Source organism: Sylvia atricapilla, chromosome 6 (assembly GCF_009819655.1).
Source record: "Sylvia atricapilla isolate bSylAtr1 chromosome 6, bSylAtr1.pri, whole genome shotgun sequence".
Lineage (NCBI taxonomy): Eukaryota > Metazoa > Chordata > Aves > Passeriformes > Sylviidae > Sylvia > Sylvia atricapilla.
The window spans coordinates 2,657,647-2,801,825 of record NC_089145.1 but is presented as its reverse complement, the minus strand read 5'-3'; the positions used below and the strand labels follow the sequence as shown (position 1 = coordinate 2,801,825).

The 144,179-nt window shown below is 40.0% G+C and overlaps 1 protein-coding gene across 3 annotated transcripts; it reads left to right on the top strand.

The window, feature by feature from the left end:
• The first annotated feature begins 53,318 nt into the window (after positions 1 to 53,318).
• Positions 53,319 to 117,354, top strand: SYT9 (synaptotagmin 9). 3 transcript variants are annotated; one of them, XM_066320470.1, is made up of 8 exons: positions 53,319 to 53,552; positions 83,707 to 84,058; positions 86,687 to 87,233; positions 112,621 to 112,741; positions 113,779 to 113,950; positions 114,565 to 114,694; positions 115,257 to 115,413; positions 116,402 to 116,489. In XM_066320470.1, the coding sequence occupies exons 1-7, from the start codon at positions 53,405 to 53,407 to the stop codon at positions 115,362 to 115,364; spliced, it is 1,578 nt and encodes a 525-aa protein (XP_066176567.1). In that variant the 5' UTR covers positions 53,319 to 53,404; the 3' UTR covers positions 115,365 to 115,413; positions 116,402 to 116,489. The 3 variants fall into 3 exon arrangements, with proteins under 3 accessions (XP_066176567.1, XP_066176568.1, XP_066176569.1); XM_066320471.1 differs by lacking the exon at positions 115,257 to 115,413 and having other exon boundaries at positions 116,402 to 117,354; XM_066320472.1 differs by lacking the exons at positions 115,257 to 115,413; positions 116,402 to 116,489 and having other exon boundaries at positions 114,570 to 114,662.
• Positions 117,355 to 144,179: the final 26,825 nt, after the last annotated feature.

Here is a 144,179-nt window from a genome sequence, read left to right as displayed (position 1 = left end):
GGAGAGAAGACAGAGTGGTCCAAGGAGAAGGCAGATGGGCACACCTTGGCAAGGACTCTGCAGGGGTGTGGAAGGAGGAGCTGGAGGAAAAGAGGCAAACACTGACACTGAAATCTAGCCAGCTTCAAATTCAAGCACATTAAATAATCTTCTATTTTTTTTTTTCATTTTGTTATCTGCATACAATTAAAACATCAATCATCTCACTCCCAAGCAGGGAATTTCAGAATGATGAGTGACTCTGGACAAGAGCCCTGCTTCCAAAGGTATTGAGACCGCCATACATTTGGTACGATTGCTGAAAAAATTATTTTTTAAAACTTCACTCCGTAACAAACATCCATAATGTACTCCTTCCAAATGGGCCCAAAGATGATGATGGCACTGTTTTCTTAGCTGTGGTTTTGAATTCCATATTTAATAGCGACATTTATTAAATATTAATTTGAAAATGCATAATTTATATTATGTGGTTAGCATAGGTGAGTAGTTCTGTCACTCATGACCTCTGCTTGAGCACTTATCACTATTCATAATCACTTAGCCAGGTGAAGGTTTAATTTTATAACATTTCATTGCACTCAAGTTTCCCAATCGATTCAGCACCCACTCACGCTGGCAATCAATAGGTGCCACCAAGAGCCCAGGGCACGAGGAAACCAGCCTCTATCCTATTTTCATCTTTGGAGACTGAGCAGAGTAATGGAAAAACCTGCAGAAATTCATGGCTGAGAAGCAGTAAGAACAGTTTTTATGACTGCATTAACCAGATCTGGTTTTATGAATGCCCCAGGTGCATTTTGCACAGAGCCAGGCCAGGCAGAAGCACCACTGGCAATAATTTAAATTAATCTATTTGATGTCGCATTGAAAGCACTGACAATGGTCACTCAGACAGTAAGTAACCAAGGAGTTGAAAAAGTAGTTTTACTCGAGCCAATTATTTCTTCTCACTTTGCAGTTACTGAGGTGTAGAAGACAATATGGAACATGGATTTTAAAAAGGAATTACCAGGAGGTGAATATGTAAGAATTGATTGGTGCAAAGGCACTTATTGAGCTGCAGATGTGCATCAGTAAACCCACAGTATTAACCTGAACAAAGCAAGAGAGAAATCTGTGAGCTCCCTGGTCGACATGATCAGAACATTGCAGAAAACTCCCTGGCCTGCACAGATCTCAAAATAACTGAGAGCTTTTGCCTTAGGTCCTTCCTGCACTTCTATTCACTGTTGGTGACACAGAGAATATTATTTCCTTACCTCAGCAGGTGATGCACAACAATGCTATTGGATTAAACACTGAAGTCAATGTGAATTAAGAATTTCTAGAATTTCATTAGGGTGAGATACTCTGAACATGTTAAATAGGTATTAAAATCTCATCTTGAGAGTGTGTGTGTGTGTGCATATATATGTGTCTATATACAGAGAGAGATATACAAATCAAAAATGTTGCCAGTCATTCGCTTCTAATTGTAGTTCAAATACTAGAGGGTAACTGTCAGACTAACAGATTAAAATTATACATTTTACTCATTTAGTCCCTTCCCTGCAACAACCAAGGAAAACACCAGGAAAAAGCCCAGCAGCAGAGTTTAGTTTACAATTCCCAGCATTAAAACTCTGGTACTACAGACACATACCGAATCTCATAAAGGGCCTGCTTAATAACAAATTGTTTAAGTTTTAACATTTCAAATGCTGCTATCTCCCAACTGTAAGTCAATCATAAAAGGCAACTGAGAATATTATTGCAAACGTGTTTTGGAACTTGTAAGCAGTTACACTGACATAGAACCAATGCAGTGCCACTGAAATCAAATTTGATGGACACAAAGTTGGAGAAGAATCACAAGACCAATGTCCAAAAGTTAGCAAGAAAGTACATCTTATTCAGCAAATATCAAGCATTACCTTAAACCTTTCTGAGTTCCATTTTCAAAAATTTAAAAATGCTCTGTGGCATGTGGCAAATGATCAGCTACAAATGCCTCATTCCCAGGAAGTCAAACAGTTCAATTTCATAAACTTCGAAATAAACAATCAGTGAAAATGAGTCATGTTTTCTTATCTTAAAGTGCCACAGAAAAATTCCTGTAATATCCACATCAAATGAATGGTCTGGAGTTGGAAGGATTTGCTGATGATTTCAGAGTCACTTTCTGCAAGTTGGAATTGGAAAACCACCAATAGCACCAATTTTCTTCTTTTATTTTCTGTCTATAAAAGATTTCCGTCAATACAGGATCAAGAAAATAATTTAAGTATATCCATACACAAGATAAAAATCATTTTCTTTTAAAAGGTGTCTGAACGTGTTCATTTAATTCCTACTCAACCCTTTGTGTAATATCATAAATCTGAACTTCTGGCCCAAATGTTTCACATCACTTCTCAGAGAGCAGAGAGTGATAGCAAGAGTCCAACATCCTCTTCCACTTCTATTCTCTATGTTATTAAGATATAAATAGATATAAATATTAAAGGTATTGAACATATTTTGAAAAAATGAATATATTTTGAACAGTACGCAACAAGCAGAAATAGGTCTACCATCTCTGACATTCTCTGGTCCCTGACTTCCACAAATCTTCCCATCTAAGACACAAAATATGCAACAGGTAAATGTAGTAAAGTGATGAAGAGCAAGGGAATAGGTATCAGATTTTAGCTGAGATTATCTGCATGTAAAATTCCCAAGCAGAATGATCCCAGTGTTGAGTAGTACAATGTTCATTTGGAAATACAGGTAGTATTACTTTAGCCATGAAGAAGAGCTGCTTGCCCAGTCTTTGCAAGTTCTTCCACAGCAGCCCAAAATGACTAACACGTAGGTAAATTCTAGGAAATGTCAGAGAGTTGGATATGTAATCTGTCCTGAAATAAGTGAAGTGTGTGAATTTCTACACAGTCCAATTGAATAAGTAGTCAAGATAAATACTAAATACTGTTGGAAAAGTAACATGGCGAGTTCTACACCAGAGTTTTCTACTAATTTATCAGTGATTGAGACTAATGTCACTTTCTCCAGCTCCATTAGGCCACACACCACACTGTTGTAACCCAATTTGCAGCAGAGGTGATGGCAGAGTCAGCACAGCTTCTCCATCTGCCTTGTCAGTGTGTGATCCAGCCCTTGGCAGGCAGCAGTTCCTCCCTCCCACTGCTTATAAGCAGGAGCTGTACCTGGGACAGGTAAATGTTGTGCCTTTCCTACCAACCAGCACAGGACAGAACCACATGCCCAACCCAGTCTGTACCTGGGGCTTTTCAGGTTTTTTTAGCTGAGAACTGGACGCCTCTTTGGGAGCTGGCAGGCGATCCAAAAGCACCCTCCTTTCCCAAAATGCTTCCTTTCCAGCATGGTACTGCCCTTCCATTCCAACCCTCTGCACCCCAGAGCAGCTGGCAGCACCAGAGCAGCTCTGGAAGATGCTCCTGGGAGAAGAGCATGCAGCAAACTGCCTTGTGCTGAACATGTCTGACACTTCACATCCTGACACTGCTCCAGTTTCCTGACATCCTGGGCCAGCTGAATCACTCAGCAAAGCTTTCCAGGCAAGGAAGAGGAGAAAAGACAGTAAGAGGGTGCTCAAGGAAATTTTCAGCCAATGTAAGTAACATTACTGTGATGCACTCTCCCAGCATCCTGTGATGTGGAGCTCAGGCAAATTTTGAGGCAGAGAACATCTTTGTATTTAGCCCTAAGAGATTCTTCATCCATTCATGTCTTTGATCTGCTCTTGAAAGCTGTGTAAGCTTTCAGAATTTATGTCATCTTATTGGAAAGGTTTCCACTGCCTGATAATACTGGGTGAAGAACACAGAAGCAAAAATGAAGATTAAGTTTGTACTGTGAGCTTATTTTCTCTGAGTGTTCCCTCTACACCTCGATCATCTATCAGCCTTACTCTCTAGCTTCTTCATTCTGATGTGTTTGAAAGAAAACTGATTTACTTTTTCACCTTTTCCCCCCTTTCCCTCTCTTGTTCTTGTAGATTTAACCTGCTGGAGTGCACCAGCCATTGTATCTTCCCCTTTGAACACAGGTTTGGCCCTTGGCAGGGCATTTTCCTGCTTCTTACAGCCCCCTTATTCTGCTCTTTGACAATGACACTTGATTTCTGGGGTTTGCTTTTCAAAACATTTTGATAACTAGGTTAACTCTGTTTTTCTGGTTCAGCATGCTGGGATAGTCCTCATTCTGCCTACAAGACAGTTACTTCGGTTTAAAAACAATCCCACATCCTTTTAAGTGTTAAGTGTCAGCATTTCAACCACATTTTTTGAATTCAGATAAGCCTGCCGCTCCTGTGTAGACTTCCACTCCTCCAGACAGTTCCTGAACCTTGATGAAATTGTTCCCCTCACCCCTGTGGGCTCTCTCCCACCTTCCCAGCTGCACGTGGAGTCCTCCCAGCTTCATCTCCTTACCTGTGTTTACTTCCAAAGGGTACCACAGGCTGAACGCTGCAGAAAAAAAAAGCCAAGCACAGCACGAAAATCTCATCCCAACCCTCAAGTGGCCTGTGATTATATGGGATAATCCCAGATTAACCACCCCAGCGCAGAATTAGCGTCATTTGGATGAGTTTGTTCAAGCCACGACACCAAGAACTGTGACCTGTTAGTGCCAATTTCTGCCTGCCTTTGGAAGCAAATCTTAATCTTTTTTCTTTTCAACCACCAAGCCCACAACAGCTTCTGAAAATTTATCTCAAAGGACTGTTAATGAGTTGTAGTCCACCAAAAATGACACTGCCAATGTCTCAACCTACCAGTTTTGAAGGGGAAAAAAGAAAATGAAAGAATAAAGAGCAGTTTGATGCCTACTAGAAACAAGTCACACTGAACTACAGTTCATGCAACAATTTAATCAGCAGGGAACATAATGGCAAATAATAAATAATAAAATCAAGCCCCATGTTAATAAATATTAAGCAATCTTCCACTAGTTTCAAAACAGTGATTTTACCATCATTTTCTTACAAGTAGATCATTATTAAAAATAATGCTCTATAGTTCTTTAAAACTCTAAAAATACACAGTGCTACAGGAGAGGTCTAATGAATACATTTCCCCTCCAATACACCTATGAATTTCTGACATCCTTACCAACACCTTGTGCTGATTCAACTGTTCCTATACCAGAAGCTATCCCAGACTCATCCTGCTGCTTTGAACAGAGCTATTTTCACATTCATTTCAAATGTGTTCTCCTGAAGCAATCATTACAACACCAAATGAAGAAAAAGATGGAAGAAAAGTCAAAGCTCTCATTGATTTTGATTTAATGTGCTAGAAAGTCTCCCATGATACATCCAACGTGTGAGCAGTGATTGGATTAGAACGGGAGTAAATTCTCCCAGCCAAATGCAACATTTGGCAGATACTGAAGGGGAATTTGTGAGGTAGCACTATCAGAACAAAACACACACAAAGGAAAAAATGGGGGGAAAAGCATCAGGGTCTCTGCACACAAAGTAATTCAATATATTGTCCCATCCATCTGCTTTATTACAGCAACAAGTAGCTGAGCAGGCAGAACTGTGCTTTGCCACTCTTACCCTATTGTATTTTATATTTTATTTATTTTGCTGTGATTTAAAGGTCTGAGTTAGTGGACACAAGCAGCAGCAATGCCAGTAATACTTCCTGCCTAAGTTTTATTCCTGTCAAACTGGAGCAAATTGCTATAGGGGGGTATTCCAGATGTCCAAAGCATTAAATTATGCTGAATCTGTGCACAACAGTGCCTTTCCCTCCATCCTCTCATGAGTTTCACATCACCAGTGCATTTTTCTTATTATCAAGAGACTTACCTCACTTTCTCAAGCACAAATGCTGCCAACCACCCTTCCCTCCCACTGCAGATGCCTCAGTGTCCTGGAAGACATGACTAGGAATCTGAGGGGTCCTCTCAGAACAAAACTGGGAGCTGGACAGGTGGGTAGTCATCAAACCTCCCTACTTGCAGTCAGATTGATTTCTCCCATTTCTGACTCTGTTCCAGGTATTACTCTGGAGTAATGCAAACAATACAGAAAGTTTTTAAAATATTCTCAAGTCCAAAGGACCTCTGCAGTGCTCAAAGAAATTCCACTTCCTAAAATTTTCTTAGGCAGTTCTCAAAAAACAGCAAAAGAATATAAAGGAAGCACAAGTAGATGCTGTGCTAGAGCCAAAGGGCTCCTGCAGAGTTTGTGCTGTGTGGTTTTTCTAGGATTCTGCAATAAATACAAGTTAAAACACTAAAAAAAAGCAAAGATTAGACTATGTATAGCAAAATGCACTACAGAAATAGGGACTCTGTTATTGCACCCTAAATTAGAATAAAAAGAGTAATCTTTGATATATTAACCCACTTGCCTTGATGACAAGTCTACTTTCTTGTTTAGAAGTTCTTCCTGAATAAAAGTCCTGTTCCCCTGATAAATCAAATACTTCTGAGTCTGTTTTAATTTGGAACACTTTTTTTGCCTATTTTTTTGATTCACACCTCAAGTAAACAGGCTCATTTTCATCATGAGTGCTAACAACAGTCCCCATTAACACAACCTTTTAGACTCTAAATACAACTCTCTGCTGCTATTTAATATTATTTGTTCATTTTAAATAATGAATATAGCTTACCTAATGTTGAACAACTTTAAAATGTTGTATTACTCTAAAAAGCTTTGTGATGCACTTAGGAAAAAAAAATCAGTGTTAAAAATATATATATATATAAATGTGATGCTCCTTTCAGCATGTATTTCTATTTAACAATTCCAATACTTCTAGCAATAGAAGCCCACAATTATTTAATTAATAATAACTCAGGAAGCCAAAGCATCTTTATATGATGATGTGTGCCTATGCTATGCTGTAAAGATGGTTAAGAAATGATGTCTCTTGCTCACCATAATGGTTTCTATTGGACATTCAGTCACATCAGCAAGTATTGTATTTATAGAAAATATCTGCATGCAATGGCATTGCAGATGAAATCTCAAAGGAGGGTGAGATTAGATATGATTTGCAAAAGAGGCCTAAGGAAGAAGAAAAGAAGAGTTATACTTATGCCAGTTTAAGAGAATGCAACTGGTTCAGTGCAGGGCTTCTTGACAACCTGCTTTCCATTTATTGATGGGGCTGCAGGGAAAAAATTCCCAAAAAACATTTGTGAGGCCTAAACTCAAATTGGCAAGGATCGTCAAACAAAGTAGTTGCCACCTTTTTCTTTAATTTTGGCAGTCCATCCTCACACATAGGCCAAGTTTTTGGTGCCTGATCTCCCCCCAAGCTTGGGCCTGTCATGTGAGGTGGTGCCTCATTCCAGGAGGTGACAAGCAACCACAGGCTTTAAACATCTCCAGTCTGCAACACTTATGAGAGCACCAGGCCTTCAGAGAACCTTTAAATCCTGATCAAATACCCAATTCTAATAGAAAAGCCTATTCATGTTGCACTCAACAATCAAATATTCCTGCAATGGTGGGTTTTTCTCCCACATTCAAAGGGGCTCTGCTGGAGTCCAGCACTTCTGCCAGAAGGCACTAAAGAGGCTCCTCTTTTCTTTCTATCTTACAGAAAGATCAAAAAATGAAGATTCCTCCTTTACCTTCTCCCTCTTCAGCTCTCCAACTCCATGTGGTTTTATTATCAGGTTATTTTCACAGCTGACATCAGAAACAAGGTTCAAATGCTTTTTACCCAAACATTAAGAAAGTAAAAGAGTTTGTGAACAAATCATGAACCATTTTTTTGAGACAGAACAAATATTCTGGAAGATTGCAAGTATTTGAGGCGTAGGTATGCTGCAATATATCTGCTCCTGTCTGCTTCAAGTTAATAAAACTGAGGGAACCAGATGTCTCTGAGATTATTGCAGATTTTCACTGCCAGTAACAATTAAGCCACAGCAGGGAACCCATGGGGTAGGAGAAAACTGTAAAATTAAATTTCAAGTGCCTACAAACTAATCATACATTTAAAGCATACTCCACTGATATAGCTTTGAAATCATTGTTCTGCCATATTATTATTTTTTTCCTAAGAGAATACAGATATCTGATGAAGAGTGTTTTAATTAAAAAATCTTGGCAAGACACCAAGGATTAGTCCTTCAAAAGAGTATTCTTTAAAAGCCCAGTCTCAGGCCAAAAATGTCACCACAGAAGGAAAAGAGACAAGCATACAAATCTCTTAACATTTTAGGGAGAATCTGAGAGTGTATGAGCAAAACTGGGGGGATTTTAAAAAAGCTTAAGTTAAAAGCACGTTGTTTATGAGAGAGGAGCAGTCAGCAGTTCTCATATTCAGAGACCATTCAAATGTCCTACATTTAGAGTGGTCTTTGCTTTGAAAAATCCATGCAAGCTGCCAAAGATTCAGCCATCTGATAACAGAGCATTCTTGCCTTCTTTTTTTCAAACACAGATAATTTTGTTTCTTTTCCGGGTTTAGTAAAGGTGTCCCATCCACCTGATCGAATCGGAATTTAATGCTTAAAACTGGGCGAGACACAGTATGAAGGATGAACCCCTCCCACCCAAAACCAATTCCCACAATCCAGATCGAACCCAGGAGGGAAGGGGCCTTCATTTGTTAGAAGGTTCCAGAGACTGAGCTTTACTAACAAAGATATGAAGGATATCAAGGGAAGAGAAGAGCGCTCTGGGTGCTAGGGCCCGGGCTACCCTCCCTAGCCTCACCTTAGAAAGACCCAGGGCCAACAGCAACTCGGAGTTCTTCTCATGCCATTTCCCCCACGCTCCTAAGGGAAAGCTAACAAACTCAACAGCTAATATATTAGTCAACTCCTTGATTTGAGGGAGGAGGCCTCAGCATTTTTTTGTTTTTTTCTGCAGCTGCCTCCTTTAAGGACAAGTTGTGGCGCTCATATCTAATCGTCACATCCACCACAATTGCCTTGCTTCCCTTTAAAAAGATCAAAGCTGGCTTATATAATTCATTCTTCTCATCTCTCAGGTGTGGTTCCTGGAACACAATCCAGTCTTCCCTCTTAGCCCCATGACTAAGAGTTTCACAGATGGAATTGTGTCTTTTAATCCTGGCCTCCTGAGTGACTGGACAGTTCCCAATGACATAGGCCAATATTTCAAATTCTGCATCACAACATCTACATGATCAACCCGAACATCATGCCTACCCCTGGCCAGGAATTCACAAGTAGGGTAGACATCAGCTCGTAATTGCAATGCAGTAATGATCTTCCTGTGAGGAATGCCGCGATAATGCGCCAACCATCCATTACTGATGTTATCATTCTCAAGGTTTGCAATCCTGTGGCCTTGGGTAACCAATTGTTTCCATTTCATGAACTCTACCTTCCTTCAGTTACAGGATTTCGGAAAGGAGGGTTCTAGGATGAGGAACCTCCCACTCTGTCTGACATGGCTTCACCTCCTTCAATAACACTTTCTCTCACTGGAATGGGCTCCCAGATGGACGGGATGGACTCCTTCACACCTCCTGCATGCAACCACAACTTCTCAAAAACTACTTCCAGATGTTCCCCCTTTAAAAATGAAACCAATACTCCATCTGAAGATTGTGCCAATTTATACAAACTTTGCACTTTTATACTTGGAATTAGCGCCGCCAATTTGACGAGCCCCAACCCTCCATCTTTAAATCTCAAATATAAGATGGCATCACACATATTAGGTGGAAGATGAAGCCACTCCTTGACTACCCTCCTAATAGATCAAGGGACTCAAGGAGACCTGCTCTTGTTTCAGTATGGTCGGCCAAATATATCAGTCTTTGGATGGTATACGTTCTGAGTATATAGACCTTCAGAAGAGGTTTTAGTGGTGCTTGACCAATCTGATGGAGCCAATCTTCCAGTTTCTCAGATAAGCCTGGATCGGCAAAGCCCACCCAGGGGTCGATCTGGATACCAAGATATTTCTTGGAGCACCCTGGGTTGATCATGTTGAGAGGAGAACCACTGATTTGCCAAACTGGACAATCACTGATGGTAGTCCTTTGTTGGCTTCATGTAAAAGCTGTGGCATTTCTCACCCTGAGTCCAGAGACCAGGAAGATCACATCCAGGATCTTGATGTTATGACACATGCTTTCCCAGGAGTCACTCACCAACACCAGATCATCAGCAAAGGCCATGAACATAACTCGAAACCCGCCACAATGGAACCCCTTACCTTCTGCCTCGAGTTTACACAAAAGCGGGTCAAGTGCCAAGTTGAACAACAAACGTGACATAGGGTCGCCTTGTTTGACACCAGAATTGATGTTAATTGGGTCTGTTTTCCCATCTTTAGGGACGATGTAAGTGGTAATACCCCTATACATCTCACTGACTAGATGGACTATGTGGGGATCCACCCTCCTCTCAGTCAGACCCACAATAACGTGCTGATGAGACACTGTGTCAAAAGCCTTAGCAATGTCCACAGATACGACCCCCAGGTGACAATGCTCCTGTTCGGCACTCTTCACCAAAAGCTGTAACAGCTTAAGGTTCTCGGAACAATTGGATGTGCAGATAAAACCCCGCTGTCTGGGGTGAATGGGACATGCACACAACAGCCTCACAGCAGCGATCCTGGAAAACAACCTAAACACCACCGATGTTATGGTGATAGGCTTCCAGTTATTGATATCACCAAGTCTCTCCTCAATGGAAGACTTGGCCATCAAAACTGTCCGGCAGTCCCACAACACACCCACTACAGCTCCCGTGACCAGCCAGAGGTTAAAGATCTCTCTTAACTGGGAAAACCTTGGGTGCAACTTAAGAAGAAGACCCAAAGTAATACCATCTGGCCCAGGAACGAAGGTTTTCTGCACCTCATCCACACTCTTACCAATCTCTTTCTCCATGATTAAGTCATGAAATGAGATGTTATAAGCTTCCCTATATATAGGGAAGGTTTCAAGACTAACAAACCACCTGATGACACCCACCTCGCCCTAAAGGCATTGTGAACAGTGTCAGATGGTATTTGGGATTGCAGGGCTTCCGTGTTAGCCAAAATGACACCAGCCAACCGTCCTCTGTGAAACTGAAACAGCTTCTGGTAACGAAGATATTTACCTCTTTTTTTGGCATCCATTTAGTTGTTGCTCCAGATGCATCTCGGCCATGAGACCTTCACGACCTAGAACCCCTGGGACCTTTGGGGCCAAGCCCACTCAGGCCATTGAGAAACTTTCTGTAAACCTCATTCACCACCGCCTGTGGATTGTAGCCTTCTAATATTTTCCTGAAGGCCTCCTGGCAGCCAGGGAATCCGCCAGCTGGTAGCCTCAGTCTAACGGTGTTCAAATAATGGAGCTTTAAGCATCCCTCACAAGGCCCTTCAGCAGACCAAGGAGGTTCTTCTTTCCCTATCTCTCCACCTTCTAATAATTCATCTTTCCTTGAGGGACCAAGAGAGTCAACAGGCACTTTCCAGCTGGCCCCGGTCTGCCTCGCGCTCTCAGCTCCAGGGTGGAGGAGTTAAAAGCAGCACTGTCAGTGGTGCTGAACTCATTTCCCCAAAAGCTCTGGATCCCAGCCTCCAGTTGTCAAAATTCACTTCACTCCTATACGTGTCTCAACAGAAAAACGTTGTCCTCAGACAATTTTGTCTCTCATGTCAGATGCTGGGAACTTGTTGAGAGACAGATTTCTTCTATAATAATGGCCTTTCATCAACAGAATTATGCTGCCTGTTAGCATTACAGAAAAAAAAAAAAAAAAAGAGTCATATGGAGAATCACAACACCCTTCTATAAATCCAGCATTTTAAGGATTACAGCCATACAGCACTTTCATCAGAAATCTCCAGAAATTCTTTTTAGTAGAGATAATTTAGCTAATTTAGTTATAGTCTATGGGTACAGGAATTGCAATAACTGTATTTTACTTAAATGTCCCATTTTGGATGTCATTCTTAAAAGAAAAATTGTCTTAGGAACAATTATTATTCTAATTTAAAATAAAAACGTTCATCCAATAAGCTTGGTTGATTTTCCTAAAAGCATTCCTAAACTGCCCAAAAGAAATCTGCCAATGATCACTATCCCCAAATATATAAAGAGCAATAAGTAAGGTGATATTACTTGAATTAAAACCCAGTATCTCAGTATAGACCAGGACAATCCTTTGGCACATTCCCCTGTTTCTGCCTTCATAACACATTGATTAACATAGTGGCTGCTTATATATTTCTGATTAAAGCCAAAACTTTTGGACAGGTTCAAACAAATGAGGCTCTACCCGAGCAACACGATCTGTTGGCATGACAATAATTGCTACTGCCATTTCAATGAATCAGGCTCAGCTGGTGCTATTAAACTGCTACAAAAGAAAAATCTTTCTCCCATTTAACTTTTTGCTCCTAAGGCACAGTCACATTTATTTCTTAGCCAGATCCTTTAAGGAAACGGGATTTACACATTCAAACTGCATGACATTAATCCATCTGCAACTTTTCCTTAAAAGCAACGGAGACGTAAAAATTCCCAGGTGTTGGAAGTGTTTATAAACTCCATAACATGTTCAGGGAGAGAGGCTTTTGCAGTCCCCACTGATGGCAGGGAAGGCTGCAGAATTAACTTGCTCTCCAAGAACAAAAACATGAGTTTAGTTTTTAGACATAAATTTTACCTATTAAGAAATAAATTGTGTTTTTAAACTTTCTGACTCTAAAAGCTTTCATCACTAGGTGAGGGCTTAGGGAACATCTCATGTTTTACCACTCAACCTGCAACTGAAATACAACCTTCATAATTAATTCCAGGTGTTTACTGGAAGCTACTATCCAAAGTGTTCTGGTTGGCTACCTGAGCAGCACTCATGATTTCAGTTCAGCTCTCAGATTGCAGATTTCTGCCCTCAGTTGAATGTAAAACATCAACAATTTCCTTCCAAAGCTGCAGAGAGCAAAGGTGACTCAAACCCTCAGTTCACCAGATCAAAATTGTATGTGGATCACCAAGAACTTTGACTGTATCCATCATGTGCTTTCTGGACAACCAGAGGACTTTTGCCTCCTAAGCTCCTTATCCCCATCCATGACCACAGATTTTATTTCAGTGCTATTTCATAGGAAGGTTCACCCTGCACCTTTGCAAACGGCCCAAGCAAAACTTGAACAGGAAAGCAGCACTGATATTTCATGCAATTTCATCACAAGGAAGAAGAAAAATGTTCAGTTGAATCAGGCATCCAGGGACCTACCCAGGTCCAAATCATCACTTGAAAGAAAATTACAGTATCTCAAACAGCAGTATGTACTCTTCACCAAAGAATTTCCTAACCATTTTCTTTTAAAGAATATAACTGAAAGACTAATTTTTCTTCAAATTTATCTTTGAGTAGAGTGAGCAAATTCTGCCATAGACTGTACAGACAAAAATTCTTCCAGCTTGCCCTCAAAAGTCAGAGGAAGGAATGTGTTTTCATATCTGCACACAATACCAACACAAGCATAAAATGGGAAAATGAAGACAAAACCCATCAGAATCGATAAAGCAGATATTTAAATTGGCTTTAATTGCAGCCCATACTTATTCATGGATGCTTACTAGAGGAGGAACCCAGTTCACATCGGCCTCTCAGGATCCAGATATCTGAGCCTTAACATGATGCTTCTGGTTTAACAGCTGCTGTCAAACCTCCTGCACTGCAGACTTCAGCTATAACTCAAAGAAGGTAGCAAAGTGCCATCCAGCATTGTCATTTTTCCCCCAGAAAATGCTGTCCTGAGCCAAAATGTCTTTGGAAAGGAATTTGGCATCCATACTGAGATTTTCCACTGCAATCAGTAAGGGACAGACTTCAGAATAAAGGGTTCTAGCTGTGAGCATAATGAGGTCTTGTTTTAAAACAAGAGGGCTTGTTTTAAAACCTTTTAAAACATTTCTGTATAAGGTCTTATATTGTCATAGAGACTGAAATTGTATAAACACTTAGCTTCAGGAACCTCTACCTTAAAGCAAATCAGCCTCCTAGGGCAATCGGTATCAATACCCAAGTTATTAATAACATTCACAAACTTCTGCTGACTTCTGATTGCCCAGGAACACTCACAACAGCAGCTCTGCATCCACAGGTTTGGGATAAGGCAGATTCAGCCCCAAAGTAAGCAAATATTCCCATACCACAAACTGCACCCCAGGGTAAAGCTCTCCACAAAAACTAGTTTCTGTTCTGAAGTAGCCTCGCACAGAAATAGGAGGAAGTCTGAGGCATTAACTTCAAACAACTAAGAGCTCTGCCCATGCCAGCAGCAGTTCTAGATGATAACAAATATTTAGTTAATAAATAAAACTTGGAGTTCATCTATAAAAAGACTACAAATGACAGAGTACAAGTATATTTAAATGATTAAAGTTTCTTACAAATCGATTAAAATCAAATAAACATAATTTACTTTTTTTATTTAATAAAAAAAATATTTGTGCAGCAGTAGCAAGGAGTCAATGGCTTAATACAGAAAAAATAAAAGTCCAAATATCTGAAGCCAGGAACATCTATTGCAGGGCTGTTCAGGATGCAAATAAAAAAATGTATTCCTAGTAGCATTCCTTTAAGCCTAGACATTGTATTTTGCTCCCTCCCTTCTTGTGCAATTAACCTGAGAAAACATCAGTGGTTTTGTAGTCCTCCATGGTTTCTTTATGTACCAAGCTATTCCTCGCTATTGGCAGCATGTGAGGCCAAGAATGCATGTTCAAAGGAATAAAAGCTATATTTAGAAGCCAAAAGGAACAAACTGACAAGGGGAAAAACTGCAGCTACAACAGAACTCACAAGAACATATGCAATGTGGAACAAGAGAGGTCATCCTTGCTGGAGTGAATGGTAAACAGGAGAGCATTAAGCACAGCTTACAGGAAAGTATAAGAAATGAGACTGCTGCCTTAAATTTTAGTTTTCATATTTTCCAGATGCTGTACTGCATTGGTATATAACTTGGAATTTCACGTAAAGTGTTAGCAAGTTCTCCTCACAGCATAGTCACACAAACCAATCCTTTTCCAGCCCCAGAACCAAGGACACCATTGCAGCTTCAGGCCCAAAAAGTGCAAACAACATCAAACTGAGGAGAGCAATCTGGGAGGACAGGACTGCAAAACCTGATGCTGTAATTGGACAATTAACCCCAATATGGAAATGGGCCAAAACTTATAAAAGGGTGAAAACTCGTGACTTGAAGTCACATCTTGGGTGTAAGCTCCTGTACTGCCCGAGGTGCATCCCTTGAAGGCCTTTTAATAAATACCTACTTTAGTCCTTTAACACTGCCCAGCCTCTGCTCCAGGCAGCCTCTCAAGGCATGAAGACCACAAGTTGCAGAGAACATGCAGACTGAGCTTCAAGATATCCATTTCTCACTTTTCAAAGCTTTATACACATCAGAGGATTTTTTAAATTAATTCTCTATTTTAAGCTGGCCCCTACAGCTCATTTTGATGCCCAACTGTATCACCTTTCTTCAGTTTTCAGGTGATTTCTTTATTCACCCTCGTTTTGATTTGATTTCTACTTCATATTCTCTTCATTTTCATACTAATGCCACATCTCTGTATTTACTCTTCCCCCAGATGTCTACATTATCTCTTTTATCATGGAATTTATCTTTTCATCCTTAAATCTACTGATTTTCTCTCTAGTCTAATTCCTTTTTGCTTTCTGTGGTGCAGCCTGACCCTTTTATCAGCTGTGCCATCACTTTTCTATCATTCTTCCCTCTCCAAAATGACTGCTGAAAGACTGCAGACCTGAAATAGAGATCCCCTGAAGATCATCAGTGACTGGAGAAGAGAGATTACAGTTCTTGACATCAAAAAACCACCCTGTTTCAAGGCTCTTCCCTCTTACAGAGCCAAAACTTTCACAGCACCAAGAGAGTGCTCTGCCATTGAATTTGATATTTTTTTGGGGGATGTGAGGACTTGAAAACTCCTCTGTGACTTGAAAATCTAAGTAGCTAAATGATGAGAAGTGACTCACTAGCCTCTCACAGGACACAGGAGAATCGAGGAATAAGGAAGAGCTAAAAGAAGACTTGTCTACCATCCTCAAAAGCCAGGCTGTATGGACATGTGAAATTCTGCCAGTCAAATGGGCATGAAGGATGTTATAAATGACCTGAGAATGGTACAGTCATGTGAAATGTGTTTCCAGCCACAACAGAGCCAAAGTTCAGTAACAAGCCTCTGAAGTGTCTTTAAAGAGAGTGTGTATTTGAGATCACAGTGACCGATGGCCAAAGTACAAAGAGAACCTCTTCTGATGGCTGAAAGCACATATTAAGTTATAAATTTATGAATGTCAATGAATATTTTCAGAAAATACCTTCAGTATCAATCAAAGCAGTGGTGCCATTATGAAGAGATGCAATTTCTCAGCACTGAGAACAAAAATCACTCTTAATCCTCACCACAGCTTCCACAACTCAGCTGTTAATCACTGTGTTGCGACATGTATCTCTCTATATGAAAGGCTGAAGTGTTGAAAGAAAACAAACTAAAAATCACAGTTAAATGCATAGCTGAGCAAAGATCTGCTTTGAAATATCCCCACTTGAGGTCTAAACACAACTGCACTTGCCAGTTAGCTTTTTTTCTCTTATTGCACGGCACATAATGGCTAAGAATCCAATCCTTTCAGTTTCTCATCTGGCTGTGAAATATTTTCAAATGTCACCCATAGTAAACTAGGAGTACCAAGGTATCACTTGCTACAGGTCCCAAAATATCATTTCTCTATTTTCAACCTCAAACAGAGCAAAGCAGATCCATCTTGGGCACCTCGAACTCTTGCCAAAAAGCTAGGATCAGTTGTTAAGCTTTATAAAACCAGGAAAATATAAAAATAAAGTGAAATGCTTGTCCTGCCTCTACCACCCAAATGTGCTGGGGAGAACAAGGCTCTTCCAGTGTGCCCCAAAGCCAAGGAGCATGCTCACCCCCCACCAAAGAAAAGAAGGTCTTGTTTTACACCATGGAGTCTGGCAAATCAGACAGAAAAAAAGATAATTCCTCAGAGAGATTCGATGCCACTTAGAACTGCACAGTCTGAAACATCATTCAGTCCACCCCAAAAGCCATTGAAAGCGAGTGTATTTTAATGATGCTCACACACACACACATCTACTTCTTCACAAAATTAAACAGTCTTAGAATAAAAGCCCCATTAAGGCTGCTTTCTCTAATCCACTTGTGAAGATAAACAGTTACTAATGCTTCTTTTATTCTACAAACATCATCCTTAATTTCTTCATCTTTCAAAGACTGACCCAGACATTCCAGGTTATACCACAATGGAATAAGGCAAACCATCCACAGCACATTATGTTAACATCATAAAGTTGTCACTGTTAAATACTCCTGACATTACACTTCTGGTCATAAAAATATTAATTGTTAAATGAGAAAATGCATGGATTTTATAGTCTATGGTAACTATTTACAGTAAATAAATGCTTTAGTATGGAGTGTTTCAGAAAAGAAAAACATATAATGCTAATCTAACATAATGAGGAGTATTTTAGGATATGGGATTAACATTTTACCTGAGAAAAAGTCTTATTTCAGGATTTTTTGCAGTAATTTCTGTCCCTAGGATCCATACCATGATTCTGGTTCTGTCCCTCAGGCTGCAGTGTGCTTTTAAATATCCTGTGAATTGGGAGAATTTTTTTTTACTCAATGTTCTTTCAAATGGATAAAAACAATTCTCATTAGAAGACAATTTTTGATCCATGAATAATTACCCACAGCAGTCCTAATGGGTTGAGTCTTGTAAACTAACAAAAAAAATTACATCTGTTTGCTAATATTGATTAAGAGCATACATGGATTTTTGGGTTGATTGACTGGCAAACTGTTGGTTTAGACAATGGAGTCGCACAGTGTGGAGAAAAACACATTCTACATACTGCAGCTATTTTTCTACAACAATTACTTCCAGGTGAGCAATTACAACCCTTTAATTTCCATCCATAAGTTTATTAGGATTAAGAAAAATTACCTTGTAATATCTTAACACAATTTCCCACTGTGCAAACGATTTTGGCACACTTGCAGCTAACCATCATTTCTAGAGTGGACTTCTGCATTACCACCTGTTTTGCAGCAAACTAAGGAAAATGGTTATTTATATAAAAATCTTCCTTGAAATTTCATGATGAATAAGAGGAAAATAATTTTTTTTTCTCTTCACATTCAAACTCCTTAAAGTATCATGTTTTGAAGAGGCTTTTAACCTTCAGCTGGGGTTCATTGTTGCTGCTGCCTGCTGGATTCTTCAATTCTCTCAAAATATTCCATGTACTGCGTACATTATTGCCCCCTCTAAACACACAGGGCACGGTCCTGACCCAGTGATCGGATAAAACAGAGCTGAAAAGGCTGCAGGAGCTCCCTGTAAAGCTGCCTAATCACTGCACTGTCTCCTGAGAATGTAATAAATGTTCCCTGGGAGCTGTAGGAATAGGACCTGTAGATACTGCAAAGGCTGAAGGCTCTCTAGACAGCAACCAAGAGACGAGAGGAAGAAGTTACACAAGGGGCTGCAAGGTCAACAACACCAGATGAAAGAGAGAAGGAGTAAATATAACCTCAAAGTTAAACCTTTGCATTATCTTCTACAATACCACCTAATGTCCATGCGCACGCTTTGAGAAGCAGTTTCTGGTTATGAATCCCCCCAGGTGTCAACTGTTCCACTGCCAGATGTTCCCTGCCAGGTGACTGCAAACTCCAGCACTGAGAGTAGGTGCCCCAGCTGTGCAAGCAGCACAGCTCATGGCAGAGCTCCCTCCTGCAGGAATATCTCCAAACATGACATTGTGGTGAGTTTAATTGATTGCTCGTAACAGAAGTCACTTCAGCTGCAGCATCTCAAAATTACGCACAAAAAGAAAAAATCAAAAATCCACCACCATCCTTCTTCTTGAGCAAATATGAAACTGAAGATTCAAGGGTAGGGATATAGAAATCCACATTATCTGGGATTTAAAGCTGGCAGTGCACCTAGGGAAGCATCTGGCTGAGGCAGAGGAGGAGGAGCCACTGCCATTTAACTAAGAACAGGATAAGTAGTTGTAACACAAATATGAGCTGTGGCACAAACACAGGGCTCCCGCAGCTCCATGAAGTAAACACACTTCTGGTCCTTTTCACCTCTAAACCACCTCCTAAAGCAACAGTTCTGCTGAGGGACAGGCACGTTCAGCTGTTGTTTATAATGCAATGCACAGGGATTTCACAATCAGCACGAAGTCATTGCATAACAATGTTTATTCACAAACACTTCCTGTCTTTTTCTAGAGTCGTTGCACACACGTTCTATTATCATCCTGCATCTGAACAACCTTTAGGAAAAGATGCACACCCCACTCAGGGGGAACCTCTGCAATCAGCATTTCACGGGACTATTTCTTCTTCTTGGAACAATTTCTAGCAATTAGACCTCTCTTTGTCCGAGATAGGAGTTGCTTCCCAAAGTTTACACCTGAAAGGTTTTCCTTGGCAAAAGTGACAAGAAACAACTAACCATTAAAACCTAAGTGATTTTACCTGTATTCTTTTTTGCCTACGGCACTAAACTACTTATCCAGTATAAAACCATGGTGCAGCTTAGAGTATTTTTTCCTACTTTTGAATACCTACCTCCCCAAGAGAGAAGCATAATTTAACATCACTCTAAAAGCATGGTCTTTGTATGATCATAAACACAGAGAGGAGTGCTCACTACCCTTGGGGGTGCCAAGAGATTTCAAATGTATGCTACTTCATCCACTTCATCTAAAGTATTTTATAGCACTACCTGTTTTCACAGAGTCTCTTTAAGGTATTTAAGTTTCAGCATGCTTTGCAACAGCCAAATGACAGCTTAGCAGAGGATTACCTGCTCTCCTCTCTGTTGGTTATTTCTCCTTCTCACACCAAGGACTATTACCTGGCAGCACTGTGCAAGCATCACTGATCACTTTGCTGCACTGCAGCACCACGGAGTAGCCCCAGCTCTGGGAGTCGTGACCAGACATTCCTCCTGGGGGGCTGCCCAGGGGCTGGGCACTGCAGCCTCACCCCCAGAGCCATGAGGACAAGGCCCTTGGTGAAAGCAGAGAGCACGGAGAGAGGAGCTAGTGGCACAGCACGTTCCGTACCAGCCGCTCTCACCGAGCGGTGCCTTGGCACCACAGAGCAGCTCAGTGAGGGGAATGTCTGGCACTGCACAGCTGCTCCTGACAGCCCTCCCGGACTCATCTGACACAGAAATTAAAACAGTACAGTGCAGAATAATGCAGAAAGCCATATGCCTCTTTCCATCCCTAAACAAAGGGCATGATCATTTTCAAAAAACCCTTCTCCAAGTCTGCCTGGCTGCTGGAGAAGCAATCATTCATGAGTAACTTCTGGATGTTCACAGGTAGTGCAAAAGCATTAGAGAGAGCTGCAGAGTTCTGCATGAAGCCCATAATTAAGCAAGCTAATGATCTGAGATGATGATCCATGGCAGAACCGGTTTGAGTTTATTTTGAACTGGCTTTAGAATTTCAAAGAAATGTTTTGCATTAGTGGATAAAAGGCCCTGGTAAGTCATTTGTGCTTGCTGATAGATGTTAAATGCCTTTCAGAAAGCGTATAAGAAGACCCTGAAATGCTACAGATTATTACAGGCAGCATTTCTTCCAGTAAACATATCCAACCAACAGCAAAAATCCGAGAATAATTTTAAGGTTGAAAGGGACCTTTGGGCTTCATCTGATCAAATCCCTTATTTTAAAGCAAACAAAAGTTTGTAAATCAGGACCCTGGAGCAGTATTTTCAGTCCAACCATATCTCTTGCAGGACTGGACGCAACGATGTGCACAAGTCTCTAACATGGGTTTAAAGGCATGAGATTTTCAAACCTAAAAACGAGTTCCTTTTATGTGGCATTAGTCACAGCAGCTCTAGCCCTTACAACCACTGCAAAAATGGGATATGGAAAACAACTGACATTTTGCTCACACAAGACTGCATCACTTGGCACTTCCAAAAGTCTTGAATACCCTGATTTGAAATGCCCCAGCTCTACCTCGTGGCAGCAAGGGCTCAGCTTCCCCCTGGGCTTCCCTTTTTCCCGGCCACCTCAGGGGGTGACATTTCCAGCAACCCCCTGGATGAGCGAGTGCCTCACGCCACAGGCGCACGGGCTCTGACCCAGAAAGGGAGAAGAGGCTGATGAGACAGACTGTGCCTGTCCCGAGTCAAACACCAACGCAGCCACACTGCACTCGCAGCACACCCAGCAAAAAAATACCTGTTCTTTCTGAGGATTTGTTCTTGTAGAGTGTTTCCACAGTAAACAAACACTCCTGATGGAAACTGTGCCAATGGTGCTGCTGAAAAGTGTTGGACCAGCCACCCTGATCACATTTTCAAACTCCTTTATGTTCTTTGTTTTTCAAAAAAAGGAAGATGTCAGGATTTATTTGCCATCTGATTATTACCTCTGTGTTAATTTTTACTTACTATTTGGCTTCGTTTAAATTTTTTATCAAAACCTATTCCAGGCGGAAACATTGTCCTTTGAATAGTTATAATCATGAGAAAAGAATGTTTTCTCTAACATCTCCCTTTCCCACCCGGATGCTCATAAGCAGGCTTTACTTCCATTAGAATATTCATGGGATATAAATAATAAAAAAAAAGCATGAAAGCTGCTAGAGTGTAGGTAGAAAATTTACTCTCCTTGCTAGCTCTTAACTTTCACCTTACTTCCTTACAACTGGTACAATAACTTGAAGCAAAATCTGTCCTTTGAGAGAAACTTGTAAGCAGTTAACAATGTACTCCATCTTTTAAATCCACACACTGCCACAGGATATTCATGTAACAGTCCCATCTCTGATAATGCACACTGCTGCTTATTTAGAGCAGGATCTGGGGAAGCTAAAAAAAAAAATGTTTTTCAAAATTAAGCAAAGGAAATTTTTTGTGCTTAAGCAGGTGGTACATACAGAAAATTTTAAAACAAACTTATTTCCAGTCTCTCCCAGGACTGGTCTCTCCCCACCAAACATAGTCTATTTTCCAAAACATTATTCTCATTTACCTTTCATTAACTGAGTAGTTTTCCACAGGCTCTTGAATTTCCCTTGAGGCTCTAAAGACACCATGCATGTAGTAGACAAAGTCTTGAGTTGAAAAACCCAAAACACAACAGCAAGAAATTAATATTTATGTTCTAAAAGTTATGGCTCATTATTAGACAGTATTTCCCCCCCAAACTGTTGAGGTTTATTTTAGTAATTAATCAGCAGATATATATTGCCTTATAAAGCATTACTACTCCATCTGCATAATTAATAGTATATACAGCATTCTTGAAAAAGTACAACTCAAGGTGCATTTAGTAACATTTTGTGAATCATGTAAGTGTGAACCCTTCCAGCTGCATTGTAGGTTTGCTATTTATAGAAACAGGAATTGAAATAACACAGCTTTGTCTGGAGTTTAATGGCCATGTCACCTTTACTAGCCACAGAATTTTCAAAGCAGCTACTAAACACTTTAATGAAGATTTGAAAGAATTGGAATACTTCAAAATCCCTCTTTATACCCTTATTTTGCTTCATGAAACTTTGATCAATATACCCTCTTCAAAGTCCCTAAGCCTATCTTTCAGAAGTGGCTGTTAGCAATTTAGTGAGGTTACAGATGTTGTGGCTATTTTTTTCTGGGAGAGTTTGGAAGTTGATTGTACATCTAATTCACAAAACTTCTTTTGCTGGTGAATGTTTTTGCCATGTTTGACTCTTCCCTGGCAGATCCAGCACAACAGGACGTGCCATTTAGTAAGTTAGTCATCTTGAACCTCTTTGCCTTTCAGAGCACAGAACATTAAGTTAAACTAAGCTTGCACTGAAAAAGATGCCAGGGTTTCACCAAAGGAGTTTTACAAGATGCAGTCAACACTTCACATTATTTGTCCTTTCTTCAACTCATGTTTTCTTCAACTCTACGTTGCTACAATAGAATCAGTCACCCACACCTATTTTTAAGCTATCCAGGTTTAGAACCAAATGATTCTTCCATTACTTTAAATCAGACTCTTTTAAACATAGCAACAAGTGTTTTATTAATTCATTTAAATAATAAAAAAAATCTGCTTTCAAAGCAGGGAGACAAATTAACCGGGTAAATGGAAAAGAATGGTAAAAAGAAACCAAACAAAAAACCAAAACCACAAGAAAGATTTGCAGTGGCTTTGTCATTTCTTCCAAATGCTTTGGACTAGCCATGAGGCCTTGTCTGACCCAACTCAGCAGATTAAAGTCCCCAAGGCATTGAGTTTAACAGACTAAAGCTAAACTAAAGCTAAAGATTCAAGCCTCAGCATGAATTTAGCTTGATTCTTAGCATGATTCTGATAGTTCTCCTATGCCCCAAAGCACTCCAAGATGCCCCAAGGTCAGGGTAATATTCAGCTGGGAAGGACTATCAGCTATCCTGCTCCATGGCATCCAAGAAAGAAAGGCAACAAACCCCAACTATCCTTGTTAGCAGAGTTCTGGGTTGTGTTTAAGTTTTAGAGCTAAAACATTTCAGACCCCTTTCTAGAATGGCAGAGTCCTAAACCCATCACTTATCGTGGAGTGGTTTGGGTTGGCAAATCCAACATCCCTCCGAAGAGCAGGGATGTCTTCAACTAGATCAGGTTGCTCAGAGGCCCATCTCCTTGTTCTTGTGTGTCACCACCCTCATTGAACAAAATTTCTTCTTTATATCTAATCTGAATCGACCTCTTTCAGTCTGAAACCATCACCCCTTGTCCCATCACAACATGCAATCCTAAAATATTTGTGCCCACCTTTCAGCCACCCCCTTAGGCACTGAAAGGCCACAAAAAGGAATCCCCAGAGCCTTCTCTTCTCTAGGCTGAAGAACCCAAACTCTCTCAGCCTTGGCACAGGGACTGGCTGCTACACTCCCCTGGCTCCATCCCACCCCTCAGCCCCAAACTGCACACTGCACTTCACGCCTTGCAAGCCCTGAGCAGAGGGGAAGGGTGGGAAGGGTGCCAGCTTCATCTGATTAACACAGCCCAGATCACAGCTGAACAAGAGGAAGAAACTAGAACATATATTGGGATCCTACATTTGTACTACATTTCAAACACACATCATGGCTAAACCTTCAAAAACACATAATTTTAAGTAAAGTTCCAATTTGTAATTAACATGAGCAGTCACATTAACATAAACACATAGAAGGCAATGAAAAAAAATCTGACAGACAAAAGGCTGAGCAGCTTTTTCCTCCTGGGCATAGTCTTTAATAACAGAATCAGTCAATCATTCTTTGAAATTCTGCTATCAGGACGAACAGAACATGTCTCCAGGAAATTTAGGATGATGATGTTTGGAAAACAACAAAAAAAGAGCATTTCCAAAGCACTCGTATCTCCATCCAGCATTTAACAGATGCCTTTATAAGCCTTGAGCTGCAAGGACAGGAACAAGATGCTCTGCACATTATTCTCTCACCTCCCCTGTTGAAATCCCTTGTCTGTGCTAGTATAGGTAACAGATTTTATGTTCTTACACTGAATCAAAGAGGTTTGAAATACAGCGTTAGTTTTTGCAATGCTTATCCAGCCTAATGGGAATTCACACACATCTCATGGGAAGTTTTACTACCTTAGGACAGAAGCAATGTAGAATGTGGTGTAACAACATTTAGGATCTGCTGACCACTAAAACATTCTGCCCCACCACAGCAAAGTCAAATTTTAGACACATGTGGGCCCAGTGTCCTCAACAGTTTCAGTACCAAAAGTGGGCTGTGCACAGGCCAAGTAAAAATGTACAGAAAATATGAATTACTAAATTATTCCTAGTCACATTATAAAGCATTACTCACCTGCAGGCATATTTTGATGGTCCAGCAGGTCATCGTTGGACCCTAAAGAACACTGAAGATTCCTGTGCAAATCAGCCTTAAAGGCATATATTTGCCAAATCTTTCTTGCACATGCAAGAGAAAATAGTGAGGGGTAAGAAGAGAGAGAAGCTTTCAATGTAGAATAGAGGGGAAAAAAAACCCCAAAAACACAGCAGGTTTTTTTCCTAACAAGACTCCATTACATCCTTCTAATTCTATTTACTCAGGAATAATGTAGGTATTTGGAGTGATAATAAAATTACAAAGGTAGTACATTGCAAAAAGCGTTTCCATAGCTATTGCAGCGTTCTTTCCCAAGATGAATTATTAACATTAGCATCTCTGCATTTTTGAAGTCAGGGATGTGGTATTCTGAATTCACCACTGACAAGACAGAGATGCTGCACACATTAGGAAGGAAGAGTCTTAAAATGGTGGCAGAAAAAAGCAACACCATCTTTTGTTTGCTGTTGTGAAGAGTTATGCCTCATCCTATCAAGGCGGAGCAACACATGATTTTATTTCTTTCTAATTCAGGTAGTTCAAATTTGCAGAGAGAAATACTGTCACGAGTTATTCACAAGTGGGTTGTACAGAATTTCCATTGCCAAAATCATTCAGCAGATATGCAAATAATTTTGAAAAGCATCTGGCTCAAAGTTACCAGGTTTTGCACACGGATGTCACTTTATGCAAATTATCCCATAAACACGTTGGCATGTTTCAAAATAAGACAGAGCAATGGACAAACTGTTCTAACTCAACCAGTTGTGGCAGATGGCAGGACCCAGGATGTCTGGAGCCTGCCAGATCCATGGCTTCATCTGGATAAGACAGCCTTGGGAGGGGTGGCATGTGACCACTATTTCCTTCCTCCCGCCATCTTTTTCTCTTTATACCTTTTACACCCAAGTCCAGTCAGTGTTGAAAAGATTAAGGTATGAGAAATGGGTATTTAGATCCAGCCAGGAAGTCCAGCTAGGGAGAGGTAAATGCCTCACCACAGAGTCATAACATATATTTCCAGGAGATGATCTCCAACAGAGACCAAGAGCATCTTTGATGAAAAAAAAAAAAATTAAAAAAACCAAGGTGGGTTTTCTTGTCTAGGATAACTTGCTCCTGGCAGTCTGCTGTTTGGAAGCCTTTTGAACCTCAGCCTGTGGGTTTTTTCTCCATAACTCTATCAAATTTGCTTTTTCAACTCTTAGTCTTGTTCCCTATGGCATCCTGCAAAAATAAATAGCTTAATTAACTTTTTTAGAGGAAAACCAAAACAAAGCATCCTAAAGACCTCAAAATTTTTATCATGACAGTATTGCCCAGGAATTTCATACCAAAGCCCCAGGAAAAGCAGCATTGCCACACACACACACACACACACACAAAAAAAAAAAAAAAAAAAAAAAGGAATTAAAAATTCCCTTGAGCATCTCAAATCAGAAGGGTCCTACAAGGATCATCAAGCTCAACTCCCTGCTGGTTTCAGGACTACACAAAACTAAACTATAAAACTAAGAGCAGCCCAGACACTGAACTCCAACAAGTGTGGTTATGTTCCACATTCACATTGCACATCTATACAAAATTTCTTCAGCATAGCCTTGGGCAGAGGACAAAAACCTCTAGATACTGACTCTAGATTATTTTTTTTAATATCCAGAGATAAAAAAAATGTAGCTAGGGTCCAAAAGTTATCCTATTTTTCAATTTTGGGGTTTTTTCCCACATGTACTCAGATTATTCTTATTTCTAAAATACATACTGTAAGTGTCCAGCACAGCACTGATGTATTAAAAATACCCTGCCACACTTAAAACCTTTTGAGGACCCTTGCAATGCTTCTCATTCCAAGATTCAATATATTGCAGTACAGATTAAAATTGACAGAATTAAGAGCAAAGTGAAGAAACAAAAAAATTCAGTCAGTATTGAGTAGTTTTCTCTCAGCAGAGTTTTTCAGCTTTCATCCCACACAGCTGGTGCCAGCAGCTCAAGAGGGAGTTGGGCAAGACAAAATTTTTCCAAGGACTTTGTGTACTTTGAAGTCAACACAGCTATTATATTATGTTCCTTAATTCCTCCTTTCTGAATGTCTGGGAGCAGCCACTTCTGTTTGATTCAGAAATTGCCTTAAAGAAAGTGGAAAAAAAGAATAGAAAAAGAGAAGAGTGTGATTTCATTACAATGGAGAGCAGCACTTTGATGGTTTTTAACTTTTACCACCTGTTTACACTGTGCCCAACTGTCTGCATGGGGAGGTTTGATCTTGATAATACAGCATATCTTATGAAGGTCTTTTTTTATTCATTAAAAAAACAGGAATTTGTCCAAGTATTTTTGATATTTCTCCTGACTCTTCAGCAAATGCTCTAATATTTGATTACTTTTCATATTTATGTTTGCCTAATGGTGGTTTATGTGCCTATAACAGCTCAACTGGAGGTCTTCTGTCATGTTCCAGAAATGCATTGCTCAGATTTGGTCTAAGAAAAATCCAAATAACATTTCTCATGTAATGATTCCTGACTGGTCGTGATAAAACATAATAAGTCCCAAACAACCTTACTCTAGGAGATTGGTGTTAAATAGCAAAAATAATTGCACTTGTTGCCACATTTATTTTCACATGGCAAGGCAAAAGAAGCTAGATGCTATGTTAATGCACTGGCTGTTTCCCAACACCCTCTTGAACATCTGTTGTATCTTTCCCCTACAAAAATGCAAGTAGAATCAGCACTTCCATTGCATCTTACACAGCAACTTAATATAGCACTTTTATTACTCACAAGTGGATTCCAGCAAACAGCCCCAATATCCTAATGCAGCCAGCACTCTTACTGCTCTTTTTAAACCAACAAGAAAGATAAACCTAATATTTCTAAGAACGAGAATATCTTCTAAGGTTCTGTAAAACTTACAGAATCAATAGCTCAGTGGGATATGCAAGTGTTAGTAAATTATCTTCTGGTCCTACAGTAGCAACAACAACTAAACTGAAAGAATTATGAAATTACTTGTTTTGCTTGGAAAACAACCCCAATGGAATCCTGGTTTCCCCAGTAATCTAACAAAATGCTATTTGTGCATAGATATTGTTTTAAAAAAATAGAAGTTTTGGAACTGAGTGGTTGCTTTAGAATTTAACAGACTGTACAGCACCAAGCAATGAAATTGAGTAAGAGGGGTGGCTGAAATAATATATTTCTTTCAGACAATATTAAAACTTCCTATGTATCCCTTAGGGCCTTATAAAAAATGCACATATGCTCAAGAGACCTTTAATCTATGAGTACTCAATCAAAGTCACCAAGTTTTAACAGAGTAAAACCCTTCCACAGAACGAGGGCTTCCCAATCTGCCTTTCCTACACATTTATATCTATTACATAGGAAAGATGAAAAGTTCTGCATCAAATTTTACATTCTTATTAATTTCAACTGTATTCACCTCAAGCATTTTGGAAAGCGAGCTCACTTGCTGTCTCCTGGAAAACCTTTTTAGAGATATGCAAAATCTCTCAAAACCTAAGTCTTAGGCTAATCCAATAAAACACCCAAAGCATTCCAACTAAACAAAAAAAGAGTTTAGTGTTGAAAATTCCACCTTGCTGACAAATACCTTCATGTAAACTTGACTCATGTCAATAATTCACAGCATTATGCAGGAAATAGTTTAAAAGTTCCAGGGTTTTTATAAACTCCAAAGAAAACTATGCATTAGTATTAGAAAAGAAGTTTGCTTTTATTTTTCAGCTTCTTTTCCCAGTTCCCTCTGGGTGGGATAAAAATATTTCAAGCCAAGATGCAGTTAGTTACTAATATAACTGTGCATACCAAAGAAAAACAGATTCATTAAAATACATCTAGCTGTAGAGATCCTCTACAAAGCAAAGATCTATCACGAGTCAAAGTGCTGACTTCAAAATGAAAGCAGAGCTGCATTACACACACTTCATTTTCAGCTGAAATTCAAGCTATCATTTCAGTACTCTTCCAGTACAAAACACTTTTTAATTCTATTAATAATGCTGCTTTCTTTGTCCTGTTGAATACTCACACCAGAACCACGGCCATGAACTGAAAATTTTGCTTAAAAACTTAGATGCATAAAGCTAGAGTTTTATCTGGAAGTGAAGAAACATCACACCACCTACAGCCAGTAAAGACTGTATTAGCCCATCTCAGCTCCACTTAGTGCACCCATTCAGCTTTCAGGATTATTCCCAATAGGCTAAAATCCTGACAGTATTAGTCAGAAAAATTAAATTAGTCTTTACCAAACCACTTTGACAGAAGTTATTCCAGGGCTCATTAGATCAATCCTGAACCATTAAAATGCTTTAGTACTGACTGGGAAAGAGTGAGACAATTCACAATTGATTTCCATGGAAGCTAAATTAAATTACATGGAGTTCTATGTCTAGTTCAAAAAGGGCAACAACAGGCCAATCCTGTGTGCGTTTTAAAGAAAAAAATTCGCTAATCTCCACTTTCTACCACAGTCTTTCAGTTTCCATAGAGAAAAATCCAACTGATACAGGCATCTAAGTGCCTGGATAGTAGTTTGTTGAGATGTTTTTATGGGGGCTTTTTTGCAAGTATTTAGAGAAAAGTTCAGGGCTTTTGATCTTCCTTTCCAGAGAGGCTTAAAAAGACAAGACTACCCTGGGCTTTGTAAATTCTGCACATAACGCTTCATCTATGGCAACCTCAGCTTTATTTGGACTATATACAATTTGCACACAGTCTTCAGCTTATTATTTCTTTTTCATTGTAAGCTTCCACAGCATTTTCCAGCAGCCATGCACTTGGCTGCCTTCGAATTTGTTATTTTTGAGAAATATCTTCCCGACAGTTCCTCAGAGTTGAGCACCAAAATATGACCTAACAATCTACAAACACCATAAATACCTGCCCCTAATGTTGTTCCCATGGGGTCCATCCTTGCTCTTGTGCTCTGCAACATCCTGAATGACTTGAACACAGGATTTCAGGAGATACTAAGCTAGGAGCTGATAAAAAATTGGGAGGAGCTGCCATCTCCCTTGAGCCAGAGGGGCCCTGCATAAAGACCCTGATAAATTAGAGGCCTGGGCAATCATCAGCTGTATGAACTTTAACAAGGACAAGTGCTGGATTCTGCATCTGGGATGGGGCAACCCTGGATGTACAGACAGACAGAGGCTGGAAAACAGTGCCAGGGAAAGGGACCTGGGGGTCCTTGGCCAGCTGAATATGAGTCAGCAGTGCCTTGGAGCCAGAAGGGCCGTCTCTGTCCTGGGGACATCAGGCACAGCATCCCCAGCCAGGCAAGGGAGGGATTGTCCTGCTCTGGGGCAGCCTCACCTCGAGTGCTGGGGGCAGTTTGGGGCACCACAATTCAAAAAAAGATATAAAGGGACTAGAGAACATCCCGAGGAGGCCTCAAGAATGGGGAAGGTTTCAGAGGAGAAGCCATATGAGGAGCAGCTGAGGGCACTGGGTCTGTTCATCCTGGAGGAGACCAAGGTCAGACCTCATCACAGTCTACAGCTTCCTCATCAGGGGAAGAGGAGGGGCAGGCACTGATCTCTGCTCTGTGGTGACAGGGACAGGACTCAATGGCCTGAAGCTGAGTCAGTAGAGGTTTAAGGTGGATACCAGGAAAAGATTCTTCACCCAGAGGGAGGCTGGGCACTGGAACAGGCTCCTCAGGGCAGTGGTCACAGCACCAGCCTGACAGAGCTCAGGGAGTGTTTGGACAAGGCTCTCAGGCACAGGGTGTGACTCTTGAGGTGTCCTGTGCAGGGCCAGGAGTTACTCTTTGGAGATACTTGTAGGTCCCTTTGAACCTTGAATATTCCGTGAGAATAAACATTGGGAAATGTTTTAGTCAGCCATATCTTCCTACATTTAGTGCTACTCAATTTGTTATGCCCTGTTATAATATAAGCCAGGAAGAAGAACCAGTAGTAACTTCCTCATATAAATGGTAAAAGACCAACCTTGTGCACAGTTTAGTCATGATGCCCATTCCTGTCCCTTTGAAACTCACTAATGGTTAACCAAACACTGCAGAACATTAAGTGCTAATAGATATTCATGTCCCTCCCTCCATGGATAAGTTTATCTGAACAGACAGAAATCTCATAACAAGTTTTGCATTGCACAAAAAGACACGAAGTAGTTATTTCATATTTTTGTTTCAGACTACAAAAAGGCTTCCCTTCAGGAGACTCAATGTAGCACTGAAAGTTCAGCTCCAGACACTGTTTATCAGGGCACATGAAAATAACCAAAAATCAGGTCCTGAGCTGGGAAGTCAGAAAAAGAACATGTATGCAAAATATTTCAAAGCCAAAACAGTTACTTGCCATCTATCACGTGCCACACAACTCACCCCAAATACCCAAGTTCACTTTCAGATCCTGTTTTCCATCAAACCATTTCTAGCTCTACAGCCATCTGCTCCAAGCAGAACGCAACAGTGCAGAGTCTGAACTTCCAAAATTCAGTGGACACAGGCACAAGATGTTTGATGATGAACTGCTGTTGGTTGGCATGGGGACAGGAGAAAGTCTGCTGACCAGGAAAAACCAGGCAAAGAGAATCAGAATGCTGCTGGGAGCAGTGTGTCTCCAACTCTGTCATCATCAAGAATCTCCAAGATTAGAGTAAAAATAAGGGCATACAACATGAGTAGAAAGGAAACACACATTGCACCAGCAAGGCAATTCTTCCTAATTTTTAGTAGCTCAGAAATTTAAAAGAACAGAGAAGCCTTGGAGACTGATTTTTCCACAAGAGACAATGTGGATTGCATGTTACACTAATTACAAAACTGTTATTAGTGCTGGAGAAATAATCTGCCAGTTGGACAGCCTAATCCCACAGTAAAGAGCAATGTGTGATACAGTCAGCTCATGGGAGAGCATAAACATAGATGCTGTTCTGGAATGGTGCAACACACTTCCAGCAACTAAATGGGCTGCTGCTAGAGAAAACATTCAGCAATTCATCTGAATTAAAAAAAAAAAAAATCCTTTCCTACAGAGGTGCACAGGTTCTGTGTGAGTTCATTCAACAGGAGGATTTTCAGACTGTCTTAGCATGTGATTCTTCTGAGCTGATTAATTTCATACTAGATTTTCGATCACCTGGAATCTTCTCAAGTCAAAATCCATGCCCAATGCACTGCTCTGCCCAGTCCCAAAAACTGATTTCTTCTAGTTCTCATAATAGTCGAGTACAGAAGCAAACCTTGTGGTTAGCAAACCTACCCTCTATATCCAAAGTAGGGTTTAGAGGAAATTAGGAGTTAAGAAGCTCAGGCTTTTGCTGTGACCTGTGTGACACCCCATAGGTGTCATCTGGAGAGGAATCAGAGATGCATCACAAGACAAAAAAGTGAATTTTTGACATGGCAGGAGCTATTCTTTGCTTTAGAGTGCATGTATTATACTGTATGTATATCTACATATTATACTGAAGAAAGATCTTATTACACTCTCATCTTTCTAATGCCTGAAACCAAATCCTAAGGTCAATAGTTGTGATACCTATCAAACCAAATTAGGCTCCCTGCAGGTGGTCATTTTTTCCCTGCATTAAACACTGCAATGTACAAGAAATAGTCTAGTAAATAAAGAGGTTTAGAAATTAAATCTCCTAGGAGCACATCTGTCTACTTGCTGCTTTTTTACCACAACTCCCTTAAGTAAAAAAAAATCACTTGTCACACTTCATCTTTTAAAGCAAATATACATCTTCTATTTTATCTGCTAAAAGTGTTTCTGACCTACAGTTAGTGGACTCTTAACACCTTCCCATATTCCTTCTCCTTGCAGAGCAGCACTAGTAACTCCATTAAAACAGCTGCTCCAGTGACATGGATTATAAATTATCTCTTTACCAACAGAAAGTTAAGTTTTATAGAAAAAACATATTCCATAAAGCTTTTGTTTAAAGTATTTGCACAGAAATAACCTCTCACTGAAGAGAAGATGGGACAAAAGACAGAGAAACTCCATAAAATGTCAGGAGCAAAAGGTGAAGGGATCATCTTGCAATGCTTTGATTTCTAATTAGAATGCAAGATGCTTGAAGCAAATAGTATGACTGAGATGGTCAATTAGGAGTGCTGTTATAGTTCCTCCACTGTAAGACCCCCTCAACCTTGCAAAAGACAGAAAATCATTACAAAATTGTTAATGCTTCAGTGTCTAGGTAGCTATCCTTTGGAGAAGAAAAAGCTTATTTATATCAAAATACAGATACAACGAGAGTAATTTTATCGTCTGGTTTCCAAGGAGACAAGTGACCTCTATAGACTTCTCCTAACAAGTGTATCAAAGTCATATCATAGCAAGTAAAGCCATGAGTGCAATAAGAAAGTAGCTCAATGCAGAGAAAATCTGCTGCTCAAACCTGAAGTTTAACAACTTGGCTAGTTTGCCAACACAGCTTTGATATTGGTGTCACGTCCTGAGATTCCTTTTAACAGAGCATTCTCTGTAACAGATATTACCAATCTTTACTTCAAGGCAGGAAAGGCTCCAGTATGGAAGCCCAGACAGTATATTACAACCAACAATAGAGGCAATAATTTAACTTTAGCCATCATGGGGCAAATCTATCCTGAGATCCAAAAGCCATCCTTTCATAGCCCATCAGCAGGGCCTTGAAGCCAACATTGATGTTGTATCAGCAATTCTCTATTTCACTATTCCAGAATCTCAGGAGGATTCTGCTTTCTTCCTCAGCCAAGCTCAGGAAATCTACTGGAGCCCACAGCGTGTATAATCTCATTTTCAATGCCTTCCTAATCTACAAAAAGCAGATTTGTTTTTGCAAATCGCACAGCTAAAGAGATTCGCCGTCTTTCCCCACGTCCCGACTGAGTGTCACTCATATGTTCCCAACGCACTAGGGAAACACTGAACCAGCTTTTTCTGGAGAAACTGCTTAAAGTCCATCATCCTCAAGTACACATTCTGGCTTCCTTGCATGGCTCATCCTTGTTTTCCTGTGGTTGCCCCTCCCTGTATTCACTTCAGGCAGAATGCTGTAGAGCTGAGATGGAGATGGTGAGCTGCAGGACTCTGGGGTGCTGCTGGAAGCAAAGAGCATGCCTGGGGTAACTTAGGACTAATTTTAGCCTGTCCTGATCTAGCTCAGCTGGCAGCAATAAAAGGAAGTTAAAAAAAAATAAATTAAAAATCCTTAAAATATATGAAAACCCTAGACAGCAGCTCTACCTTGTAATTGTGCAGCAGATTAATGGATTATTTTGTGGTATTTCCAAGATCAGCTTTAGAGCCCTGTTTTACTCATGGGGTAGGACTGTGGAAGTGGCCTTGAGAGATTTACAAGTGTTGATGGCAAGTTCCTGCATTCTAAATATCTACCTGGGCACAGGCTAATAAAAAATTCAGGAAAAGTGATGAGAAAAAGTTTTGATTCAGAAGACAGGAAAACAAACGGTAGAAAAAACCTTATTTTAGACCTGACTAATGAAGCGTTTGAGATTATAAATGTGTGAAGGTGTTTCGAATGAGATCATGAGAGACAGAGCCAATGATTCTGCAGAAAATAAGAAGTGAGAAAAGCTGAAGAGGAGCAAGACGGCTCTAGGTCAAACTCACAGGTGCATCAGATGAAGTGCAATGCTGACAAACACAGGGAAAAAACCATCAGCATGTAATGCCAGAACTGGGGATTGCAATGTGAAAGGGATTTGTGGAAAGACATAAATAGCAATAAGAAACAGAGAAAACTAAGCCTAGACAAATACAAGTCCAGGATTTTTCCAATAAAACAAATTGCAAGCGCAAAACTCCCCAAACACTTTCAATACCTGTTTTGCTTAATCTTCAAAGAAGACTAAGAGATCAGATATTGAGCACAGCTGGTGATAAGAGAAAGCAAAATAAGGAAAAGAGTTTAAAATAAAACCAGCAAAATCCCAACACCACACAAAATTCCAACATATACAATGATAAGGGTATCTTGCTGGAAAATAGATCTAGCTGTTCCGTTCCCTTTGATCCCACAGCTAAAAAACCCACAGAAGAGAAAGCAACAGAAGCAAACCCCTATGGCAGGAACCTGGTGAATGCTCAGGTGCAGGGCTTTAATCCACTACCAACTCAACAGCAGAATTGTCACTCAAGTTTTTTACACACTGCTATTTGTGATGGGTTTTACAGGCAACCAGGTGTAATGCAGGCTTCTTTCTACTACAGAATTCTACATTTTCCCATCCTTTTGTTGCCATATACATACTGCTTTATCATATTCTACCCCTTGACCAGTCAGGCCTGTCTCAGACTCACATTTGGTTAGTAATTCTCTCCAACTGTTTGCATAAAGGATGGTCTTTCACTTCGTACAGGACAAATAAAATCAGTACTCACAGAATATTTTTTTTAGAGAAAGAAGTGCTGAAGTTACCACTTTTGTGCTTCCCTTCTCTCAGAGGTTCTCTGAGAAATTTGCATAGCTCATTCACGGAGCATCTCCCTGGTACTACAAACTCTCATTACAGGGATAGAAAAGAAAATGAATCAGAAATCAAGTGTTGAGCATTCACAGTCCTGCGCTTGCTCTTCCTTCTCCTTGGAAGCACAGCCTCACCTAATTACAAGGCCCTCAGCACTCCCAGCTGTGCGGTACAACATGACACAGGTGTGCAGCATCCTTTCAGAAGCAAGCTGAGAAACACAGGCCTCTCGCACTGCTAGCTCTGTGACAGGGTATTTTTCAGAATTCCTGTGCTGATAAGCATTTGATGACACAGAGGGTTACATAAATAGACAGAGAGATGAAAGTAGATAAGAACAGATGCGACAGATTGACAAACACATTTTGGGGTACAAGTCTTACGGCACGGTCAGCAGAAAGCCCAAGGTAAAGTGGTATTTTATTAAAGTACATCACATAGCATGGAGAAAGGCTAAGCAGGGTTATCAAACCTTCTCCTTTCATCACAATTTTTTTAAAAAAAGACTACTGCTTATAATTTAAAGAAAGGTCTGACTATTATGAACTTTGGCCATGGAATTTTCACTAGAACTGCTGCTTTTACAAAAGGTCTTCTCTCTCCCACTGGCAAGCAGCAAAGCATCGGGCTGTGATCAAAAGTCCTCAAACTAAAAGCAAAGTAACAGATTCAAAACTACAAGTATGTCACAGAGCTAGAAATCAAAAAGCTGCAGTATAATTTGGCTGAGTGTATGGGTTCTGGTGTTTTTTACTACAGTCAAAGCTCTTCAGGTCCATGCTCTGTGTGATTTATGAATAAACAGGTGAGTTGTATTTGCAGCAGCTCAAATCTTAATTTGAGGGAAGTAAAGGATCTGCCATAATGTAAATTTATTATGGAATTTGCTATTTTATCTCTAATTTACCATAGGAGAGCACAGGGTCCCTGCAGCAGAAAGTCTTCCAGTGGCTCACAGCTGCTGGGTGTAAACACTTAGTTTAACATCACTGAACATCATTGCCTTCAACCACCAACCTGCTGATCTTTCAAGGCAGCAGGATGCTGGCAAGGGCTCAGCACTCAGAACATCTGGAGCACTCCAGGAATCTTAGGTGTTGCCAACCCTCTTATACTCTCTCCTCATGCCTTTTGGGAAAGAGTTTAAAGCTGACAATAACCATGTGCATGCAGTTAGCCTTGATATAAAGCATTTCCTGAAATCTCTTAATAAAACAAACATAAAGCAACAGTGGGTCATTCGATTCTGATAAGATCTTGTTCAGTCTGAAAAGTCAAGATCTTAAAACTGATCTGAAAATTCAAGACCTGAAAAGTGATTTTCCATTACTGATGCTGTATTAGCAAACTGTGTTTACAGATTCATTCTAATACTGGTTCTCTGTTTCCAATATACCATGAGAACATGACCATTCCAACCTAAATTCTCCTATTTACAGTTAGGATATTGCATTAAACTCACAGTGATTCCTTTGTAAAACTGATAAACTTAGTTTTTTCAGGAGAGAATATATTTTATAAATATCCTTCATCATCAAAAGGGATAAATATTTTAAAAATTCTACCATTGAAATGGTTGAAGAAACACACTTGGGCAGCTGCCTAGAAACATCCCTTCCTGAGAAGTGTCTAAATGCATCCATGAAAATGTGCTTGGACTGCATTTAATCTATCTGAAGAATCATGTGTACAGCTCTTTTGAAAAGCTCATGGTGAGGAAGGCTTCACCACACACATCCATGCTGGCTCACTTGGATGGGAGCCCAGCTTTCCAAGAGATCGGCTGCCATGGAGAGATCAGAGCAGGTTGACACATTTTTTCAAGAGAGCACAGCACAAAGTACTCCCTGTGCTTCTCCTAGAGAGAGGCTCTCCTTGGGAAAAAAAAAAAAAAAAAAAAAAAAAAAAAAAAAAAAAAAAAAAAAACCAACCTAGCTCAAAGGGAAGGATGGGGGTTGGTGGAGAGCTTGATCCTTCCCCCTTACACTCTGAGAATGTAATGTAATTGCACAGGGAAAGGCTACACACAAACACTGCTAGTGGTATTAGGGAATAGGATAGCTTTCTGTAAAAGAATAGCCATCTCTGAGTGTGAAAATGTCTGTATATATATTGAGTTGTTTATGTAAATGTATTATTTCAACAGGCTTTCCAATCAAAATTTGAGTTATGATTTATCCTGCTTATAAACTTAATTTATCTACTAAAGTAAACACGGCATAGAAATTAACTTTTATACATTTCTAGGTTAGAGATGTCAAGCAGAATATCTCAAGTCCAGAAAACAGAATAAAGAACTAAGTTCAGTAATCTAGACACAACTGCCTGAAGGTTGGCAAGAAGAGCAGGTGAACTAAATAGTACTTAAGGATCACTGTAGGAAGGCCTGTAAACCTAGCATTGTTTTTGGATTAGACCTCTATTTTGGACAAAAATTACTTGACTGGCTACCTAGAAAATCAGGTTGGTATCACTTGGCTAGGTTTATTGCTTGGAATAAGGCTCAGACTATGAACAGGGATCAGGAAAGCAGGGGCTGAAGCCCTAAGATGATACTTGATTCCAGCAATGATAAACTGAGAAAAAAAAGCTCTCTTTATATAGGAATTCAGAGCATATTTAATATGGATTTACTGCTCCAGCTGGACATCTTGCAGAGGATTGTATTCCAAAATGCAACTCAGATTCCTTAGTTTCAACCTAAGAGATATATCTGTCTTCCCTCTGATACATTTATGGTGTAAGCACAAGTTAATGATTTGTTAATGATTTATAATTTAAACAGGCAGGGTGAGTCACATGGTCGAGGATATATTAAGGGATGAGGAGAAAAAATCTTCAGGACTAGATCTTAAAAGAGTTTCTAGCACAGGAATACAAATAACAGCCCAATGGTCACAGCTGAGACTGTAGTCAGGGATGGCTCTAGAAAGAAGAGCTCATGAAGCTGAAACAGGCATTAAATCATAAAAGGCAAGTAAGGCACAGCTAAAAGTGTGACAGAAACACGTAAGGAAGAAGCCATATCTGAATTAGGACTTGTACCTTCCTCACTTTAGCCCTGCAGGTCTTAAAAAATCCAGCAGGCCCTTGAGCCTCTCCCAAAACCTGCAGAATGGACTGTGCCTTCCTGTCCTGTCCATAGCACTCACTCCATCTCCACAAGCCCTTCAGCCCTACTTTCAGCTGAGCAGACGCTCCCAAAATGAGAGTTGGAGGAAGCAGGGCTAAATGAGCTGTCGCTCCAATTCAGGCAAGTACCAACCAGCTCCACAACTCCACTGGGATGCAGCTTTCAGGAGAGCAGAAGAGCAGGAGTGAGATGAGTGCTGCAGGCTGAGAGCCTTCCATGTGACCTGGGGACTGTGAACAGAGGTGTAAACAAGCAAGTCCCTCTGCCAGGCTGAGAGATGGAATTTAGGTTAAGGATAGAGCTTGGAAAAGGAGAGCATATGCAGCTGAGTGATGGACCTTGACATGCTCACACAGCTAAAATAAGAGCTTGAGGAAGCAGGAAGCAATGTAATGTCACTGCAGCTAAAGCTGGTATGAGCCTTGAGGGTACAGCTTGGGCTGTGGCTGCTCAGGTAAAGAGAAACTCCAGAGATGAAAACAGCCATGGAGTGTCAAAGATGGGAAATTAAGACACAGGAATGAAACCACAGAGGAATTACTACTCCTGCTATAGCAGGTACAAAGCTCCTGGCAATAATCCAGAGGAGAGGTTAGGCTGGTTTTAAGTTAGGAATTCAGAGCTGGGAAGCTGAAATTGATGGTGATTGTTTAAAAACTCACATGGAAAAAAATGAAGACTGGAGGGAGGAGAGGGAATTAATCTATCACTCTGTTTAAGACAGACACCAATTTACGGTAGCAAAAAAGGCTGGATGTAGAAATAAGAGCCCCCAAAATGCTGCTACTGTGCTTTGAGTGCTGAGCACAGCTAATTCAGTTTGCATTTGTCCAACAGCACAGGTTCTACCTTCTCAAAAAGCAAGTACAATGAGAAAGGTCTAAAGGCTTGACAGAAATATCTGCCACAGAAGACTAAACTTCAGACTCAAGTAATGCTCCGCACAAATATCACACCAAATCAATGTTTCCTAAAAGAGCAAGTAATCATCAGCGGTCTCCAATAAAGTGCTCTTCCTTTTACCAGCTAACAGAGGTCTTCATGCATCACAAGTAGTGCAGATGGTAGAAAAACATTCAGATTTCAAGCACTACCTCTCCAGAATTTTTAAGCATCTCTTGAAAGGCAGAGCTTGTGAGGTTGCACTAGCTACAGGCTTGGACTAAGAAGAAAGAAGAGAACTGCTTGCCTTGGAAAGGAAAACCCCTCCATTCTCTCCCACAACAGCTTTGAACCATTTTCATTTCAGGCAGGGGACACTGTTACAGGATGTCAGGCATTAAGTCTGCAGGTGGTTGTACAACACAAGAGTTGCCTGTAATCTCAGGATTCTGTGAGCTCATGAAGATGATTGATTAATGTTTTTGTTCAGTTAGAGACTGAAGAGTAAGTAAGCTTCTATTTGGCTAAAATCACATTAGTTATGGTTACCCTACCTCATGGTTTAGTAAGGTTAACAGTAAGAAAATTTACTGTAATAGCCAGCTGTTCTCTGAAAATGTAGACTTTTTTTTGTGCTTTGCAGTAAGAAAGAAAAAATCATGGCACTTTTAGCACCTTACATTTCAGAAAGAAAATTTCTATGATTATTAGTGGAGAAAAAGGCATTACAGAATATCCTTTAAAAGGAGGCTGTCAGAACCCTTTGGATTTCCACATACAAAAGCAGACACACAGATGGCAATACCATTCTAATGTTTCACTCATTAATCTGACACCACATGAAGATATTATGTTTTTATGATGTTTTAGCCCTTTCTCTTGGCATTTTCAGTTCTTCTGATGATCCACCCACCTTCTCTTCCCCCAACCCCTAAGTACCAGGGTTCACATTGGTTTATAATCCAGGCTGCTGTAGCGTAGTTAAACACATCTTGTTGTTTTTAATTTCATAACAGTTTCTTCCATAGTTCCAGTACTCTTAGACTCACAGTGCTTCCTCTATTTCTCTGTGTCACCCTGAACACTCTGTTCTTCCTGATTTTATTCAGTTTTGATGGATCTGAGTATCTTCCAGAACATAATCTTATTTTATAGACATGGGGTCTAATACCTCCCTAGGGTTTGTTATTGGTGTTTGCTGTGGCTGAGATGAACAAGCGGTGCTCACAAAGTCACTGATGTGGCACCACAGGGTCTCTCCTGCACTCAGCAGCAAGGAGGGATGACAATAATCAGAGGAGAAGCAGCTTGTCACCTCTTCCCCCATCCCATCACTCAGAACATCTGCTGAGTCTGCTGGACTGTACATGAATGGAATTAGCCCTTCCACAGCTCCTGAAAGGAGACTACAAGACTTAAAATTTAACCATACCTCCAATTATTTTTGCTGTGTGCAAAGTAGAACTGTATTGCCCCAGACAGTCCAGTCTCTTGAGTTTAGGTTGTTCTGAGTTTAGGAACCTCTCTCAAAATAGCCAGAGTGCTATTTTTCCTAACCTTTCTTCATTAGACTGTTGGCACCACTCTGAGAGATACCAGAGATGGCTTTGAGACAATAAATTTCAATGCTAAGGACAGGATTGTGTAGATTTGAGATGGAAAAGCACAATTTCGGCAACAAGAACTACATTCCATAATCTTGATATCAAGTATTCTTTCTGGTAAATCTGCAACATCATCTGTCAGGGAGAAAAGAAGTCCATGCAGAATTCAAAGAAAGCAAGATACATTGCCACTGTTATGCTCACAACATAACTGTAAGAGAACTCTTTTATGGCTGTCCATCATCAAACAAAAAACGCATGAGTAGAGTCTGGAAATGTTACCAAGTGCAATCAATGAAAGACAAAACACTGAAAACCACGTATTTCTTACAGCCACATACAGATATTATGAGCAAGACAGAGAGTACTAGAAACTACAAAAGTAGGGCATGAAAAGATATTTGAAACTGTTTCATTTGCAACTCTGCACACTTTTGATTTTTTTTTTTTCCTGGGATAACAAATGTTATCACACGCCAGGGCCTCAGTTTAAAACAAAGAAGCAAAAACTGCACAATATATATTTTGTTGCCTTAGATCTACAAGGTATATCAGAAAGCCACAAATTCCACAAGGAAATTACAGTGTAAGGAAGGCTGAGAGGAACAGCAATGATGTATGCTGAAATGAATCCTCACTTGTATTTGCTAGAGCAAAGCAAGGTGTATTAAAAGATGCCTCCCTGTTATGTTTTATTTCTTCCCCTGACAAAAAATAATGAAGGTGATCTTCTCCACACTTATGGAATTATAAAGAATTGGTCTGGCTGTTGTCTTAGAATATTTAATCCCTTTACATCAGCAAAGGGATTCGCTTGCAGAGAAAGCATGCAGCAGAGTGAATGCTGTAATCTTATTCTTTAAAAACATGGTTGGCACAGAAATTGTCCATTTCACTCAGGAGGATGCAATTACATTTCAGCTTTCATGTAAAGCTGCTTCATGAAATTGAAAAGCCTGCACAGGAACAGAAACAGAACAGCAGGGAAAAAACAAAGACTGTGGCTGGCTATGGATTGTTTCTCCTTTTCCACATGGTTTGAGGGAAAAATAGTTGTCTGCACTGGGTGAAGATAATCTGCAGTAAGCAGGCTGGTACCAGCCTGCTGACCTAATGGCAACAAGGAGTCTAGGACTGAAGAGTTCAGACACCTGGGGAAAGAAGATAATCCATCCAACCCCTAATATCTGTGAGTAAAGACTTTATGAGATATACAAGAGGGGGGAAAAAAATACCAAACAAACAAACAAACAAAAAAAAAACCAAAAAAAAAACACCACCAAAAAAACCCCAACAAAACAAAAACAAAGAAACAAAACAACAATAACAAAAAAAAAAAAAAAAAAAAAAAAAACCCAAAAAAAAACACACACAGAAAAAAAGCCCAACAAAAGACACAGAGAAATGGGAAGTTATCTTAGGTCTCAGGGGAGGAAGAAGAATCTTGTTAGTCAACCTTAATCCAGATGCTGGGCCTAAAATAGAGAAGTCCCACTCACCACTTGCTCTGCCAAAGCCTTTGAGAGACAGCAACACAAACTGCCAGGAACACTTGAACTGAACAGGTTTCTGTAGGGAAGTGCCAGTGTTTTCATTTGGTTTAGGAACGTTAACAAGAAAAATAAACTTTCTGAGAGAGTCAAGGAGAAATGAATTTAAAAGGTACGTCTTAGTTCTTCCTCCCAGCTGGATACAGCAATGGGAAGAAATTCACATAGAAGGAGGTATCAGGCATTTGCTTCAGGATGCTCTCTTTCCAAGATGACAGCCTTTGTTCAATGAAGACAGTCCCACTTTTATCAGCAAAACCAAAAAACTCCAAAACACTCTGAAAAAAGCATATTTCCTGCCCGTGCCAGAACAGGAGCTATCAGCAAAATCCTCCAAATTTCAAATAATCAGAAAGACATTTCTCATTCATCTCTGGTTGCGTGATAATAAGCAAAAGGAAAGTTTAAATTCAGATACAAACTGTAAATATAACTTTCAGATCAGAAACTTTCAGCTTAAGAAATTACACTCTGATTATGTAAGGCTACAGAAAGTTAATCAACATTAATCTATGTTTGTTTCAATGTGAAAAGCAAAAAATCCAGTCAGAAGAGACTGTTTCTACATTCACAACAAATATGGCTTATGTTGTGAGACATAACTAAGTGTAAATTTTGACCTGTTAATTATCAAGGTCTTCACTGTGTAGTTTCAGACACTTTGATCAAAGGTTAAAAAAACTCCTTTTTTAAGGAGGAGACAGATGAGCATATGGAAAAAACCACAATAATCATATTTTTTATCATTTCTCCTTGTTTTCTGAGTATCAAGGTTTTGGACAGAACAAAAAGTCCAAAGATCTTTTTGATGAATATCTTAATGTCTAGTTGCTATCAGTAACAAGATTAAAATCCTGCACCCTTGATATTTGGCATGTCCGCCAAGGAAGAGCGAAGTTATTACCAATAACATCTTTGTTATGTAACACAGAGAAATTTACCCACCATTGACAGTTCAGTGAGGAGAAGTACCAATAAAAAAATCCTACCACACATTCCTTAGTTTGCTCACATCTGTACTTTATTAAAGTATACACTGAGAAGTACACACACCTATCTGGTTCAATCCTTTTGTATTTCTGGAGTAAAAGTGAAAAAAGAGAAAGTGTGATCAGTTAAGTCCACTGTGTAATTCAGAAGCAAAAATGGCAAAGGTTTCATCTCCTAATCCTTTGGTTCTATGCCACACTGCAGTGCTGAAGTGAACTCACAACTTACAAAGGAATCATAAGATGCAGATGACAAGATGAGATCCATCTTGAAATAAAGACCCCATACAGACAAACAAACCTCAGAACTGACAGCTGCAAAGCACTGGAATGCACCAAACACAAGCACCCTCACAGATAGCTTTGCTTTTACCCAGCTTTGGGAGTAAAGAATGTCGTACTGTGTGGAGAAATTCACCACAGTCTTCACAAGGAATTTGGTGGGAGTTGCACTGGATATTAAATGACCTGAGACGGGCTGCATTTGGAACAATTACACAACATTTTATGTTTTCTCTAAACTTAATACACATTCAATAGCAATATTGAATCAACAAAAATATTTTAAATCAAAGTAAACTTTTGCTAAATTAAACCACTTCCATGACATCAATGCAAAATCCTTTTGCCTGATTTTCATTTGAGACAAAAAATGCATTCTCACCTAAATTCTCTTCTTATCTGGTTAGATTGTCTTCTATTGCATAGAAAAATTGCATTTACTTTCCTATATGTTGTGTTTATTATATTTTGTCCCATTTGTCTATGCAATCACACTCTATTTGAAGAAGCCAGAAAAACCAACAATTCCGTCCACAGTCGTAACATCATTCTCTTCTAGAAAAGCTTATGAAACGTATTTCTTTTAGCTATTTCTCACAGGCAGTGCTTACAAATCATTGTTTTGTAAGATTTTTTTGTTCCTTTTTTTCTAGACACTCTTCAACCCATCTATATCTGAAACTGCAGTATCCAAAACTTGCGCTGAATGAAGCATCAGCAATTCCAAATCAGGATAATTATGTCCTTTGTCTTTCACGTAATATTCCTCACCATGAACTGCAGAGTCATATTTGTCTCTTTGCAATAGTTCCATGTTGCAGCAGCCCTCTTGTCAGATCAGAGGGTAGGAATGAGCCCAGACACAGACTCCTTGTTCATCACAGCATGAAAAGGGCCCTGGTTTATTCCTCTTTACAGCTCAGCCACCCTGACTCCAACCATTCCCTGACTCTGCCTGCAGCAAGCTCCTGCTGGAGGTTTCCCTTGCAGCCTCTGACTGCTGGTTATTCCCTGCTGAACTCTGACTGCAGGCTTTGACCCAGCTAGACTGTGACTGCAGGTTCCAACAACCGGCTCAAACTTTAGCCCCAGACCAATCGCAAAGCAGTAACTCTCTTTCTCCCCAGAATCCTCGCACTCCCTCTTCCTCAAGGCTCTTCCTTCATGATCCTCCCCAGCTCACCCACTCCCTTTTATCACACTTCTCTTTATTGGCTACAGCTGTGACTCATCAGGGGTGAGGCTGAATAGGTAATTAACAGAGCTTTTACTTATCAGGGTCAAGGTCAGTAGTATTCCCTTCTCCTACAGCTTCACATTGTCAGCTCACTGTTTTTTCCCATAAGCCTAAGGCTCTGTTCCAAACCTTGCTCTGACCAGCTCAAGTACTGCGTGGATAATCCATTCTTCAACTTGTATTTCCTGATATGGGGGAAAGAGGCCACTGAATTTCACACATAACCCATAGAATCAGGAACAATCCTCAGCAAAATTCAAACTAGATCTGTGACTGACAAAGGAGATTGCTGGCATCTACTCAGTCCAAGTAGCACTGCAGACACAGCCCAAGGCAATACTGGGACCAGCACCATACTTTACATTTCCCCTCTTTCCTCCAGACCGAATGGTGGGCTCCATCAGCTAGCTGCAATACTGTTTAGAAACCTCTCCCAAAGGCAGGCACTGTTCGAGGAGGGTTAAAATCAAAAGCCATAGTAGACAAACCAGCAGGATTTCAGTATTACAGCCCCTCACATAGATCACATTTGAAAAGGTGAGGCCAGGAGTCATTTCATCACAGAATATATTTTTTCCCACAGGTTGAGCTCACAGAACAACTTGACTTAGAGGTGGCCCTCTGCCCTCTGCCTTGCTAAAGCAATCTTAACCCTTAACTCTTCTGACTGCAGAGATATTACTGCATTGAAAAGAACTGAAAACTGAAAGCCTAACGAAGAATGAACATGGCTCTGAAAGCTAACAGCTGCTGACATAGGCTGGAGAACATTTCTGTGACAGCTTCAGTATTTAACCATAAAAGCATGGAACATGAATCTCAATTTTCTATGTTGTATTTTGGAGTGCACTTTAGTTCCTGGAGTAATTAATGACAAGAGAAACCCCCCTCACACAGCAAACTAGGTGCTTACCTAGTTTCTTAGCAAGCAACTCATGTTTTCCAGACAGTAATAATTTATTTTTAAAATAAATTCTGCTATAATATGAAAGTGCAACTGCTACCGATTGTCAGTTTTCCCTAGATTTAGGCAACAATGTATTTTAGGAGTATGACTCAGGAAAACAATCACATGACCAAGTAAAGCAGGTGGCCAGGACCTACCACATAGCATCAGCTTCGTCAGAACATCCTCAGAGAAGGAAAAATAGCTCCTAGCTGTTTGGGGAGATGATCACAGGGTAGAAGAAAAAAATGTACTAAGGTATAGGTTATAATTATTTCAACAAATAAAGCCAACTGCAGAGTCTTTTGCCTCAGCATCACAAAGTGATACATTTTTTTAAAAAAACACCATTCTGCTGATGGAAGAGTTTATATTGTGTTGTCAGTAAGTCTTGAAAAAACTAATTTACGCAAAGGACCTCAGTCATAAGTTTAAAATATGCCTCTGCCAAAGAAACAGCTTACCTGCTTCTCCCTCAAAAATATCTCACACAGCAGCACAGCTCATTTATTCCCCCAGTGCTTCAACAGCAATAGGGGAGAGGAGTTGTTTGTTAGTCTGTTAGGAAAGGAGATGCCCAAGATCTCATAAACTCTCCCTGTCTCATGCAGATTTGTGCCCAGTACTGGGTCCTGTGGCTGCACAGGAACAGGAGGCTGGCAGACATTGCCCCAAGGTACCACGAGTTACAGTGGTGGGATTCCTTCCTCTCCTCCTTCACAGGGATAAAGAGAGATTTGTTATTCCTGTCACCGCCTTGCCCAGAAACAAGGCTGTGCCCAAGTCAGCTGTTATAAAAGCTGAGCAGTTTCAAGGCAAGTTTTTCATCCTTAACCAGAGATTTGAGGAAGGGATTTTGCCTCAGGATCCTCAAACCAGCGCTCCAGGAGCACTCCGTCCTGATTCACACTGACACCTGGGAAGCATCTGCCTTTAGGGACTTGGGCTGCTCCCTTTAACTAGAACCAGAAGTAATCTGGTACTTGAAACAGTGTCCATGCACGTGCTTCAACTCTCATCTGAATTCCTGCTTGTGGCAAAAGGGGTTGCACACCCAACCTCTGCCTTGAGCCCAGAACAGACACCATTTCTGCATTTCCTACCTCAAGAATACCTTGCAGAAAGCATATTCTTTATGGCATATTTCGCCAATACTGTGTTCTGGGTGGACTCTAGTTTATTTGATTATGTGTTAGTCAGAACTAAAGATAGATCTAAAAGGAATATAAATTTTCATCCATCCACAAGGAGATTTGTGGATTTGTTTTACTTGCAAGGGGACCTCATCTGACTTGTCACTTAATTTAAAAAGTTTTCTAGATTTAGCTGTCTTTCAAAGTTCATGACTACAGAAACACTAGTGATATCTGAAAGTTACAAAGCATTAATTTACCATGAAGCAAAAATGAGAGTTTTTTTCTTGGGTATAAAGAATTTGGTTTGGGTTTTAGTTTGGTTTGGGATTTTTTTTTTCTTTTATGGGTTAAGGTTTTGTTATCTCTTAAAATTCAAGGATAAGGGACCATATCCTCCTCATTGAAAGTTACTTCCTTAGCATTCTCTTACAAATTCATCATAAAACCATGAAACATTTTTGTTTCTTTCTTTTAGTTAGGAAATGTTAATATGTAGCTGCAAGCAGCTGAGTGGAAATACATTAGCAGAGCTTTCCTGCAGTCCACATTATGACTGAGCTCAGATATTTACTCATATGAACTATACCACTCAGTGAGATTGTCAATAAGAGTTAATTGTACACAAATCCTACTAGGCAGTGTGATAGCAATTTTCAGACTACTTTTTTTTTTTTTTTTTTTTTTCACATGATTCTGTTTTTTGAAATAGGAAAAAAATGCTTTAGAGGTAATAGCATTTGTGTCATTCAGTGGCTTTAAGAAATTATGAGCATGGTTCAGGTTTTATATAGAGTCCTGAATACTGGCTAGACTTTTACAAATATAATATTTTTCTGGGCAAGCTGCTTTCAGGGACAGGTATTGCATCATCATCCCACCTTGCAGAAAATGGGCTCTATATTTTGTGCATTTACAAATTCTCAAATGATATTAACTTGGGATTTTTTTGTTGTTGTTTTGTTTTGCTTTACTTATTGGTTGCCAATGCATAAAATGCAGGGCCAGCTCATATTGTTATTGCCTGGCTTCCATTAGCATGGCAATATAAATAACAAATTTCAGGGTGTGTTAAGATACCCCATTTTCAGAAGGTTCTTTTCTAGTATCCAACTTTCATCTTCCTTCCAGGAATTTGGATATTTCAGCACGTGAGGGGAGGATGGTAGGAAGAGGGCCTCTTCCTTAGCATGATGACTCCATCATCATTTAGTGGACTATCTTGAACGTCCAGGTCCAAAGTTGAATTCTGATCTCTCAGTGTAGCAGGCCATCTATGGCTCCCCTTGGACGCAGGAACGCCCTTCAATGGTTCTTGTGTGTTTATTTGAAAGAACAAAGATCTGGTGTTCAGGGATAGAAAGCCGGACAAAATTGTAGAATCCAAAGGGAAGATAAAAACCACCGACTGCAGACAGAGGACTTTAAATCCATGTGAGCAGTCAATAACAAAAACCACAAACCACAGACTTGGGAATTCAACAATTCTCCTCGAGCTCAATTCACTCTCAAGGCTGAATTATTCACTACACTCCTTTTTTTTCTCCCAGTAGAGTTTGCAAAAGCTGTCAAGGAAGTGATTGTCAAATTAGAAGGCAAATCAGAAGAGATGTGTTTTCCTCCCTCTTTCTGAAGTTTTAAGGAAGCTTTCTTAAGATAAATTAAAATTGCATGTGACAAGCTACAGCACCCAGAGTACTCTCTATTAACAATGTGAATGGTATAAAGATCAAGGAAAAAAATGGTAATCTGTTCTAAAGAGGTCATGAAAGTGGTCCAACATATCAAAGAGCTTGTGTGTGCTCATGTTAAGCTGTTTACAGTCACCTGGGAAGGAAGTATCTCCTACTTGGAGCTCGCAGCTTTTCCTTAGGCAGTAAAGTTTTGTCCAACGGCAACCTGGGGAAAAGAACAACTGAACAGGAGAAAAACGAAACAAAACAAACCCCACTGATAAGTCGTAGTCTTGTTTTTGCTCAAAACCTTCCTTGAGGCAACTCATTCATTGCCCACACCCCCTTTGGCTCGCTCTGTAAAATGTAGCTGAGTCCCAGTTGTATCAGGACACTGCCTGTCAGATGTATACTCCTAATCCTCTGGTACAGCACAGCTACTAGTGACACTTGATGGCATCTCAGAGCTTTGACACACTTTTCCCTCTGCTCAGCACAGGAGAGACTCTTTGCTTTTCCTTCAGGACCTGCTGTGAGGAAGCTCCCTACCATCACTCTGAAACCCCCAAAATGACATTTTATTCACTCTGACATAGGAACAGCTCACAGGCCTGCTTCAGAGGAAAGTACAAAGATCACTACTCTCCTAGCATTTAACACTGTTTTTATGGATTACATTTTAAAAATCTGAATAGACGTCCATAAATGACATGTGAGTTCAAATAAAAAGCCCTAAGATTTTATAAAAACCGTAATAAAAATACACTGCTATCCCTTCTTTCATTGGAGTATGTAATTCCGATCTCAAAATCTTTGAATGACTCCACTGTACTCAAGGACAGCTATTTTTTCATGTTAGCATCCTCAAAGTGATGATACCACCTTCCCTTTAGTTAACACTAACCTGTTTCCATGTGACCTCTAGAAGTCAATGATGAGGGAAAGCCCAAATGGTGACATGCCTGTTTTCTAACTAACCTCCCCTTAAAAGTATTCTTCAAACCTTCTGTGAAGAATAACTAATTCATCTCGAGAACAACACTGCTCAGAAAGGCATCATCTCAAAAAACACCCCAGTTGTATTTACTCAATTTCCGTTTCCTGTGTGTTTACCTAAGCATTTTCTACTTTTCAGCAGCAGCAGAAGATATATCCATTAAGAATAGAAGGGTAACTGTATATAAGAGGGAGAGTGAAGCAGAAGGTCTGGCACAGCCAATAACAGAACGATTTTTGATAGATGTATCAATCCTTGAGCCTACAATGGCATTTCCCTTCTCCAGCCTGGACTATAGGTGACTGCTTTTGGTGAAATGGCCTCCTTTAATCACGGCAATGTTCCTGTTTTCAGTCATTTTGCCCTCCTATTTAACTACAGATTCACAAACTTTGATTTCTTGGGTTGAAAAAAAAAAAATCTTGTTGTGTTCCATTAGAGACTTAGTTGTTCCATGTGTTTTCTTGATTTCCTGAAATACCCCTGGCCTCCCTTCCTCCCTTTCTTTTAAAGGAAAAGGTACTCTCATGATGAACTGTGCCCAAATGGGCAAATATAAGTCAAACTATTATAAATACTCAACACAAATACTTGATAAGTTCCGGTTGCAGCATAGCCCTAACAAAAATTCTGATGCAAGCTGACTTATTTGTTTCCAGAAATGCATTTGTTTCATGAATGCCTCAGCTTTGAAGGTGACTTCATTGCCAGCAATCCTTGTGTTGCTGCCAAAGCACCGGGGAAAAGCTTTATTCCAAGAAAAGAAAGACGAACGTGTCAATTGATGATGACAGAATTGTTGTAGGTCAAACGTTTAAACTTATTCTGACTCTGTGTGTAGCAGGCTTGGGGATTTTTTTTTTTTCTAACTTCTGAGTACAATGTATTGTGTGAGGCCAGCTCTGAGCTAAACAGGAAAAAAAAAATAGACTTACTGTGGTCAGTACAGATTGTAACTCTCAGGATAAGGTTAATAAGAGCACCCCACTGCATCATTCAATGCCATTCTAGGACCAAAGTTAATTAGTGCAGCATTCATTAGGGATCTCAAATGTAACATGGTCCCCTTGATTGGGGAAATCTGCAGCTAACACAGGAGTAAAATAGGAGTGCCTGCAAGAAGACAAACATGCAATCAGTGATAACAAAATAGCAGATATAACCTGGTTCTCACAGGCAAGATCAGGAAGGAAATGTGGCACTTGCTTTGAGACACACTGATTACATTTACTGTTATCTCCAGAGACATGGACATTTGCTCACACAGTGCACTTAGAGCTCAGTGCTTTGGAGAATAGATGCCTTTGTTTACAAGCAGTGATGTCCAAATAGTTTCTCTCCTCCACCAGACCGAAAAATTTCCATCTCCAAGCACCTGTATTACAAACATCTCAGCACCTTCAAATTGCTGCTATTTTAAAAAATGAAGCAAGATTTTAGTTATAGGAGAAGGATAAAGAAATTACCGCATCATCACCAGACTGTCCACAGCTCACTCTGCAGCAAGCCCAAATCCCAAGCTAGCAATGAGCTTGTGGTCCCACAGGATGGAAAACACACTCTGGTAAATGCATTAATATCACCTTGAAGTTCATCCGTCCTAGACAGAGGTCAAGCTAGAGAACAGCACAGCCATCTTGGTCAGTGCCAAACTACCAAATTATAGCCAAATGACACGTAAAATAATATTAAAAAAAATAGCGAAATTGTATACAGTAATCTAAAATATATGGTGACACATGCTCACTGGACTTTGTGCTTTACAGATAGCTCTGTCAGCGGTCTTTGACAGCTCCTCTGTCCTCCCTCCTCTTGGACACTTCATCAGCATTGGCCTGGACTTGATTTTGTGTTACAAATTAGAAAGCTTCTGCCTCTAGGGAGTTTATATACATAAGAATCATTTGATAGCACTCTTGAACCTGCTTTTCCCTAAAAGACATTCTAGTACCTCTAGCTCTACCAAGTTATTTAAATTTTTCCCCTTCTTCTCTGCAGTATGTTAAGCAGCAGAACTGCTGAAGCCTGATCCTTAGTTTCAGAGAAAGAGCTGTGACTGACAGTACCTCTTACGAAATGTCTTTCTCCCTGCATGCTTGGAGAAACAAACAAATGACACTGGTTTTTCCAGCACCATGATGAATATTTGTGCAGCATTTCTTGAGACTATTAGAGAGTTTCACACGATTAGATGTGAAAACATACACCGATGCCATCAAAATCTCTAGCCCTCAAGAATATTATTACAGTGGTAACAACTGTAACAGCTACACAGTATTTTATTGTCTATTATTAATTCTTGACAACGACAAGCCAGCCTGAGTGAGTCGCCTGATTACTGGTGGAATCATGCCTGGCTAATTCGATTGTATTTTACAGATATCATTTTTCTATTTAAGGGGAGTGGGGGGTGGAGGGAGGAATGCCTTTCAGACAAAAGCAATGTTGCCAAAGCACTAGGAGGCAAGTTATATCGGTAAACAACTTTTCTTATTAACACCCTCTCCTTTCGCAAAATGCATCTCATTTCGATGATACACTTTTTTCTTTAAGAAAAAAAAAAAAGCTTGTATTAGAAGATGATGCTATTTCTAGAAACGTTATCAGCTGTCTTTAAACAGGAGGCTGAACAGCCACACCAGTCTGAACTTTCTGAGCTCACCGTGGCCTTTGATATTTGCCTAAACTATTATAAAAGGGAAAGAGAGAGAAATATGATGTTAAATGGAGCAGCCAGTTCTCAGCTTTTCCCCTCATGACACCCACCAGCCTCCGAGCCTACAAACCCAGAAAGCGAAGCAGCACCTTCCGAATCTCCTACTCGTCAGGATAAACATGCCTAATGGCAGACATCTCCTCAGCCCCCACCTCCTCCGGGAAGGCTCTCCTGCCCTCCCCTCCAGCTATGGCTCGGTCTCAGGTGCCTGAGCTTTCCCAGCCGTGCTTTAGCTCTGTTTTAACCCGTCCGCACGAATCCGCTGAATGAAGACCGCCGTTCCGCCAGGGGAACATCTCTAACATTCTCCCCTCCCGGCTGGGAGGGCGCGCGTTCCGGAGAGCGAGGCACTCGCGGCCACACATCCGAGCGAAGGGGCTCGCCGCCGAGCGGGAGCGGCCACCGAGGCACAAGGGCACACGGCCCGGGACGGCCGGCGGAGGGCCGGGCCTGCGGGCCGCGGGGAGGCGGGGGACGGGGCTCTGCCCCTCCGCGCCCAGCCCCGCGCTCCGCCAGCCCCGGCGCCACCTCCGAAGTTTCCGAGCGTGTGCTCTCGGGGCGCGGGGCAGTCCTGCCCCCGGGGCGGAGAGGGGCGCGGCGGCCGCTCCCCCGCCGGCAGCGCTGCGCCAGCGCGTCTGCGCTCCCCGCCCTCGCGTTCAACTGGTGGGACCCCCGTGCGCCCCCGGCCGCGGCACCGGGGGGAGCGGCGGGGCCCGGCCCGGCCCGGCCCGGCCCTGCCCGGCCCGGCGGGGCGGGCGCCGCCGGCTGAGGAGGATGCGGGCGGCGGCGCGGCGGCCGCAGGCGGGCGGCGGGCAGCGGCGCGGCGCCTGACCGCAGGGCTCCGCTCCGCTCCCGAGGATGCAGCGGGGCGATGCCTGGCGACAGGGAGGACGAGATCTGCCAGAAAGCGCTGCAGCTGCTGGCCGAGCTGTGCTCCGTCGGGGCGGTGGAGAACGAGAACTGCCGGGATTTCATCTACTACCTGCGGGACAGAGCCCGGCCCCGCCTCAGCGACTCAGGTACGGCCGCCGCCCTCGGGGGCGCGGGCACCGGCGGCCTCCCTCCGGCCCCGGCTGCGGGAGGAGGGCGAGCTGCCCCGAGCATCCCCGGGCGGCCGGGAGCCGCGGGGAGAGGCCTGCCGGCGCGGCGGGGGCTGCCCGGCAGCGGGCGGCCGCGCAGGGAACGGGGCGGCGGCGGGATGCTCGGGGGCCGCCGGGCTTTGCCCGACCCGGCAGGGGGAGGACGCCGCTCCGGGCTCGGGGCCGCCAGGCTCGGTTTTAGCGACCGGCGCTGGGAGAGATGCGGAGCCCGAGCCCGCAGCGCTCCCCGAGCCCGCGGCGGGTGCGGCAGCGCTGGGGGCGGGCGCGCAACTTTGCGCGGGCGCTGTCCGCCCGGAGCGGGTCGGAGCCTCCCCGGCCGGAGCCGCCGCCGCTCTGCTGCAGTGGCCGGGGCTGCCCCGCCGCTCCGCTGGCCCTCCCAGCGCTCGGGGTGAAGCGACCAGACGCTTCGTAGCTCGGTTTAACTGGAACGCGCTTTAACCCAACTCCCCTGTTCTGTACGGCACAAGCTCAAAGGACTATTCCTCGCGTTTCTGTAGCAGATGTGGGGGCTGTAGGTCTGGCAGGATGTACGCAAGGTTGGTTTTCTTTGTGTTTGTCAGGATTATGGTTTCCGCATCATGGCATGGCACTCTTACTTAAAAACTTTAACTGAAGGAAGCTTTCTCATAAGGAAGCTGAGCTCCAGCTGCGCAGGAACGTGAAAAGACTGAGGATCTGTCTCTGAACGCAAGGGAAAGGGGAAAGGCACCTAGCAGTTTAGAGTAGGAGCTTATTAATTTATTTTTTTTTTTTTTTTTTTTTTTTTTTACATCATCAAGTTGAGTTTGCTCAGTACGAGGAGGAATTTAGTGAGTTAAGACAGAAGTTGATGAACGTTTGCAGCACTGGGAAGCCTTGCTGTTAGATCAGCCAGTCATCGCAGCACAGTCTTCATTGCTTCATTATCCTCTGAAATAAATCAGTCCGTTCAGCACAGGACAGTCTAATGACACTCTATTCTTAAATACTTTTCTGTAATTCGGTAGCCTGAAGTAACACTCAGAGTGCAACTTCCTGCCAAATCCTTGGATATGCTGAAGGCCTGGAGAAAACAAGTAAAACTAAGTAAAAAAATACTCAACGGAGGAAAAAGATGTGCTGTCACAGTAAATGAATAAGGAATTTTCCATCATTCAGTTTGCTCGTATCCAAAGCTATTTGCAGCCATTCTTGCTTTTCAGTACTTAAAATATTCAAATTGAAGTGATTCATGCAATGTTTGATGGGGATTCTTTAAAAGTAGGCAATTTTAATTGTTTGGTTCATATAGGCAGATTTAATTACTTTGTTCATATAAGCAGTAATTTTTATGACAGACACCTGTGATTTTCTGTAATTTTCATTTACTAAAGGATCAGTCTCATATTTATATATCAGGTCATGATTTCAACGCTGTCTGCTTAAATCAATCAGTGCTCACTTTGGATATGAAACTACTTGAAATGCATATGGAGACTTTAACCTCCGCCACTTGGATAACAGCTTTTCAGATTTCTTTCAGAAGCTACCTGCTTTTTTGCTTTTTTTTTTTTTTTTTTTTTTTTTTTTTTTTTTTTTTTTTTTTTCACCAACCTCGGGCAAAAAGAGTGCCTGGCATCTGTTTGGGAGTGATTTTAAAGCATGGTGTGCTCAGTAAAAATTTATCACTTCTACCTAAAGATGGGGGGCAAAAAATTAAATAAATAAATTTTAAAAGTGTGTTTATTTCTACCTGTTTTTGCTTGAACTGTTATTATACAACAGCCTCCCGGTGTTGTTGCAAACCTGCTCGATTACACAGAGCAGCAGTCCCTAACCTTCGCCAGCCGATGTGCAACAACAGTGAGCAATTATGCTGCAGGCAGCATCTTCCCATTGGCCTCAGTCTGAACGTTTTTATTTTTTGCAGCTGCAGCTGGTCTCAGAGGGTCTAGCAGGCAACGTGTTACCCACAAACCCTGACTCGGAAAATATTCTGTTGGGTAGTCGTGTCAGGAAGTTCTTAATTCACCTAATCTCATGTTTCTTTGATTATAACATATTTATTATCCCAGTATGGCTGTCCACGTGGTTGGTTTGGCTGATCCTTTGCTGTGCTGCTGGGGGCTGTAAGAAAGCAATGCACATGACTTCCAAGATGAAGCAATACGACTCACGGTGAAAGGGCAGGAAACGCGTTGACCAAACCCAGCTAGCTTCACGTAGTGAGTTTCATTGATTTAACAAGGGCGAAACGGCCTTAAACAGCCCTGGCAGCTGATCCCTTCCCTTTCTAGCCGCTAGAGGCCTAAAGAGGGATGTGAAGAAAAGTGGTGCTGAAGGACAGCGTCTCCCTATCAGAGCTGGGCAAAAGATGAAGCTGTCCTTGTTCCAGCTTCCGGCCCCCGCAGGTGTGAAGGTGATGCGCTTTAGTCAGATGAGTAACTGGCTCTTAGGCCACCCAAAACAGCAATCTAAAAAGATCTACAGCATCAGAGTGGAGAAAAGTGTGTGATTTAAGTATCTGGTGAGGTACATGACTAGGTATTGTACAGGAATTAATGTGTGGGGACATGCTTTGAAAAGTGTTTCTGAAATAAAGTGGCCACTTGCCGAAACCCAGTGACATGGTGGGTACAGACAGTTCTGCAGCACCTTTGGCTGAAGCTGTTCCTGGATGTTGGCTCTGACCTCTGTCAGGACTTGTTAGAAAAACCCTGACTGAGGGAGGGTGGAGCTGAGGGGCTGCTGAGCCTGGTGCCAGCATTTGTGTCCCTCCTGGCGCCCCTCAGTCCCAGCACGGAGCAGACAGATCGCTGGAGATCCACTCCTCTCTTGCCTGACATCTGATGCACTTGGCTGTGTGGCTCCCTGCTGTCTGTGTGACTCAGTCCAGGAGGGGACTGGGTGCTTGTGGTGTCCACCACATCTCTATTTTTCATTTTTTCAATGTATTTCAGCGGTTTTCCCCTGTTGTGGGGAGTGCTGCACGTGCTTTTAGCAGGAGTGTAAAGGCTAATGGGGGTCTGGGTTTAACATGCTGGTCCAGTGGATTTCGTGGGTGACACGAGTGAGTCAGATTTTTAAAGCTTTTCAGCAAAACTAAAAATGCAAATTAGGCATTTAGTGAAAAATCTTCAATTAGTTCAAGAAGAGTTATATGTCAGAGCAACCTTGAAAATCCCAAAAGGCATCCTTAAGCATTTAGATACCTTAATAAGCTGACTCGTTTTCTGTTCCATTGTAAAATGTCAATAATACTCCTGTATCACAGAAAGACTTTATGAGGGTAAATTGCAAAGTCTGAACACATCAAGGATGTAATACATTCATAAAGGAGAGTGAGATGGACCTCTCAGAGATATTCAAGTAAAAACAAGTTTGTCATATGGACATTTGAAAACAATCCCTCAGGATCATGGAATATCACCTCATGACACATGATTAAGCAAATATCGTAGAGGAGGAATGAGCAGAAGAATTCCTTCAATGTGTAAAAAAAATAAAAATTCAGTAACCAAAACAACAACAACATCATGAAAGCAGAAAATCTTGATAGAGAGACTGACCATTGAAAGAAGAATTAAGACAAAAAAGCTGCTTATGAAGACAAGGGTTCTAACAAAACTCCAGGCCCCTAATCATAATGAACTTTCATTAATTTTGTAGTAGAAAAAATGAATATAAATAAAAAGTAAAGTTTTCTTTTCTGTTGCTTTGGAGTGCATGTCTTGAGGATGAGCCATCAAGGTCTTACAATATTCTTAATTATGTTCTTTAAAGTTGACTAATAGAGGCTAAAACAGAATACATGATGAATATTGTGGGCATAGTGATAGCCATTAGGCATAAAGTATTTTACAGGTCATGAGATCAATATTTCACAGTGACAGAAAGCCAGATTTTAGTACTTGATGGAGGTAAAGATAGCTGACAGTCAAGAAATTAAAAAATCTAGGAGTGGAAATGGGATGGATATTGAAGACAAAATGTATGAGAAACTGCAGTAATGGTCTTGAAGGGGAATTTAGGCATTTTATGAGTCGGTACTTTACTTTTTATTGTCTGCTTTCAACTTCAGGACAGAGAAGAGCACAAAGAAACAAAAAGCTGAAGAGGTACAAATGTGGCCTCCCAGCCCTCTGGTGAAATGTGAAATCCAAAGTTTTTCATGGAGAGCGTTGTTCCCATAGGCTGCTCATTCCCTAAAAAGCTGATACTTGCAATTAAGTTGTATCTCAGAAAGTTTCCCTTTTATTCGGAACTGAGTTGAAAAACAAAACCTGCTTTCAGAAAGTAGTTTGATTCCTTAAAAAGGTATTTCAAAATTTTTATAGCTTAAATTACTTCCTGACTTATTCCCACCTCACCCCCCTAATATTCCAGGAGCATATCAAGCTGCAGAGTTTCATCAAGATGCTAAGTACACCTAGATTTATCTAGATAAACGCAAAAAAGCATTTACAAGTTATAAAGACATGAAAATAAAGACAAGTTTTATTTGAGTGGGTGAAATAACTTCCGGTATGTTTTTTCTTTTTATTTTCCTCACTGTGAGCTGTTGCTTTCCATATTTTTAAATTTAATTTTAATTTTCTTTTCCTGATAGTGTTTAATGTGTCCTGCTAGTGCAAGACTTTCCTCTCTTGAGGTCAAATAAATGAACACATGTGAGGCCCAAGTTCCTTTGGGTTTTGAGAACCAAAGCGCTGTTTCAAGAGTTGAAAAAAATACAGTGATGTTATGTATTTTGGACTAGAAATAGGTATTCATTTTCTCTTTTGAAAAGTCAGGAACAAGTGTGAAGAAGGTAAAAAGAATTATTTCCTGTTGCTTGAATACTGAAATGCTCTTCCAGTTGAATTCTCTCTAAACAGAGAGGCTCTCGGAGACTTTCCTGTCATACTGGAGGAGTTTAATATTGCATTTTTCCTTGGAAATCTATTTTAAACAGATAGCTAAATTTTGAAACAAATTGTAGGAAAGAGCAAATTGTGTTCAAAGTAAAAGGACTGCCTATGCACTTAATAATGGCTTGAAGCTATATTTAAGGTAAATCAATTTAAATAAAGATTTTAGTTTATTATAACCACGTATCACATTTTTCCTGGAATGCATTTTTGTTCTTTCTGAAGGTAACCTAAAGACTTATAGGTGTTAAAGTTACGATTTACTCTTCAGAACCAGAGAAAAGGATGACTACAAAGATTTTCCTCATGATAAAACTGAGCTTTGATCAGGCTGTAGCACAGTCATGTTAAATACTCTTCAGATATGAAAGAGCCCTGCTCTACTGAGATAATTTGATATTTTCCAGACGCGCAAAGCAGCTGCAGTGGAGCAGCACTTTAACCTGAGAAGCCAAACTTGAGGAAGTTTTCCGCAGTCCCTGTGACCAAACCTTACTCCACTGCTGTCCCATGGCTGCTCCTGGGCGCTGTGGGGAGCAGAAATGTTTCAGTCTGCGAGAAAAATACAAGAGGAAGGTGACTTCCAGCCCTTCCTGGCCTCTGCATCCACATTCAGTGCAGGTGTGGAAAGTAGGACCTTTCTGCAGCTTCCCTTTCCATTTTGGTTTTAGTCCTCACTTATTATGGGGGTTTTGCCAAATGTTTGTTGTTTCCAGCCTGCCCTTACACCTTGAAACTATAACAACGTGTAACACTGTGTCAAACAGGCTGATGCCAACTACACTCCTTTGTATTCAACGGAAAAAAAATGTGTTTACTCAAATACGACACATATATAGAAATACTACTAATTTCCTGAAGTCATTGCAAGCCCATTTGTGAAGCAATACTGCAAGTTAGAGTAACATGTTAACTGAATCAGAAAAGAGTTATCTCTATAGTCACACAGTTTATGCAAGTCTCTTCCAAGTGAACATTAAGGAAAATGGGTTATTTTCAACTGCGAGTAACAAAAACATCTATCACTGAAAACAGCCTGAAGAGTAATGACCTTCGAAAATTAGGATGCCTAGATAGCATACAGTCTGTCCTACACCTCAATTCCTGTCCTAAGTGCCAGTTTTGCTGATGAGGAGCAATAGGTTAGTGTTAGCCCTTGTACATGCAAACTGGTTTTGCCACTAAATATTGATTGCTGTATGTCATAGCTCCAATTTCAATGGAATTTGCACGTTCCTCATAGATGGGGGGAGAGGGGAATGAATCTTCTAATTATGCTTTCCTTAGAGTTACCCATAATCTTCGTGCAGGCCACAGCTTACATTTGTCACAAAAAGCTCTGATTGCTTAAGCAGAGGTGTTACTGCAACAGATTTATGACTTATTAATTTATAAAATATAACAGATTTATGGGTTATTAAATGGGTTATAAAAAACCCGTGAACTTGCATTACAATAATGACATTTTTAGAGTTTTATTACCGTAGAATGCTGAATTGTTAGGTATTTGTGTGATCCACACATTTAGTGACCCAGCTACAAACAATCAGCAACATGTTCCCCCAGACAGCTTTCTGGAAAGTTCCTTTCCAAACTCATTTGTGTGAGTTTAATTACACTGACAATTCAGAGACCTAGAAATGTAAGTCCAAAATTATTGCTGTCATAACAGCAGATCTGCTTAAACTCAGTCTCGAGGCTGTGCAGCTCTGTACCAGCTTTGATGTGCAATATGTAGAGGCTGAGCACAAACTGCAATTTATGTATTTTTGTTTAAAACCACATTTCTGGGGTTTAGCTCTTCCCCCGCTGAAAATAATGATCATTGTTGATGTAGTGCAAAGCTGTACTTAAGAACATTGCACTGTACATCTTTTGCTATATTTTTTCATTCGTTTAAGCTCTTCTGTGGCTTTATTTAGACCAAAGAGATAAAGAGAGATTATTTTGACCTAAAGCTTTATGGCCCTTTCATATTGCTAACAAAATTTTAGCACAAGGGATAAGAATTTAGAATAATTAATGACAAGTGCTGTCAGTTGCAACTGCAGCCCTGAAGTTCATAATTTTGCAAGATCAATCTTTTTTGCATGCTTTGTAGTACTGTTAAGTAGAGAGTACTTGATCCATTTATTTGGAGAGTACAGAAAGAAAGTGTTATGTATAACAGGTGGTGGTTTGCACATTTCTTACATTTGCTATTGTAGTCACACTGGGTATTTTGTGGCTTAAGCTGCTCAAGGCGTTCAGCTCCCTCTCATTTTTTGGATTTAGGCATTCATTAGCCAAGTGAGATTAGTTTGGCTTCCTTTGGCAGGCATGTACACTGCAGGATTTCATCCTGTGTGTCTCCCAAGGCTAGCTGGAATGCAGAAATGCAGTAGTTGCAGTCAGAACTGGCATGTGTGTGTGTATGTTTTCAGCCAGTTTACACTTGATGTGTGTCTACCAAAGATAAATGTTGGAAGAGTCTATAATCTGTCAGAAAAAGCTTTAAGATTATTGCTGCAAATTCACCATGCTGACAAAAAACCCCCAAAACAACAACAACAACAAAAGTGTCAGGCACTAATGATTTTGGAGTTAAAACTTTCGAAGGGCTTTTTCAAAAACCTTCCAATTTTCTTCTTAAAAGAAGAAGAATGAGGATTTGAAATAGGATAATTCCTGCCAGGATACTTTCTCACTTTCTTTTTGTTCCAGTTGAGTTTCACATGCGCACAAAAAGAAAACCTTGCTGACTTCCCTTGGATATACATTTCTTCAGTTCATTGGATGTTCATCAGGGGGCTTGTTTAGAATATCCAAATTCTATCTTGCAGTCTGTGAAACTCCCTAAATACTTCCTTTCCCCCTGTGATGGACCTTTCCTGTGTGTATACAAAGCACTAATATTTATCTTTGAAAATTTCTTCTGGTAGACCAGTCTTCATCATTCCCATCCAGGTTACTTTTTCCCGGTTTCTCCATCCCATTTCTAAATTATGTTTGTATATATGCCAGTGTTCCATGTGTTTGCCCATCGGGGTGTTCCCCACTCCAGTTCTCGAGCAGCATCTCACTTTATTTACTGCCCCATTTTTAATCTCTTTTGCTCATCTCTGTTTTAGTTCTCTGACTCTGGCAGTATAGTTTGTTTTCTTCTCACATTCAGTGAAATTTCAGAATGCTGTAAGAGTTTCAGAAGCTGTGTAATCAGTCAGTACATAAAGTTTGACCCGTCTTACACACTTATTGTCTCACCGGGCATCTGTCTGCAGCTGTAAAATTCCTTTAGAGATTCCTTTATAAAACCTGCTTCTTTTGTCCTTTGCAATACATTCATGGCTCTGGAGTTCATGGTTTCACCAGCACATATTAAGGCATTCCAAAGGCTGGTTCTCACATCTATCCAATTTTATAAATAATTACAACTTGTAATTCCATACAAATTGTCCTACTATTATAGAAAGGAATGTACAATGCAAATTAGAAAATTATCAATGAGACCAACAGTCTTACGATCTTTTGTTTCCATTTGTAGCAGCTGTTTTACCCATTTAAAAGTGGAGTTTATTTTTTCCCCCTAGAGAAGTGAAATGGATAAGATTAATGCCTAGTTATTCCATCTCTTTTTGGGAAGCCTACCCTAAATATGCTGATCTCAAGTACTCATTATGCTAAGTTCTCTCTGCACAGCATAAAGGAAAAGAGTTTCCTGAGCCTGGCTGCAGGGAAATGCAGCAGGTATTGAGTTGTTCTTGCTGAGTGCTGTTCCTATTCCCTGTAGTGGGGTTGATGTAGGATACATGTAGCAGTCACATTACCTGCTGTAAAGAGGTTTTAAGTCCATTAGCAACTAAATACAAGAGAAAAAAGATCTGGTATCGCTTCAAAGATATATAAAGCTCTAAAGAGAAGATTCTCTTATCAGTACAATTCTATTTTTTTTTTTAAGTTATACCAATTTACCTGGGGTAATACAAGACACAAATCTAAGCCAATTGCTCAAATTTTGTTTGCTTCTGTGATTGTGCTCTCTCCTGAAATAGATCATGCCATCAAGAAAGGTTCCTATTTCTCCAGATGCCACTATGGCATCCATGATAACAAAAGTCAAATGTAAACTTTTCTTCCTTTTTGTTTTCTTTTTAAGTCAACAAATATTAAAGATGACTTATGAGTTAACAAAAAAAAAAGCAGAAGTGAGAAGTTAGGCTTAGCAGGTAAACAGAAGGTGAGGGGCTGACCCAGTTTTGTCCATTTGTTTTGTTTGTTCTAAGTTCTTGGGTGTTTCACAAACAAAGAGTGGTGAAACCTGGAGGTGCAGCAGGCAGGAGCACAGTGCCTGTCACTTGTTCTGCTCAGGAGATGGACCTGAGGAGCAGATCAGGCAGCCAAGCCTCTGAAGAGAGAGGTAAAACACATATTCCTAAGGGACCAAAGAGCACAAAACAGACTTGCTGTCACTTGGAAATTAGAGCCTGGGGTTCTGAGGACATGCCTGTGGGGACACAGTGGGCAGGAAAGGCTGTGGATATACTGTGTTGTACCTCTGTTGAAGGAATTTCTATTTCTGTTTTTTATTACTGTAAAACTTGCCTTTTTTGTCTTGATTTTTGAAGCCTTTTGAGCTTCTGTGTGGAGTTGACTGTAGGAAGAAAAAAAATAGGTAAAGCAGATCTGTCCAAATTCTTTGTCTGTCTTGGGGGCCCTATTCACTGGTTTTTTCATTGACTGGTGGGGTTTTTGTGGGTTCAGTACCTTTCTTAGCCAGCTTGAGAAATCATGATTTGATTCTGACATTTGGGCTGTGGTTAATCAGGAAAGAGAAAGCTTGGCTTCCCCTAATATGGAAAAGCTGTCACCTTGACTCTTCCCTGTGCAGCAGCATCACTGTTCCTGCCAGCTTCTCTTAGCTGCAGAAGGTGTAACATTTTTATGTCTGCTCTCATTCTCAAGTTAATGTCTTGTTCCTGCCTACCTTATTCGTTCTGTACCTGTCTCTTGTTCTGTTGTCATTGTGTCATAAAGAGCGAATTGACTAGTCAAGATGATTTCTTTCCTGCTGCTGCTAGGAGCCAGTGATGATAAAATAGCTAAAAGCAGTTCCCAAAATAGCAGTGCACAGGTATAGGTTTGCCAGAGTGATTTGATAGTGATTACTCTATCGGTCCTTCTGTAGTGTTACAAGTCACACCCAGCACTGGGAACAAAAACTGCTCTTTCTTCCTTTGATGGATTTTTCTTCCTTCTTTTCTCTTTTTCTTGGGAGCTGGAAACCAGAACAGACCTTAATAGCAACGGGACCAGCAGCATCTTCAGCCACTTCAACTTTTCTTCCCTTCTCAGATTAGGGGGAAGCAGTTTTTCATGTTCAAGAGCATCTAAAATTCAGTCGCGGGATTCACTTCTTATCCTAAAGCCTCTGTGCACTGAGAGATGAAGCAGTAATTTGTTAAAATGGGAGGCTTGGGATTTAACATTTTTGGTTGTTTGGCAGTTTTATCTCCCTTTTTTCTGTACCCCTCTCTATGTGGAAGATTTCCAGTGGTAGTTGTTGCCATGGCACTAAGCAGGACGAGGTGTCTCCTCCAGTCTCAAAACTGGATGTTTACGGCCGTACTGTGAAAAATTATCCCTTCTGACAACTCGGGGTTGTTTACGCAGAATTAGCACACCGCTTCTCTTCTTCCAAAGTGGAGAGAGGCTCTTCAGGTCATTCCCTGTGTGTCAAGACAAATGTAAGCTTCAGCAGTACTGGAAGAGCCTCAGAATTAGCTCTGTCTTTCCACTCCCTCGTTAGCTGTTCAAATGAACAACCGCTTCACGCCCTGCCGAGCAGCTGATTGGCCTTGGAGGGAAGAAGCATCTGAAGCAGTATTAATGTTTCATTCAAAATCATGAGAGCCAGGGAGGAAGGGAATTAGGGAATTCAAAACCCCAAATCAGTACTGCCTTTTATTTCACCAGGTCCTGCTCCCTTGAAGAGCATCCCTAATTTTCTTCCACACTGGATTTCCTATCAGGACAGTCTTGCTGCCTTTGTGAGATGTTTTTGCCAAGGGTGAATGTAACGGCTCTTTTGCCTTTGTTTTTTCTTTTTCCCATTGTCTGCTTCTTCCCCCCAGCCCTGTTGACAGTATCTGCTATGACATCTGCTGTACGGGAGATGGAGAGACAAAGAAACTGTGCAGTCCCTCCATCCTCTGCTCTTTTCCTTTCTCAAGTCTTCACTGCTGCATCAAGGCCAGTGAAAATCCCTTTTTATTTTCTCACCAAGCAAAGCAGATCAGAAAGCTGAAAAATTAGTGCCTTAAATTGCTATCTCAAAGATATGTGAGCAAACTGGATGTGATAAAGCAATCAGTACAGGAGTGTGGTGGATTGCATGACAGCAGGAACAGCCAGCTGCATCTGGGAAATATGTAAGTCCTTGCACTCCAGCAGTATAAAACTTCCCAAGCTGTGAAAGAAGAGCAATCCTTTCTTTTTTGTGGCAGTCCCAGTGGTTTGAAACATGGTTGACAACTAATAATGGCAATCGTTGAATCAGTGACGTTAAAAGAACCATCACCTCACAGTGGGTATTCATGTGAGATCTTGGATTCATTGTACGTAGTGTAGCACGTGCTGGGGTTGTTAAATCTGCAGATGTTGCTAACAAATAAAAATAGTTTTATTAGGACAGGAACAGAAAAAATGTCAGATACAGAAGTGTTGCATAACCAGCCTTGATGAGCAGGGGACCACCCCTTTTGCAGTGTTTCAAGAAGCACTGTTCCCAGTAAATCACAGCAAAGAGACCCTAAATCCCTAGGTCATCCTGAGATAAATATTAATACTGTTGTTTTTAACAACACAAATGTTGCTTATTCTTTTACCTGTGAGCTTTTGGGAAAAAAAAAAAAAGGGGAAAAAGCAAGCTTTGACAGAGTATTTCCTGACTCAGCAGTCAAATGAAAGGAGTGATGCTGACGCACTTGGTTCAAGGTAATGGAAGGATTTCACCCCAGCTGAGGAGGACTATGAACACAGAACAGCACAGGAGGTGCATGCCTGTAAATTCTGCTAATCAAATACTTCTCAACAATGTGTTTGACTCAGGGTTTGTTTTTTTTAGGGACAGGAGTCATGTTTTAGTTGGCTGTTTGGGGACTGTGAAAACTAAGGCTATTTTTTTAATTTTGCCAGGCACTTGAGATGTGATCTTGTAGGAATCTGTCAGTGCTGCTTTTCTCCACCCTTTCAGCTGCTTTTTCAGTACTCATATGCAGTAAAAATTCCATCAAATGCCCTGTCTGTAATCAGCAGGGAAAGCAGGGCATGTCTGAGGTGTGATGTCAGTAAAGCATTGAGCAGAAAACGGCCTAAAAAGCAGCCAAGAGAAAACAGTGGGCCCAAGGATTTAGGTGGAAAGTACCCTGCCTGAATATGGCTCAGTCTATTTTCATAGCAAACACAAAATAAGAGCCTGGGCTTTGTTGGGGCCTCTCAGCACTTTACTCTTATAAATAATAAACAGAATACATTTTCCTCCTTGTGTGGGTTAGCAAATAGAAATGTGTCTCTGTTATCAGCAAGGAAGTCATAATTGAGAGGCAGTGATTTTGTGGAATACACATTCAAGTGGGACTAAATAAAAGCATAAGGAGGATTTCAAAACTTCCATTTCTGTGCTGGGTTTCATATGTTTAGCTATGGAATTTATTCATGATACCTTTTTGCAAGCCTGGATTTATATTCTCAGACTCAAATCATGCCACTCACTCCAGCCCGTGTCTGACACAGCAACAGCTCTAACAGGGTAATTTTAGGTAATCTTTTGCATATCCCAGCATTTTCCCGTTTACTGCCCCATTTTCAGCATAATTTCAGAGTTTTGAGTGTTTACTTTCATGGCTTTGCAAATGCTCATCTTGGTATGACACCATTTGAGACTGAAGCTGAGAGGCATATGGTCATGGTAATCCTGTTCACATTATTGGAGCAGAAATGCAGAATAAAACATATTTTTCTTGGGGACAGGCACGTTTCTAATGTGCCCCATTTCCAGTTCGTGTGCCCCTCACATTTGGGAATAAAGAGTGCATTTTTACTGGCTCTATTTACTTGTTCTTAAGGATATCCATTTGTTTATTCATTTCAGCATACCTCAATGTATGTTGTGCTCATGTTCAGTAAACTTATAGAGTTAATTACCCACCCCTTACATGAAAGTCCTCTAGAGAAATTACAATGGGTAACTCTACTCAACAACCCACTAACAGCACAACTTCCACAAGTCTGGAAGCTGGAACATGCAGTTCTTGGAAGTGCTTGGTCCTTTTCCCTTCTGCTTCTTTTTTTGTCAGTTTTTTCCCTGATGAATGTAATCTCATACTTACAAGTGAAAATTTTTCTATTTTCATAACATTCACATTTTGTCATTCAAAAGATTATTGTCCTTTTTTTTCCTAGACTCATCTGAGTCAGCCTGATGGTGGGAATCTTTTTGATTTTAAGGACGTGGCAGCACAGGGACTTTTTGAGAAAAGGATGTGTACCTGAGTCTAAGGAAAAGATTTAAAGTAATGTCCATGTAATTCAGTTTTAGGTATATTTTTTCCTAATATAATCAAGCTATCAGATGAGCGATCCTATTTTGTTCTTTTGACCCTATTTTCTTTCTTTATTTTGAGGAGCCATGTGGAGCCAGGATAAGAAGTAGATATTGGTGAGTGCATTATCCACGTGTGTTGGATGACAAAGAAGAAAGTACCAAGTTCACAAAAAATTATCCTAAAATCATTCCACTGACGTGGCTGAAAAGTTAGCAAATCCCATCAGAGTATTCCAGCTAGCAAGAAAAGTGGGATGTAGCTGTCTCTGGAGAAATGAGAACCCCCATTACTATTTTCAGAGACCAGAAGATGAAAAAACTGTGGCTATAAAGTTACCATCCATTGTGTTTGTTTTTCCCTTAGAAGTAGCAGAACTTTTTAAGTTCTTCAAAGCCAAGGAATCCCCCCAGATTTGAGAGCAACCCAGCTGAGCAAGTCTTGGGGGAGGAGAGATGACATGAAAGCTCAGTGTTTCCATGCTGTTCTCCTAAGCATCCCACAGCAGTGGTGTTCTGATTTCTAGGAACACGGGGCTGACACCAACATCTCCTTTACACTCCTTGTAATTCTGGGAGGGAGATGAGGAGAGCAGTGGTTCTCCCCTTGGAATAGGCCCAAGGAAGAGCAGCCATGAGTCTGCAAGAAGAAGGTTTCAAGGCTGATGGTCCCTTCTCTACATCCGATTTGTTTGTGTGCATCATGTGAAAAGTGTGTTACTGATTATAATTGAACTCATCTTCAAAAAACTGTGCCATAACCTGTGATTATAATTTCTCTCTCCAGTAAGATTGTTTATCTTCTCTTTCTTGTTTATTGCTTGAGTGAACCTAGCACATTTGAAATTCTGTTTTAGATGAAGTAGGATACTGTGCAGCTGGTGGTATTTCACTGCAGAATAACCCCCAGAGGTATTTGTAATCCCCTGGTACTATCATCCAATAGTGAGCCAAATTGAATAATAAGCTTGGTGCTATGAATTCAGCCTCATGCTCAGCCTCATTCTGCATTGGTTAGCATTGCCTAGAAATTAATTATTACTCTGTATTTATGCTATCAATGACATCCAGAAGCTGGCCTAAACATGCTGGAGCCACTGGCAGCAGCAGCAGCAGCGGCAGTAGTATATATATACATGCAAATATTTTGTTCTCCCTCTATAAATATGTGCTGTAGACTGTCTTTTAAAGAAATTTTTACTGCATCTTCCTGATGAAGATGCTGAATACAACCAGACAGTACATGCTGGACATCAGTCAAAGATGCACAATGACACATAGTTTGCTATTAGTGTTTACAGGATTTGGAATGTTGTAATTGATTTTGGCACTGAAAGTGCAGTCTGGTAAATTGCTTGTCACCCTTGTTCCATCCCCAGTCTCATTGAGAATCTCATATGCAATTAACTGTAATTGCTATACTGTATTTATTCTAAAGCACGCAGCACACTGCTGGTTTGCTGTTTGCTTCTCAAAAATGGTGAGTTAATTGCTTACAAAAACACGACTCAGAACAAGGGGACCTTTGTGGGGAGGGACTTTTCTTCAGAGTAGAAAGCTATGGCGACTTTCACATCATTCGTGTTCCAAACTCATGGCCCTCCTGTACTTGAAATCTCCCTGATTTCAGGGACAGCAACTTCTGTGGGAAGAAGGCATGGCAAGTGAAGCTCCAGTGCCAACCTGTGGGACACAGCAAGAGGAGCTGGATTCTCTGCACACCAGGGTGGTTATGGGCTGAAGTTAACAACTTCTTGTGCTATCTGTAAGACAGAGCAATTCCTTCTGCATGTGGACCTGGACAGGAGTTCTTTAAGGGAATGTATTTGTTCCACATCCTCTAGGTCAGAAGGTAGAAGCAGCACTGAACGGCTCACATGAATTCCTCTGCCAGTTTATCCTGGCAATATTTTCTATTTAAACAGCCAAGGCTCCAGATTTAGCATGGACTGTCTAGAAACCTCAATAAAACAAAGAGCTTTGCCAAGAAACAGTCTAGGACAGAAAAAAAAAAAAAAAAAAAAAGGTGAAGCCCTTCTCACAGATCAATAACAGGAATCTGTAAAATTTTCCTTCCCAAATTTGAAGAGCTGCATTGCTGCATTGTCTCCTGCTGTCATCCAGGGCCTGGATGCTGGAGGACAGGTCCAGTTTTCAGGTTTAGAATGAGAGCACCTGCCTTTTTCATGTCGTAGTGGATTGTTCAAGGAAGACCTAATCATAAATTTCCTTGCTGTCTTTGCTAAAGCATAAATCTTCAGTTCCTCCTGTTAAGAAACTATCTGTTATAATTTTTTTCTGGAGAAAATAATTTCAGGAGGTAAGATACAGATCGAGCTAAATTAACTTAATTAAAGAAAATGCAAATTCAGTATAATACATTTTCTAGTAGAGAGTGTAGATTCTACTTGCTGCAAGCACAAAATACCTCCAAGTGTCTAGATATGACAAATAGTGGCAATAATTGTGCATCTAAGGCATTAAAAATATCTTCTATCAGAATGCTGGATGAAAAGAGGATTTTTATTTTTTTTTTTTAACTCTTGCAAATTGAAAAACAAGCCTAAATACCATGGACTGATTTCCAGGATATTCAAACTAGTTTAGATCTTACTTTTAATCCTGTTAATTATTTTGCTATTCTCCATTTAATTAATTATCAGATTAAGGTTCTTACGTAATATGTAAAATGGCCTTTTGATAATAAAAGATTATGAAAGGAACGTTGCAGAGTTTGCTTCAGAAGAAAGCAGAGCAAGATTGAAATCTGCAGAATTCCAGCTTGAGAGAGGCTATTAACTATGATAGCAATTGCATGTACCGTTGCAATTGCATATTCCACAAGAAAATGGAGTGGATCACTTGGGGCATGAAAGACGACTACACATCTTTACTGTAGCAATCATTTAAGATTGTACATAAATACCATTCCTAGGGTTTTCTGCTTAGATCTTCCAGAATTGCTATATTCATCAAAATCTCTATTTCAGATTTTTTATTACAGATGTTGATTTTAATTTACATCCTTGAAAGGAAGGACATTAACCAGAGAAGGGCCAACAAGATGATTAGAGAGATGGAACATCTCTCCTACAAGGAAAAGCTGAGAAAACTGGGTTTGTTCAGCCCAGAAAAGAGAAAGTGACTTAATCGTGGCCTTCAGTACCTGAAGGGAGCCCACAAGAAAGAGGGAGAGGGACTTTTTTCAAAGGCCTGTAGTGACAGGACAAAGGGAAATGGCTTCACACTGAACGAGAGTAGGTTTAGATTAGATATTAGGAAAAATGTCTTTGCTGTGAGGGTGGTGAGGCCCAGAGAAGTTGTGGGTGACTCATCCCTGGAAGTGTCCCAGGCCAGGTTGGATGGAGCTCTGTGCAACCTGGTCCGTTAGAAAGTGTCCCTGCCCTTGGCAGATGGTTTGGAAGTAGATGACTTTTAAGGTCCCTTCCAACCCAAACCTTTCTATGATTCATGTTATTTCAGTCTTCCTGGAATCTACGCTGGAAAAAAAAATAATCCTTCTGTTTTACAGGCTAAGAAGTGATGCTCAGCATGAGTGTTTTACTCTGCAGGGTTAGTGACGTGGCTTTTCAGCTGCCTGTATCACTTTCCTTCTCCAAAATCTGTTCATCCTCTCAGTGCTTCACGTGTTGGCCGTGTGCCTGCTGCCTCCCAGAAAGCCAGGTGCATTTGGAGAGATGACAGCTCTCTCAGGGCCCAGTTATTTAATTAACTCGTTTTTAACTGGATTATTTGAAAAAGCTATCCCATCTGTCTAGTGGTCAATACTTTGCTTGTGTGCTAAGCAATGTTTGTCAAACTCCCTGCATCCCTTTTACTCAGTGGCATCACACTTCTCTAGAAGCAACTGGAAAGTTTCTGGACTCACAGTGAGGAGTGAGAAGATCCAGGTTCCATTTTTAACTTTTCAAACTGCTTTACAAACGCTCACCTTGAGAACTGTGCTGCGTCTTGGCTTTCTGCTCCTATTTCTAAAACGACCTTTAAGTAACTTCGACATTTATAAAGGGAAAAGGTACTCAGTGATAAACAGTTTAATCACTAAGATAATTTAACAGATTTTTCCTACTGTCTACTTGGTACTGTGAATAGAAAAACAAACAATTCTTCAAGTATCCACTAGGGTTTCTGAACACCTTTCTGTGCTGTTTACATTGTGTTGATATTCTTCAGGTACAGGTTTACTCCCAGTGGTTTTAACTGTGTGTGTCCAGACACATTTTAATGCTTTCTCGCAGCTTCCACGAGTAAATCTTGATTAAAAACAAATAAATAAATAAAAATTGCCTTTCAGCAACAAATAAATAAATAAAAATTACCTATCAGCAATGGCAGATTCATTGATTATTTAAATAAGGACAGAAGGCTGTCACTTACTTATATCTCAGATACATGGCACAGATCACTAAACTTAGATAAAGACTGAAAAATAGCTTGCAAATTGCTCTTTAAAACATTATAAATTACATCTTCCCAATTAAAAATCTGGATTTTCATATCTCTTCCTATTTATATGATATTTGAAAGCACCAGAAAAAAATATTTATAATGGACCTTCATGTCATAATCCAAGAGGTCAAGAGGCATATTGTAATTTGATGGACATAAATGAACTAGCTATGCATCAGAGGGGTAGTCTGGAGTCTTGGACAAGAAAGGTGTCAATTCCTTCTCTTAATCACTCCTGAAGAGTAATTAAATGACTGCTTAAATTCGGGTCTCATTGGTGCTTAGATGGTTTAGCTTTGTAATTCTGAGGTCACTGTGATTGATGACCGATGATTTCTTCATTGAATCACAATATAGAATCTTTCGGAGTGGAAAAGACTCTTTAAGATCATTGAGTCCAACTCATAACCCAGCACTGCGAATTCCACCACTAAGCCAGTCCCTGAGTGCCAAGGTGCCATGTCTGGACACCTTTTAAACACCTCTAGGGTTGGTGGCTCAGCTCCTGTAAGGTCAAGGAGGGAAGCTTGCATTTGACTTTCTAACACAGCTTCTTACAGCTCCATCATAACAGAGCCTTAAGGAACTGTGGCTCCAGCCATACAGATTTATCCTTCTCATCATTAGTCATTTTTTAGACCACCAAAGCCCTACAGGCAACATCATTTATTAAGCTTACCTCAATGGTTAATTTATGTGTATTTAATACATCAGAATCTAATCTTTCCAGCCATGCTGATGTATCTTAGACTTGGGATGGTCATGTGTGAGTGTGTATGTCAGAGGGGAGGGATGGAGAGAGGGAGAAGAACAGAAAGCAAAGGAGAAACTTCTGAACACACAAACCAGTGTAAATGGATGTGGATTCATCTGCAGTACTGGAAAAACAGAGAATATGAAGTGTACCTGTTCATTGTCATAGAGGGAAATAGAAGAAAATCTTCAGGACAGTTTTAAAATATTAACCATTCATATTTTAATTGCTGGATATTTTTACATGCATTGAATTAACACACTTCTTTAAAGTGGTTGATAATCTTAAATAGGGTTCAACATGCAGCCATTGCTATAAATAACTTTCTGTATGAGCCTAAGAACTTCTGATCTTTTTTCTGGCTTTAGTGTCTGGTGTTCACAAGTTTCTTCAGTTGTGGCTCATAGTGATTTTAAATATGTAAAATAAAAACACTTCCTGCTTTTCTTAGGTGCAAAATCCACCACGAGAGCCCTTGCAGCTTTTGAAACATCCAGACAGATACAAAGCTAAGGTGTTTGGTGAAGTTACTATCAGCCATAAAACCCTGAGATGCTGAAGCATTACTATCTTGACCTTTATGTCAAGAGGAGTGAAAAATAAATTAACTTCTGAGACAGCAGGCCATTCTGCAGGACTGCATTTGTTGGAGAATGTCTGGTTTTACATAGAGGCAGAAGGGCAAAAATAGGCTGTTTTTCATAAATGCTGAAATATCTTAATCTTGAGGGTTGCCAGAGTTTTGGGCCTTAGTGAACTAGTTATTGATACTGTTCTGTGGTATTTCTGGCTTATTGTTCCATGGGTACAAAGCTGTGGGTGTTGTCAACAGGAAGGTACAAGAGGGATTGGCAAAGGTGGAAGTTGACAGCACACAGGGTATTATCGAGTTTCATCTTTGTCCCTTGTCCCCCACCTGTCTCCTTCTAAAGATTTGTTTTCCTTATGAATCCAGCAGGTTCTCAGCAGCTCCTGACCTTTTCACAGTAAGTGATTTGTTGAGCATGCCCCTTTGGCTGTGTGGCGGGGCCATGTTGCTCTGGGTACAGGTGCCCAATTTGACTCAGAGAATTTAAGGGCATATTAATGCATTAATCTTCCTGAGTCACTGACAGAAGTTCTGCATCCCATCCGTGAACTTTGACATTTATGTTGGAGAGCAGCAATCCCACGGTTGCTTCACTGATGCTGAAGTGCATGGCTCAGATTTATTATTATCTTGATTTTTTTCCTCCTTTTAATCTGTCATAGTTCAATCAATGTGCTTAAATCAGCAGCTGCAGAGAGTAAAGCCTTGAATTCATCCCTCAGTGAACTACAGTACCTTCAGTTTGCTGTTACCTAAGAAAGATACACATTTGGATGCCTCCTGCCCACTGTGGAGTGAGAAGTACAAGCTTCTCCTTCCCTCAAGCTGCCCAGTTTCAGTTTTGCATTCACAACTAAGTACAACATGAAATGATTCAGTTCATAAGAAATTGTTTCGTTCGTAAGAGTTGTTGCTACTTGTTCTTTCTACACACTTCTTTTAGTAAAATGTCTTGCATGTCTATACAATTAAACCCAGGAAAACAGAAATCCGGATTCATACAAATCTTACTCCAAGTATACATTCTTTAGTGTATGCTTTGCAAAAATAAACAAGTTGAAGTTCTTTTCTGTATTCAGATTTGCCAAAATTAGGAAGGCTTCCAAGAGCATCTCAGCTTTAAAATAATCCATGTCTAGGAATGAAAAAGCAGAAGAGCAGTCTGAATGATAATTTTACAAATCTGTTTCTCAGTTCTGTTCTTTAGCTGCTACATTCCTAAGATGTTTCACTTTAGATTTCTCTTGATTTTCTCTGTTTTCATATCTGTTCTGCAGTTTTCTCTTAGACAGTGCTGTTGACAGACAAGACATTTGGACTTGATCTTAAGAATCTTTTCCAAGACAAATGATTGCATTATTTTATGACTTCCAGAATTACCTACTCGTAAGTCTGAAAGTCTTAAGCTATTTCTATTGCTCTCTAGTAGTGGAGAGCATATAAATATGTATTCCTTATTTTTTTCTAACAGTGAATTCATAGTAGACATGATTCAATGGTAAATGATTAATTCATTTTCTTTCCTAGTAGTAAATATCTCTACCAGTAAGGCTTCCATCACACCCTAATACTTTTGGAGGAGCCCAAAAATCTTCCTTTTATCGAGTGAGTGCCCTAAGTTCACAAAGAACAACAGACACAGGATACATTTGCCGTGGCTGAAATGCTTTTTAAAAGAAGCCAATGTGAGCATTGCAATGCATCTGGCTCCTGTTCTGAGAAAGATAAATGCTTTCAAGCCTGCTTTTATTTTCCTTTGTGCCAGCAACTCCTTGCTAAAAGAAAAATCAGGCTATTTAATCAGCTTAAGATGTTAGTGATTTGTGACGGTAATAAGTGATAAATTTCCTCTTTATCCATGTCAGTCTGTGCAGGCAACCTTCTTGAAGTCCCTTGTGAGGTTTCAACACTTGTGACCACCTTTTCATGATCTGCCAGTATAGAGAAAGCAAATGAATTTTGGCTCTTCCTTAAATGTAAAGCAACTATTGTAAATATTGAACCACTGTGAAGTGCCAGACTCCCATAATGTAGGCTTAGAGTAGTTGATTCTTAAAAGGAAGCTAATGAAATAATTGACCTCATTTCCATTGCGAGCAATCTGACTTTAAAGAGAAGCTTGCATTTCTACTCTATGTAAATTGGCCAGAAAAGTAGTACTGTCTTCTTATTTCTTACATATTTATTTAAATTAAAAACCAAAATACTCCAACAAATTAGGAAAGGTTCAAAACCAAATTTTTTTTGTTAGGTTATTCAAAATCGGAAAGGCTAAGAGTTTCCACTAAGTAATATTATCCAGAAGGAGGGAACACTGGTATCTGAAATTGAATGCTTCTATTAGGAAAAAGATTGGAAGTTTGAAAGAAAAATACAGATTTTGCCTAGAACTATATGAGCAGCACACCTCCTATTGACCATTTGGCTGTCTCTGTGAAAATCTCTTTTTAATCATATTTGTCACGTTATAGATTTGTGGGTATATATTTAGTCTTTAGGCATTAATGTAAAACTTAAACAACAACCCTTCATACCCTTTAGTGCTCTGTCCACATTTCCCAGTTCTTTGTGTTAATTTAATTTCACAAATTTTGGAAGGTGTCCCTGCCCATGGTGGAGGGGTTGGAATGGGATGATCTTTTAAGGTTCCTCCCAACCCAAACCCTCTTATGATTTTATGATCTCTTAAGCTGTTGCTTGGAGCACTTCGGTAGAATATTACTGTACAGTTTTATACAAATGGGAAACGAAATGCTGCTCTGTCATTTCCTTTAGTATTCTAAAACACTTTTTTATTATTGCAACTTACTGGGCTTTCGAAGACTATAATGGACTTGGAGCTTATTGGTGTGGTTCAAAAAAGCTGTTTGCTCTTCCATAACCTGAGGACTTTCTGCTGCTGGCTATATACTGCAGAAATACATGGCAATTTCTCTTCATTATTTTTCATAGGGTCATAATATTCAAGATTACTCTCTGCTCGGATGGCTTAGTCATTAAAACATTCACAAATCTTGACGATTTCATAACTTTTAACACACGCAATTTGTCCAAAAAAATTTATACTCAAGAAATTTCTCCTAGGTTATTCTTTATTCAATTCTCCATCATTCATTTTGTTATTAAAACCTTTCATTCTGCTAATGAGAGAACATACACGGTATTTGCCAAAAGTGATTAGTCATTTTGTATGCCTAGATGAAAAGGTAAATTCTTCAATTGCTACATGAACTTCTGTTTTGCGTACCATCAAAAAAGCCATGATAAACACTTTCAAATCATTAACTAACAGCTCTGCTCACTTTGCGAAGGATCCTGCAAGAAAAAGGAAAAATCTTAAGTGTATAATATTAATTGCTTTCTTGGAATAAATAAATAATAAATAATTAATAAATAAAAATTTGAATAAATAATCTGATTCTGTGATTTAACACGTGCAAAGAAGAAGCAGAAGTCACAGGAACTTCACTCCTACAAAACACAAGCGCTCACTGTGAAGCCTGATGGTCATAGGAATGTGCAGTGTGTCTACCCCCAAAGTTTCTTGCCCACGTGTAATATCACCAGCTATTTCCCTTTTAGATAACAAGACATAAGCATGCCTCAAATGCCAAATGGCTTTTAGAAGATTTTGTGTTCCTTTCGTCCAGCTACGTTTCCTGTCCTGCAAATGTATCACTCCCCATCATTGTTCCTCACAGGGTAGAATAGAGCCATTAAAGCTATCTCCAAACACAGAGTACTTGAAAACCTGGCATGGTATCTCTTTAGAACTGCTGTCCTCTCTTCTGCTATATTTTCATTTATGGATTTTTTTCCCCCTGGTTTTTTAATATTTTTACACCCGAAGTTAGAAAACCAAAGGTACGCAGTATTTTTGCACATTTTATCATGTGTGTGAAGTGTGCATTGAAAGAGAATTTGGTAACGAGCAAGAAAGAACCAAGAATGAGGCATGGGAACCTGGGAAAATCTTACTGCAGTTGTGTATATGCAGACATGAAAAATTCTTTTTTCTACTGTGCTTTGTGTCAGTGTCACTTGTGGAGCAAAAGCTTTAGTTTCCACCAGACGAACAGCATCATTCTTTGTCAGTAGATGCTGTTGCAGGATGGCAGGGAAAAATGCAAGCCCTTGACCATACAACTCCTCTCAACTCTGTCTTTAAAATCACTGCTCATTCAGCCAGCTGTCTGAAAAAAAGGCTTTTTTGTCACTTACAAACTGTAGCACAATATTATGTGTCAGCTAAGCTGTCAAAGAAATTCGCATTAATGCCGACTAAATATATTAGAGATTCGGTGTGCAAACAGTAATAAATTCTTCTTAGTAAAAGTTCTCATACAATTTTTATTGTAATTAATCAACTGTCTAAGTACGAAGTGGCCTTACTGGAATTAGAAACAAGATATTCTGCTTACATAATTTTTCTTCTTAATAAGCAAAACTTTTTGTAAAACAAAAGAAGGTGTAATTTACTGTGTTTTGAGTACTTTTCCCTTGTTATCTAATGTTCATGAACAATTTGCTTTAGGTTTTGCTGGTTTCTTGTTTGTTTTTTCTTTTTTTTTGCTTAAAACTTTAGTCATCTTATCAATAAACTATGTTGTCAATCTCATGTCAGTTTTGAGTTGTATCACAGCAATTCCTGCTAGAAAAGTACTCTGCACAAACAAATATCTTACTGCTTTTGTACTTGTTATTGTAAGTATTTTGCATGGCCATTTAGTAGTTCTGAATTCATATTGAAATTGTGCTGTGACATTTATACAGATTTGAACTAATTGACAAGTGGTGAAGTCCTAGGATCATATTTATGAGACTTAGTGGATGATAAACAATACCTGGAAGAATCATTAAACAAATTTGTAACCAAAGCAAAGCAGATGAAGCAAAAGCTCACACTGAGATACTGGAATTTGTAACACTTTTCAGGAATAAAAAGACCCACAAGCCACTCAGAGGATTAGAACAATGTCTTAACCAACACGAGAGCTTTGCATACCCTAAAGCCTACCTAGAAGATGTAGAACACACTACCGGGGAATAAAAAACAAATCACTAAAAGCTAATAACAGCCTCAAATACCAGTGAGACCCAGCTACAAATACATTTTCAGAGCATGGGAATGTTACTGCCATGTGAAGCCCCGACACTGCTCTCATTTACACCTGTTTTGTTGGTCCACACTCATAAATTTCAGGGTCAGACACAATTGGACCATGTATGTGCTATAGGATATAATATAATTTGAATATAATTATAAATTGGATATAATTTGAGATTCCATTCCCTTGGTTTCCAGCTGCCTTCCTTTAAAAAATTGCAATGAAAGTTTCTAAACAGAGTATTAAGGATAATTAACAGCATCTCAGAGAAGAACACATTAGCTGTGAATTATTCCTCCTCTGTCCCAGGAGTCTTTGCCAAGGGACAGCTTCTGTCCTGAACAAATGCCAGTTGTGTTAATTAAGGAAAACTCATGAAGCACAGAGGAAACTATGATGCAATACCAGGTTAAAACTGCTTCAGGTACTTGATCCTAAGAACACTTCTCTGGAAACTTAGGGTCTTTGATTTCTAGGTTAAAAAAAAACAACTCCAGCTGCCCCTGCAATGCAACTAACTGAGCTGAATGATGGCTACAAACCCTCCACAGCTGTATTTGCACAAAAGAAAAGCAATTTAGATTGTCAAAAGCACAGCTAGGATTTATGCCTTGAAAACAAGGTGTTTTTATTTTTTTTTCAAGAAACCTGACTCCTAAACATACTCCTTAAAATCTACCCCCAAACAACAAAAGAGTAATGAAAGGAGGAATTTTTTCCCCCCTCAGGAAATGACAGTTTGAAATTTCCACTGAATTTAGACATAATCATCTTCGCAAAGATTCATCTGTCCCAAAATATCCTATACTCTAGCAATACGATTATTCAGAAAAAAAATTAACTTTGTTATATTATTTGAATGCCTTTTGAAATTTGTTGAGTATAAATAGGGAAGGATTGGTGCTCTTGCACTAAAAATAGCTGCATTGCAAGATTTTGAATTGCTAAGATTTGTTTCACCACTTGCCAGCCAAACTTCACCCAACAGATCAATTGTGTGTTACAGTAATGCTGGAATACTGGAGTAGCCATTTTAATAAAACCGGGAGAGGAAATCAGCAGAGAAAAGAAAGCTTGTTTTACTTCGATAAAAAATGTGTGAAAGAACTCTCCCACTTAGGATTTCCAGTTAAACTCTTTCAGCCTCAAGTTAAACCAAACTACTGCCAGTTTGTTGGAAAGGGAGTTCATTTGGTAGAGTGCCAGTCACATCCAGGCAACCAGCAACTTGATTGTCTAAATAATTACATTCTTGGTCAGCAGTTCTTTTGATTAAATGTCCTCTCCGTGCCTGGATGATGAGAAATTCCCAGCTCAGTTGGTTTTTATTTATCATATGTTGGCTCTTAGTTGAGTCTTTTGGAGTCACACAAATCCAAACAGTGTAATTTGTGTTTTTGACTCCATAACTCCAATTGCATGTCTAGACACATAAATCGTTCTGCCTTACCAATTGAGCTTTCCCATTGTTGCCTAATTTAGATATTCTATTTCGTATAAAATTGAGCAATTCAAATTAATAAATACAAGAAGAAAAAAAAATGGTATTTCAAGGCTTGTTTCACATATGAAAAGACAAAGCCACCACATTTCTGTACTTTGCTTGTCTAATGTTTTGGTGAGATTCTTCAGCATCAGAATTTTAGAGGATAAAGCACAACTATTTATTCCAGAAAGAACAAGTCACAGGCCTGCAATGTGGTACTCTCAGCATTTGAATTGAATCATCATACATTTGTCTTTGGTCTGAAGTCCTTCCATACTGAACAACACTCATACAACATGTATGTAAAAGTTCAAGACAATTCAAATTCTTCTAGAACAATCTATGATTTTATTCAAAGTCAATATAAAAGTTTATATTTGACAGATTTATACTTAAAACTTCTGAAATATAAATAGAAGCATAATTTTATTTCCTTTTTTACTAGATAATTTACAAAATGCAGTTATATCTTACAGTGTTACTGAATTTTTGGTTATTGTGATTTAAAAAATGTTACCCACTTAGTATTTTATCCCTAACAAGGTAAGGTTTTGCTATTAACCTACTTGGTGCTTCTCTAAAATCGAAATAAGTTGTCCACAGAGGCTGGAGAGGTCTCCACCTTTGGAGAAATTTCATCTGGGCATATTCTGTGTGAGGTGACCTTGCTTGGGCAGAGTGTTGAACTAAATGATCTGAAGGGTCCCTTGCCCAAAGGTTCTGTGATTCTCTTTAGTAGAGGGATCCAAAGACAAGATAATTTATATTCCTATCATACAATCTCTTGACATAAAAAGTGAGAATTTTCTTTTCTGTGTAACAGATCTACTTTAAAATGTAAGTTAAAAAATGTAAAAATATTCAGCAATGACCAAATTCCATTTTTTGATAAAAGGACTGAGGATTTTTTTATCGCACTGATTGTAATAAAATCTATCACAGACAGAAAGGCCATGTTCTTCTCTCCAGTCTGTGGTAACAACTGATGGTGTGATCTATAGGTAGAAAACTCCATTTCACTTGCTGTTTCCACATCATTCTTAACCTTGTGATTGCTACCAAAAAAAATCCAAAAACCCAAAACTGAACAGCCAAAAAACCCCACAAACCAAACCAGAAAAAAACTATGCTGATAAGTATTGTAGTTAAATAAGTTGGAAGTCAGTAAAGTAAAGGGGATTAAAACATGGAAACCTGGTCAAAAATTGTTTATTGCATCAGAATATCTGTAAGGCAATGCTGTAAGCAAAATATTCAGAGAGCCTATATCCTTTCAGGAAACCATAGCTGAATTCCTGCTTGTTGGAGCTGCATGGAAGTAAGGGCAGTGCCTCCTGAGCCCTCTACCAATGAAGTCACAGTCTCAGTAGACAAAGAATTAGAGGCAGCTACCAAGTCTAAAGAATGTTTAATCGGGGGCCACCCTGAAGGTCTGTCCTCTTGTTTTCTGTCTATCAAGAGGCCTCCTTTGCTAGTGGGGAGCACTAATCAATATCCAAGTGTTCTGATATTCTGGAATTTGGGAGTTCAGCTCTTAGTGCAGCCATGATGACAAAGGTAGAATGATGAAATTTTGACTTGAATTCATATCAAGATGCTTGGCTGGTGTCTTGGCATTCACAGAGGGAATTTAGAAGCAGCTGAATTTCTGAGGAACACTCTCTGTGCTGCAGATCTCATTTCTGTGAGGACAAAAAGAGTAAAGACTTACTCTGCTCTCATTGCAAAGCAGAGGAAATCACTGGCGTCAGATGAGTACTGCTACCACAGGAGAATACAGATAAACAGCCTTAAAAAAACCTGAGACATCTGGAAAGATGGAGTAAAAATTTTACAGAAAATACAGTATGTAACAGTACAAGCGGCTAATAGGAAAGCAGCTCCAGGATGCAGCCAAAAATCTCTTCACGTGCAACTGTGCTCACCTCAGCTATTAACAATGGATCTGCACTGTTGTTGAAAAGTGGCAGCCAGGCAGGCAGGATGTGAAAATGACTGTCTGATGAAAGGGAGAAGCTTAGAGCACTATCCTTTAGGCTACTGCCTTCCACTGAAGTAGGAGAGATATGTGATGGTTGCTTTTCCACCCACAGAAACCAAAATTTCATACAAAAAACTTCTCCCTGACACAAAGGAGTCAGGAAGAAGTGAAAGCAAGATGATGGATAAACACTCTCCTCTCCTGCTGTGTCTTGCACTGTTTACTGCCCAGCTTCTTTGCAAGCAAGCTGTGAGATAATAGTGTTATATGTATGTTATTAAAGCCCCTCAAACTCTCCAAATGAAAAACAGTTTATATTGCCCTCATGTGTTTTTGCTCACAGTGTCTGTTCTCTAGAAAACTTCCTCTGTTGAAGTCATCTTCAAGGTAAGGTAGAGGACTGCTGGTCTGCTTTTCAGATTGTTCCTTACTTTCATATTCACACACCCTTATCATTGGGCAGTCTTCTGTTCTCACTTTGTAATCTTCTGCCTTCTTCTGATATCTCCAAATTTCTCATTTCTTTCAATGCTGGGTCATTTACTTGAATCAGTTCTTTGAAAGAAATGGCCCTTTTGCAGACCTCTGATGTATTTCTTGCTGCTTCTCCAGAGAATCCAAGAGAAATTGCTTTATTCCAAAGGCCTTCTTTCACTTCTGCATCCTTGATTCTCAGCTTTTTAATCAAAAAGAGGTTGTGCTCTGCCTCCACTGCCAGATTTGTTTACCAATATATTTTCAAAAATTATCAAGCACTACCATTCTACTCTTTCCCAAATTCCTTTTATGCATGGGAGGAATTTCTTTAATTAATTTCAGCTCTGAAAAACTCTTTGCTGTAATTCCAACCAGCTGCTGTGCTGTCCCCCCTTTTAATGAGCTTTGTCTTCATATGACTCAGAGGACAGAAAGGGCCATGCTGGCTAAAATTATTTGAAATTTGTCTGCAGCATGCAAAATAAACTGGACAGCCCCTGTGTGAAATGGATTGCAGTGTCACTCCCCCCACTGTGGAGATTTAATCTGTCTGGCTGGTGAGAATGAGACTCACAGCAGGGGCAGAAGGTATTGACTTTTCCACTTTATAAAAAAAAAAAAAAAAAAAGTTATTTTTATTTTGGAATGGACTGGGGCTGTTTCATCTGAATTGTCATTCTTAAATAATTGTCTAAGGAGAAACAGTACGTTTCAACTTTCTGCCATCCTTTGAGAATTCAGGCTAGCTGTTTGTGTAGAGATGCAGCCTGACTCTCTGAACCTACACACAGTGTGAAAAATTGCTTTGATCAGCTTGTGTTTATAATTTAAGGCAGTAAAATAGAATCCTCACTAATTGTGTTTAAGGCATGATGTATTGTGTAATCCACAGAGAGATGCATTTCAAATACACTGTAGCCACAAAAACAGCTGTTCCACTGAGTCATTTTCCCAACGTACAATTTAAAGCAAAACAGAGCAAAACCCACCCCCAGTTGTAAGTTACTTGTGTTGATGGAGTAGGATAATGCTGGAAATGTGGGGAGAAAACAACAGAAAACTCATCTCCACATTCCTTTTTATATCAGAAATTTGGAAAAAGAAAAGAAAGAGCCTTTGGAGTTAAAAAACCCAGGAAAACCTCCATTTTGAAGAAGTATTGGTGTCCTAATTAAATTATGAAGAGCAAGCCATGCATTGATAGCCAAAAATAATTTGCAAAGATAGAAATGAGTCTAAAATTACATGGAATGGAATTAAAATAACAAACCAAGATACATCAGTCAAATATCTAAAAAATTCATGTCACAGAGGTGCTTGTGTGCGTATTTTCATGGTGTTTAAGCCTAATACGGGCTCTGGAAGAGAAGCTAGTAAGAACTAGTAAAACAGGTGGAGAAAACTGCCCTACATGAAAAAAATAAAGAAAAATAAAATGTACTGCAGGCACAGCTGTTTCATCAATAGGAAGCTGAGCGAGCAAGTGACCAACCCTTTTCACATTTAGAATGGCCTTTCAATCCGCCTCACTTTCGGAGGGAAATTATAAGGTAGGTTCAGGTCTTATACTGAACTCCAAGTTTTTTATTTTCCCTTGGGAGGAAAGAAATTAGAACTTTTAAATAAGTTTGTATTTTATGACTGCTGCAGGGAGCAGAATTCCATTTGCAGTTCAGAGTTTGCCCCCCGTGTTGGTGCTCCGGAGATGCCGAGCCCCAAAGGGCGCGGAGGCGTGACGTGGGTGCGCTTCTCTCGTTGGCAGATATCTCCATCAGCTTGCTCTCCCTGGTTGTCACGGCCTGTGGCCTGGCTCTGTTCGGCGTGTCCCTGTTCGTGTCCTGGAAGCTGTGCTGGATCCCGTGGCGGGAACGGGGCCTGCCCTTCGGGAACAAGGACGGCAAGCAGGAGCCGCTGCACTATGCGGACACGGACACCAATGACCGCGACTACAGCGAGGATTACCTGGGGCAGCCCGCTGCCTACCCCGAGGCCTCCATGAAGATCAGCCACACCTCCCCTGATCTCCCCTTAGACACCCAGGCGGGGACCAAGGAGAACTGCGTGCCCAATGTGCGGATGCAGCGCCAGACCACTGAGCCCACCTCATCTGACCGGTCAGTAACTCCAGTTTCTCTCTGTTACTCAACAATACAGGCGTGATTTATTAAAAAAATATGGATATTGGTCTAATACCGATATCCAACTATGACGGACAAAGACTCTCTAACAGTTTGAAGTTACAAAGTGTGTGTTTATCACGACGCTGGGCAGCGTGGGGGATAGCTCCCAAATACACACGCGCAATTTACAGATGATCGCAGGATCTTTTTATGTAAAAGAGTGTTGAATACCCAAAACACAAATGCATATACATAACTTTGGTCCATCCCATTCCTCACTTCGTATGGTAATTAGCCAAAAAGCAATTAAGCATGCGTAGTTTGTTCTTTGAAATGGGTCGGTGGTCCTTCTTATGGGGTGGGGTCTCAAAATGATGAAGATGGGTCTTCCTCGCTTTGACTTTTTAACCTTTTAGTGTTGGTGACACCTGGATCCTGTTTTCTCAAGACTATCTGGTTTATGATCACATTGTATTCTTGGAGTCTATTCATTAAGTTGACAGGCCTCCTGGTTTATCAGTTCCTTAAATCAGGCTTTTTTTAACAAAGGGAAGTTTACTTCAACAACATCTAGTTAGCAAAGGGAAGTCTACCTCAGCAATATCTAGTTTAACTAAAGTCCTTTATTCTTCAAAATTAATGTCTCAGGCACAGCCCATAAAGCACGGCATGCCGATCTATAAAATAAAATGTATCGTCTTCTTGTCACGTTTCTTTTAAAGAAAAAGAAAATATACAGAAGTTATTCACTGAGGTGCACAAACCTCGTAGGTTGAAGTGACAGCATCACAATCCTGTTCCACTCTTCCCTCAACTGATGCCTTTTTGGGATTACCTAAAAACAGAGGTCAGACAAAATTAAGAGAATAAAAAGCAGTTCTATTTATTGAAGGGCCTTCAGGTACATTTCAGGCAGACAAAGCCCATCCAAGGGCTACACCCAAAAAAAATGGTCGATGGGTCAGGGGTTCTCACACTTTTGTAAGTTTGGTCTGTTTGCATATCAGGGGTTAATCTTCCAATTACAGCTTCAGATAATGAAGTCATTTACCCCAAGTTCGCTCTCCCCCAACTCACTTTTGTTTACATCTCTGGGGCCTGATGCAGTGAGGTGTCCTTGATTCCCAGGCTTGGAGGGGAATTGTGTCTGACCAAAATGGGAGAACAGTAGCTGACACTCTATATGGAGTATGGAGTTATACACTAAAGAACTGCAGGATTGGAAATATATGAAAAATATAAAAGCTAAAACCCTAAGGCATCAAAACTACTGTCTCACTGGTGCTTTTCCCTCAGGAGCTGGATAACACAGAGCCCGGCATCCCTTAAAAGCACCAGGACAGCCTAGATTTAGCTTGTAAAGCATATTCATTTGCACTTAGCACTGGTGCTGAACACTCAGTAACATCTCCTCAAAGATGTTTCCAAAGAAGAAAAGTAGGGCAAGCTAATGAAACTCTTGCAAGAGTTAGAAATAGGATTAAAAAATCGTAGATTTTAGCCGCGATCATGACTGTGGGGGGAAGAGTGACTGAGCAAGAGTCAGTGAAGTCTCCAGGGGAACTGGAGAACCAGTAGCTGAGGGAAGAGGAAAGGGGGAGGCTGAGAGTGTGTGCAGGGGCAGGTGGTAAAAGGATTATGTTTCATACAGCAAGAATAAGGATCAGCATGTGAAGAGCCAGTAAATATCTGAGTCAAAGCAGATGCACTTCAATTGGAGAAGGTAAAGCACTAGCCCAGTGGCTCTTTGCTAGCCTCTTTTTATTCTTCTACAGGATATTCTGTACCTCTCACTGCCATGTGGAGCTTAAGGGTTGATTTTTTTTTCCTTTGGTGACATGATGATATTTTATCCTGGAAATGACTAATGTAAAGCCATAAGATTATGTATTTATTATGCAACCAGAGGAAAAAAAAATTAGGATAGCACATAAGAGGCTGTTGCTGCTTTGAGAATGGGTAAACAGATATTTACCAGGAATGAATGAACAATTATAGCAGAGGAACTATTGCTGATTACATTCAATATAAATAGCTTTGGATTAATCCTGTACTGGCATTTTCCACGTGCTCTTTCTGTGTTCAACCTGAGCTCCTGGTGCTCCAATACACTGAGTGATTGCTGCATATGAATAGGACAATAAAATGGAACTCACAGAAGATTAGGGTTTTACCTAATCCAACTTTCACATCTCCTTACCTCAACAGGGATTGCAAATTTGATTTTTGTTATCATCCATGAAGGAGAAATTTCAGTCACAGTAAGTGTAAATTATTAAATTTCACTGGGCCAAAGCTAAAAGCAGCGTCTTATCCTCAGCTAATGAGAGTAAAGGAGCTTTTCAGCCAAAGTACTACAGAGTTTATTACAGCAGGTGTGAGAGAAAAGAAGGAAAACAATTGCTGGGGTGGTCAGCAAACCATTTCAGGACATGGGGGCAGAAAAGGATGTGGCATTAGCAGTGTGATGCTGAAGGTCAGCTCTCACAAACGTTGGGTGTGGCCGTTTATCCCTTTGTTAAAAACCTGACCCCGCTGTGCACTGTGGAAACACGCCAAACGCAAACAGGATCTTCAGTGTGTGCACACAGCCTGTTCCAACTCTTTCCTTTTTGCTTTAAGGCACAATTCACTCCGGAGACAGCTGAACCTGTCCAACCCTGACTTCAACATCCAGCAGATTCAGAAGCAGGAGCAGCTGACGGGCATCGGCCGCATCAAGCCGGAGCTGTACAAGCAGAGGTCGCTGGACACGGACGACGGCCGCAGGAGCAACAGCAAGGCCTGTGGAAAACTCAACTTCATCCTCAAGTATGACTGTGATTTAGAGCAGCTGATAGTGAAGATTCACAAGGCCGTCAACCTGCCGGCGAAGGACTTCTCTGGAACTTCGGATCCGTACGTGAAGATATATCTGCTCCCCGACAGGAAAACAAAACACCAGACTAAAGTGCACAGAAAGACCCTAAATCCAGTATTTGATGAAGTTTTTTTATTTACTGTCCCGTACAATGATCTCAACACAAGGAAACTCCATTTCTCTGTGTATGACTTTGACAGATTCTCCAGGCACGACTTGATTGGCCAAGTGGTAGTGGATAATTTTTTAGATTTGGCAGATTTTCCCAGGGAATGTAATATTTGGAAGGATATTGAATATGTCACCAATGTAAGTATTATAATTTTTCTTTTTGAATTTTATTTGTTTCTTACTTTATTTCCCTAATCTGATTATAACTGGAATTGTCTGTTGAATTTGTGAAAGAAAATACTCTATTCTCTCTCTTTTTAAAGCTTTGACCTTAATCCGGGGAAACTGACAGCACATTTTCAGTCCACATTTCTTGCTGTTTGGATATATTAAAGAATGTTTTGTGTAGGAGACAGTGGATTTAGTCATTGTCCTGCTGATAGGGCAGAAATCCTGGAGAATGTTTCAATCTTACTTAATCTAAAATTTACTTAAGGAAGTATTACTTTTCTCATTTTGCCTATCTTCCTGTTTGGCGTGATTTTTTATGTAACTTACAGCACACCAATCAGCAGGAACTGCAGATTCAACGTTTCTTATGTAGCAATCTTCAGTTCTTCAAAAGATTATTCTCATAAAGTCAGAAAACCCCACAGCTATAGTCCAGCCAGCCAGAGACAATGCTGTTCCATGAAATCAGTGAAATGTATTGAATTGCTTTAACTCATTGTTACCATCACTGTGTTCCTGGGGAAATGGGGAATGTATTTTAGAAGTCTGTATTTCAGTTATCCCGTAGTCTCAGGTATCAAGTTCTATGCAGGAACCCAAACAGTGATTAGGTATAAAATCATGGAAATTACTTCCAAAAAAGAAGGAGCTTTCTACTCAGAGCAGGAGCCAACCTCATTGCAATGCCATTAGAGATGAATCCCATGCATCCTCAGGAGGACAGACCTTCAGTGTGAGTGATCCATTACAGAAATCCACAGGGGTGAAGGCACCAGTGCCAAGTGTCAGTAAATATTTCATTTGGTATGTCAAACCGTACTCTAGTGGAGAGCACATTTTAGAGTCAAATAAACCAGACATCATTAGCAGTAAGATCAAAGGGTAAGTTTGTTAGACCTCGTTTCAGGAAAGCACTGGAGCATCTGCTTAGCTAAGAATTAGAAGTCATTGAAAAGTAAAGGGTGTTCTGAGACAAATAACTTGCCTGAATTCAGGCCCTCACCTTAGACCTCTGTGCTCTGGTAGCGTGCCCATATTACAGACCAAATTGATTAAGTATTTTCTTTCTTTTTTTCTTTTTTATTTTTCCTTGGAAACTTCTTTATGGAAATGGATATTTTCTTAGTTTTAAGGTGAATTCTCTGCAGAGTCCTGTCCCACACAAGGATGGAAGTGCAGCAGCAGCACAAGCAGTTCCTCACTTGGGGTACTGGCAGGGGCACGGGCACTTGCTGTCAGGGAGGATAAACCTGGCTTTTGTGAAGTTACTGCTTTTCAGCTGCAAGGGAAAAGTAAGGATGTGACAGAGCAGCTGACAGTCATTCCGAGTGAAAGGCTGCCTTCATACAGCATTAAGTGTCCAAAGATCAACTTCATTTTTTACAGTCAACTGGAAGTTGAATGTGCACACACACTGGGCCTGCTTTGATCTGAACAGGTCCTTTTCCCCTGCTTTAACTTAGGCACAAGATTGGCTCTGATATCTTCTTTTGAATCACTTGTTACAAGTTTCAAAAACCATGCAGTGTATCATTTGTATTCAGATTTTCTGTAATATCTGAAATGAAATTCAGGACTGAAACATTAGTCATTTATTAATTCCTCTTGATACCAATTCTCGCATGAAGTGTATCCCTGTTTATCCAAACAGAACACACGACCTGCCATTTAGACTTGTCACTGGCTTTCCAGCTAACAGAGGCCTTTTCAAAGCAAGTGACTCATGGTACATAGGAGACACATCCAATTTTGGGTAATGTGAGTTCTGAGATAAGAGTATCAGATAAATGAAAGTCTGGGGTACCCAGCTTACCAATTAACATTTCCAAAATTTCAAAGGTTAGAATTCATTCCATGAGGTTATGAGAAACACTCCATGCATCATTTAGGAAACCAAGTTTCATTCCTTGTCTGTGTAGCTGAGATATCTCTCAGCCTGACAGCAGAAGCTGGATCCTGATCCAGGGCTACTCGGGGAGGCTGGTGCAGTGAATATTCCTGTGGCTGCACTCCAGGCCAGCAGGCAGCATTAGGAAAACTCAGAGAGAAATTCTGGCAAAGCTTTGAACCCCATTGGGCAGTTTATGGTAGGAAACCAGAACTGTATTAACTGTAGCAGGTTTTCAGTAATTTATATTCGAATTTCATCTTGTTTCAAATAGGAATTAAAGAGCAGAAAAATGCAGGGTAAAGTCACTGAAGGGAATTCACTTTATGTGGGTCAACAAAAAGTGCACACAGGAAGGATAAACCTAGGAAATGAATGAGAAAAAGGGAAGCTCCACACAAACTATACATGACAAGTTTGTCATTCTTCTGAAGAGTACAATTCATTTGAATTCTTTGTGCATCTTATTACACTGCCTAACCAGGGAGCCCAAAGGCCTTTCTTTTACATTCTCCATTTTATTATGTTCTAATCCAATTTGACACAGCAATATAAAAGAATGTATCAAATCCTTCTCTGCCCAGCAAAATGTCCTACTTCAAGTGAGCACTGCAGATGATGCCTGAAATGTCAGCTTTAGTGCAAACAATGCCATTAAACTGACCCATTATGCCATGTGGTTTCTTCTGTTTTCTAATAACACTGGAAGATTTTTTTATCCTAAACGAGCAGTTTTCATTCTTTGGACTATAACATCTGTTACCATCCCAGAGTTTGAAATTATTTCATAACACAGACACATGTCAGCATAAAAATTTTTTACATGCTTAAAAGCAGTCTGGTGCCAGACAAATCTCCAATATCAATATGACTGTTCTTCTAATCCCAGGTCCTCTGAGCATAAAATCTCTCTACTGTAACAGTGGCACTTTTTCCAAGCAGGAAAAAAAAAAAAAAACCCAACCAAAAAACCAGCAGTGGGCTGTTTAATGATAGAAATAATTAAGTGGATCAACTTTAGCATGAGCATGAAATGAACTAGATAAGCTTTTTTTTGTTGTTGTTTTTATATCTACCAGTCAGATTACACTGGTTTCTGCCTTATCAAGAAGAAAACATACTTTTTATTTTTAGCCTGGGTTTCTTTTGTTGGCATGTTTTGTTTAGTAGCATCTAAAACATAATCAGGATTTGGGGTGGGGTTTTGTGGCTCTGTTTGTTCACAAAGTGATGGCATGTTTGAAGACAAAAAACGAGTGGTTGATGTTTCCTTGGTTGCCATCTTCAAACTTAGATGGGATCAAGCAAAAGCACATAGCTTTTTCACAAGATAAAATGGAAAACCATGAAAGAAGAAGGTGTCAGATATGAAACAGGAAGGTGTCAGATGGTCCATTTCAAATAAAGGAAAAACCTTTTCTTTCAGAAGGTGCCAAGTATCCTCTCAGAGAACTTGCTGTGCCCCTAGAAAGGAAAATACTTTGTCAAAAATTGCTTGTTAAACATCACCAGGCGGATGCAGGGCACAGAGAGCATTTCTGCCAACTGGAAATACAGCTCTGGTTCATCCTGGCTCCTGGGATTCTCCAAGTGCTCAGCCACTGGCACTTGTTAAGCAGAGGAGCTTTCTAGAGAAGAGGAGTGGTCTCAGCTTAGCTGAGGGGGATAACTGGAGTAGGGAAGTCATTTTAGCAGGCACATGGTGGCTTTGGTCTTAGAGTGTAATAGCTTCTGCCACTGATGCTATCTTTTCAGTTGTGAAATAGTTATGTTTAAAATCTAGGCATGGAACAACAAAAACTGCTCTTTTTTCTCAATGTTTAAGTTCGTATATGCACTTTAAAAAACAATCCTATTCCTAACACCCCATTGGCAGCTTTTTCTCATCTCAAAAAACCAAACAGATCAGGGTGCGAAAGGAAATGGAAGTATAGGGAAATATTTCTGAATCTAGGAGAGAAGAGAGTACAGAAACAAGACACTGAGTAATACAGGTAGAATTTGAGAAGTAACATGCCACAGACTTCAAGGAATGTGTTTATTAAACCCAGAAGAGAGTTATGGATAGTTCAAAGCTATGAAGAGACATGAGCTGTATATTAAATTGTTCACTTTGACATCCAGAAAGAGCCCAGCATATGCCAGAAATTTCAAAGCCAAGAAATTGATTTCACCTATTTATAATAATTTCCAAGGTCTGTTAGGATCTGGGTCAAAAATACAACAATGTATCAGATAATGCTGGATTCCTTTGCACAAATTCAGGAAATTAAAGCATATTGGGAAAAAAAAATAAGATGAATGTTGAAATGCACGTTACTGTTATGACAAGGAAAGAATTAAAAATTACGGTGGTTATAAGTATTTGGAATTCTGCATTCTAAAAATGCCAGTAGTTCACTGTTGGTCTTGAGTTTGCCCGAGCAGGAAAGATTTGAGAATTTGTATTTTTAGGCATTTATGTTGTATAACTGAGATGCAACTGGAACCATAACATCACCAGAAAGAAGTTTCAAGTTCCCTGTTTCGGGGATGTTAATGCCAGCCACAGTATGTGTGCAGGAGAAACGAAAAGAGGCTGAATTTTCAGTCAGTTGTTCATGGAAAGCATAATAACAGTATAAAACACTGAAATCTGACTGAATTGAAAAAAAAAAACTTCTTCAAAGGCTGCATTGCTCCTGCTTAGAGCTGTGAGCAGTTCAGCACCTGCCAAATGCACATGAACAGGAGCAGGTCTCAAGGCTGAGGGCTTAAACCCTCAAAAATCCAGGAAAATAAGCATTCTTTGAAAGAAGTAGGTAAACGCTGCCCCCAGCTCACCTATACAGAGGAACAGACTCGGTCAACAAGGACGTGACTTGTTAGGGATGAAAGCAGGTCCAGGATCTGCAGATTCCTGGCACCAGCCTTAATCCACTCCACTTGCACTGCTTATCTCCCTCGGCAGTGTGCAGACTCTGGAGCTGGCAGGAAGTCAGCTAAGTCCACCTACTCCAGTTCTAAAAACTGTTTAGCTTGTCAAGATGTTTTAGCTAGTGTTTCTGAAATCCCTGTTCTGGCAACTTGCAGGGTTTGGAGAAGTGATGGCATTGAGGAAGAGCTCAGAGAAGCCTTTAAAATATTTACAATGGTTAACAAAATTTTTGAATTTGAGGAGGAACAGAAACAAACCAAGTCTCTGTTTATGAATTCAAATCCAACCCATCAATGTCAAGTGCCATATCTACTTTCTTGTGAGTGTCAGGTAAAAAAGTTGTTTTTTCTTTATTTTTTCAGGGGAAAAAAAAAGTTGTTTTTTCTTTATTTATTTATTTTAAAATACAGAAAACTTATCCTGTGTTAATCTGGTGTTCTATTTGGCATCAAGGAAACAAACAGTTATGGTTGTGGAGATGTGTCTATTTAATTGACTTGCAAATGCAAGTCTCTTTAGAAGGGACAGATTTGCAAACCCATGAATCTTCTCTGTTTTAAAACATGGCAAAAGCTTACCAGCAACAACTATTTCATGGCTATTTTAAGGTAGCAAGCACAAGAGATAAGATTCACCTTGTTTAACGAATTTGTTTAAAATTTAAAATTAAAAAAAACAACAAAACACCAAAACACAATCAAAACCAGAAGTACTCAGTAAAACCCAAACCCAGAAAGCACAATTGCCTTTGAGAAGCAGATCAATGGATATTCATCTTCTCCTGAGTCACAAGGTCGCCCTTTGTTGCATGATTTTTTCTGTCTATTCTTAATCAACTGTACAGAAAAAAAGTGAAAGTGCATGTGTAATGAATCATTTCATAGCCAAAGGTGCTGGAAAGTCTTAGAACTTTAATCCTTCCAATTCCTATGGGTCACCAAAGTAAGGGTGAAATAGAAATTAATTAGGCTTCAGCATCAGCACAACAGGTATAGCACTCAGTGTACAGTAGAGAAAGCTGCAGCCAATGTTTTTCTTTTTAAATATCTATTTAACTACTATTTAAATGCATTAATTTTCAAAACAGTGCTTTTCCGTTTGTCTTTTGGGTTTTTTTTTTTTTTCTTTGTAGATGTAGTAATTGTAATAATTACTTTGCAGGAGAAGATTTGTCAGGAATACATACATTTAAATTATTAGGGGCCAGCACTCAGCATAGCTGAACAAAGGACAGACATGGTTCTGTACAGTCACACAGGGTAGAGAGAAAATACCCAACAGGTTTTCAGAAAGTTAAAGGCAGCATATGCCAAAGTCTGCTGATGCAGCTGGGTAATGCTGAGAGTAATAAACAACAGAACTTGGGAAGGGTCAGGAGTGAAAAAAAAAAAAAGGGAAATGCCTTGGAGAGCAGTGGTTTGATATGGAATTTTTTCCCGCTGGTCCCATGCCAGTGGTACAAGCACTGCAAACTTGGCTCTAAAAGGAGTGCAGACTATTTCATGCGAGGGTATTCCCAACAGCCTTGTAATTCCACAGGCACGGCCAGAAACAGGATGCATCCTGTATTATCACTGAGGCTTCAGCTACCATTTACTGGGGGTTTGGGAGCAGTTTAAGGAAATAATAATTCAGAGAGTTGTGTCTGTGTGGATGCACCATGTGAAGTTTACAGAGCCCCGGGAGCATAGCCATCAGAATTTCCAAGGGAGCTTTTTCAGGGAGGATATTTCTCTGAAAAAAAAATAAAAAACAAAACTCCCATACAAAGAAACAAATAACCAAAAAAAAAAAAAAAAAAAAAAAGGCAGTCAAAAGAATAAAAACAAAACCTATGTAGTAGAAATGGCATCATTTCAGTTAAAAATTTTAATAGAAAAGAAGGTATTTCAAAGTTAGTATTTTAAGAAAATTGAAATTTCAAAATAAGATATTTTGATTTCTCGTTTGGAATTCCCTTCTATGACTACATTTTAAACTATTTTGAAAGCAAATTATTTAGAGCCAAGTGATGGGTATTCTGCTTCAAAGTGGAAATAACTGAAAATTCCTTATTAAATTAGAATGCTGCTTTCTAAACGGATGCCTTCCCTGCCCATCAGTGCTGCATCTCCTTGAGTTCACTGTGGTCCCTGTATCCCCCATGTTTCCCTGGTACAACAGCCCCAGAACACCAGCAGTGTGTGCAGAATATTTTCCTCCACACATTAGCTGCATGCTGGAAAAGGTCAGACACCATCCTAAATTCCTGCTTCCTTGTCAGTGGAAGTGTCTCTAAGTGTCCCTGTTCCACACGTCCCCCTTCTCCTTTCTTCTCACCCTCCTCTGCCAATCCCTTTTTTCCTCCAGAAATCTCTCTCAAACGTGGCTCTGGGAGAGAAGAAGCTCACAGCAACCCTGACTGCACATAAACCAAAGTCAAAATGTGATCCTGGTCAGCCAAGCCTGTCCTTCAATTATACCATCCAAAATCGTCACTGGGGGTTGCAAATCCAAAAAAATCATGCTCTAATATTTTACAATTCACAGGCAGCAGTTCTTGAAGACAAGCAAAGAGCATTTGCACAGTGCTAAGACTAAAATAGCTGTATTAAAGGGATCTTGGTTGTAACCATTCTGCACATAATTCAGGATTAGACTATGCCATAGCCTTTTTTCTACAGGGTTATGTAACTTTCAATTTAAACATGTATTTAGCCAGGCAGGGGAAAAAAATCGCTTCAAACACGCATTTAATTATTGAACAGTTTTGGGAATGCTTACTCTGTCTTTTTTTTCTAGCAGAGGTCACAAAAAGCATTTCAATAGCTTATGGATTTATCAAAATTTCTGCAAAATCCTACTCTTTAAATTAAGTTTCAATATTTGGAGCCAAACTTGAAAGTATTCTTCCCTCTGAACATACTGTGCTTATGTGAAAAGCCTCAAGCCATTTTTAGCCTTTAATCCCCACTAGATATCACAGCCATCAGGCATCTTTCTCCACCAAACAGGGTATTTCAGAGTTTTACAGTTCCCTCTCTGTGCAGTCTGTTTACCCAGTTCTCATGTTATTTTCCCAGGGCCTTTTATTTAAGAGTAAGTGGGCTTTTTCTGTTGCAATTTCCTTATGGAATTATGGTAACTGTGTCCTGAACTCACAGCAGGATATGCTGGTTTTTGGGGCAGGGGATAGCAGAGCTGTTTGGGAAGCACCTTCAGCACACCATATCCCACAGGCTGGCATCCTAACACAGCCTGAAAGGTGGATGTGCCAGGGTGTAGTGCTGACTTCATCTTCTCTGGTACACCTGTGACCCAGGGGAATAGGTAGAAGAGAAAGTGCCACCACATACAGGCTTTTTTTTTCACCAAAAGGTTTGCCTGGCCCCCTTCAAAGTGTTGTTAGAGGATGTCACTTGTCTTACACTTTAACCTTTCAGGATTCCAGGATCTGTAACAGAGGACAAAATTTCATCTGTACAGAAAAGGGGAATTGCTGGATCATAGCTAGTGCTAGGAGGCATGAGATTAAATTACAGATCTTGCCAAAATTGAGATAAGGCAATACCATTTGCTAAATAATCACGAGGACTGTATTCAGACCTCTCCACTGCCTTTGTAAGGGGGAAACAGGAGAAGCTGCAGCCAAAGTGGAAGCTGACCTGTGGAGAAGACATATTATTCCCACAGTGTGTATCTCTATATGTATCTATAGCTTGACTAGCTTTTCCCCTCATCCAGGAGACTGAGTGGCCATATAGGCCAGTAGAAACTTCGAAGGACACACAGATTTAGTGCAAGATTAGCTTTGCTGGCCAGAGCATGGTGCTGATATTGCTGGGGGGTTCAATCCCTACAAGGGCTGCTCACTGAAGAGTTGTGCTGGATGATCCTAGTGGGCTCCTTCCAAGCCGGCACATTCTGTTGTGCTGTGAGAAGAGTAATCCCGTGTGACAGAGGGTCACACGTGTGGCTGCTGTTAGGAGCATGAAAGGACGAGGCAGGCCAGCAGGAGGTCAAGCAGGATAGCTTCTACTTTATTTTTCTGACTCCATATATATACAATTTTACAGACAGGCCAAGATTGGCTACACCTCTTTGACCTTGTTGGTGAACATCACCATCAATCATCATTCTCCTCCTAGAGAGAAGTATGTGAACAAAGATAATTTTCTAAAAACATAAATAGTTTACTTGAAGCTGCGTGAGAACAAAATGCAAACAATGAAAAGCAGGCAAACTTGAGGCAACAATCCCAGGCCCTGTTTGTCCCTGGGTGGCCGTGGAGGTTGAGCTGTGTGGCAGCTTTTCTGTGCTCAGCCACAGCCCCTCAGCATGGGGCTGCTGCCAAGGCTCTGCAGAAAACCTTGCTCAGGTCACTGCAGAAAGATCCATAGCTCTGCTCCTCCGTTCCTGCACTTTGTGAAAAATAGGCAGCCAAACCATCCAGGGGAAGAGGGGTGGAAAGGCATCACTCCTTCATGCTAAGTGAGCTGGTTGGTTTTTGTGGGTTTTTTTTGGTTTTGTTTTTTTTTTTTTTTTTTGAGAGTGGAGCTAAAGAAACAATGGTAAAGCTGAGGACCTGACTGAAAGCTTTTTCATCGAGGTTTATCAGCCCCAAGTTTATGACATCTTCGCAGCAGAGAACTCCATTTTAACTCACAGTTTCATTTAATTTCCTGTCATGTACGCCCATTTCTCTAAACATTCTGAATACGTGTGTATCAGGAACAACACAGAAAGTGTAGTGATTCCTGCAAAAAATCCAACAGGCCATGGCAACATAGCTTTGTGCTTGCCTGGGGAAGATTAAATGACAGACACACAAATCTCTGAGTTCTGCACTGGTTCTCACACAGGCAGTGGATGCTCAATGCACGCTCCAATTCAAAACTCATGGATGTTAGGACTCCTGTAGCTAGTGATGCTGAAGTTACTGGAAGTATTCACAGGGATAAAAGAGGCAGAGAGGGTTTTGCAGTGTCTGAGCCTTCCTGTGGCTCCCTAGCAGAGATTTATAGTGAGCATTTCACACCATGTACTCTGGAGAAGTGACAGGCTCAACTGATGGGAATGCATTAGCAATGTCTGTGCTGCCATGACATTTGAGATTTGTGTAGCTACAGATTCTCCTGGCCCTCCATTGCTTGATTAAACACTTTGCTCTATTTACTCAAGAAAACAGGAGGCACAAGCTGCCTCTTACCTTAGTGAGTGCTTAATCATTCACTATTCCCTTCACCAGGCAAACTTCAAATTACAGCTACATACACCATCTGGAAAAAGATTCCTGGCTAGTGATGGAGTCTTGCTTGTGATGGGCAGGGAAGCAGAAAACAACTGACAGCTGGAGGTTTCACAGTCCATTATATGAACTGTTGGGGAAAAATCCCCCACTCAGATATCTGGGGCAAATCTGGCATCTAAAAAAAAAATTACAGATTATCACAACATCAGGAAACATCACCTTGCCTGCCAGGCAACCAATTACTGACATCCTCAGAACTTGAAGCCATTGCCTCTCCTACCCAACATCTCCTGTTTCCTGCAGTAAAATTATTTGGAAAGGAGCAGTGAATAGGAGAAACATTTTGAAGGTTAGCTCCTAAGAACAAAAAGAACAATTTTTCATGCTGTATTTTATACATGTTTTCGGAATTCATTGAACTCTATATGTATTTTCTCTTTAAAAGCATGCTGGGGTTTTATAAGTATTTTTAAAAGCCAGCTGTGATTTAATCAACCATCTGATCTGCATTATGATAACTCTTCTAAGTAACCCCAACAATAAAATAAATATGTATGCAGTAAAGTGAAACAAAAGTGTGTACAAAAATGATAGAAAAAACCAGCAAACTTTGGTTTCAAGCACCCTAGAGAGTAATTTATGATCATCAGGAAGAAAGGAATCACTTTAAAATAATGAAAACCTTTCAATATCTGCACTCCACTGAGCATAGAGTCTTACAGAAACGCTAATTTAACTATAAACTTCACTCTGTTGGGACCACAACACTTTATGCAGGTAGAAATGAGCAGTGCTCAGGATTAGATCCTGAGTCTACTGTAAAGTCAGGGAAAGAAATCCCACTGAAGCTCAGATTTCACGCACATCCTCTTGCTGTAGTCTAGAAATAGTATGTGGTAAACAGTACAAAAAGCCAAATGAAATCATGTAAACAGATAACCTGAGACAGGCATCAGGAAATGCACTAGAACAGAAGAACACACAAATTACCACCCTTTTATTCCTCTCTGCAAAAGAAATACCTGGCAATGACCTACTCAACAAAGATTTGAAGGTACTCCTCCTCCTCCCAAATTTGATGATTAAAACATGACTGAGCTATCGACTTTGATTTTGAAAGCAAGTAGAAACCTCTCCATCAGAAATTACTGGAATTCTACATCCACAGCTTCAATTTTTTGACTGACTGCAGCCATCCCAAGGGAATGAAAATGGATTCTTTTCCCCCAAGGTTTCAGCTGTGAGCACCCTGACCCATTCCTCTCGGTAGCTCAGGATAATTTCTCATTTTCCAGCTCTTCACTTTACTTAAATTTATAGAGCCACCAGCATTTTTGGGAAAGCCATGAAAAACATTCAACAGGTTTTTATCAGAAAAGGATATATAAAAAGCTTCTTATCCTATCTGTAACAGTAATACCTTTTTTGTTACAATACAGCTATTTTTATAAACAAATGTATCTACAGCATTAGATGCTCACTGTCGTCATCCCCATCATCGTGTTCTTCTCAGAAGTTACTTATGGACAAGCCAATTCAGAGCTCTGATTTCATCTAAAAACCATCCAATTTTTTAATTTACAAAATTAATAAAACTGATTCAACTAAAATGAAAACTTGAGAAGGCATCTAAGTGACCATGAGATTTTAAGTCACAGGCTGCCTAACAGTGCTACTTCTCTTTTCCATCCATAAGTGAGCATGTACTGAATAGTGTATTTATTCTGAATAAAGTCATGATTAGCTCTAAGTCTGGGCTGCTCACCACATTCCTCTCATAATTCCATGAGGAAGAACAGAAGAAGCTGCAGAAAACAGTCATTTTCCTCTCTAGGTGTGTTTCACATGTAGCACGTGTAAGGTAAAACAAGTTAGAAGAAAAGTCTGCTAGGAAGAGGGAATTCTGTTGACTCATCTTTATGGACTTAAAGCACTTCTATATTTAGTGCTCTCTTTATCTCACATCTTACACTACCCTCTGTGCATTCTTTAGGGGACAAAACATGCTCACTGAAGTGGCCCTAAAATTCCCTCCAGTCCATGTCTAAATATAATAGGGAGGCACGAACACATCTGACAGAGAGCAAGTGTTACAGAAAAGGAACGGTGATCACCCTCTGCACAACCACATCTTCCCCTGCTCACGCTGTAGACACCTGGATGGATGATACACTTGATTTCAGAGTCTGGATTTTCTAAAATGGGTTCCTGTCTTCTCTGTTCACCTTCCTTCAGCTCCCTCATACTCTTTTGTTTCAGTTTAAAGCTCTTTTCTTTCCTGTATATGTTGCTGTAGGACACGAAAGACTCCAAATAATTCAGAAGGTAAAAGGCATAGAAAAAGAAGGCTATTTATTGTCTAAAGCTTACTACCTTTCATAAGGTGTTCCCATACAGACTTGACATGGTGAATAGGAACGACACCTAACACCATTGGTTAAACCAGAGAAACACCAGCTGGAGAAAGATTGTTTTGAAAAAGGATAGCTGTTTACCAAGGTTGTTTTAATAAAAGATTTCTTGAGAAACTTTTCCTTGGGAAAATGTTAGCAGCTCCTAGGCAGGCTAAAATCTCTCAGGCCCACATGTATACTGCTATGTAGATGTAGTGCTGGGTTGGTGAACTGCCCAGCAGCTTCATTATTAAAACATTCTGTTTATTTGTAAGGTAGGTGGGTGATACAAAGCAGCAGCATAAATTCTCCATGACCTGATCCACATATCTCGTGTGTGTCAGTTTGTCTCCCAATGATAATGGTCCAGGGCTGTCTCTGAAGAAAAGCAGGCAGCTGGATCTGCATGAACTTCTGGGCAGCACCAGCAATGAAGATACCAAGAAACAGTGAAACGTTCCTGGTACTGCCTGAGAGAAGTGAATCACCATGGATTCCATGGCATTGTTTGGGAGGCAAGACAGGGAGGTTTGCCCTGGCAGGATTAGATACCAGCAGCATCTCAACATGACATGCAGTCAGCAAGTTTTGCAGTCTGGTATGAAATCGTCAGTAGCACCTGTAGGAGGGAAGAAGAGCCTTCTCTCTCATGTTTCCCACCCCACACCTCAAAAAACCATCACAGGAGCCCCAATATCTCTCCTGATTCAAATGTGTACTTTTCTTTTTAGCATGGTTTGAGAACTAAAGGATGAAAACTGGCCTCTCGTCCACACTTCTGGAATGATGCTCTCTGGTTATTATTAATTTTATTGTCATCCGCTTTCTTCCTCCCTCCACTGCTTTAATTCCTTTTGTATTTGGGAACCAGAGAGATTCTAAGTTATAAAATTAAATAATTTTGCATTATTGAAGATGTAGAAGTTTCATCCATGCTGACATATTTAATAACTGGGTTTTATAGGATTAAAGCCCATGATCCTATTCTTCCATTTAAGTTGCAATTAAAAGGGAGTGGCTGTGCAAGGACACTGCACACCTTTGCACCCCATCCATTAACAGAATACTGGCAGCAGTGAAGTATTCTCTTTACCTTGGCTGCTTCACTTTGAAATTTGCAGGTATTTTTGATACCTTAAGTGTTAGCTTTCATGTTTTTCAGATTCTGTGCTGCCTAGGGGTGTGGTTCTGAGTCTCATATTAAGTGTTAGTCAGCTCTCTTCACAGAGTAGGGAGACAGAATAAATCTTTTGTGGATGAAGACCAAGGACAACTGTTACAAGTTTTCAGGCCCAAAAGCACAAACAAGGGTGGGCTGAAGAGAGAAAACAAGAAGGATGGGACTTCATAACCTGAAGCTGAAATTGGACAATTAAACCCCAAAATGCAAATGGACCAAAACTCATAAAAGTGTGAGACCTCGTGTCTGGCTGTCCATTTTTGTGACCATTTTAAATCCACCTTGCGTGTAGCCCTGGCCAGGCTCTTCTCCTGCCCAAGGTGTACCCTAAAGGCCTTTCAATAAATATCTACTTTATTCTCTAGCCCTGTCCAGTCTCTGTTCCAGGTCAGCCCTCCCAAGGCACCATTTTCTTTTCTATATTACCCATATAAAGAAGTAAATGAAACTTCTATGGAAATTGTTTTCTCGGTTTTTAAAAGTGGGCAGTTTTATGGAGGAGAGGTACAACTAAAATGCATGTTGTAAATTTTAGTTCTGCATTCCTTCCAATGGGAAGTTAGATGGAATGCTCTAAAAGTTGGTTTTAAGTCATAATGATCCATTTTCACCTTTTCTCTGGTAAAAGAAACTTTCTGTGGATGGTGCATTGGAGTCTGGAACTATTAATGTTATACAACTGTTGCTGTTATTTAGGTTACTGTTACACAGGTGACAGATCAGAAAATGTAATTTTTTGTATTTAGTGGCACTTAACAGCAACCAAGTCAAAGGTAACAGAATTTCAGCGTCAGGGAACTCTAGACATGAAGTTGCTTTTTGGCAGCAAACACGTGAAGCATTCTCACTGTTGCCTGACCTGAGGGCATTCATGACACGACGTGACAAAACTGTCTCCAGAAAAACAAAACACATGGAGAAATTTCAGCAGAAAGACACTTGATTATTGGCTTTAGAATCACAAGGATGCCTAGGAAAGTACCTATTGAAAAGGAAAAAAGATTAATAGCAATGAAGAAAATCACTTTGCAAATCACCAAAAAAAAAAAAAAAAAAAAAAAAAAAAAAAAAGTAGGAGAATAGATTGAATAGATTTATAAGGCTTATAAGGCCATTCTTATTTTCCCACCTGCTAAATTGACACTAAACTTAAAAGGAGCTGCTCACAGAAAATTCTGCTTTTGAAAAGTCCAACTTAGATAATAATACTTGTGTTACTTTTTAGTGGGATGAGAAGCTAAAAAGGATCAGAGACACACAGAGAAAGAGAAAAGGCACAACCAGGGATTTGCTTGAATGTGGATTTGATATCTTGATATCACAGAATCACAGAATTGTTTAGGTTGGGCAAGACTCTTCAGATCACACAGTCCAACCATTAGCCCAGCACTGCCAAGGCCACCACTAAACCCTGTCTCAGAGTGCCACATCTCCATGTCCTCCTAGTCCTTCCAGGGATGGGTGACTCCACCACTTCCCTGGGCAGCCTGTTCCACTCAGTAGAATTTTTCAGTTATCGGACAGGGTTTGGATTAATGGCACTTAAGTTGTGTTCTGTGAAGGGAGCACATTATATCCAAGGCACCAGGATCTAGGGGCAGAGTGCAGCTCTGCTGTCTGTTTGCAGGGAACAAGGCATATGTGCTTCTCCAGCTTCTGCATTCTTTACATTGGCCACCATATCTTCTGCCCTGAAATCACACCTGGAGTGCAATTCCACCACAAATGGAAATATCTATCAAGAGACACCTGATTAAATAAAAAAAAAATAATAATAACCATATCTCAGAGAAAATTTCTACAATGGCAGGTTACTGTAGCATAGAGTTTGATATTAACTTTCTATTTTTCAAGCATGATACTATTAGAACTACTCTCTTTTTTTGTATCTATTTTTGCAAAACTGTAGAGGAAACTTAGACTAATAGTAGATTCAGATTTGTGAAAATGGTTCCTCCTTATTACCTGTTTTGTGAACCCCCTGTGCTAAGCCTGAGTATGAAAGCACAGAACGCCTAATGTGAGTGTAATGAATACATCCACAACATATTATTGGTGCTTCTGCAGACTGAAGAGAACATTTTTGTTTTGCTGGTACTGTGACTTTCTCTGTCTTTTTTCAGCATTACCCAGGTACCTAGTTTCTCTCCTTCTCAGAGTGATGTGCTCAGAATCCATGACGTAACAGACACAAAATGCCTGCACTGAGAATGAAATTCTTATTTTAGTGGAGCTGTAAGTTCACGTGCAGCCATTGTAACTCAAGGTAGAGTGAAAGGCCAGTCCATTCATTTGCATAAAAATCTGGTTTCAATTAACATTTTCATTTTAGCACACTAGGGGAAAAAAGATTAAGAGGCAAGACATTTTAGATTAAAACATTTTGATTAGCTAACTTCCTTTTAAAACCAGCTTCCTCCTTTGCAATTCTTCTTGGATGTATTTGAAATATTCATTATTAGTGGTATATGTAGATAATTGAACATATCTTTCAACTTATGTCAGAATGGAAGCAGAGGTAACTGGCAAATAATCTGTGGTAGAAATAATTTTATGCATTAGAATGGATTTGCTGCTTCATTTTCTTCAAGCTGATGTTTGCCTAGAGATACTGAACACTTAACACATAATTTAGTCTCCCCTTCATACAACAAACCAGCCTTTAGCCTTGAAAGCATGGGAGTTTATTTTCTCAGCTCTTTCCATCTCTGTGATGTTCACCAAAAGTTTTCTTTTAAACCTGCAAGGTTGGCCCCCTCAGGTTAAATTGCTATAATGCCATTAACCTGCTTCACTTTGGTCTGTTCAGTCTCACTGTTTCACAAAAAAAGAGAGGTCTAATCCTAATCAGCAACAGCCTGTGGAAAAATTACTGAGTTTCCCATGATAGATGCTGATGGACATTCGTAAAAACTTTGTCCTTAATTTAGGCAATGAGTGCTTCAGAACAAATCCTATCAGTGTCCTAATTTTCCAGAATGCACCATTCAACTGGTTTGTGACACTGCCCTCTGTGAAACATTCCCTATTTGCCTGACCTACCTCTCCTTCTAGTTCTACCACCTTCACCTGACATCAAAACTCTTACTTTTCCCAGTGGAAGCTCCCTCCTCGTTTCCTTTTGGGAAAGCACGTGCCCTCCAAACACATATTCCTGGCTAGGGCAATTTGCATTTCATCGCTATTCCCAAGCTTGTCAACATTTCTGAAGCAACCACTGCCTTCCCTGCAGAGGGAAAACTCTGACTCAGCTCTGTGCCAGAGTGCTCCCCCTTAAAGCTTTAGCAGTGGGAAGTCAAACCCGTCCTCACGAGACTCTGGACGTGTCATCCCAAAGGTGGCAACCTGTGAACGATGAGGTGGGATACCTTGAGGTGGGAGAAAAGGAGAAGCCAATTTCTCCATGGCACCTTGCTTGGAAACTTCTGTCTTGCAGGTTATGGCATTCTGTCACATTCCATCATGAAGGTGCATTTTTTTTCCTCTACTTTTCAAGCCTTCCCTGTCCTACACCCACACACACACACACGTGCACCCCCTGCCTCCCAGCACCAACCAAAATTATCCAAGACAGTCTGCCATGCCTCAAAACAAGGGCTAGGGCAGATTTTTCTTGTATTAACAAATCTATAGTGAACTTCCCATTTTCTAGAAAGTGACGAGTCATAGAATAAGTAAAAAAAAAAAAAAAAAAAAAAAAAAAAAAAAAAAAAAAAAAAAGTAGTAACAATTCAAGGAACTAAAATATCTTTCAGAGGAATAGTTTAATGTGCAAGGAGAAACTTAAACTTCAGCTAACCTTTCTCTCTGGCCACCTGGCAAGCCTCCAGAGCCAACTGTGTACTCATTCTTTCCTTAATGGCTGATGAAGAGTTAAAAATTATTTCTATTAACTTTCTACAGAAGTTTCCCTTTCAGAAGTCCTCATCTCTGTTTTTCCCATGAAATCAATTTCTGACACAGGCACACACACATAAGGAAGACAAGTACTCCAGCTCTTCCAGTCATGTCTCTGCTCATTTTCATTAACTCAATTCAGACTATCTCTGCAGTTCATCAATTTAGTTTGGAACAAATTAAGACATTATTTCTATCTTAATGGCTACAGGATAATTCATTAGATTCACTGTTAGGCCCAGATTCAGCAAACCACTGTAGTTGTTGTGAATTGAAAGTCTGCAAAAAGGATTGAAAGCCAGTAAAGTCTATAGGATTTAAGCATATGGTTAAGAACAGGCATGGGATAAAGTTTATCTGTACTGAATGGAGGCTTTTTTTAAAGGATCTTAATGCAGAATAATCTATCAATGAATTCTTGAATGACTCAAAGAACAAATATATCCTGTAAATGCATCCCAAGGATCATATGCAGCTCACCAGCTGGAAAGTTTCAGTTAATCACTGCCACCCTATTTATAGGATAGAAATTATGACAGTGGAGATGTTGGGACTTTAGAGAGATAAGCACATTGACTGCCTACAGGAAAAGGCCTCTGTCCTTGATTCTACTGAAGACATTGTGGCAAGAGAAAATTATGAGTGTATCCTCCTCAAGGACACTGACTGGGTTTGTTCTGGAGAATTCATGTAATCAAAGGCTACTGCTTTGACTCCCAGTGCCCTCATTTCTGAGGCATCTTGAATGACTGGCACAGCACAAAGTTGTGGCTGGAAAACCTTTCTCATGTAGCCTGGATTAAAGAAAAGTACTCATTACACAAGGATAATGGAATCAGGAGAGGATAAACCCCCCCAAAAAATCCCCCAAAACACAACTCTGAAAATCCATGTTAAAAGATCTTCAAGCTCTGAAGACAGAGGATATAATATTGCCTTTATTTGTGATACTGTCTTTATAGAGAAGTTGCCAAAATACTCAGGAAACTATGAGTGCAGAGTCCAGAGTGAATTACATGCAAAGTCTTCAGCTTTCTCATATTCCTTCACTGCAGTGAAAACAGCTTCAGAGTTGTTTGTTCTTGTTCTTTCCCTATAAGTGAAATCAGACATACCAACTTCAACTACTTACTTGCTTCCATTTTTAAAGAAAAACATAAAGAAAAGAAATAGAGACTATGAAATACAAAATAAATACATAAATAAATAAATAAATCACAGTGAGAAAATGATACCACTTGAAAATTAACTTAAAATATAGCCTGACATTGATGTATTGAGAGAATAATTATAAAAGATAGGCCATTCCCATTTTCCACTTACTTTACCTAATCACATCTCTGTAGATATGGATTGATTCAGGCATTAATAAATATCTGCTTTGCTAGAGTTCATTTCTTTGATTTAAGATGTCATGAAAATAGAATTTTCCAGTCATATCTTTTCTATTCATCTCAAAATGTGTAATGGGAAGCAACTGGCACTCTGCTAGTCACATGCAAATTCAATTAAAATTCAACATTTCAAAAGAGTTTTTATCGGTACATATTTCTCATAGATATAACTCAAAATGAACTCTACGATAAAATTTTAAAAAATGTAGAGCTAACTTCACAAATTCTTCATGTTAGATATTTTAGATTTGCTATCATTCCCAAACAGATTATAGACTATGGGATTTGCATAATATTCATGTCCTGGACATGTTCCTCAGCAGAATTGATATCTTATCATTCAAATCTTGTTCCAGGTTTCTCAACACAGATGAGCAATTTAATAAATGTGTATCCCAAAAAGCAGATAACATTTCTTAAAGCATGTTTAATTCATTTGGGCTTAACACATATACCTAGTACACTTAACTCATCCTTGTCTTAGCTGAGTGAATCTCCTCTGAAATAAATCCCTGCAGAATTCAAATCCCCACATTAGGAAATATTAGAATGACGTACAGTGAAACTTATCTTGCACTATAGCAGCATAATTTCCTTAATGCTGAGAAAGATTTTGAAGTAACTAGGAATAATTTGTTGTTTAAAATGCAACTAATGCTCCTCAGCTTGGAGGGGGGAAGAAGGACAGGCTTTAATAAAATAGTGAGAATCTGTTCTTTCTGTGCTTCAGAAACTCAAATGATACCATCTCGTTCCATCCTCTGCTCTGCTTCTGTTTTCCTGTGACCTTTGCAGAGACATGTCCAGCTGCTAAAGGAAGCAGCATGCAAAGCTACCATTGCCTCAGCAGTACAGCTCTGACACAGCAGCAGGAATTTCGCAAACCTCTAAAACCACTTCTGCCTCGAAAACCTCTCTTAGGAGTGACTAACTTAATAGGAAATAAGCAAGGGCATCAGTGCCTGCTAAGTGCTCCAGTACATTTAGGTTGGTGAGATGCATAAAAATACATGTGGGCACCTCACAGCCCATAATTAGTTTTGCAACATAACAGAAAAGTGAAAAACTAGTGTCTGTCTTTTTATAGCTGGAGAACTGAGGAACGTGGTATAATTGAGACATATGCTTTAATTAGAGTGGCACAGGCACTGCGTGGTGCAGGCCTATCACAGCTCCTCTGTTCCAGAAATACAGAACTCAAGTTGCCAAAGAAATGGGCACAAACCTTGTGAATGCCTAACTCGGGGACAGCAAATCTCCTTCCAGATCAGAGGCAGAAGCAGAAGATATAACTTGTAAATTGTCTTGTTTCCTTCCTTTCCCTGATGCCTGTTTTACATACCCATTTTCTGCACTCGAATGTATTCATGAGAAGGAAGAGGAGAGCTCTGATCCCAAATGTCATTGCCATTTGTCAGAATATCCCTAACAACCAGGTGACATAGAGCTTTCGCTGGGAAGGTTTGATCCAGCCTGAGCTGCTTAATGCAGCCTCAAAGGCATCAAAGGTGAGGCCATTTTGGGGCCCTTAGTCACCATCCTCTTTGAGACTGCACATCTCCCTGTTTAATATGCTGAGTTGTACTCACTAAGCAACAGCATGGAGCTGCTGACACAGTATTGGGGAGTGATTTATCCTGCAGGCTAATCTCCGACAAAACTGAGTGATTTTAAAAACTATTAATGCTGTGTGGTTGTAGACTAAAAACCTAATAAGGGTACTATTAGAATTCAGAATTTTCGAAGGTATATTTGTTTTGGGATTGTTTGACGAGGGGGGAAACCTGAAATGTTTTCTGGGAAAAGCAGGAACAATAACCCTTTCAGTGGAAGCCACTGAAAATCATTCAAAAATATGATTTTTATAATATATGAAGTATTTCCACCAGGAACAGAGCAAGAAGGAAGCATAATATGAGAGGGGGGCATGTCTCCATGCTCCTAACAGCAATCTTATTTACCTTGAGGTTTCACAGATTCATCTGTTTGCAGTTTTCAGGCAAGCCTTGTGATTTACACCTCTGGTTTGAGCTCTCGCAGGTAACACTGGGATATTTTCAAGGCAGAAGCTTCGTGTTCTTGCTCCATTGAATAAAGAACTGCATGAAAACAGCAAGGGCTCAGAAACGAATCCAGGTGGGATTAGCAGAGGCTCCCTGTAAGGCACAGCTCACATCATCAAGGCACTCAGCCCTCACCCCGAGCCTGGGGCCCAAGCCTGGGGCACTGGAAAAGCAAAGCTGATCCAAATCTTGTTTCATGTTTTTTAGAATACAGAAGCAGGCAGGTTAAAAATGAAGGCTGTGTTTCTGCCTCTGAACCAGTTTTTGAGGACAATGGGAGAGTGGTATGTTTGTTAGAGGATATTTATTCAGTTATGCTTCCTGCTGAATGGGACCAAAAGAAAAAAAAAAAACAAACATGCAGCATGGACATACAAGTAAATTATAATTGCAGTTTAATTATCTTATGACTATTTTCTTTTGAGTTATTAGGAAAACTAACCGGCCTTTTGGTTTGGTTCTGGTTTTGGTTACACACACTGTAACATGCCCAGTATGGTCTTACCGACCACACTGAATAAGGTTGTTAAAAATTTGGAAAGTACAACATGCATGGCTTGATAACCTACACGATTTAGGAAATCTTTTCCTCAGCAGGAATCCCGAAAAGTCTCTGGCAGTGCAATGCCTGTAGTGCCACGTTTTGAGGAGCGTTCACAGCAATGCACAAGCGCTCGATTCGAGCAGGAACTAATCCTTGCAGAAGATCCTGCCCTCTGTGCTTGTTAATTCTGTTCCTGGAAGCGATTTCTTGCTAATACAGCACACCTCTGGTGACAGTCCGTGGCTTAAGCCGTGTAGCTCGGTGATTTTAAAATTGTGAGGATGTGCAGTAATCCTCTCTGCACCCTGGTACATTGGCTTTGGTTCTGTTCAAAAGCTGAATTTGTGGAGGAGACCTGTGTTTGCTGGATGTGTGTTTGCTGGTGGTGCCCGTGACAACTCTGCTCCCCAGTCAGAGCGTGATGCCTGTTCCCCTGCAGTTACCCAGCGAAGTGAGCACACACGTGCAGATTCCAGAGGGCAGCCTCGGTTTGTGGGGCTCTCTGAGGAACATTCCCTCATTAAACCTTCCGAACTCACCCTTGAGGACTTGTTGTTTGCAACGATTTTCAGTGTTGCCCTTTGATTGCAGAAAATAGGGGTAAGACAGGGAGGAATAGCCAGGGCAGCGGGAAAGGCTCTCTCTGTGATAAAAATTCTTTCCCAACTTTACAGGTAGCCAGTATGATAGAGCAGTCCTTAATTCTCTACAATTCAAAATGGCAGTTTGAGAAGACAGGGCTTCTTTTTCAGACTGAGAGAAGGATTTGTGTGGCACAAGGTGTTTCTTCCCTGCAAGCTTCCCTTCAGTCAAATTCTCAGCCATTGGCTTGTGAACAGACAATCCCATAACCATCTGTGACCTATTGCTACAGCACCTACAACTTCTAGAACTGGAAAAGACTCAAGAAATCACAGGCTGTTTCTGGTATAACTGGGGTTTTTTTTCCTGTATAATGCCCAGTGCAGTTTTTGAAAAAGCATCCACAAAGTATTGTCATCACAACACTTGCTAAAAGAATACATCACAATGCAGGTGACAATTATTTTTCAGCTGTAAGGCAAAGCCTGTGGGTAAGTATATTTTGATCAGATTGCTAACACTGCATTCAACAGATGTGATCCATTCTTTTCCTAAGCAGCCCATTTGTGCAGTTATATTTTAATTCCTCTTTCCAGTGACCAGTGATGGGACACGAGGGAATGGCAGGAAGCTGGATCAGGGGAGATTTAGGGTAGACATTAGGAAAGAGTCTTCACCCAAAGGGGTGGTTGGGCTGGAACAGGCTCCCCAGAGAAGTGGTCACAGCACCAGCCTGACAGAGCTCCAGAAGTGTTGAGACAAATGCTCTCAGGCACAGGGTGTGACTCTTGGGGCTGTTCTGTGCAGGAACAGGAGCTAGACCCCGTGATCCTTCCAAATCAGGATATTCTGTGATTCTCTGATTTTTCTTGGCATCTGAATTCAATTCCTAAAACAATTGTATGATAATTCATTTGCCTATAAACTTCTTGATAAAAATTGGATAAAGGTTTTTAAAATAGTTCATTCAGGATGATCAAGTCTGGAATGGAAACTTTGGTAGTGGCAGTGAATTTGCAGTAGTCACAGAATGAATTCCTAGTCACCACGTGGAGCACTGGAGTTGAATACAGAGTGACTTTGCCACAGTTGGAAATATTGAAGGATGCCAAAATACACTGTTAAAACAGAAGATGCCTAATGTTCTTCTCTGTGGTCAGGGAAAACCTAATTGATCCAACAATGCTATCTTCTTCTGAAGGGTAGTGACCAACTGAGGAAAAACAACCTGTCAAAATTTGCAAGAGTGGCAAATTCCCAAAAGATGGCTTCAGTCAATAATATCTTTAAATGGCTTATGAAATTCTGATGCCCTCAGAGTTGCTGCACAAGAGAGAATTTCACAGCTAGGAATCTCAGCACCTCGGAGCTGAGGAAGTACATTTGCATGCTGGAAGTTGCTCTCGAAGTGGGAAGGACAAGTGAAAACTTTGCTTCCCGTTTTCGTGGTTGTAGGCATCAAGTTCCAGCTGATCACTGGGAAAATTTCAGAGATCAATTATATCCATTAAATTACAATCCTGTAACGTTAAGGGCAGGTGTTAGCCAAGACAAATTTCTCCTGGGTGTGCCGACACCTCTTTAACCTGTAGGACTTCTCACAGCATCCCAAGCAGCGCTTTGAGCCTCCCACCAAGTGAGTCAGTGACACTGTTGTAGCAGGTTTGCTTCCAAGTGGGAGCTATCAAGAGGCACTAAGCAGCCTGAGTCATAGCAGCCACCTCGATGTTGCCCCAGCCTTTATTAGCTCCTCAGCCACCGTGAAACACTGATACTTAGAACGGAGAAGGTGGTGGGGTTAAAAGCTGGTTATTCCTGACAAATGGCCTATAATGTCAGCCTTTTCCTTCTTTGACTGCACCTCTTAAATGACAGCACAAGGAAAGGATCTGCTTTTGAATGACTGAATGTGTTTCGTTTCTTCTTTGAATGAGCTGTGAGCTAAAGCAAAGATGCCTCTCTTCAGCAAGGGGTTGGATCATGTGGCCTCTAGAATTCCCTCCTGGCACAATATTTTTCTACAGCTCTGTGGCAGCAGTGCTTTCTCTCCTGCTTGTGTCCCCTGCTAACTCATGAAGTGACAGAAAGTGACTGCACAGACTCTGGGCATCGGTCTGAGCAGCAGCTGCCTCAGAGACAAACCTGTGCTAGTGGCTCTTTCCAGGTATTTTCCCTCTCCTTCTATGTCATCCACCACCTCAGCTTTTGATGAGTGACAGAGAGAGAACTAGCTTGGGAAAGACGAGCAGCTATTGCACAAAGCTGAGTAAACAAGATAAACATACTCCACAATAGCTTCATTTCCCTTCCCTATAAAACCTGGAACGTGGCCTTGAAATTGCTAATTTCAAGGGTCAGGTAAATTTTTTTTTCAGTCAAGAATGAAATATTTGGTTACAGAAAGCAGGTCTATGAAAGTATGAATTCACTGCTCAGTCAAAAAAGTGAAAACCAAATAAATGATTTAATGCAATCCTTCCTTTCCTATTTCTTTGAATGAAAGAGCTGGATTTCCCTCTTTAAAAAAATAGTCATGCTTTGTAACTGCAAAAGGGTTTGAAAATTTTCTAGTAATTTTCTGGAACCCTGATGCTATCAACACAGGAAAGGGTTGCAAATTACTCTATCAGTAAAACAGATAGATAAATTTACTTAAGGAAGCTTGTCTGTGTGAGGCCCAGGAAGTTGCTGTTGTTATTATTGTTATTAATATGATCAACAATTAATAACAACCCTCTCTCTACTTCTGGTGGAGACTGTCTCATTGCCATAGGCGCTTCAGACCTGCCACACCTGAGCTTGTGCAAACTTGAGTGGTTGCACAAAGTTTTGTCCTGCCCAAACCATGGGGTTTTTTTCTGTGAATGTCTCTGTGGATTTCCTCCTGCAGAGCAGAAGGAAAGGCACAGACATCTGTGGCTACTTGTCAGTGAAACAGGCAAATCACTTAAAAGCGTAAAATAGAGCAAAAGTTTTCCAGTCCTTCGCAGGGCACCTCATCATTTAGATGTGTGTCATCTCCAAGGACTGAGTGCTGGAAACTATAACCTCATTTACCCTGGAGAACTTTGCTGGTCTAGCAACAGAGTGACTCGAATTTTGTACACATATGGATGGCTGTTTTTTTTCAGATATGTTTCAGAATGAGAATTCAGCTTTTACTGCATACCAGTAGATCCCCAAAGGTGTCTTTTTATCTTCAAATCCTGCTAGGAGTAGAAACATTGTTATTGTTACTTCACATTATCTTTCTTTTCTTGGAACAGGACAACGTGGATCTTGGCGACCTTATGTTTTCACTCTGCTACCTTCCAACAGCTGGTCGACTAACTATTACAATAATAAAGGCAAGAAATTTAAAGGCAATGGATATCACAGGAGCATCAGGTAGGAATGAATTTAATGCTCAGTGTGGATTTCTGTCCCATTTCCCTCTAAAGACACAGAATTCAACACTTTCAAATCCCAGAATGATTTTTGAGAGGAGGGTTGTTGTACTGTGAGCTCTGCTTGAGCACAGGAGTTTATGAGAAATAAATAATACGTTTTAGTTTGCTTAGTTTCAAGCAACAGTTTAAAATAAGTTGCTCTCTCAAAAAATAAAAAAAATTGCAAGATTATTATTTCCAATGCCACTGTTATTCAGAGTAAAACAAGCTGGCCAAAATGCATTCCCCCAGCACTGGGAAGTTGTGCAGCAGACTGTCACAGCTATGACAGAGGCAGACTGGCCCTCTCTGACAGTCCCCAAGAGCCACTGAGACAGTTCTGCTGTTGCTGGCATATGGAGAAAGCAGTGATCATCCCAAAATCCTTTCAGCAGCCCTTTCAAAATCCCACAATGAAAATTATAAACATGAAAAATGTTTCATAGATGACTTTAAAATACTAGCAGGGAGTTGTAGAGCTCTTAGAAAGGAGCTACAAAGAAATGGCTTTCTTCTTTGCTACATTCAGTAGTTTACAAATAATTATAATTCTCTTGACAAATATAAGCCATTAATTGTTATGCTTTGAATGGTATTTAACCAAACATCAGTAAATCCCGTTGTGAAAAACATTGTCATCTTCTGTCTGTCTGACAAATCTAACAAGTAATTAGGCTGCTATAAATAGGCTGATACACAGGCTGTTGTATAAAATAGTCATGTACAACACGCTTCAGTGGATATTTTAATACCCTTTGAGAAGCTGGTACGCAACAAGGAGCTTCCTGAACCTAAAAAGTTCATTATAAGCAGTCAACCAGGTAAATCTTTCAAAGCTGCACTGCCTCCCATGTGTTCCATGGTAACAGAGAACCCTCAAATTTCAGTCAGGTCCAGGAGATTAATCCTGCAAGCAGGTATGGGCACACAGGAAGTCTCCCTTCACTTTCCATTTGCATTTGTCAAAAATCAACATTGTTCTTGTGACCCACACAGATCCCTACGTGAAGGTTTCTTTAATGTGTGAAGGAAGGCGGCTAAAGAAAAGGAAAACTTCCACCAAGAGGAACACCCTAAATCCCGTTTACAATGAAGCCATAGTCTTTGATGTCCCTCCAGAAAACATTGACCAAATTAACTTGTCGATAGCTGTTATGGATTATGACCGGTGAGATGCCTGTAGCTCTCAAATATTGGCTGATGAAATTTTGTGCGGTAGATTTGCACCCAGAAATAAAGTTATTCTTTTATTTTTTTTCCCTATAAGCGGGGAATTAATGTTATGTTGATCTGGGTAGAAGTCGCCAATTTTTGTTTTGTTTTGTTTTGTTTTGTTTTGTCAGGCAGAATTTCCTTACTAAATTTTAAAATTTAGATTTGCATCCACAACTGACATCAGTAAGCTGCACATGTGTTCAGCAGAACTGAGGTAACTGGGCATTTAATCAGAGAGGCCACGCACTGATGTTCTGTTTGTACATTTATACCAAGCCTTTACACACATGCTCCATTTATAAAATTGTGTCTTAGAGTCTGTTTGCCTTTGCAGCTAATTACAGAACATGAGCAAAGAATCTTCTGTGTGCTACAAGGGGGGAGTATCAAATTGTTCTAAGCAGTGGGAAATGCAAAGAGCAAACCTACCTATTTCCTAGTGCATTGTATTTTTCAGACAAGGATTAGCCCTAAAAATCCACGAGTAACGTTTCTGATGAAATATGCAAACCGTGTGGTTCCAAAGGTAAAATTTTAAGAAAAAAATGTTATGGACCATTTTCACAGTGTAGGTCACAATGAGGTCATTGGAGTTTGTCAAGTAGGCAACGATGCAGAGAGTCTAGGTCGTGACCACTGGAATGAAATGCTCTCGTACCCTCGGAAGCCCATCGCTCACTGGCATCCTCTTGTGGAGGTAAGGCTTTGATTTATTGCTTCCCCCTTGCAAGGATGGTGAATATTCTCCCACGTGGCATTAGAAGTTGGATAAAATTTTACGGGCAAACCCAAGATCCACGCGCATGAAGTAAATCCTAGAAAAGGGTTTGGAAACAGGACACACAAGTTAAGTCTGCTCCTTTCAATTTCAGGGAGACAGAGGTAATTGTTGTCTATAATATATAGCCATGAAAACACCAAAGATTATACATTCCATTGAGGGTTTGGTTTTGCTTTTTAAATAAGATTTTTGGGTAACTTTCACTGGTAATTGATATAAAGAAATGGACCTTGTTTACAGAACAATCAAGACCTATTTTTTTTATATACAACAACCTAATTTGACTTCTTTTCTTGTAACAATATATCATCCATGGCACTAGCACATCTCAAAGGATGCCTAACTGCACTGAAAAGAATAGATTTAAGTGTCTGTGGAGATCTGAGGCACTGATAAGAAGCAACACAATCAGAAAAGCTTTTCAAGGTTCCTATGTTTTTTTTGTTTTGTTTTGTTTTGTTTTGTTTTTTGTCTTTAGGGCCCTATTCAGCAGGAATGTTATGCAGGTCTTCTGCGCTTGGATGGCTGCCGAAGAGGCTTCCTCACCCTTTTAACCTATTCAGCAGAAATTTGGCATTCCTGTTGAACTCTTTCTTAGCCATATCCTCAGGGGCTATTCCACAGAGTCCAGTGGGGTAAAGATGTCCTTTTAATCCCTCTGTCTAATCCTCTCCCCAATACAGGGAACATTAATCCTGATTCATGAGACACAGAAATTCATCAAAGATCGGACTAAATTGCTTCCTAAAGTTACCATGACTTACTGCCATTGTTGCTCTCACTGGCTGAGTCAGGCAGTACTCTCAGTCAAAGGGAAGTATCTTGTTTAGGAACAGCCCCAGAGTAATCCTCAATGTTGAAAGACAGGAAAGAGCACAGTACCCATATGAAGCCAGGCATGATGCTGTGGGCACTAACACTTGGAGGCAGGCAGTTCACAGTCCCTCTGAGTTTACTTTCTGCACCAGAGTGCAGCTGTTACCACAGTGCCACTGAAGATTTCCCTACTTGGTTGTGAGCACTGGCCATAGGCAATTCGAGAAAAGATTGTCAGGCATTGTGAAAATGCTGCAAGCTGGGAAGAATCCCACGGTCTTGTCCTGTGTCTGTAAGGAGTTGGGTTTCCTGGGCACCCCAGCAGCACAGTTTGAGCAGGGAATGCCCGTGGGCTGTGTGGCAGGAGGAAGGCTCGATGCCTTCTCAGCACAGCTGCTGCCAGCAGTGAGGCAGCTCTGCCCAGGTGTTTGTGCCCCCAGTGACAGGGGAGATGTTAGCTGAAGTGCCATGCTTGAAATGCTGACCTGGGCATTTGGGAGCTGTCAGGTGAAGCCAAGTGTTGACAGGAGTGTCCTGACACAGCACACGAGGTGTAGTGTAAGGGTTACTATTGCCCACAAGTGTCTCTGAGCAGAAGTTGTCTACATCCTTACGTCCAACCTGTCTTCCCTCTTTGATAAATTTCATTGCAGCCAGAGCCCACAATTAGGTTTTGACAGCTCTTCCCTTTTCACAGGCATCCTGTTCTTTTCATACATGCCTGGCTAACTTCTTTAGATTTCATTACTGTGGATTGCTTTTCATGTCACTGAAATCTAAACAGAGACATATTTTTTTCCTTCCCAGGAATCAAGTGGGGGAGGGTGTCCAGCGCATCCAGGCTGTGCAGAGAAATATATACACAGCATATCATTTTGGTTCCTGAATCAGGATTAGACTCAGCGAGAGCTTCTGGAACCTCTGTGGCCACAGCCATGGGACCCTGAATATTTGCTGAATAGGACCCTCAGTCTTCTACTGTGTGAAGAGCTATTGGTTTCAAATAGCGTGATGTTATCCACTTGTAGCATTAATTCTCCAGCTGACACTACTGCTACTGATAGATTATTTGTATGGTCGTAAGCATTACCCAAATTCAAATCATCATTTCTGTTCAGTAGAATAACCCAGGTTTTACAAGCAAAATTATAGCAATGTAAACCAACAAATACGGGAAGCAGCAACAAACATTGTCCTTGTATTTGCAAAAAAGGTGCAGTATTGTGAATGGTTAGCTTTCTAAGTATTTTTTTCAGTAATAATTGCCATTAGATATTTATTTTTTGATGACAAGTTGCATCCTCAGTCTCAGCTGGTGCCTCCTTTCACCTGACATGAAAACAACTAATATGGTTCCTTGCAGAAATCCTTCAAATCCGAAAAACTGTAAAAAAAAGTTCTGCTGGGTGAGAACAAGATGCATATGGTATTTGTAATGACAGAATGTTCTTTGAGAAAGGAGATAACCATCTGTATAACATGGAGGTTGTTAGTCCTCAACCTTTGTAGATGATTTTCCAGTCAACTTTTCTGAGTCGTGTCCAGGACACTGCAAACTGTTGGAAGTGTGTCCCAGGTGGCAATGCTGGATCATACAAACACACACACACACACCTCATGTTGTTTGAAAATGCTGTTCCAAATATATAGTGCCTGTGAAGACTTCCTTTATTATTTGTGGTAGAATTAGCAGGGCTGTTTACATGATGGTGTATTGTAAATTCTGACAGACTCTGACCATTAAAAGAAAATGAATCAAAGCACTGCATTCTGTCACGTAATGAAATTTGTGCCCCAAAGCAGGAGACCCTGGCACACATGGAGTTCTCTGGTCCTCCAGTGTTTTCTACAGAGAACTTGACTCACATCTTTACCTGGGAATTTTTGGTTTAAAAGATGCAAAGTCTGGATGTTTTATACAAAACAGCTGTCTGCTATGTGCTTACAGAGAGGGAGCCCTGGTCATTTAAATAGACTTCAGATAAGTTTATGTGCACACACATTGCTTCACATCTTGTATGTGATGAATGTTCACCAAGCGTTTTGGATCTGCAACTCTGCTGACACAAACATGCATGCACAGATTGAAGAAATGTCTATAATTTTGGCCTCAAGTCTGAAAAATCAGTTTCATAACCTTTCATGAGGATCTTCCACAAAAATCAGGATTACTCGTGGGTAAAGAATATCTTGGAACTTGCAGGAGATCTTTGGTCTGTTGTAAATGCAGGCTGCAGATATAAATCAGAATTCCTGTAAGCACAGTGGTTTTCAAAAATCTCTTGCCACTCTGTGGAGAATACAGCTGCCACAGGCAAGGGTATATCTGGCAAACTAACACTTCCAAATCTGGCCAAGCACAATTCCAGGAGGGCAAGCACTGGGCATTTCCAAAAGAACAAAAAATAATATTGCCATGGCAAAACTGTTTCACTGCACCTTCAGCTTTCTATCATGGGGCCAGTGGTACATGACAATGTGCATATCTGTTCATGCATGAACGTCCCCTCGGGCAGAATCCTGTGCTCTTTACCCAGGCTCATCTCCCAGGAGTCACTCAGGGGAGATGGGCATGAGCAAAGGAGGAGGAGCTCTTCCTTTGGAGTGGAGTTCTCTGATTTCCTGGACAAACCCTTCCACGGTGCACCTCTGCCTGGAATGCAGAGCGGGCACGCTTCCCACTGCATTGTTAGCAACAGAAACTGCTGGGAAGGGAAAAACACCTACACCGCAGGCCCAGTTTGTGTCCATGGAAAAGTGCAAGAGCCTTTCTAGGATTTGTCCCCAGCAGCTCAAAGAGACATCAGCTCAAAAGTGGTATCATTATAATTGCCAGTGGGTTGTGCTTCTTTTATTTTATTACCATGCTTAGTTTATTTAATGCTGAAGGATCTGGCATCAGAAGAATTATTTTGAACAGAGTTCTACTAGAATAGGGAAAGAAATCTCTGTGACCGTGAGCATTTAAAGTGGAATCCAGTAGACTTCAAAGGCTTAGAGATGAGAAAAAACCCTTAAATTTATTGAATTCTCCTAATTTTTGCTCATAACTTGCAAACTGTTACTCAGGCTGTGGCATTACTATGTGCTTTTTACAAATACCTGCCTTATCATAGTAGTGCATCTATGGAATTATAGATATTTTCTATGTTTGGATACTTCAGTCTTCACCTTTATACTCCACTTAACTGGTGATATTCCCTAGACCCGAAATATTTTTGTGTTCTGGCTCTGGTTGGCCAGTAGACTGCTGCTGTTATTGGACTGTGTTACAATAATACCACAATCTGTTGGAAGGACCAGAGGATAGATAATTTTGCTACAAGCTCAACTGTAAACCCAGGGAAAGCTATGCTCCTCATGTTGCTCAGTCTTTCTTTTCTGAAGTATGATTCTCAGTGGTAAATTAGCAGTAGAGTCCCAAGAATGATTTCAAAGGTGAAATCCTCATTTGTTTTCTTCTTTGCTGTGAATGCATTATTACACTGTATGAAAAGTATCATAATTTTTAAGTAGAAGAGAAAATCACTTAGAAATGCATCTCAGCAAGATTTTAGACCCATTTTGCTCTTTAACAATGTGCTATTAAATTGTTGCTTTTAGTTTTCCATAACAAGCCTCTGTGTCAGGTGGTGTTCTGTGGAAAAGCAGGGAGTGGCAATGTGAAAACCTTCCAGGTTACTGACAGTGAGGCTGAGTACCAAGGACAGTGGCCTGATATTCCCATGACAAACACAGTGCAACTCTTCTGCAGCTGAGTGCTCAAATATTTCTTTATCTGCTTCCACTGAAATCACAAGACATTAAAAGCATTGCTGTTTTCTTTTGTTTTGCTTTTCCCTGCAAAAAGCCCTGGCAGTGGATAACCAAATATTCGTCTCAATCTGGGGAAGCAGGGACTACCAGAACAGAAAACAAATATGTAGGATAAAAGATCCAAACTGGTCTAAACTGTTCTTATCAGCCATTGCATGGCTCAGTTTTCCATGCCAGCAGATTCATAAGAAAAAAAAAAAAAAAAAAGCTGCATGCGTGAGACACTTGTTACATAGAGGTCCAATTTAAACACTCATAGGGGAACTCGTGGATCAGTACAAAATGAAACAACAGCAAAGGGCAATGTAAAATAATGAAAGAAAAGGAGGTTACTCTAATCCACCCTTGTTGGCTTGAGGGGGTGGTGGTTGAGGGGATTTTGGGGTTGTTTTTATTCTTTGTTTGATTTGGTCTAGTTTGGTTTCGTTCATGTGTTTTAAACACCAAGCATGGTACGTTGCTATATTAACATGAGCACCCAAATCCACAGACACAAGAGATATATTGATTTACATGCTTATCACCTAACATCATTCGGGCACTGAGGGGACGTGTCTGCAACTGAAATAAAAAATAGATGAAAACTCTTTTAGTTTAAAAGTAACAAACAATAAACGGGGACCAGGAAATTTGGTGGAAAAATCTGTTTGACCCAGCTAGAAATCCGTCTGGAATGACTTGGCTGTTAATACATTTTGTTCAAATAGAAGGAAGTGAAAAGAGTGGATCAGGTGACTCCATCTGAAGTGTCACCGTTGAAATGCTTTTGTCCCTTTAGAACAATGCATTGCCAAATGATTACATCTCAGTATCAAGAGAGAAAACAATGGATTTCTTATCTAGTAGGGGAAAAAAGAAAAAAAAAAAAAAAAAAAAAAGCACGTAGAGAAAGTAATCCACAATACTGTAGAGTTTAATAGAAGCCCTTTGTGCTGCGAAATAGGGCAGCAGGACAGACTTGGTAACAGCATCACCCTGAATCTTGCTGCAATCAGTGCCACCATAATTCAGTGCTGAGGTGACAGCCGCACCGAGCTGTGCCAGGTGTCCTCCAGCGGCACACAGCGCCCAAGGCTGGGCAGTTCCAAGAGCTGTGGTTACAGTCCTTTTCTAACGGGTTGGGCAAGGACCCACAGCTGGGAGTTCTCCAGGGCCCTGCAGCTCTCTGGAGGTCCACCAAGGGCACTGGTGGCACTGCCCAGGAAAGGCAGCGCCCGCTGAGCAAAGGCAGAGCGCGTGGCGCAGAGGGGAAGGTGACGGGAGGACTTGTAAACATCTGGGCTCTTCATCTGTTCATTTGTTTTGTCTGGGCTCTTTAGTTTCTCCCCCTCTTTTGCTCAAACGTAGACATTGTAAAACTGAGATGTTTTACTTGGTTGCATGCTGGCCAGCTGCCATCTTCGATACCCATCGCAAAGGTGCGTGAAGAAAGGTGTGTTGTTTTGGTATACTTTTGGTTTTGATAACACATGGACATTGTACTATACTTTATTATTTCTTGTTCAGTAAATAGTCCTGGTATCTCTATGTTTCATGTCTAATTTTGGAGAGTAGGGCCCTACCTGTATCAAGGCTCTCTCAATTAGGTGGGCATTTTGTTTGTTTAGTAGAAATAATGCATGATTCCTTTTGCAGTGATGGTTTGAGGGACAAAAAAAATCCTAATTTTGTAATATGTATTACAATCTTCTAAACACAAGTAAAAATGTACTGTGATTTATTTATATAAATCTAGTCTGAACAAATAAGTTTTGATCTTAATAAAAACTGTAAGAAATTGTGCAATTGTAATTTATTACTATTTTGTAGTTAAAAAATATTAAAGTTCAATTCATTATTCAGAAAGCCAGCCAACACTTTGGAAATACTTTCGCTCAGTTTTTCTCCACAGATAATGTGTTTTGATAAAATACATGAGGCCAGAGAGAAAAAGCTTTTAACTTTACAGCACTCACACAAAATTTAGGAGTATGGATACTGAAACCTCCTTGTGTTTCATCCCATGTTCCCAGTCATCATGGCAGGAAGATTATTTGACTTATCACTGGTGAATCTCATCTATGTTTCATATTCAGAAGAAAATCAAGAAGCTACAGAAGCTTCTATCAAGTGAGATTGTGTTAAATTATATAAATCAGTATTTAGAATGGCGTGCTGGCAAACCCAGCAATTCTCCTGTCAACACCTGACATGTAGCTCCAGGAAATTCCAAGAGGTCCCCTGGCAGAGCCCAGAAACAAATGGAGAAGAGCAAAAATACATCTGGTATGACCACACAAACTGCGCCCAAAACAGCAACACTCTTGTCCTTTTTCCTTCTCTTTTACAACATCTGCACTTACCTACCCATCAACAAGAGTCCTACATGTGCATGACTTCTAATTAAGTAAGAGCCTCTCTGTGTCTTTAGGAACAAGCTCAGTGTCTCCTCGTTTGGAAGATCTGGCCTGCTTGCACACCCCGCATTAATAGAAGGCTGCTGACATGTAATTTAAGGCACAAAACAGCATTTCAGTGCCACTAAGAAATGAATTTAATTCTGCTCTCTTCTCAGGAATATTTGCTTTCACAGGCACATAGGAAAGAAATGAGAACAGGCCTGGAGTTTTGAAGTTGATACTGTCCTTAATAATGGGAATGCCTTTAGGTGCTGGGTAGACTCCTGCTTTTCCACAGGTGTGCTAGGGTACTGGGAGACAGAAGATTGACAAGGGACATATCCATAGGCATTTTGTCCCTGGCAGTGAATGTAGTGCTAATTATCCCTCTCTGTCCCTTAAGCCACCATAAAATACACCCTCAGCAGAGGAGGTGTATGAATTTCAAAATTGTTTTTAATGTCTTTCGGTAACACTGGTTTGTGTGTCTTTGTTTCTTGGTTAATAAGCAAGCAAAAGCCTCTTCCTCTGTCAAAACAGGCCCACACATCTCTCCTTTCATGACACTTTTCCAGCAGAATCAAACTTTAAAGTCTTTATATGTAGCCTACAGACTTGGGAGGGGGGGAAAAAAAGGGACAGTGATTGAACAACCCGGTAACGATTGCAAGCCAAAGGTTGAGAATCCTCCCTGGAAAAGCCTGATCAAAAGCAAGGCATCCCACATAGCCTTAAACCTGAGAAGACCTGTAACACAGCAGTGAGAGGGAAATTAAGGGAGGTGCCTTGTTAATAATGGGTTTTCCTGGCTGCTGCCTGTGGCTTCCCGCAGGGGGAATGCCTGGTGAGGACACAGCAGAGCCTGAGAAGTGACAGGAGTGGGAGTGCAGGGATGTTCCCAAAGAGCTGAGGACATGAGCTGTTACAGAGAAATCACTACCTCAGGAAGGGGCAGTGGCACAGAACAATGCTGAAAACTCTGCTTCTAAAGACACGATCCTGTCAAGAAACTTGGTGGCTCCAAAAGTAACCTTCCCAGGGAAGGAAATCACAGAGTGTCTTGTTCTGAGAACTAATTGCATTCACCTCTGACGATATTGTCACTGAAGTTTGTCACGGTGGGCCTTAACAGAGGTTTCTCATCTAAGCAACGTGGTTTTTTCTCCCTGATTGGTATTCTCATATTGCCATTTAAATAGAATCACATAATTCTCTGGGTGCACTTCTGCATTTATCATTCCCATATTAATTAACCACACACTTCAATCTAGCCCACCACACCATCCAAAAGGTCATGGCTTTAAACCACTTAATAACATGTCAAAAAGCATTCAGTGAATTCATGTTCTAATACCAGCACATGTAGGAAAATCTGTAAGTGTTCCAAGACATCAGAAGTGCCTGAACAGTCTGGTTCAGAGCTTGACTAAAGCTGTTTAATATTAAAGAATCATTTAGGAGTGTCAGAAATTTCAATAAGCTAACTAGTGTTAGATCCTCACCCAAAGATAAAACTGTCAATAAAAATATTTTTGTTGGAGAAACCATTCGTAATAATAACAAGTTCTATACTGAACCCTTATTTTGTAATTTTCAATTTAGCAGGCAAAATAATGTTTCAAGAATATTACTGTAATCCTATCATTATATCCTGGTAACTGGCACAAAACCAGCTTTAAAACAATACATTAAATGGAGTTCAGCTACTTACGTCTCCCAAAAATGGAATATAGTTTTAATAACCATCTTTTCAAAATGCAACAGTTGGGACCCTTTTCAATAACTTTTGCCTTCCTACAAAAAATTAATATATTGTTCCCAACATAAAATAGTATTAAAAAAAAAAAAAAAAAAAAAAAAAAAAAAAAAAAAAAACCAAAAAAAAACTGGTTGGCATTTTAATAATAATCACACAGCTTAGAAAAAATTCCAACTCATCAACCAGTTTTTGCATTTTACTGAAACCCAAGTCCAAATTGTTGCTGCTCCGGTGGAAATACCTCTTCCATTAGCCAGAAAATCACCTTTGATACTGGCATTTCCTCCCTTCAGAACCTCAGCTCTCCAAACATGCTGGCATTTTCCTTTCAGTTCAAATGACTTTAATGTAGACCATGTTTCTGGGAAAGAACAGTAACTCTTTAGAACATCTTTTCTAAGTCTGGCCCTGAATCAATTTGGAAATACAGGAACAATTTTGGACAATAAATAAAATAAGTTTTGTTATTATTAGCAGAAGCTAAGGTTTTCTTTCAGATTTCCCCAAATTATTTCATTTCTTGCATCTCTACCCAATTGTTTGTAAATGCCTCAAGATTATCTTCCCTTTCTACACTACTTAAACTACTTGAAAACTTAAGGTGGATAGAAACAAAAGGAGCAATTTCCAATATGACACTGGAGCTGTATCATCTCTTGGTGAGGAAGGACAAGAAGCAACTTCCTCAAAGTTCCAAACAATAGGTTGAGATCACTTTAAAAAAAAAATCCTTCCTTTCATCAGGAGCATTTTTGTGGTTGGGTGTGGTGCTCTGCTGAGTGGCTTTTCCATTTCCTTCAATCTGCCTGACAACTGGAGTGCCACCACTCTGTCCCACTCCCTTTACTGCCCTCGCCCTGCCAAGGCAGAGCAGCACATTTCAGCTAAACCTTCAAAAATTCGGCAGCTTTGCAGACAAGATCTGAGACCATTTGCCTTAGAAATTCCATTGCAACTAGAAATAACTTCCAAGTTGCATCTAGATATATGAAAATCTCCCTGAGGGATTTTAATTTTAATTGTCATTCGGTATTATTACTATTATTATTATTAGGGTTTTCCTAGTTCAGATATCTGACTTTTTGCCTCCTCCTGTCCTCAAAATCTTTCCCTCAGTGATTTTGAATGGACAGATGGGTTCAGTTGTTCTCATTCTTCACATATAAATGCTCTCAGCTGGTAATAAACTGTTTCAACCTTTACTCACATTTCATCTGCCACTCACCTCACAGCAATAACATTCTCATTACAAAGGTGTGTATTTTCCCTTCAGGTAACAGTCCAAAATTGTAGGGACATAAGGGCTGCTGCAGGATGTGACGACATGATAGAATTAAGTTGTCAGTTTTCAATTAAATGAGTTAATAGTAATGGCCAGGCCTGAAACACTTCTGATGAATGCTGCAAAATCCAAGGTGACAGCAAATCACAAAATCAATAGCTACTCATGTCTGTTCCTAAAGACATCAAACATTTGGTGTCTTCAGGTGTTTGAATAAGTACCTTAATAAAATGTTTGAGGCCATAACACAGCTTGAGATGTCAGAACATTCTGACACCTGTCTAATGTAATGTTCAGCCACACAGAGAGCAAACAGACAAGTGAGGGAGCTGTGTTTATAAAAGGAGTTACCAGAGGATTCAGGGGAACCGACACAACGATCCAACTGTCCAAATAGCGACAATTAATTGAGAAATATCTTCTGGAACTTTTATTTCAACCAAAGGCACAGCAAACTCTAATGCTGCTGTCCTTAGTAGAAAGGATCTCTAAAGAAAGGAGGTTTGCACTTACAGCTCTATATTAATTTCCTTTCTCCTTTGGCACCTGCTGCAACCTGTTTCAAGAAGGGTAATTATTTGTGAAAAAGGAAAAAAAAATTAAAAAGCTGTAAATCATTATTTGTTTTGGCTGCCTGAGTAAACCCAACATCTCAGGTTTTAAAAGAAGTCAGCAGCACTTCAATATGTGGAGAAGGCAAAACATCTTGTATTCAGTGCTAACAACTCCTGGCTCCTCACAGAAGTAAAATGCCTCACGTTTCTCAGAGTGTGGCATTGTCTTGTTCCAAAATTGCAACATTTCTCTTAACCAGACTCTCCTAGGAATGGCTTTCACAGTTTGCTAACAAGTCTCAATTTTTATCAGTGTGTTCCCTTTGCATGGCGAGGTGTTGGTGGATGAGGGGCTGCAGGGGGCAGCTCCAGTGAGTGCCTGAGCTCCCACCAGGGTCTAACCTCCAAATCAGGAAACAATTCATCCCTTCTTTTCCAAGCACACAAAATCTGCAAATAAAACCTGAACTTTTTGACACAGAGGGTTCAACGCAAGACACTAAAAAAAATAATTCCACCCAACCATTCATGCTCCATGACAGTGACCCCAGACAGAGGTTATTATAAAAATATATACAATATTCTTATAGCAATTCATGTGTGATACCACATCACCTTAGTTTAATTCACCTTCCTGCCTCAAGTGTTCCAGCAGTGGTTTTGTGTTTGTTTTGAATTTCCTAGTAAGTACCAAGGGTGTGCTGCAGACTGTGCCTAAAATAGCATCTGGTTTGTAATTACTGTCTGGAACCTAAATTACAAAAAACCTGTTGCTCCATGAAAAGATATAATTATTGAAAAGATCTTTTATGCATGGTTTCTCTGCATGCTCAACCATCAATTAAATCATTACCATCTAATCCTGCTCATAAATAGAATTGCACAGATTCCCAAATTCCTGAACCGACAAAAATTTGTTTCCAAGTGAAAAATTACCACATTTATGGAATTACTAATGAAAAGCATAATTCCTCTATGGAGATTGGAGCTCCTTTTATCTTTTTCTTCATGGAGGGCTATACAATCACCAAGTTGTTAATTGAGGGGTAAAATCAAGTCTGGTTTATCCACTGTAGGTACATGGGATAAAAGCTAATTGATCCCAAACTTATTTTGGGGGTGCCAATCTGCATCTGCCATCACCACTTCAGTCTGGCAGCACAGCCTTTTTTGCTCCAGAATTTTGCCCAGACTTCACAATTTTGACCATCAATAATATAAATATATTTTTTCCCTGCAACCAGACACACACATCAGCCACCCATAAAACCTCTGTGATTTCTTGTTGTGGTTTGAAAACAAACCGAGTGAGAGGCTCCAAGTCAGAAATACAATTTAATGAGAAGAAAAGATAAAAAAAAAAAAAAAAAAAAAAAATGCAATAATACAAAAAGAAACCACTGAAAGAGTCAGAATACACCCTGAGCAGGGTGATGGAAGCAGTCCAGGTGAGGTGGTCTTCCTGAAGCAGTGATCCCATAGAAAGGTCTGATAGCTCTGATCCTCTGGGAATCCAATGGGTGAGGGCTGCTTGTACTGTCCCAAATCCCAGCTTATATCCAGGTGAGAATGCTTGGCTCCTCCCCATGGGCGGAGCATCTCACAATGGGATGATGAGTCATGGAAGAGAGCCTTAATGGCCCATTAAAGAGAGAGAGCTCCCAGAGGGAATTATCTATGAGTCCTGCACAAGGCATTGATGGGCCAGTAACAGAAGATGGTGATAGAATACATCCTAAACTACAACCTAGGACATTTCTTCATTCTGATCGGCCTACCAAAGGAACAGAACAGCAGAAGGGGTGCGTAAACACACATTTGTGTGCTGCCCAGGGCTATGTGTCAGACAAAATCTAAGGACTAAGTGTGTATTTCAAGAGCTTAAAAAAATGCTTAGTGTTCTCTTGATCTCCTTCCACCCACTGACACAATTCCTGTGCCAAGTGTGACAGCTCTGAAACAGAATTTTGCCAGGGATGCTCTGCAGGGAGTCAGCAGAGAACTCAGTGCTCCCTTTTGGGGATCCTGTGGAAACAACCAGCAGAGTGAGTGCAGGAGGCACTTATCCCTCCCTGGTGAGCCTTTGGAGCCTTCCAAACATCATCAGTGCCCTGAAGCTGATGGACAAGGCATATGAGACCTTGAGTTTCCGGTATTTTCCCTTATGTTGCAGTGTCTTAAGTACAGATCATCCCCAACACAAAGACTTCTTTTCCTCCAACACAAAGATTTCTTCATCCCTCTGCTGATGGCTGTGCTTCTGTTACAGTAATTCTGAGTAATGTCAGGCATGGATGTAAAAGAATACCCCGTTTCCAGTGAGTACCAACAGGGCTTAGGGCTTTGCAGTGTTTCCTTTGATCTATCTTTAACTATAAATCACAACCTGGGTAATCCTGTAAACAAATTCTCCTTAATGTTGTATTTTTTAATTACATGAGTCATAAACACATTTTCCAACATCCTGGTGTCATGAGTGGTGGACATCACTCCTGATTATGTAGAGGCTACTGAATAAACCCAGCCAAGGAAAATGACCTTCTTCTATCATGAGTCCTCACATCATTCACTGTGTCTCTGGAAAAAGCCCTGTAGTGGCTTTAGAAAGATAAAGGTTTGGTTTTACTGAACTGGACGAATGAATGCCAGTATCACTCTAGAAAAAAAGATGCAATCTGATATGAGTATTTTGCCTTCAGTCCCTGACATTTCCTTCTGCACTGCCTACTCTGGGCATTCCTCTTCCATGCCTTGCTTTGTGTTCTGGAAATAAAAGCATTTCCCTTAAGCCAATAAAATGAAAAACACAGGACTTATCCTGGGAAATGTTAAGAAAAGCACAGTGTAGATCTATTTCTCATCTCCAAAGTAATCTTACTTCATACATCCTTTTACAAGTAATTTCCTCTTTCCTCTGCCTTCCTGTAACTCCTTTGTCTGCACGTACATAGAAGGTTTTCCCTGGGTATTTATATTTTTCATCAGAAGTGTATTTCTCCCTCAGACAAATAGAATTTATTCAAAACATGTCTCGCTAATCGTATCTTCTCTAGAAAAATGTATTTCAAAGGATCAACCATTTATTTCATCTTCTCAGCAAGAAGCATCATTGCCCTTCTTCCTGCCTAGTGCATCAGGAAGTGCCCCCCAGAATGACACCTTTGCAGGATGAATTTTGCATGGCTCCTACTTGCAAATGTGAATATCCATACAAATTCACATGGCTGGGTTTGAAGCCTTTTAAGCCTCTAAGCCTTAAACATAAGCAGGGAAATGAAGATCAAGGAGAGTTTCCGAGTGGCACAGTTCTGAGTCTGTTTCTAGTGCTTCCTACCCCTGAAACTGGACTTGAGATGCAATTAGAGATGGAGTTTAGTTCCAGGTCCAAGCCTGTCCATGGAAGTTCCTAGGTATTTATTCTGAGGTCAGACCCTGTGCTGCCTCACAGGTATAACTTGATGTCCGCAACTTCAGCTAGAATGCCATCAGATGGTTTTGTTTCCGTCAGGAAAGTGAAGTGGACAGGGTACCAGTAGTGATAAAAAAGGCCTAGAGTATTTGGGTGAGAGTTTGTTTTAGAAATAATTTAAAAAAAATTTTTTTTTTGCCTTATTAATCTAAATTACTCCTGAAACAAATTCAGAGAAAGTGGACATATTTCCAATAACCCATCATTATGTTTGCCCAATTGTGAATAAGCCACTATATATTAAAACAAAACAAAACAAAACAAAAAACATTTAAAAGGAGAACATTTGCATTATATAATAAGCATCATTTAAGGAGTTATAATATTCAAAATTTTATAAAAGTATGATTTTCTAAATTCCTGACAATGACAAAGAACAGTAATAACAGAAATCCTAAAAATACTTGCAAAATGGAATACTTGGAATACAATGGATTTTTTAGAGAATTTGTCATTTTATTATATTTCTTGCTTAAACTAGGTTATGAGCTGTTACTATTTGAGCAAGACCTGCCAGTGTACAGTCAGAAATGTCCATATCTGTTTCTTGTCTCTTGTATTTCCAGCAGACATCTGGTCAGCTGAATTCCAAGGCTTTTTCTGTATTTTGTTCCTTATCTCTTTCATATAAAATATAACTGGATATCCAGGTCTTCTTCAGACACTGATTCTCCACATTCAGTTTTGCTAAGTTACTTAAATCCTTGTCATCTTACAGATGTAATACTTCTGCAAATCTCAAGTAACTATATCAATATCCCTAAAAGATTCAAAACTGCAACTTTGGATCTGGGCACCTAAATTCCATCCAAATGCCTTTGTTATGCCTTTAAATGCATTCTGATGTCTAGTGACACAGAATATAGCATTTTTTTTTATCAGTGTAACATGTTCAGAATTTTCCCTTACAGTCAAGGTATAACCAAGACACTGGGTGAGCATCTCAGTTCTCACTTAGTTTCTGAGAAAGTTTCTGGAAATTCAGAATGGTCAGGATGAGAGAGTAAATTTACTCATCTATATTAGTTATGTTTAGACTTGCAGAGATTTTTCCTGTGGCCTTCATGTGATCTATGACTTTTGAATTTGTGACTTCTAACAAATTTTGCCTTTTCAGTCTGTACATTTATAATTTGCTGCAGTTCTGGGGGGCTGCTGGAGCTCACAGGGCACATTCCACGGTGCTCTCGGGCTGTGCTGTAACACACACGGGGCTGCTGTCACAGCCACGACTTGGACATGACAGAATTAAAGCCTTTCTTTCACATTTAATTTTTGGAGACCTTCTGGCTGTCTGCTGAGCAACCACAAGGTGCTACTGACTCCATCTAATCTCTGAGGGAAGCTTTCCATTAGGTTTGCTAGAAAGCCCTTAGTCCAGAGTAACCTGAGGTCTCTGTCTTTCTAAATGTTGCTGCTCCACAGTTGCAGCAAATAATTCCTGTTACAGCTTTACATTGTGATTTAAGCACTGAGTTTGCATGGCACAGTCCTTCTTTTTGCATATCAATGTATATGTTTTGCATATAATCTAGCACAGGAAAGCATTAGTGCAGTCCCTCAGTGACTCATTAAAATATTTTAATCAAGTTTTAGTGCACTTTTCATGCAAAGAATAACTGCACGATGCCATCTCATTAAAAACAAAACAAAATCAAAAACCAACAACGAAATCCCAAATAAAAAAAATGCTTTAAATAGGCTCCACATTTTTGAAAGAACAATCTATTGTACTCTCATTTAATTCAGGCACAACCAGCTATCTGGCCTGTTCTTGTGTTTAATAACACTACTGGGAATATTGCCATTGGCAACAATGAGGAAAAATAATACCTGGTTTAATTTATGCTTCAGCTTATAAAATAATAACTCAACAAGTTGCTTAACATGGTTTTGCTTAACCTGTTCATTTCTTTTCATACCTAAAATACAAGGACAAGAACACATAGGAAATTAACAAAAGACTGCAGTGCTTCTTTTTGTTCAGTACTAAAAACTAAATCCTTATGTAGGGGTATTATTAACTTGTCTAAATCATCATTTTGGAGGGATATGTTGCAGTCACGGACGTCAGGAAAGAAGCAGAATGACAGGATGGTAGCAAAGTATTCATGGTTTCTGTCAGCTCCGCTATGCACCACAGGGGATTTCTGCCATCTCACGATTTTAACCTTTCAACATCCCTATTAGAACCATGGGATCACAGAATCATATAATTGAGAATGATAGAATGGCTGAGAGAATGAGAGAATTATAGAATGGTTTGTGTTGGAAGGGGCCTCAAAGATCAACCAGTTCCAGCCTCCCTGCTGTGGTTCCACTATCCCAGGTTGCCCAGAGCTCCACCCAACCTGGCCTTGGACACTTCAAAGGATGGGGCAGCCACAGCTCCTCTGGGCAACCTGTGCCAGGGCCTCCTCACCCTCATAATAAAGGATTTCTTCCCAATATCCAATCTAACCATTTTCTCTGATAGTTTGAAGCCATTACTACTTGTCCTGTCACTATAAACTCTTGCAAAAAGCCCCTCTCCACCCTTTCTTGCAGCCCATTTTGGCACTGGAATTTTGGCACTGGCTTCCCTGGAGCTGTCTCTTCTGCGGGCTGAATGGTTCCAAGGTCTGCTGCCACAGCCCAGCAGAGGCTGGCATGAAAGTGTTCAATTCTGTGTTAATAACTTTGCAAAAGGTTTATTATCCATGAGCCAGCAGAGGGGAGTCACCATGCACTCTGATGGAAACAGCTCTGTCATTAGTAAGTCACTCTACGATTGACTCCTTTGTGTTTTCAGACAACTTGCTCTGCAGCCCTGTGGAAGCTGCACTGTACAATCTTCTGTCCATTTATCCACTGATAGCACGTTATTAAATGGAAACATTTTGCCCTTCTCCTGCCAAATCAGCACAGGGATACCGCTGAAGGAGCAGTAATTAATATTGCTGCTGGTTCTTCTCACTAGTCCCATTGTTTTGTTGTGAAACCCCTTAAGCTGACATTTCTCCATCAGAAGGCCCCAGGTGAGGAGGATGAGAATTTTCTCCATAAAAATTCCTTTTAAAACAAAATTAACTCTTTTTTTTTCCTTTTAAAGCAAAATTAACAGGTCTTACTGATTCAGTGGGCTTCTATTTTTGGTGCCCAGCTGGGAATACCTTTAGGGGAAAAGATGACTATAATTTACAACAAGAGTTTAGAGCAGGTCCCCTTGTGACATCAGAATGCAGACTCTCAAGGTTACTCATTACTTCTGGAAATCTTGTCCCATGTAAGTGCAACCCATTCAGAGGCGTGACTGTAAACAGCTCCCATTGCTCTGGACATTTGAAATCTATTTATCTGTCTCTGTATTAGATACAAACAGCATTTATTAGATGTATTTCCCAGTTATTAAAAAGATCACAAGTAAAAATATCGAAGTGTTGAGCCTCTGCAACACTTTTATTATTATTATTAACATTTATTATTCCATAATAAATACTCCCAACTTTTAGCCTTGTTTATTTTACGAGGCTTTGCTTTTAAGGGATTTTATTTTGTTCCAGTCTGCTTTCTGCTCACATCAAATTCAGAGTGGTCTTCCACTTATCTTTCCTACATCACTTACAGTCTTTTTTGAGTTTGAACAACATTATCAGAGAAGATATCGGTGTTCTGCTGAAACTAAAGGGATTTAACAGATACCACATTATTCAGAAGCTCCTGCTTGCCATTTGGGATAAATATCTGTATTTGAGGGAAGAATGTATCATATTATTCATGCCTGTGATTCTTCATCATATGGAGAAAGTTTTACTTCAAATAAAGAATCAGAAAGCAAAGCAGCAAGAGAGGGCCGAAAGAAAAAATGTACACAACAGCAAGAGAGATGGAGAGGAGAGGAAAAATGTCATGGGAAAAAATGAGACAGGACTGGAATTAAAGGCAATGATGTAGAAAAAAAAATCCTGACAGCTTTAATGGGTTGTCAAAGAAGATCTGCACAAGCTCCAAAACAAATGAAACAAAAAAAAGCAGAGCCATATAAATACACATAAAAAATGAAAATGGAGCATCGATTATTTCAGGATGCCAAAATTAAACTATTCTAGCTAATAAACTCAAATTGCTGTTTATGAAATGCTGCTTTAGTTTATGACATACGCAGCCTGCATTGGTTCTTAAGATTAACCTGCATCAAAATCTCCAGTCTGTTTCTCCTGGAAAATTCCCTCAGCTTCCATGGTTTCTGATGCTAAGAAACCATAATGTTATGGTTTCCATCATCCTTGATTCAATCAAATTCATTATTTACTTGGTTTAACTAGACTGCATACAATTAATGTTTGTGCATGTGAGTGGCTTCTTCCTGGGCTGGTAAACAGGAGGAACAATTTTCCTTAATATTTTCAGTTTAATCAATATATTTACAATAGCAAAGGAGAATATTTCAGAAATGAAAAGTGCAAATCATGCACTGAGGACTCTGCTGTGGTCCCTAAACCCTGACCTACATCACGATGTTGTGACTCCTTCAAAGGAATGTGGGATCAGTTGGGTGTTCTGATACTCCATTTCATCTCCAGGCACATCAGGAGAAATATGCTTGTTTCTTTACCAAAAAGGAGAATGGAAAATGTTAGCTTTTATGTGCCTCTATGGTACAGAATAAACAACCCCAAGTGAGTTTAAATTAGCAGATGTTATTTGTGACTAGTGAAAAAATAACCTTTCATTACCTTTCTAGAAAAATGTAGCCTTAAAAAACATGATCAAATAAATAATAAAATCAATGATTTTAAATAAAATAAATCATTTAAGTGGGAATTAATGCATATGCTAAATGACTGATGTCACCATAAAAATCTTTCATTGTTACCCCTGTATGTATATTTGTACTCATACAGACATAATATTGAGAAGAAGTGTATAGTAGAGAAGCTGTTTTTCCACAGTAATTGTCAACCATGAAAAGTGCTAAAAATACAGCTATAAAAAGCAATCTGTTTCTCTGAGTTCTGTTTCCTTTCCTGCCATTTTTTTTAAAATAATGTCTTTTAATGGAAACAAGGTTTTCTCTCTTTTTCTCATGAGTTAATCTACTCCTACAGCTCCTTCACTGTCTTTGGTTGCAATCCCTGGTATTTCTGCACCCATAAATTGTGTGGGATAATGGCAGGAATATTGAAGGTTCTTCAGGGGTTCCATTTCCAAACTAAGATCCAAATGTTACCACATAATTCTATTTCTTCCATAAACCTCCTCTTAAACCTAACATTGACACATCTCTTTAAGGCTATTTTTCAATTAATGGAAATCATAGAAATTGACTTATTATTTTAGTACCTGGACAGAAGGGATGGAAAACTAATAAAGTGATGGAGAAAAGAAATTGTAACCCTATGATCTCCATTTTCTTCCTTTTCCTGTTGCCATCTTTCGCAATTCTCCTGCAATTACTGCCCCAAATTTTAGTGCTCTTTGTTTGCAATCCACAGAAGTTTTTTTTCTTAGAAAAATAGGTCATATTCTTATTTATTATAATTTTGATTTGTTTAATATCTCTAACTCAAATCCTTCAATTCATATTTACATTATTTGTCAATGATGATTCCTCCTTATACCTTGCATACTTCTGTTTTAATTGGTATCTAAATTCTTAATTTGAAAAATCTTACCTAATACAAGAACTACTCAAGAAAGAGAGATTTTGGTTTCCATCAGCTACTCAACTTGTTTTTGTCTAGAGAGTTCAGCACAGTGTAAGAGCCATGCATGAAATACTTGCTGAAGTCAATATTTGTGTTTCTGGGACTGGAATTTCACCAAAGGAGTTAAAATTGCTACTGGGAGAGGATTATGCATTCTGGAATGTTTTTCATTTTCACTTCTTTTTTACACAACATTATTCTTTTTGTTCATTTTGGAAATATCCTCTATAACACAAGGGACAAGCCCCAGCATTTCTGTAGATGTAGAACCCACTAAGATCACAAAAATACCTGAAGAGGATATGACTATTATTCAGAAATCAGACTCTATTATTAACTTGCACTATTGTTATTCTGCATTGAGAATGTACCAGAAAGTAGCCAGATTTTTCCTACCAGGCTTTCTGCCTTCATTCTTTAGGAGGTGTGCAGTCAGTATTATGGTTTTTACCATTACCCATCTGAAAAATAGTGTGCAACTCTCCTGTTCTCTTTAGGCTTCTTTAGGAGCCCCAAAAGATCTTACAGCAGATCATTATTATTATTATTATTATTATTATTATTATTATTATTATTATATAGAAACCAGAAGATGAAGCCTTAGCCCTGAATGCTCCTGATCTAAAAGAAGACCTCAGAGATAAACATGTCAAATATTAGAAATGTCTTCTGTAACAAGTCAGGCATGTGAACAAATCACAATTAGATGGAAAAGGTCTGAGACTCTCAAGTAGGGACTGTTACTATGTATTTGTAATATTCCTGGAAAATTATAGCCCATCTCTTTGGTGATATTAAAAGTAAACATTAAATAAATGCCACCAATGCTGTTGCTATTAGGTTTTGGAGAAAGTAATGCCACTGTGAAAGGGATGCAGTCACTCTACAGCACATTCTTGCTTATTACTGTTGTTGGGAAAAACAAATCCAAAAAGACTACGACAAACACATTTTAAACCAATACTTTTCTCTCCTGCCAACTGGTAACAACTAGTTGGTGTTCAGTTTCATGGCAATGCACAGAGTCATGGCTGTGCTTTTTGTGCAAATAAAAACCACAAGCGAGTTGTTTACCTGTTTGGATGGAGGCAGCTAAATGCCTGGATCAGCTGGCACACAATGCGTGTCTAAATCTGCTTTCCAATATTTCCTCTAGCACAGGAGGCAGAAAGTTCTTCTCAGTACAAGCCAGAACTTAGACTGGTAGCTTGTTATTGGACAGGTGCCATTGATAAATGAATTATTGCTCTGGCACAGTTGGGGCAAGGGTGTTGTTTGCATATTTTCCATAAAAACCAATTATAAATTCTTTATAGATGTGATCATTACTGGGTGATTATTCTAGACCAGCAATTTATACTCTCCAAACTGTCTGGGAACTGCTTTCTCTATGTTGGGTCACTGAACTGTGTTATTTTTGGTCAAGGTCACACAGCACTTTTGCTATTCCTTGATTTATTGAAGCTTAATTGCAACTATGGGAAATATCCTTAAAAATATTCAACACTGATGCATCCAAATGCCACCACAACAACAGCAGCAGTTTAGTCATCACCATTCTGGGATCATATTCCTCACAAAGAGGGGGAAGAAGCAGAATGGGACATTGAGAGGACAGACTTCAATTGCACAAAGAATCTAGATCAATTCTTGCTTAAAAGCCTGCCATTGTGTGGAGTTTTATACACACAAACTTCAAACTCAAATGTTTGAAGGGGAAAAAATTGTCAGTAAATTAGAGTTTCAAAAGAAAATTTTAAAACAAAAAAATCCTTATTGAAAAGTACCAGAAAACTGTAGAAATAGGTTTGGAGGGGACTTCAACAGGTTAAATAGATCTCTTGCCTGTCCTGGCACAGTTTTAGCTGTGAATTAAAGTACAGGTAGTGACAGGTGCCAGGAGCTTTCCAGCCTGGTCTGGGTCAAATACGAAGAAATACAATTCTGTAGCTCTAGCCAAAAGACTGGATTGACAAAAAATGACCACGTAAAACTGAAACTGCTGAGTAAGTCTCTAGAGTGACAGCAACTACAAGAGGTGGGCAGGTCACTGAAATGGTCACAGAGCCCTTTATTTATCATCAGTGTAAATAAAAACAAACAGGCAAGGACTAACAATGGCAAAATGTTTCTGGAAAGCCAGTGGGTTTGTGTTCAGCAAGAGGCCAAAGCCTTGAGCTGTAATTCATCCCTTTGCAAAAATGCAGATGTTGCAGTGTTTTGGAAAAACAAATCATTAATGCCACATGTGGATGCAGGAGCTGAGTTACAGAGGTAAAACGAGTTGTTTGCATTCATTTTGCCAGTTCATTTGAAAGGCAAATAGAGACTCATCTCCTGAATATGCCAGCCTGAACATCAGAGAGAGCAGGTCCATTCACTCCCAGGAGCTCGGGCTCCCTTTTCAGTATATTAGACCTAATTCTGCACGAGTTAGTGTAACAAAGGGGGTCCCTAATTAATAGGAGGCTGGACAGAGCAGTCAACACATCGAGCCAATGTGGTTATCATGTCGCTCTCTCTTTATTGTTTAGAGCAGTGACTTTTATACATTCACAACCTAGTTGACATTACAGGTCACACAAAGTATGCAAACAATCCTGTTCTTAAGGTGGTTAAAGTAGCAGAGCCACAATTCTGCATATCAAACCTCATTATTGCCCAGAACACCTTAATGTCAGAAGCAAATTTTTACTGCGCCACAACTGGGAAATTTTCCTGTGTCACAGAGGCCAACAGGACTTAGGGCTCAGTCTGGAATTGCTCACCCTCCAATAAATCATGTCTCCACTCCTGCAACAAGTTAGTAGCTGGTGAAGCAGCCAGGTGCCTATCACATGGAATGGATTAAGAACTCAGAAAGAATCTGGTTCGTTGTCCTCAGATTTGGTGTTGATGTCAGTCCCTGCAACAGCCCTGGTACCTCTGCTAAATTGACGTGAAACCTTCACACACAGGAAAGGCAGCTCAAATCTGCTGAATTGTTACTGCAATAATGCAAGAAAATGAGACATCTTTTTTGTTGTTACCAGTTAAATGGTTTACAATGCAAAAATAAAGTGTAATGACTGCTTTATTAAGAAAAGGAAGTTAAGATAAGAAAACACAGCTGTAGTATCCACACTAAGGGGCAATACTGGAAAAGAAAAAGCTGCTGACTATTAAAATCCTCTAGCCTTACATTTTCCCTATACCTGACAATATGTGAAGTGTGATGTATAAACACTTTTCTAAATAAAAAAGTAAGGAGCAGTTTCCATGGAGACATCATGTGTTCCCTTGGGGCTTGAGGAAACACAGTTAGCCCACAGGATGGCTTTCAAACACTTCAGTTTGAACCTGTTGGAGTTTCAGAAGTGTAGTGATCTGGTGAAATAATTCTTCCTGCTGTCTGCTTTTTTTCAGCCAATACATATCACTGTGTGTCCAAAAGTAATGATTATGGAGGAATAGCTGTCATTTGGATATTTTAAATCGAATTTATAGAAGGGCAATCTTCAGCTTTGACTTTTTATCACTAGATTGAAAAATACCAGTTAGTGCAGAAATCTCTTTTTTTTCCCCTTCAAGCCTTTCTGATTTTGCAACAACAAAACTTAATTTTTCTTGCACCGTAAACGGCTTTGAATAAAGACATCTGCTTTTATTTAAACTTTCAGTGAAGGAAACAGTGCTTCTTCTTGGCTATTATCCCAAGTCAGATCTCATTAGGAAAGAGTAATCAACGGTTTGTGGAGAGGAGTGTGTTTCATCAGATAAATACTCTGCTTCTGATTTGACACTACTCTCTGCTTGATTATACAGACTGAAGCTGAATTCGGAATTTCTGAAGCCTTCTGTACCCTCTATCTATGCACCTTGCTTTCATTAAGGGGTGAAGGGAAATAATTCTTATAACTTTTTAACCTCCATCCCTGGGTTGAGGTGTGGATCTAACAGCATGTTATTATTAGCAAGGTCTTCGGAAAGGATCTACGCTTCCAAAGAGAAACCTCAAGGGATTAATCACTCAGGCTAAAAGCAGCTATGTGCTTTTAACACTCCAGATTAAATGAGCTGTGCCTGATTGTCAGATCTACCTAAAGTCCTTGTATTTCTGATAATTTACACCTTCCTTTAATCGTCTGAGTCTGCTTCTCAAAGGAAGCCAATTAGCTTCAATACATCTTTGCATATCATTGCATATAAATAAAAGAAACCCTTCTTTCTTGATAGATTTTCACTGTAATGGCAACTCTACTTCATTTTCTTTTCTTTAAAACAGGCTCTGAATACACAAAGAGCAGGTCTCCAGAAATAATTCTAATTAGGACAAACGCAGATAAACTTTCTATTTGCACTTCACAAAAAATGTCGTGTTACAAAAGGTTTTGAGATCCTGCGCAGGAAAAACAGCCCTGATTTTACTACAATTAACTGTGAAGTGCAAATAGGATCTCAGAAGATGATTAGCAATGATGCCACACATTCTTTTGTTTAACACTAATGATTATTATAAAAACCAGAAACTAATTCACCACACACATTTAGAGCATTAGAGTGTCTGTTACTTAATGATCAAACAGTCTGTCCTTGCTGCTGTGACTAACCCACAAACAGCACTGAAGTGCAGCTTTCAGTGCTGACAGTCACAACCACGCCAAAATCTGAAATTTAAACATTATTCTGCTTACTAGCAGGAGCTGCAGAAAGTTTCAGTATGGTATCAAATAGGTAATAAGCAGCTCAGGAAGGCAGAAGAATTGAGGTTTATGAAAAATTCAGTAAAGAGTAAAAATACACAATGTTATGATCACTACTTTCTTCTTGCCTGTCCACATCAGACACACACAGGAAGTCAGAGATCAAATATTTTTCTGTTTGACAGGAAAGACCTGATCAAAACAAACTTTCTCAATGAAAGCCAAGTGCCTGGACACCAGAGCTGTAAACCAGAACATTAACCATCAATAATAGCATAGTGTTTCTTGAAATACAATTCATGTAAGTTATTAAACAGATCTGCTGGAACAGAACTGTGACTTTAATATTGTGAGCAGCAATTTGGATATTCTCTCTAATGGATGTGTACATCGACATTTGTACCAAGATAAATTATACCCAGAATTTTAAAATACCCACTTTCATCTCTTAGCACTTAGGCAGGAGAGCTCTCTTCCTCCTTAGTCTGTTGAACTTTTTTTGTTTTACTTCATTGGTGAGTTCAAATTTTAAATGTATAATTAAAATTCTTTTACACGTTTACAATTTTCTGACATTTGAACATGTTCTTCATAAACCCAGAAAACTTTCTGATCATTTTAGAGTGTGAACAAAAAGGCAATTTCAAATCCTTTTTAAGGTGTATCTAAAAAGTTTTCAGACCTACTCATCAATGAAAACAGCAGAGATGAAGAGTGTCAGATAATTTAAAAGTGTATTTGAGGTGTTCATATCTTATTTTCATGTGTCTAAGTCTATTAAATCATCGATCCCAAATTTACAGCTGGGAAATTTTGAAAAGGCAATTTGTGACTCCAAACAGAAATAGTGTGCAAAGAAAATAGTGTGCAACTATATAAAGCAAGCATTAAACATAATTAATTTCACAAAACAACATCCTGATTGAAGTGAAATGAACCCCAAAACCTGCAAACTGTAGTGGGAATTAATTTTTGAGCATAGCCCAGTCCTTACAATATGGTAATAGTAACCAAATAAATCACATTCCTTTTTAACCTATGACTGCACATCACCTATCAAATGTCCTCCTTGTTAATAAATCAAGTGCACAATAGTTCTTGACTTTTTAATCATCCTGGGATTCTTTTAACTTACTCTTTCAGTAGGATCATATCAAGTTTTGTAGATACAACCTAAATTTCAAGGATTTTTGAATCATGAGTGGTAGGAAAACCTGGTTTATGTATGAGCAAAAACATGTACAACTAACAATTCTTTCAAAGAATAGACAAAGTTGAGCGGCAAGAATTCAGTTTTTTCCTCTTCTACACACTGAGTAATAACCACAGATCTTGAGCAGCATGATCAAGATCTAAGCAAAAAAATCTCATGCAGCACAGAATGTCTACACGTAATTAAATCTGCCATCCATCAGGCCTCTCACTCTCCTGCAATGCTATAGACACACATTTTATCCCTTTCCCACAAAATTTCGTCCCAGAATCTCAGCCTAGAACAGAAGCACTAATAACAGTCTGAACAAACTGCAAAACAAGATTGGGTATGAACATTTCTTCAGTTCTATTTATTTTCACATTTTCAGGCAAGTGAAAACTCAGAATAGATCTTAGAACAGAACAAGCCATAGTTTTGACTGACAGTCTTTAGAATTAGAAATAAAATTATATTCTGTCGTAAAAGATACCTGCTTTTTAACTGCCACTAAAGAAAGTTTAAAAACAGAAAAATTTATTGACTCTATACTCAAAAAACCAAATTATAGGTTATGAAATAATTCTAACCACCTCCAGCCCCTCATTCCTTTTTTCCCTTTTGGCTTATTTTTTTTTTTTTTTTATGGTCTGAGTTTTGTTAAACATCACAGCAAGGCATCTTCTACCAGAGAAACTACATCACGATAATTCAAGGGTTGAATTTTGAGCCTTGTGGATTACACTGTGAAACTCTGAAATTATGCTTTGGCCACATGGCAAAACCTTTTTGAAGCACAGCAAATGCACAGGTCAGAAAAACTTTGCAGCAGGGTAGAAATCGTGTGGTTTTCATTTTTTCCTTGAAACAGGTACTGGTGGTGTAGTGATAAGAATTAGAACTCTACTGAAAACAAATACTATATTCTAAAGAGTGAAGGCATCTCAGCCATTGTACCTAAGATTGACTTGCTAGCCCAGAGCTTTTTAACAATACTGCTTCACATGCACAAATTGCAGTTCTGGTAAATACTTTTCTATATTTCATTGAATTCCTCTGCTTCAAATGAAATGCATTGGAGAAAGTTGTGATCTCAGCTATCTCTTTTGTGTGATGTCAAGGTACTAGATTTCAGCAATACACTGGCTGTCTTCAGAGAAAAGTAAAAAGGCTTGTCTTTATTTTGCTCCTGTTGTGTTCTTATAGAAAACACTGTAACAATCTATTCAGATTTACTGACTGCAAGAGAACCATGTAATCATCATTAGGTTGCTGTCCTCTAAACAGTGTTATAATATTTGGTATAAAACACAAAATACTTGTATAAGAGAACCAAGGAGAGCAGAGAGAGAGAGAGCGCTTTGTGCTTTCCCAGTGTGTTTGTTGATTTTACAGTGATGACAATTGAAGTTCTATACAAGCATTGAAGGAATTCACACAGGGAGTCATAGTGAGAAAGCTCTCATTTTTCCATATCACACAGGCATTTTGATGAATCACTAGGGATTTCATCCAAAGCATCCTTTACTCTTTCAAACATGGACCTTCCTTCTGCACCTAGCCCAGCCAAACAAGGAACAGCAAGACACAGTTTTGCTTGGTGTGAGGCGAAGATGTGTGAGTTAAACACCTCCAGACAGCTCTCAACCCTGTCTGAGAAAGGGGATTCTCCCAGCTCAGGGGAGTCCTCGGAGGATACAACACTGGCAGGGAAAATCTCACGGCAGTTGTTTCTCACCCTCCCAGTATAGTAAGAATTTAAGAACAGAGTGAAGGGTTTGGAGACAGAATCACAGCAAACACTGACAGCTCTCCCCAGATCGACTCTTTGTGGGCTGTGGTTAAGGATACCCTTAATTCCAGCTCATGCCAACCAGGTGCTGCTGCTTTTAGTCTACAAAAAAGGCCCTGGGTTCTCCTTAGAAAATGTAACACAGATAATCTCAAAGCCCACTTCCTTTTCTTCCAGTCTAAGCTGTCTCAAGCTCTGCCACAGATGAAGTACTTACATATACGATTAGGCCTTTCTATCTCAACACAAATTCCTTTGTGCTTAATACTTCCCTTGCAAGTCCTATTGCCATTCTCTCAGTGTGATTGTGCAGTTCTTGAAATCTGCACCTCAAAGAGTCATTTCGCCCTATCTACCTTTTCACGCTGCTAAATTAAAATGTTTCAGTCCCTCATCTGCAATTTAACCATATCCATACCATTTTAAAGGAGAAGAATTCCATGTCCCCCCTACATCAGTATGTATTCCCTAATCCCTGCTGATATTTTAGAAATTATTCTCTCCCAGGCTGTTGGAATGTGAAAGAAAAGCACAGTTCTCATCAACTATCTATGCAGCAAATATTAACATTGTTACCCTCCACACATCCATTTTGCTTTCAAACAAGAGACAGCAAGACTCTATCTTGGTACTGCAATATTATTCATACTCCAATTATTTGTTTCAATTTAATGTAAAGTGCCCAAAAATAATTTTTGGCTTGGATACTGAGATTTCATGAAGTTAAATTACCATTTTCTTTAGCTAAAGAGCGAAGAATGACTCCTTTTCATTCTTCCATGTCAAGGCCATGGTTCTAGAAGAAGAACACACAAAGAGCCCAATTTTTCTAGCATAGAGTAAATCAGGTCAGCAGGTTCCTCAACAGATTCAGCCATATAGGCTGGAATGTAATACAGGGGTGACTTTCCCTCTGTCAGACAAAATTCCATTCTTTGACAAGGATTTCAGCGAGCCCCATGTCTGGGGCTGGACAGCCCTCTCTCTTCACCTGTTCCCTACAGGAAGGGTTGCTCAAGCCATGGAGATTATGTACACGAGGAGGTTGCCCTCATCCCTGCCCAGAGTTCTCCTTGAACATCATGGCAGAGGATGAGGAGCCCAGTGAAACTGCCAAGCCACGCTTGGCCTCTTCTGCTTGTGGAAGAAGGCAACAGGCAAGGGCACAGCAAACAGGCAAACTGAGCATAACTAGCAGAAAACAAAACAAAAAACCCCAAACCTCAAGATCCCCATGAGCCAGTGTAAAGCTAACCAGGCTGCCTGGGCATCATTTTCTAATTTAAAGTGTTTGGTTCAAATCCATGCTTATGACATCACTTTCGCTCCTGAAAATGAATTTCCTCACTGAGTTAACAAATTGAGGTAAACTGATATTTTTATTATTATTATTATTATTAAGTCAAACACCATCTTTTAAAACTAAACATAGAGAATCTACATCAAATAACTCTTGTACCCCAAAAGAACATGAACAAGATCTCATGAGTAATGAAATGGCCTAAAGCAACCAGATAAAGGATGCATGAAAAATTCATTGCTTCCCTCAAATATGTTGCAAATTTTATTTGTCTCTACAGATCTTTCACAGAGAAAATTTATTCCCCACAGTAATATTTTTTCCCCATCAGAAGTTATCAATTGCATTTAAGTGCCTCATGTAATGGATAGTCCATTGTTTTCCATGAGAAGGTGCTTCACAGTGTAATAGCTGAAGATCCAGAAAACACGTCCAACTTAAAAATGCTCTTTACTTGGTGCCTGCTTGTATAACCCATTAATTATCCTTTCCTGAAATTTAATCCTCAGGTGAACTTATATGTGTCCTCAGTCCTGTTAGAGGCTTAAAACAAACCTTTAAAAGGTGACAGGAGATGACAGGCAACATATTTCTTCTCACAGAGAAATATTGTATGAATTACTAATCTGACCCAGAAAATATCATAATCAAAGCCTACCAGGGGCCCCTTGAGC

What these genes read in the sequence shown, in the direction of transcription:
- SYT9 (XM_066320470.1), top strand. Translation starts at nt 53,405, where the DNA reads ATGCCTGGCGACAGGGAGGACGAGATCTGCCAGAAAGCGCTGCAGCTG. An exon ending in ATATTGAATATGTCACCAAT is followed by an intron (nt 87,234 to 112,620) that starts GTAAGTATTATA and finishes TTCTTGGAACAG; the next exon opens with GACAACGTGGATCTTGGCGA. An exon ending in ACTGGCATCCTCTTGTGGAG is followed by an intron (nt 114,695 to 115,256) that starts GTAAGGCTTTGA and finishes TTTTGTCTTTAG; the next exon opens with GGCCCTATTCAGCAGGAATG.